Source organism: Oncorhynchus kisutch, linkage group LG3 (assembly GCF_002021735.2).
Source record: "Oncorhynchus kisutch isolate 150728-3 linkage group LG3, Okis_V2, whole genome shotgun sequence".
NCBI lineage: Eukaryota > Metazoa > Chordata > Actinopteri > Salmoniformes > Salmonidae > Oncorhynchus > Oncorhynchus kisutch.
The window spans coordinates 56842178-56972929 of record NC_034176.2 but is presented as its reverse complement, the minus strand read 5'-3'; the positions used below and the strand labels follow the sequence as shown (position 1 = coordinate 56972929).

Below are 130752 nucleotides of genomic sequence, written 5' to 3'. Positions count from 1 at the left end.
ATATAGACTCGATTAATAAAATCCTACCTTTGATGCACACAAAAACACTTTGCCTAATGACGTTCCAACTCACATCTCACCCATTGCAGTTCAGGGATCAACAGTTTACACCACTCAGTCCTTATGAGTTCAGATAATGTGTAAATGAAACAATATACTCAGCTCATGTCCACAAATTCTCTATCTTATAATGTTATAAAACCTGCCGTTTTCCCCCCTATGATTGTAGCGGTTGTCGTCCTCCTCTTCTGAGGAGGAGTAGGAAGGATCGGACCAATGCGCAGCGTGGTAAGCGTGCTGGCGAACCGGGGACACCGTGTGTAGGGCTGGTGCCATATAACCCGGGCCGAGGAGACGCACTGGAGATCAGATGCGCTCCTGGCTCGATGCCCACTCTAGCCTGCGATGTAGCGCACCGGGCTATACCTGCGCACTGGGGACACCGAGCGCCTCACGGCATAACACGGTGCCTGCCTGGTCCACCTCTCTCCACGGTAAGCACGGGGAGTTGGCTCAGGTCTCCACACTCCCCGTGTGAAACCCCCCCCCCCCCCCCCCCAAATACATTTTTGGGGCTGCCTCTCGTCCCTGTTGCGCTGCCGTTCTAACTCCTCAAAATACCGCCGCTCTGCTTTGGCTGCCTCCAGCTCTTCCCTGGGGCGGCAATATTCCCCAGCCTGTGCCCAGGGTCCCTTTCCGTCCAAAATCTCCTCCCATGTCCAGGAGTCCAGAACCCTCTGCTCCTGGTTACCACGCTGCTTGGTCCGGTTGTGGTGGGTGATTCTGTAACGGTTTTCGTCCTCCTCTTCTGAGGAGGAGTAGGAAGGATCGGACCAATACGCAGCGTGGTAAGTGTTTGTCATATTTTTAATCAAAACTGAACACACCACAAACTGAAAACGAAACAGTTCTGTGTAGAAAACACAGACACATAAAACAATCACCCACAACCAAAATGGGGAAAACATGCTACCTAAGTATGATTCTCAATCAGAGACAACGATCGACAGCTGCCTCTGATTGAGAACATACCAGGCCAAACACAGAAATACAACATAGAAAAAAGAACATAGACTACCCAACCCAACTCACGCCCTGACCAAACTAACACAAAGACATAATAAAGGAACTAAGGTCAGAACGTGACAATGATACAAGTCATTTCAGCTAAATGATTTGCTTGGCACTGATGCACAAAGACACAAATCACCATGCCTGATTCCAATGTGTATAATTCATTTGGTCAAAGGTCATGCCTATTCATCATGATTCAGGGGCATACAGTAGATGATGGAGCAAGGCCAAACGCTTGGCTGTGAGAAGCTCTCTATTGTCATGGTTCATCCCTCACTGATGCTGTTTGGACAGCCTTGGCTGTCCACCTGTACATTTACTGAACACAAATATAAATGCAACATGTAAAGTGTTGGTCACATGTTTTACATTCTATACTTAAAAATATATATTTATCTCAAATTCTGTGCAGAAAAGTGTTTACATCCCTGTTAGTGAGCATTTTTCCTTTGACAGGATCATCTATTCACCTGACAGGTGTGTCATATCAAGAAGCTGATTAAACAGCATGATCATTACGCAGGTGCACCTTCTGCTGGGGACAAAAAAAGGCCAATCTAAAATATGCAGTTTTGTCACAACACAATGCCACAGATGTCACAAGTTTTGAGGGAGTGTGCAATTGGCATGCTGACTGCAGGAATGTCCACCAGAGCTTTAGCCAGAGAATTTAATGTTCATTTCTCTACCATAAACCACCTCCAACGTATATCCAACCGGACTCACACCCGCAGACCACGTGTAATCATGCCAGCCCAGGACCTCCACATCCGGATTTTTCCCCTACGGGATCAACTGAGACCAGACACCCGGACAGCTAATGAAACTGTGAGTTTTCACAACAGAAGAATTTTGGTACAAACTGTCAGACACCGTCTAAGGGAAGTTCATCTGTGTGCTCCTTGTCTTCACCAGGGTCTAGACCTAACGGCAATTCTGCGTCGTAACCGACTTCAGTGGGCAAATGCTCACCTTCGATGGCCACTGGTACGCTGGAGAAGTGTGCTCTTCACGGATGAATTACGGTTTCAATGCACAGAATTACCTTGACGAGATTCATTCTCATGCCATTCATCCACCACCATCACCTCATTTTTCAGCACGATAATGCACGGCCCCATGTCGCAAGGATCTGTGCACAATTACTGGAAGCTGAAAATGTCTTAAATCTTTCATCGCCTGCATACACACCAGACATGTCACCATTGAGCATGTTTGGGATGCTCTGTATCAACGTGTACGACAGCGTGTTGCAGTTCTAGCCAATATCCAGCAACTTTGCACAGCCATTAAAGAGGAGTGGGACAACATTCAACAGGCCACAATTAACAGTCTGATCAACTCTATGCAAACGAGATGTCGCGTTTCATGAGGCAAATGGTGGACACACCAGATACTGACTGATTTTCTGATCCACGCCCCTGCTTTAAAAAAAAGGTATCTGTGACCAACAGATGCATAATCTGTATTGCCAGCAGGGGAGGCTCCTCAGATGAGGAAGGGGAGAACCATCCTCCTCAGTGAATTTCATAAAAATAGAGAAACATTAAAAAACTGATACTTGTTAGATAAAAACTATACTAAATATATTCACATGTCAACAAATAACTGATTAAAACACACTGTTTTGCAATGAAGGTCTAAAATACAAAACTAAGAGGCTCATGGTTCTCACCCCCTTCCATAGACTTACACAGTAATTATGACAACTTCCGGAGGACGACCTCCAACCTATCAGAGCTCTTGCAGCATAAACTGACATGTTGTTCACCCAATCAAAGGATCAGATAATTAATCTAGTACTGAAAGCATAAGTAACAGCTGGCTAGCACTGCAGTGCATAAAATGTGATGAGCAGCTGACTCAAAGACAGAGAAAGACCATATTTGAACAGTTTTGAACAAATTAATTCCTTCAAAAATGAAGAACAAGCAGGAGAGAGAGAGGTAGCTATATTTGGTTGTATTTTTTAAAACTTTCACTTAGCTAGCGATCACAGCTAGCTAGTTTAGCCTACTCAAACACCCAGCTCAAACAGAGAGGGATTCTATGTTAGCTAACTGGCTATGGCTATCCAACACTGGAACTCTTCCAAGTCAAGGTAAGCTTTTGTTTCATTAATGCCACCGTGTCCCACTGGTGTAACTGCTAAACTGCTTTCTGACTGTACACTGTACTGCATGATTGTAGCGGGTTTACTAAGGCATTAGTTCTAATAGCCAGCTATGTTGACTATGATGTGATAACAATGTAGGCTGTGCGTAACGGTCAGCGGTCATGATATGTAAGTTTCAAACTTTTTTTTCGCCTGGTCACCGACAGCTGTTTAGTTGTGCACTGCAGTCTACAAGCGAAGGGAAAGGTGAAAAGAAGAGAGCACGTAGATTGTTGCAAGAAGTAGTTATATATACAGCGAGCCAAATGATCATTCTGTTTTTATGTGGCTGCTATGAAAGTGAACTGTGTTTGCGTGTGATCAGGAGTGTATTCATTCCACCGATTCTGTTGAAAAACGTTTCTTAAACGGAAGCAAATGGAATGAAACGGGGATAAACATACCTGAATTTGTCCAATAGAAACTCTCGTTTGCGACCGTTGGACGAATGACTACACCCTAGATCAGGTAGATGAAGGCAAGAGTGTGCAAGGCGGTATTGAATGTATCACTGTCAGTCACATTGATTACTCAAAATTCTCTCGACCTGTGTACCTACGTTGTAAACTTTCATTCATAGATGGGTACATGGAAATGTTGAGTATGATGTAGTAGCCTAAACCTTTTGATGTTACATTGAGCTGGGCAAATGGAATATGATTGCCAGTCATCCAATATACTGTAATAGAAATAAGCCCAAGCTCATTAAAAAAATTATCATCCTCCCTCATCTTAAAAAGCATCGACCTCCACTGATTCCCAGTCATGTGAAATCCATAGTTTAGGGCCTAATGAATTTATTTAAATTGACCGATTTCCTTATATGAACTGTAACTCAGTAAAATCCTAAAAAATGTGTTGCTTGCTGCGTTTATATTTCTGTTCAGTGTACTTAGTAGTTACATTTCATAGCAGATGCATTAAAAAAAATCAGATTGATATTTTTTTAGACTATAAAAGTTAAGAGTGAGGGAGTAGGCCAGGGAGTTCTTTTTCCCTGCTCCGCCATGAGGCAACTGCTGGCAGGCTGCAATAAACAGTGGCGTTGCCAGGATGGTTGGTTTAGGTCTGGGGCTGGCAGGGAGACAGAGCTACTGTACATCAAGGGCACCTGGAACAATGAACTTCCTGTCTGTTAAAGAATGGACATTTGTCTCATGCTCTGAAGAAGGATATCAAAAAGGGAGAGATAGAGAGAGAGAGAGGAGGGGGTACGTCCCAAATGAGAGATCCACATTTCCTGGAGGAAGAGATTCAGGTGATGTCACTTCCTGTTTCTGTTTCCGCTGTGCACGTGCAGTGGGTTCAGCACCATAGAAAGGGGTGGGTTATATTCTAGAGGTGGGCCGTGGAAGACTTTTTGTAATATACCTAGTCACATCACTCTTTCTCCCCTTTCTCGCACCTTAAGGATCAAGTGGTGCATGTTCAATGTTCTTACAGAGCGAATACCCAGTGAAGGTGCACACCCACGTACACCCAGAGAGCCACCTTAGCCGGAAATGTCTGTCATCAAAGGGCCAGGATGGCCCTAAATGACCAGTAATAAATGTTGCATTAACCCTTGAACTGTGACACAACATGCACTTTTGTCATTTTTCGATCCCATCAGTCTGTTACCCTCCCCTTGAAATCCGCTTCAAAGACATCTGTGGGGAAAACCTTTGCTTTTGATGTGATCACATTTGACCCGTGACCTCTAGGGAGGAAAAGGTTGCACGTGAGGTCCAGCCAGCCGTGATGGAGTCCAACACTCAGACTCCACTCCACAGTTAGATCTATGAGGTTATGGCCAATGTAATGGAGTTTGATACTTAACGTCAAAGCTGTTTCTGATATGGCCTTCAAAGAGAAGCCAGTTCTCAGAGATCTCTATCGCTAATGCTGCCCTAAAAAGAGAGCAGGACAAGGAGGGAGGAGAGGAGAGGAGAGGAGAGGGGAGGTGAGCCCCACCTGGAGTTTGATTATTACCCCCGAGCCGTGTGACTGTCCGTCTGTCCTGCTCCCCTGCTATTTACACAGTGTGGTTCCTGGTTCCTGGTATGTTCCCTGTATGTGTTTACGCTCCAGTGTACTCAGCACCAAGGGACAGGGTGACCCTGAGGGGGACAGGCTCCTGGCTCCACCATTGTGTACAGAATGGATGCCTTTAAAACAGAAAGATCAAAACATGTGGGAATTAGATTAGGGAAGGAAAGCTCTTAGAAGTATTTCCCACATAAATTAGACCGATGGTTTAAAAAAAAAAAACGAGTTCACATGAACACACCTGTGAATGAGGCAAGCGATGATGTCAATGAATGTGACCACTTTAGGCCCTGATTGAATCTCGCTGGTGCCTGTGAGAGGATAGGGCCTATTCTGTGCTGGAGTGTGTGAGCCTGTGGGCAACATGTGACTGAAGATACTGTACAAGTGAACAATACAGTATCTGTTGACACTAGTATGAGTAGCTGTGAGGCATACTAGTTACAATTCCAGGTTTGTTACAGTCTGCATGGAACCTAACGCATGATTCTAAACTCAATTCAATGGTAATTTGGACATTACAACGTGTGTTTGGCCAATTCAGAGCTACTTTGGACTCAACGACCTGAACCACTGAAAGGAAAGAAATTCCACTGTGTCACCCTCTATCCCTAACCTGGCATACATCCTCCCACACCAGCAATAGTCTGTCTGTGTGTAAGCAGGACTGTCATTATTAGCGTTGTCCTTCGTCGTTCCCTGTCGTTTTTGTCAAATTGGTCAGTGTAGCCCACTCAGCCTGTGAATCTAATTGGTCAGTGTCGCCCACTCAGCTTGTGAGTCTAATTGGTCAGTGTCGCCCACTCAGCCTGTGAGTCTAATTGGTCAGTGTCGCCCACTCAGCCTGTGAGTCTAATTGGTCAGTGTCGCCCACTCAGCCTGTGAGTCTAATTGGTCAGTGTCGCCCACTCAGCCTGTGAGTCTAATTGGTCAGTGTCGCCCACTCAGCCTGTGAGTCTAATTGGTCAGTGTCGCCCACTCAGCCTGTGAGTCTAATTGGTCAGTGTCGCCCACTCAGCCTGTGAGTCTAATTGGTCAGTGTCGCCCACTCAGCCTGTGAGGTGCAGTCAGTGTGCTATATAGAGCATCACTGTGACTCATACACCCGCATCGCGCTGATACATTCCAGGGACACACTGTCTTGTCTCTGTTACCTCTCTCTCCTGCATCCCCACCTTCTGTCTGTCTGTCTGTCTGTCTGTCTCTCTCTCTCTCACAAAATAGTCACTAAACCCCATGTTTAGTGACCAGCAGCATAGCAAGCAGCATACCGCCCTGCATACCACTGCATACCAAATATCCCAATGCCCTAGGGCAGTGATTGGGGCCACTGCCCTGGGTAGGGTGCAGTCTTTTGGATGGGACGTTAAACGGGTGTCCGGACTCTCTGAGGTCATTAAAGATCCCATGGCACTTATTGTAAGAGTAGGGGTGTTAACCCTGGTGTCCTGGCTAAATTCCCAATCTGGCCCTCAAACCATCCCGGTCACCTAACAATCCCCAGTTTACAATTGGCTCATTCATCCCCCTCCTTTCCCCTGTAACTATTCCTCAGGTTGCTGCTGTAAATGAGAATGTGTTCTCAGTCAACTTACCTGGAAAAATAAGAATGTTTATTTGCAAAGTGTTCATTATTTCCACCACTATTCTGTCTGGACATCCCTTTTCAAGCACGTGTCTTGGGTACCTGTAAATGAACTAATAGGGAACCCCCCTCCCAGCTCTGTTGTGAGCGACTCGCTCCACAGAGAAGACGAGCCTCAAAGTGTTCCTTTCCTTCTGTCTTTACTCCTCAAACATATAAACACACACTTGCCGACAACAGCACAGTGTAAAATAAATCCCTGCTGGCGGAGGGTGGCTGTGTGACACGCTGTCACCCCCTAACGTAGCGACAAATACTGCCCTCTCCCCCCTACCCATTCAGCCCCCCTCCCACCTCCCACTCCATTCCACTCCCATCTCCTGTGTACTGCCTCTCTATTTATGAGGCCTTGTCTTTTGCTGCCGATAGAGGATCATAACTCCCCCCGGCTCCCTCTGCAAATGAGATAAGGGCCCTAATGTGATTGAGTGGGACTCTCTCACAGCATAGGGCAGAGAAAGGGGGCCTGGGACTGAGTGAGCATCCAGGGAGAGAGAGGGAAAGAGAGAGAGAGAGAGAGAGAGAGAGGGAGAGAGGGAGAGAGAGAGAGAGAGAGAGAGAGAGAGGGAGAGAGAGAGAAAGAGAGAGCCCTACAGGCTAATTTAATAAAAAACCCATCAGCCTAATGGAGCCTGGGCCTGAAGGACTCAAGGACCACCCACCCTCCTACCTCGTCCCTCGTCCCTCCTCCCCCTAATCTCCTCCACTCCACTTCCGCGGCGTGGGATCCCATTGGCATTCATCACCATGCGCTCAGACGTCCAACACATGCCAAAGGAGAGGCGGAGAGCGGGAGAAGGAGAAAGAGGGGAATGTGGATGGCAGGGACATTGGGGGGGGTGAAAGACAGAGGAGGAGAGGGGCCTAGTATAGTGATAAAGGATAATAAGATTTAGAGGCTATCATACAGAAAGGGTTGGGGGACTCAAGGGGACTCAACAATGCAGCACCGTGCCTTTCATGAAAGTCAGAACTTTTGCAAAGGATCATCCTCTCATGGCCAGGTACCCATTTCATCAGGTCCACGGTCTTCGCATTAATAAAAGTACCTTCAAAGAAAAGTGAGAGGGGAACTTTCTACACAGTAAGGTTTGTGTATTTTAGTGTCTGATGTTACAGTACAGAACATATTTTATACAATCACACACCACTCCCCCCCCCCCCCATCCCCTCTCTCCTTTGTTATCTGTGATATATTTCCACTTGCTTTAACCAAGTGAGGAAATTTGGACCAGCGTCAAAAAGTCCGAAGAGGACGTGTCCCTGAGCAGTAAAACCTTTCCTCTTCTCTCTCTCTCCAAATGTCCTCCGATCTCACTCACACTGTGAGAATGACTGTCCTCTATGTATTCTTCCGTCCCAAAATGCACTTTAATCTGGTCATTTATTCACTTCCCTGCTTACTATCTATTGCTATCTTTTCCTCTTTTTTTTTACAGAGATCACCGTTTATGGACGGTGTTATGAATGTGAGGATTTCATGTACATGTGCTCGCTCAGAACTCAGATGATACAGAACATTACACTTTGATTGACGGGTGGGCTCATTGTTTAGAGTGGTCTGTGTTACATGACGGACACAGGAGGAGAGGATTGACGGAATTGATTGGTCAGAGGGTTGTTGCATCATTGTGAACAGGAATTAGGTGCGAGGCACTCCAATCAGGCTCTGCTCTATTCTGGACGTGTGAGTCTGCATGCCGGGCCCTGGGCGGAGGGGCCACTCGCTTTCCTACGGGACCGGGAAATGAGGAAGAGGTTCATCTCTTCACTTTTGCCCGGGATTTTTTTTCCTTCATGCTTTTCTTGGCTTGGAGCTATAAAAGCCGATAAGCATGCATGGCTGGTACAGAGCCTACGGAAGAAGAGGCTGGGGACTATCATAACCACATTGTGAGGCTAGAGAGGTAGAAAGGGATTCTCTGAAAAGTTGAGTTAGAAAAGTTTAGGCAGTCCTATGTTCTCCTCCAGAGAGGGCAAAGAAAGAGAGAAAAACTTGAACAGAGCAATATAAAAGCAGAACATTGAATTAAGCACATCGTAAAACGCAATGATGAGCGGTCATGGGCAAAGCTAATGGCTTGGCTTGGCTGTGTGGAGAGACTGAGAGGGTGACGGGCAGTGGAGATTCCCTCCAGCCACACACCCACAGCCACACCCTGCTGCTGTGTCCGTTAACCCTCTCAGGGACCCACACTACAATATATCACAGCCAGGTCCAGTCCAAACACTAGGAGACAGTGGTCTGGGGTGGAACACATCGCTATGGTAAATCCCAGCCACTGAGGTGTCACACCCAATAAGGCTAAGCTAGGCAGTGTGTGATGTGTTTTCCATGGCTGTCCCCATCATCGCAGCTCTGAGATGGCCCATGCAGAGCTAATTATGGCACAGTCTTGTTTGTTAGGCAGAGGGTGGCCCTGGTAACAAACCGTACTGTAGTTCTCTCCGTGCATCAGGAATTCCATCGAGCTAGCAGCCAAGTTTTATAAAAAGGGATTCAGAAACACAGCAGGCAAACACTCATGTACTTATAGATGTTATTGGGGGATAATGTTTCTCGGCCAAACACACATATAGTAACAAACACATATGTCAGTGCCACACTAGCATCTAGTTTACGGCTTTGAAATATCTCTTTAATACCATACAAATACAGACAACACATTTCTCACAGACCAGTAATGCTGCCTGTCAAACGGAGAGAGAGAAAGAGAGAGAGAGTTCAGGAGGGAGAGAGAGAGAGAGAGATAAAGAGGGTGTTTAACTCTTGGAGAAAGCAAATGAATAACAAAGAAATACCCTCACGTCAGTTCACTGTGCTTTGAGGCAGAGGTTCCCTCGATGTTCAGAGCTCCTGCAGCTCACAGAGTCAGTCAGTTAATCTAGTACACAGCGAGGACTCTGCCTAGTCTGGCAGTGAGCCGCAGCCAGCAGCATCTCTGGCTTGTGATTGGATAACAAGAGGTTCTGGACTCAGTCAGGCCGCCAGGCTCTCCTCCTCTTTTACAGTCGGCAGTTCACTTTTCCTATACAGTGCATTCGGAAAGAATTCAGACCCCTTCACTTTTTCCACATTTTGTTACGTTACAGCATTATTCTAAAATTGATTAAATAAATCATTTTCCTCGTCAATCTACACACAATAGCCCATAATGACAAAGCGAAAAAAGTTTTTTGAAATTTGGGCAAATTCAAAATAAAAAACTGAAATACGTTATTTAGATAAGTAGTCAGACCCTTTGCTATTAGACTCGAAATTGAGCTCAGGTGCATCCTGTTTCCATTGATCATGCTTGAGATGTTTCTACTACATGATTGGAGTCCACCTGTGGTAACTTCAATTGATTAGACAAGGTCCCACAGTTGACAGTGCCTGTCAGAGCAAAAACCAAGCCATGAGGTCAAAGGAACTGTCCGTAGAGCTCCGTAGAGCTTTTACATATCTGTAAAAGGGGACCAAAACATTTCTGCAGCACTGAAGGTTCCCATAAACACAGTGGGCTCCATCAATCTTAAATGGAAGAAGTTTGGAACCACCAAGACTCTTCTTAGAGCTGGCCGCTCGGCCAAACTGAGCAATCGGGGGAGAAGAGCCTTGGTCAGGGAGGTGACCAAGAACCCGATGGTCACTCTGACAGACCTCCAGAGTTCCTCTGTGGAGATGGGAGTACCTTCAGAAGGACAACCATCTCTGCAGCATTCCAACAATCAGGCCTTTATGGTAGAGTGGCCAGACGGAAGCCACACCTCAGTAAAAGGTACATGACAGCCCGCTTGGAGTTTGCCAAAAGGAACCTAAAGGACTCTCAAAAAATGAGAAACAAGATTCTCTGGTCTGATGAAACCAAGATTGAACTCTTCAGCCTGAAAGTCAAGCGTCACGTCTGGAGAAAACCTGGCACCGCTCATCACCTACGGTGAAGCATGATGGTGACAGCGTCGAGCTCTGGGGATGTTTTTCAGCGGCATGGACTGGGAGACTAGTCAGGACCTGAAAATAGCTGTGCAGCGACGTCCCCATCCAACCTGACAGAGCTTGAGAGGATCTGCAGAGAAGAATGGGAGAAAGTCCCTGAATACAGGTGTGCCAAGCTTGTAGCGTCATACCCAAAAAGTCTCAAGGCTGTAATCGAGACCGCAGTTGCTTCAACAAAGTTCTGAGTAAAGGGTCTGAATATGATGAGGGGGGGAAACAATTTAATTACATTTAGAATAAGGCTGTAACGTAACAAAATATGGAAAAAGTCAGGGGTCTGAATACTTTCTCAATGCACTGTACACACACACTTTCACACACATTTATCCACACACATGGTCCATGCAGTGTGTACAGTATCCAGCCTAACAGCAGGGCACCAGGGGAAGCTTGGATGGAGAATGTGTGGTCATGAAATTACCCAGAATACTGGCAGCCATCCGTTAAAAGAGAGGCCCAGAGAGCACTCTCTGAGGCACTTATAAAAACACACATAAACCCACACATCCATGTGGGTTGTTCCACCAATTAGGTGCCTTTTGAGTAGTTTAACTTGGTGATTTTTTAAACATTTATTTCACCTAGTTTTAACATTCTGTCATAAAGAGCTTATGTTCAACTTAATAAAAAACATGTTTCCCATCTGAAGAGTTACAACAACAACAAAAAATACTATAGTAAGTGCCTATTTAGTGCAAAATAAGGTAAGTGGGTTGACCGTAACAGGGTTGACTGTAACAGGGTTGACGACTTCATCTCAAATGATCCATAAATCCCCTTTGGACAGGGGGAACGGAAGCTGGTGTGTGCAACAAGGAAGGGCAATTGAACGCAAGCTTCACAAAGACGTTGAAGATGTTTAAGCATTTCCAGCCTGTCTATCTATGGATAACAGGGTTGATGTGTAATTACTAGGGCTTTTCAATGATGGTGAAAACTTGGATCAATGTAATGTTGGGATTAAGTTGGTTAATTGTTCCTAGAAGTCAAACAGGATGCATAGAGGGACAGAATGTTGTCACTTTAGCAAGTCTTTATTAATATTTTAAAATCTGCTTTAATGAATTTTCCATGTTGTCTGTATTAAAGGGCACTACATGAATATACAGTGACAGGCTTTTAAAATGCTATATTTCTACTTAAACTATCAAAGGGACGCAAAAGGCACTTATTTCGTGGAATTACCCACGCACACATGTGCCCACACACAGAAACACACGCACACACACACACACACACACACGCATACACACACACACACACACACACACACACACACACACACACACACACACACACACACACACACACACACACACACACACACACACACACACACACACACACACACACACACACACACACACACACACACACATCCCACTCTTCTAGTTAGTTTTAATACTGGTCTCATTAGTGATAGCTTTGCTTGAGTTTTCTCTCTGATGGGCCTCAGACCCATCAATTCTCCTGATTGAATTTGCCTCACAGGACTGACATCCTTATTTGAATCACAACAAGCCTTTATTCTCATTGTCAGAGTGTTGTTTCACCCCCCGTTTTGGTCAACTTCCACTCTCTGATCTACAATTTATGGCTAAATCAGAAACATGCTTGGTTAGAAGTCTGCCAAATTCAATTTTACACACTAAGCAGGAAAGTTGCAGGCAGATGTTCCACCCTGTTACTGAGGCGTAATAATATTCGTACGAACCTGAGGATATATAGCGGATTTATACCGTTCCACATGCATGCAAAGCCAAAGCACACAACTCAACATAGGGCCTGTTGCAAAATGCTGTCGTTAAAAGTCTGGATGCAGCTTAGTCCATGAGTAGGATGTACCATGCTCAGGATAGGATGGCATAGGACTGTAGAACAATAGAGTAGAGTGGCCCACAGAGAGGGAGAGATGGGGGGGAAAACGGGGTTTATGTACATTTAGGGACCTTTCACAGGAAAGCCTGGGCTCTAGCCCTGTCTGTTTCTCTGTCTGGGAAAGGAGAGAGCAGCCAGCACAGGCCTCGGTCCTCTGGCATGGAGCCAAATTGGAGGAAACGGGGGAGGGGTCTTTCCAGGCACATATCATGACCACTAAGAGTCTGCTATTGGGGTGGCTGACTTGGATGTTGTGTGTTCAGTATTTGAGTGTTTTTGTGTCTGTGTATGTGTATGTGTGATTGTACATTAGCTGAATGTTTTTCTCCCTGTATCTGTGTGCTTGGAGAGGTGAGCAGGGGGCTGTTGACTGTAGTGTATTCAAGGCTCCAGTAGCTTTGGTATCAGTCACAAAGCCAATGACATTCAGTATGGCTAAAAACAGCTCCCGTATAAAGTGAATATATCACGTCACATTGACTGATGACATTTAAGAATGGGCTTTGCTCTGCCCAGACTGCCAACCGCCTTGCCCACCGGGGCTCAACAACACGCACAGATTTTTATCCCTGATAGATTGATGGGCAGTCACGGCGTCACTAGCCAGAAGGATTTTTTGTTGTTGTAAAGTGGGACAATGAATAAATCTTTGATAGAGACCCTGTTGTATCAGGACACTCATTCACTTCTCCCCCTCAGTCTTTTCCCTCATCCTCCTGCCTTGATGTTTTCTCCCCCCAAAAACATTGTCAACAGTCCGTTGTAGATAGTTGACTCGTTTTTCCACTCAGCGCATTTCTTTTCTTCTTCATTTTTTTCCTCCGTCAACCACGAGTGTTAAAGCAGATTTCTCCGTTCGACCCACATTCACACACTCATATTACATCTTAGTCAGAAGTGGGTCACATCAGCACTGGGAAGGGGAACAGAGCGGGGGGGTGGGGGGGCGGGGGGATCTTATGTACCTTTTCCTGGAGATCAAAAATACCCCCCCCCCCCCCCCAAAAAGCTCTGCATGCCATTGAAAGCTTTCAAAGCAGCACCACTACTGCCGATGCTCCAGAGGAAGCAGGAACTGCGGCTGCTGACGGCAACAGTAAAGAAGATGTGTGTGTGTTTGTGTGTGTGTGTGTGTGCGTGTGTGTGGTGGCTGGGAAAGGGTGTGGAGGGCTGAGTCTGGGAGAAAGGCATTGTGTGTGCATGTGGTTTGGGTGTGTGGGTTGGGGGGTGGGCATCAGGATTGGCCGTGTTAGTCTTTTAGCGTAGTTCGGATCAAACACCTGGGGCGTAGAGGGGGGGGGCGGGGGGACGAAGCACGCAACAGATGTGATTATTCTAGTTTTGTTAGATAGAAATATGTCACATTCAGACGAGTTCCTTTCTCTCCCTTGATCTTCAACACTCCACACTGACCACGGAATCCCCACCCGCATGACCAATTGTCGGCATGTCACCAAGAGTATGATGAAGGGGAAATCATGATACTATCATCCATCCATCATCAAAAAAAAAATTACTCTCTCCAGAAATAAGACTCTCACGGTTGCCGCCTGCTACCGACCCCCCTCAGCTCCCAGCTGTGCCCTGGACACCATTTGTGAATTGATCGCCCCCCATCTAGCTTCAGAGTTTGTTCTGTTGGGTGACCTAAACTGGGATATGCTTAACACCCCGCCAGTCCTACAATCTAAGCTAGATGCCCTCAATCTCACACAAATCATCAAGGAACCCACCAGGTACAACCCTAACTCTGTAAACAAGGGCACCCTCATAGACGTCATCCTGACCAACTGGCCCTCCAAATACACATCCGCTGTCTTCAACCAGGATCTCAGCGATCACTGCCTCATTGCCTGTATCCGCTACGGAGCCACAGTCAAACGACCACCCCTCATCACGTTCAAACGCTCCCTAAAACACTTCTGTGAGCAGGCCTTTCTAATCGACCTGGCCCGGGTATCCTGGAAGGACATCGACCTCATCCCGTCAGTTGAGGATGCCTGGTCATTCTTTAAAAGTAACTTCCTCACCATTTTAGATAAGCATGCTCCGTTCAAAAAATGCAGAACTAAGAACAGATACAGCCCTTGGTTCACCCCAGACCTGACTGCCCTCGACCAGCACAAAAACATCCTGTGGCGGACTGCAATAGCATCGAATAGTCCCCGTGATATGCAACTGTTCAGGGAAGTCCGGAACCAATACACGCAGTCAGTCAGGAAAGCTAAGGCCAGCTTCTTCAGGCAGAAGTTTGCATCCTGTAGCTCCAACTCCAAAAAGTTCTGGGACACTGTGAAGTCCATGGAGAACAAGAGCACCTCCTCCCAGCTGCCCACTGCACTGAGGCTAGGTAACACGGTCACCACTGATAAATCCATGATTATCGAAAACTTCAATAAGCATTTCTCAACGGCTGGCCATGCTTTCCGCCTGGCTACTTCAACCTCGGCCAACAGCTCCGCCCCCCCCGCAGCTCCTCGCCCTAGCCTCTCCAGGTTCTCCTTTACCCAAATCCAGATAGCAGATGTTCTGAAAGAGCTGCAAAACCTGGACCCGTACAAATCAGCTGGGCTTGACAATCTGGACCCTCTATTTCTGAAACTATCTGCCACCATTGTCGCAACCCCTATTACCAGCCTGTTCAACCTCTCTTTCATCTCGTCTGAGATCCCCAAGGATTGGAAAGCTGCCGCAGTCATCCCCCTCTTCAAAGGGGGAGACACCCTGGACCCAAACTGTTACAGACCTATATCCATCCTGCCCTGCCTATCTAAGGTCTTCGAAAGCCAAGTCAACAAACAGGTCACTGACCATCTCGAATCCCACCGTACCTTCTCCGCTGTGCAATCTGGTTTCCGAGCCGGTCACGGGTGCACCTCAGCCACACTCAAGGTACTAAACGATATCATAACCGCCATCGATAAAAGACAGTACTGTGCAGCCGTCTTCATCGACCTTGCCAAGGCTTTCGACTCTGTCAATCACCATATTCTTATCGGCAGACTCAGTAGCCTCGGTTTTTCGGATGACTGCCTTGCCTGGTTCACCAATTACTTTGCAGACAGAGTTCAGTGTGTCAAATCGGAGGGCATGCTGTCCGGTCCTCTGGCAGTCTCTATGGGGGTGCCACAGGGTTCAATTCTCGGGCCGACTCTTTTCTCTGTGTATATCAATGATGTTGCTCTTGCTGCGGGCGATTCCCTGATCCACCTCTACGCAGACGACACCATTCTATATACTTTCGGCCCGTCTTTGGACACTGTGCTATCTAACCTCCAAACAAGCTTCAATGCCATACAACACTCCTTCCGTGGCCTCCAACTGCTCTTAAACGCTAGTAAAACCAAATGCATGCTTTTCAACCGGTCGCTGCCTGCACCTACATGCCCGACTAGCATCACCACCCTGGATGGTTCCGACCTAGAATATGTGGACGTCTATAAGTACCTAGGTGTCTGGCTAGACTGCAAACTCTCCTTCCAGACTCATATCAAACATCTCCAATCGAAAATCAAATCAAGAGTCGGCTTTCTATTCCGCAACAAAGCCTCCTTCACTCACGCCGCCAAGCTTACCCTAGTAAAACTGACTATCCTACCGATCCTCGACTTCGGCGATGTCATCTACAAAATGGCTTCCAACACTCTACTCAGCAAACTGGATGCAGTCTATCACAGTGCCATCCGTTTTGTCACTAAAGCACCTTATACCACCCACCACTGCGACTTGTATGCTCTAGTCGGCTGGCCCTCGCTACATATTCGTCGCCAGACCCACTGGCTCCAGGTCATCTACAAGTCCATGCTAGGTAAAGCTCCGCCTTATCTCAGCTCACTGGTCACGATGGCAACACCCATCCGTAGCACGCGCTCCAGCAGGTGTATCTCACTGATCATCCCTAAAGCCAACACCTCATTTGGCCGCCTTTCGTTCCAGTACTCTGCTGCCTGTGACTGGAACGAATTGCAAAAATCACTGAAGTTGGAGACTTTTATCTCCCTCACCAACTTCAAACATCAGCTATCTGAGCAGCTAACCGATCGCTGCAGCTGTACATAGTCTATTGGTAAATAGCCCACCCTTTCCACCTACCTCATCCCCATACTGTTTTTATTTATTTACTTTTCTGCTCTTCTGCACACCAATATCTCTACCTGTACATGACCATCTGATCATTTATCACTCCAGTGTTAATCTGCAAAATTGTAATTATTTGCCTACCTCCTCATGCCTTTTGCACACATTGTATATAGACCCCCCCTTTGTTTTCTACTGTTTTATTGACTTGTTAATTGTTTACTCCATGTGTAACTCTTTGTTGTATGCTCACACTGCTATGCTTTATCTTGGCCAGGTCGCAGTTGTAAATGAGAACTTGTTCTCAACTAGCCTACCTGGTTAAATAAAGGTGAAATAAAAAATAAATTAAAAATAAACCTCTTCCCTCATGTCAACGTAAGTCAAAAGACGCGGATGCGGCAAGAAACTCTCACCCCGGCCCAGGATCCACCACATCTCATAAGAAATAGATGGAGAAGAAGAGAACATGTAGGGGACTGGCAGAGAAAGGAAAGAAATGTTGAGGTTTATAGAGCAAAGGAGCCCGAAAGAGAAAGAGGGGGAGAGGACGAGGGACACGATAGACAGAAAAACAAACAGAAGGTGGAGAGCTGAAGAAAGAGAGGGGGTAGAAATAAATGGATGACAGAGGATAAAGGAGTTAGCGGCCGGCTAGGTGGGTGGAGAGATTGGGAGGTTACTTGGTTAGGGAGTCTCTACGGATCAGTTTCAGGCTCTTTAAGTGGATATATCCACTCTGAATGCACATATGTTTGCTCTTTATATCCAGCACCGATTCTGGCATGAATCTCTCTGGCTCTGTATCAAACCTGAAATGGTCACGCAATGGCCACTATCGATAATATGGCAAGTCGAGGCTTTCTTAACCTAAGCCGTTATAAACTGGGTATCGTGTGCAGTATAATTGTCTGGATTAATTTCATGTGTGATTGAGTCTAATAGAAGAATGATCGCCCCCAATGATTTATTAAAGACAGGACATTAAAGTTGTGCGCTCTTAGAGGCACTTTACTCTGTGGCTCGTTCGATAATGACATCCGGTACAGACCAGCCCATTTAACCACTGGAATGGGCTGAGCCCTGCATGTGGATCACTGGCCAGGTCTCTCTGCAGTGGGTATGGCTCAGTCCTGTCTGCCAGGGTTGAACTGGATGACAGGGTGACCTTGCTGCCTGCTCTGTGCCAAGTTTGGCAACGGGTCCGTGTGGGCTGTATTACCACCCAGCCCCCCTGGACAGCTGGCCACTGCCCACACACCCGTCCCACCCTTTCACACCCATTCCAGGCCAAACGCCCGCTCGTCTCCTAGATAACCAAACGTGTTGACCTCCTCCCACAGGAAACTCCCCCACCTGTTCCCTGCTGGGTGGAGAGTTATTCGTGACGGGGTTAATGCTGCTGGACCAAGGGAGAGAATAGAGAAAGAAACATCTGAGAAAACGCAAAGTATTGTAGCATTGCATGTGAACGCAACACATGCTGACCACACGAATGTCAAGTAAGCCTCACATGGCAGAGAAGCCCATCCCTTGCACCCTCCATCAGAGTTTAATGGACTACTTCAGACTGCAGGCCTCCCCAGAGAGGGATTTGGGTAAGGTCAGGGTCAGGGTGTGTGCGTGCGTACGTACATGAACATGTTTGTGTATAAGGGTGTCTGCATACTGTCAGGATGGGAATGTCCAGGGAAAAATAAAATTGCCACTTTTGAATTTCTTTATATTAGTAGAGATTCAGGAAATCTGTCCAGCTGATGATGTATTTCCACAGTAACGTCCTGCCTATAAATCCCAGACCACATGGGAAAGATCTAATTACAGGACAGCATGTATAGTTCTACAGCACTATCACATCCTATCAGTATTGAATACTTCTCAACTGCACTGAGCACAATGAGTTCATCTCCACACCTCCATCTTCCTGGCTTACCGTGCAGCCTTCTCCTGGGATTATTAACACTGTCAGTGGTTAAGGTGATACAGCAGGTTCTATGGTTAGGGTCTTAGTGTCAGGGGTTGAACATGGGGTTGGAGATACAGTTGGTGCTAGGTTTAGACATGGGATAGGAGTTGGAGACAATGCTGGGGCGTGTGTGTGTGTGTGTGTGTGTGTGTGTGTGTGTGTGTGTGTGTGTGTGTGTGTGTGTGTGTGTGTGTGTGTGTGTGTGTGTGTGTGTGTGTGTGTGTGTGTGTGTGTGTGTGTGTGTGTGTGTGTGTGTGTGTGTGTGTGTGTGTGTGTGTGTGTGTGTGTGATTCTGTTGAACGGAAAGAGACTGAGGTCAGTGTCACTCTAAGGCTAGGTGTGTTTAGTCTGGTTTTTCTCTGGTCATCTCATCACTCCTCACGATGGCAGGGAAGGGCAGGGCAGAAGAGGGCAGGGCAGTGATCAGAAGTATAGAAGAGTCCTCAGCTCTTGGCTGTGACAAAGAGATGATCACAGGCTGGGGGGGGGGGGGGGGGATGAGAGAGACCTAGGGAGAATCTCAATTGCATACTCCTCGCGTCCTCTCTTCTCCCCCCTCTTTCTCAAAACCTATTGGAGAAGGTCAGAAGGGAGGGACCTCTGGCTTTCTCATCCGATGGGTTTTGAGAAGGAGACAAGGAGAGAGGACGCGAGACGTATGCAATTGAGATTCTCCCACACGCTGTGAGACATAGAGAAAGTACATTAGCACTAAATACACCATAGTTCATTCCCAAGAGAAATATAGCAGCCCACTACTAAAATGTTCAGGCTGTTTGCAGTATGGTCATTTGGAAGTCATGTGTGGGGTGAATTCTCACAAAACTATCCCTCATAGTTTTTTCTACTCCGTTTTGAAACGCGAATCAATAATGTATGCTAGGACATTAGTAATAAGGAGAATCAATAATGTATAATAAGTTATTAGTAATAATGAGAAACAATAATGTATACTAGGACATTAGTAATAATGAGAATCAATAATGTATACTAAGTTATTAGTAATAATGAGAATCAATAATGTATACTAGGACATTAGTAATAATGAGAATCAATAATGTATACTAAGTTATTAGTAATAATGAGAATCAATAATGTGTAGTAGGACATTAGTAATAATGAGAATCAATAATGTATACTAAGTTATTAGTAATAATGAGAATCAATAATGTATACTAGGACATTAGTAATAATGAGAATCAATAATGTATACTAGGACATTAGTAATAATGAGAATCAATAATGTATACTAGGACATTAGTAATAATGAGAATCAATAATGTATACTAGGACATTAGTAATAATGAGAATCAATAATGTATACTAGGACATTAGTAATAATGAGAATCAATAATGTATACTAGGACATTAGTAATAATGTCATATTCAATCTGGTGTCGTGGCATTATCACTTCTTCTTCAGTTCAGTCATCCTTTAACTGGCATTCATTTAAAAAAGAACAATTTTGTTCTATCTAAGGCAATGTAATGCATTTGCTGTACATTGGGTTCACTCTGAATAAAGACAGGGGAAATCGATGCATATTCCATTACGTTAACTGACTTACGTCCATTATTGTCCTTGTGAAGCATCTTATCAGTGGTGTGGTGCAGTCTCTGGGCAAGTGCTTACATTATGTAATGGACCATTTATTCGACTGAGAAATAACCCCTTCTCCCCCTTGGTTATCATCATTGGTCATTGGTGGGTGAATGTCTATGTATGGTGTGTAGTTTCACGATTGGGAGTAGTTGTGTAGTTGTGTTTCTGTGGATTGGACATTAGGGTCCCGTTTTTGTTTATTTGTGTCGGTGTGAAAAGGGATGGGAGAGGTGATTGAGTACGTGTGTATGTGAATGACTGAAGAGGGAGTAGAAGAGCGCTCTGTGTTTATTTGTCTAAGTCTGTGTGAAGAACGAGTAAAGATACGTGTGTTTGGGTGAATCATTTGGATCTTTTGTGTTGTCTTTAATGTTCATGTTGATGACATATTCATCATTCGGTGTGCTTGCTGAAGGCAAAGCACAACTCGAGATTTCTTACATACTCGTATTCTTAGTATTTGATTTCTTTAGCCCACTCCAAAGCTTTAAGTGACTTACTCCATGAACACGAAAACCAACTTCAAAACGTACAGACGGCCCCGACTTAGATTGCTTGAGAAAATATTTTTGATAGCATTTATACTTTTTGAACTATAACAATATTTTTTAATGAGCTACCAATATATTTCAATGGGGGAGAAAAGGGCTGTAGACTTGAATGGTAAAATAAATAAATAATTCTCTATGTTCAGGCATATTCTAACTTCAAATTCTTTAAGATCTTTATCAACTATAACTATATACATTTACATAAATGTGCATAAAATAACTCGCCAACAGTTACTCTTCAAACGCTCAAGCTAGAGACACTAAACCAACTCTCGCATGTTCAGGCTCTCCGATCTTCCAATTCTTTAAAAAATTGTATCAACTATAACTATATAAATAAGCATACATTAACTCTCCTAAAGTAACTCTTGAACCGTTCTCATGTTCAGGCTATCCTAACTTCACATTCTTAAGAACTTTATGAACTATAAACAGTTGTAATTAGCATCATTAGATTTTTTCACAAACTGTGTTCTACTGCCCCCTGCTGCTGAATGTCAGATTTGAGGTGACTTTAAATTAGAGTGGGAGAGAGGGATAGAAAGATGAGGATTAGGGAGACATAAGAACAGAGAATAGAGGAAGAAATAGTAAATGGAAGTGAAGGGTGCACTCTTGGCGTTAGTACAACCACCACCCTTACCAGTGAGTGATCACTGTTGTACCCACTTTCCACCAGCCACCACTTCCACATTCACCCTCTTCTTGTCTGTCAGAGCCTAACATCAGCCTCACATCCAGCTCCAACCGTCTGTGTTTGTTTAACTCTTTTCCTGGCAGCTGTGATGATCGGAAGGGGTCAGGCAGGTCAGCGTGAGAGACGGGAGGCCTGATCAACCTCTTCAGTCACAGCAGGAGGAAGTGGTGGCCTTCCACAGGAACAACTCTGTGATGTTGCAATGACACCTCTGTCGTTGTCATTTCCTCCACTCACACACACAATGCACAAACACGTACACATTATTTTTTTTTGGAATCAAAGTAAAGAAATCAGAAATGTATTCACCATGTTAGGTTTATTTACTTTTCTAAGTTATCACTTGAGGAAAGGCAGATGAGGTAAAAAAAAAAAATGCAAACAACTGAAATCAAATGTCAAAAAGACTGTTGGATAAAGTAAAAGCACTATTAGCACAAAAACGTTAAAATAACAGGTACCTCAAATATATTGACAGAAATAAAGAAAAATGTATTTTAGCAGGAACAATCATTGTATAGTTGTACCAGTCTGCTGCTAGCGTTTCATGTAACGCTAGGCTGACCCCTAAAGATTTGCCATCGACAGTGCATTGTCAAAAGACATCTAGATTATTGCTCACTTGTAGCTGTAGTTACTTGACCAACGCCAACTAAGTGCTACTGTATGGTTATGTGATGTTCACGTTGCTAGACTACAGTACACTTAAATACAGATTTGAATTAGAAATCCATTTTGCAGAGTTTCTCATAGCATCTATGTACCATAGAACATAGATATGTACCATAGTATCAACGTTTACGGAGAAATGCTCCTAGGCACCGGTGAGAGCAGTTCTGAGAGTAGCTGAGGATTGCTTCTTAGAGCACAATGCTGGCAGTCTTCTGACTACAAGTGAAGATCTCACTCTGAGTACTATGTATTTTCAGACAGAGAAACATGGAAACCCACATTGACATCCAAAGACACCACGGCGCACACACACACACACACACACACGCACACACACACTGCTCAAAATGTCATCAACGTCTTTCCCATGGAATGTGAACAGTCCATTTAACACACATCTCCTTCTTCTGTTAAACTTCTTTCAGGATGCAGAGATTCCTTCAACCTCTGACTCGACTCTAGAAGATCCCAGGCAGCAGGCGATAGGGAACTGCATCCGTGTAGCGCTTCCAGTCTTTGCCGTACTTGCTGCTGCAGCGATGCTCGTCTCTCACACAGCGGTGCACCAGCAGGATGGTCATGTAGACGATGTAGAAGTAGGGGTGAATGTGGCCGAAGCCGCAGGCTGCACAGTAGGCCAGCGAGCCCATCAGGTCGCCCGTGTAGTTGAGGTGGCGTGCCACGCCCCAGAAGCCGGAGGTCATGAGCTTGCTGTGGTGCAGGCCGCCGTCACCCGAGCGGTAGGCACACTCAATGAAGGTGGGCTTCTTGCCCCAGACGGAGCACTTCCCCTCGGTACGGCGGAACAGGTCCTTCTGGTGGTTGGTGGAGCGGAAGACGTAGTAACCCACCAGACCCAAGAGGAGGACAGCAGCAGCATGGGCTGTGGAGAGCTGGACAGGGTTATACACCAGGTACAGGCCCTGTAGAAAGAGACATGATGCCAAACATACAGTATGATGTCATCACTGTTGAACAGAAAACAAGAAAGGCTGCATCACAGCCATATTTAACTCAGCCAGTATAATAGAAGCACGTCGATGTATCTATAATTTCCATTACTTATTCATATTTTTTTTGCACCGGCTTCTGTGTTGGGTGTCGGACTCATTTTTTTTTTTTATGATGATGTGACTTACCTGCAGCGTGTAGAGGAAGGGCAGCCACACACAGTCTCCCCAGCCCAGGTACCAGCCGAAGTGGTCATGGCAGATGTCAATCGTCTTCAGGTACCATGCCTCATTCCAGAAGAAGTCGAGAACATAGATTGCCTGGAGGAGTAGCTACTACATCAGTAGCCATTCACTGGAGGCCAAGCTTGCCTAAACTGGTTCAGTCAAAGCTACCACTCTAAGGTCTAGTTTAGCTAGCTCACTCGCTTAACATACCCTGCCATCTAGTGGTAAAGGGAGAGGAGTGTCTCACCTGCAGCACATTAACCAGGATCATAGAGTTGGTCACATAGCCATAGAGCTCCTGCTGTTTGGCTGCATAGGAGAGGTTGATTAGAGTCCAGGCAACAATACCAGGTCTCCCGTTGAAGAAGAGCTTGAAGTCGAACCATTTCCCGATGCGTGGATTGAACTCAATGCCCATCATATAGTTATAGAAGACGTTGCCTGTGAATTTGCTGGAAAATGACAAAGGCAATTCAGATGAACTATGACCAAAGTGACAAGTTTCAATATCCTAACATACTATTGGACGCATGTAATCCTCACCAGTCCTCTGCATTGGTGGGGAAGAGGTAGGCCTTGACAAAGGCAAAGGTGGACACTGCATAGCCCAGTATGTTGGTGCACCACAGCAGTGGGATCCAGTTGTCGAAGATTATGGTGGGGGAAAACCAGTGGAAGTATTGAGCGTTGGCATACCACAGGGCATGGGTGATCAGCCACGACTGTAAACCGTTGATCTCATACTTGTTTATGAGGCCTAGGAGAGAACAAACAACGGGGGTGAAACAATGACTGCACATGGACAAAGCCATCAATCACGTGACACCATTCATTCCTATGTGAAGACTCAACAACACATTGAAGCCAAATTCAGTTGTTTAAGATGGCGTCTCATGAAGACAACATGCACAGTTTGAGCTACTCCAGGAAGTGACGTTGCAGGCCAGCTCAGCGCTGCTCTCTCTCATTGAGTAACTCAAGTTGAAGGCCGACCGGGGCACTGCAGACTGCCATTAGCAACTAAATTACCCTTATAACTTTGTCTGTGTGTGATTTAAAAAGAAACGGCTCAAGGACATACATCAAGTGTATTAGAAGCAATTATTGTTACCATAACGGTCTTCAAATATTATAATTTTTTACACGAAAATTGCCATTTTTTTATTCACTATAATGGGGATCCTGTTTTCTGCAAACCATGCCTGCAGTACCACAATCACAATTGAGAGGGGGCAGTCGTTCTCCTGGGTGGAACAGAGCCAAGTGTTTGCAGACAACTACACTTAACAGTATTGTGCACATACAATATCTGTAAATATTAATAGAAACCAATCCTTCATGCTAGAAATCTCCAAAAACAACTTTTTTCTTCTCAGGTGCCTTACCTGCTGGGGTGCGAGCTCCATCCTGAACCCCACCTGCATAGCCAGGCAGGAACTTATGAGTGACATCAGGAACACACATGTAGAGCACCAGCTGATGGAGAAACAGTGTCATTCCACAGAACTCCCATCTGTGAAATATTCTGACGCTATAAACCATAATAAAATGCAATTTACACCAACTAAAAAAAATACAATGGCAGCCCAATTCTGATCTTTTGCCCAATTCTGATCTTTTATCTGTTCTGATTGGTCAAAGGAGCAATACTTGGGCAAAAGAATTGGGCTGCCTGTGTAAACGCAGCCTATGTCCCTCTCTTCTCTGGCCCTACCTGGAAGGAGACCCAGACGGTGTAGATCTGAGCAGCGGTCCAGGTGAAGGAGGGGGCCTTGTCCCAGATGGAGCGAAGGGTGGCCTCTCCGCTGTAGAGCTCCACCAGGGGCTGGCTGACCGAGCACTGGTACTGGTCACACACCATGACGAAGAAAAATACCAGGAAGGGAGCTGTGCACAGCAGCAGGATCACAGCGCTCAGAGAGAACCAGTCCACCTCCCTAACAGAGTGGTAGGTGTGGAGGAGATGGGGGAAATGACATACAGAGTTGTAATGGTGCAAATGCATAATCATTGGAGCATTTCTAATAATGAATCATTCCTTACATTTTCCCTTTAAAAAAAACACTTGATACTCTAATTTGTTCGAGAGTTGTTATTATTAGGCTGTAGATCTAATCTAACATAAACGCTATCGGCCGTGTTCTGACAACATTGCTAGAGTTCACTTTAGAAGATAAGCATGACCAGTGTATATTACAGGCTCATTTGAATAACACTGATTATATGATAAGAATGATATAGGCCATTTTAGTGACTGTCTGTCCATGTAGTGACTGTCCATCAGCGGAGACTGTTGAGGGGAGGACGGCTCGTAATAATGGCTGAAACGGGAGCCAATACAATGGTAGCAAACACACGGAAACCATGTGTTTGGTGTATTTGGCACCATTCTACTTATTCTCCTCCAGCCATTACCACGAGCCCATCCACACCAACGAAGGTGCCACCAGCCTCCCGTGCTGTCCATGTGCAGCACAAATCAACCGCATGAACAACATAAATATTGCCATAAATATTTCCTTAAAAAAAATATATATATTATGTTGTGAATCCATTCGCTAACCCGAGCTTTGCATAAGGGCTACAACGGCAAAAACATGTATGTCACTATTTAACTTATTTCAGTGGCAGCGACCCATAACCCAATGACAACTGGAATAGACATATAATGGAAAGACAATGCGTGGAACGACGGGAAGCTTGTGAACTGATTCAAACTGGTCGTTACATTTTCCGCAGTCAAATACGTCTACTTCCTTTCCATACTACCTTTGTTGACTGAAGATTAAGCAGGTCCCCACACACAATCTTGCCCAATGTTTTGAGATGCTGCCCTCCCCAAAGAAATACAAGGTCCACACTGTTCAGCATGAATAGGAGCAGGGAAAATGTGATTCCGACAGCCATCAGGCTGCTCAACAGTGGGACATGGGACAGATGCAGGCCCGATTGTCAGACAGTAGGCCACAGGGACTGTGAATACGTGTGCATTGACTATGAACTTTCCAGTGTTTTCTGTATTGTGTATTTGGATGCTGACTTGACAAAAATGAATTTCCATATAAAATGGACATTAAATATGGAATCCACAGTTGGGGAAACAGCGCCACTCTCCGCCCCATGGCTGTTTCTGTTGACGAAGCAGAGGTGGGGAGTGTCAAACAAGTCTCAGTACATATGCTGCTGCTCTACCGTGCGCGCAATTGATGTTGCTTGCTTTAGCTACGTTGTTGTCGTGATATCGCAAACGGATGTGGCAGTCTCACCATTACGGACGGCAGCTTTAAGTATATCGTATCACAAATCAGTCCTGAACCAACAGAGAGTGAAACCAGTGACACGTGAACCCAAGTTACCCGAGTTAAGGATTAATGACTATAGGTCTACAGCCGGTCAGCTTCATCTTACCATGCTCTTCCCCACTGCCCTGCAGGTTCCTCCGTGGTCGCAGACGCCCCCTCGTTAGAGCTGAGCCTCTGGCGCCTCCGGGTGGCCTCCATGGCCACTGCAGAAGACATCTCTAGGGAAACTGAGAGAGTAGAGAGTCATGGTAATGACCAGGACATAACCCTACTGTACCTTATAAGGTCATGTGGGAAATCAAAGGACATCTGGGGTCCTTGAGGACCTGCCATAACACACTCTGTGATGGTGCTGTACATGATGCATGGTTTGTGAATAGACTTGAGCATGATAATTCTACAATGTGAGGTTTTAGCACAATACAGTTGTGTATGTTAGCAAATCTAATGCAAGTGGTCAATCATATCAAACACATTGGAAAAATGTGTACGTACACTTTAATAAGACCATAACTGCCTATGGTATATGATTACTGCATGGGCTCAAAGACACCATAGAAGCTAACAAACTTTTCCACACCCATTATTAAACTACCCATTAATAATGTTGCTCATCCCCTCCATTAAAATAAACATGTATACATGCATTACTAAGGCACTTTGGTTAAAAGTGTCTGCTAAATGGCATATATTATATTATTATACCATAAATCAGAAGTAGGCCCTAGACATGTACTGTAACAATCCACAGAAAAAACACTTCACAAACAGCTTCTGGAGTAGTAAAGCAGACCCACAGGGATAATAGCAGGTCTCAGTGCATAGGTTATGTCAGCTGATACGTTTTTGGACCAAATCCAGCATACAGATACAACGATAATGCTGAGGGGAACAACGGTTATACAGGTTGACAAGGACACTTTTGGCTGAGTGACAGCTGTCACACATTCATATAGACCACTCAAATAATGTTGTGTACAAGACTGATTGAAGTACGGGTTTCCTAAAAAGCATAGACTTCATTCTCCACCCTTTTAACGTTACTTAAAATGACTGATGGGCCTACAACAAGCGTCAGCTGTTTATATACCCGATTATTGAATAAATATCCGCAATTCCCTGAAATTGTATTGTCAATAATTCTGCACGACAACGGATCGAATACATAAATAGACGATCGATAAAGGCTATCACAAAACAATTGATAACGAATTGCCTAACGCAGCCATAACGCACCTCCGGAAAAAGCCATAACTCATATGGACAATAGCCCATGCATAATGTCGAGGATCATAGACGGAAAAATTACATAAACATTATAAGCAGACATTTTAATAGATCTGTCTTATTAAAGATCATTTCGTGGGCTACTCACCAACTTTTAGGACCTATGGGAAAACTCTTGGCCCAGATGTTTACGATATAACGTATAAAAGGTTATATATTAACAACAGCTCCGCCCAAATAATAAATGCGTGTAAACGTACAGCCAATAACGTCTCAGTAGGGTGCGCCACACTGCCATATCGACCTCTGATTGGGTAACACGGACCTGAAGCCACTACCGCCTGATGAGCTCATGAATGGATGTGGCCATTAAAAATAATTCATCTACAGTCAAGAGCCGACACATTACCTGGGAGTAAACCCAAATAACTCCTCAACATATTTTGAGTGGTGGAAAAGGTACCCAATTCTGATACTTGAGTAAAAATATTGATACCTTAAACAGATAACTACTCAAGTAAAAGATAAAGTCAAACAGTAAAATACTACTTGACTAAAAGTCTAAAAGTATTTGGTTCTAAATATACTTAAGTATCAAAACTAAATGTAATTGCTAAAATATACTTAAGTATCAAAAGTTAAAGTATAGATCACTTCAAATTCCTAATATTAAGCAAAGCAGACGGCACCATTTTATTGTTTTTAAAATGTACGGACAGCCAGGGGCACACTCCAACACATCATTTACAAATTAGGCATTTGTGTTTAGTGGATCCGCCAAATCAGAAGTAGTTCTCTTGATAAGTGCATGAAATTTATAATTTTCCTGTCCTGCTAAGCATTCAAAATGTATTGAGTACTTTTGGGTGTTAGGGAAAATGTATGGAGTAAAAAGTACATTATAATCTTCATGAATGTAACGAAGTAAAAGTAAAAGTTGTCAAAAAATAAATACTAAAGTAAATACAGATACACAAAAAAACAACTTAAGTAGTACTTTAAAGTATTTTTACGTAAGTATTTTACACCACTGCATATTTTCAAACAATATATACAGCAGAGGCGCAGCAGCTGGTTGTGTGAATGAGTTACCTGTTTCTTTAATAAGATATATGAAGAGGAGGGGCAGTAGTCGCAATGATTTGTATAACTAACTGGCCAGAACATGCGAGGTGGGCAGAGCCAAGCACTAGTTAGCAAGATCTTATTTTCGCGTTCTAGTAATGTTTTGAAACTTGTGTTCTAGCAATGTTTTGAAACTTGTCGCGTTCCACAAATATATTGAAACTTGTCTCGCGTTCTAGCAATATTTTGAAACTTGTCTCGCGTTCTAGCAATGTTTTGAATCCACTCTGTTCGTAACATGTTCTAGTTTTGGGAACAGAAAACTGTATTGAGATCAAATGTTTCATCGATGAGAAAATTAGCAGAATGTGGCACAAAATCCATCTCGTTCCATCTTCTCCCACTGCCGTTAACACGGCTTCCTCTCACTACCACATTTGGTACATTATTTGAGCGAGTGGAAAAACCAAGCGGATGCTTCACATTTATACATCCGGTGAAATATCTGTCTCATTGTTGTATTTGTGGTTGGAGTGCCCGGATTGAAGTGAAACAACGTTGCAACTCAGATAGTATTGAGTCGAGTGATACAGTAACTAATTTGAGAATTTAGACTAAGGTTCCAACGTTTGAATATCAACAAGGATATTTTGTTGCACCATTATATAAAATGGGACGAAAGGTTATATTAGTTATGTGCTCATTGATACAACGGGCACTAGATTTTGACGGAAACTTTGGAGAGAATACAAAGAAGTCCGAATAAAAAAATCCATTAATTGAAGATGCATTGCCCATTTAACTTAAATTGTAGTGGGCTCATATACAGGGCTGTTTTAAAGGTCATATTGTGTTGTGATGATTTATAAACATTCTACTCATAAGCCTATAGTCTACTATACTAGGTTACTTGCTCTGCTGGAATAGCGGGCACATCTTGCAAATCAGGACTCTGGACATGCCATTAATATTAATAATGATATATCCTCATGCCTAGGTATCGCGAAAGCCAAGTCTCAGGGGAAAAATACAGATTGGGACCAGAACTGAAAATATGGTATTTTTTAAGTACATCTCCTTCATCAAAGTTGTGACTGCAGTGATTGTTGAGTACATTACTGTATACAGTGAGTAGCCTACAGCACATATTTAGCTTATTAGACAAATGTATGTCTTTGTTTATTTGACTCCTATAAAGCTCTGTGCTTGTGCATATAATAAGCATCCTACATGGCCATGCCTGCTCTGAATTTCCATGAACTTTCCCTCAACCTCCTCTCTTTCTGTCCCTGGTCATCAGTGGGTATGGCTGTGCAGACCACTTATACGAGTCAGACACCCTGCTGCACTGTTTCTAGGTACTCATGAAGCTGCTAGGGTCACCTGTCACCCAGGACATCATCTGACAAGCACTTCAGCTATGTTGTGGCTCTCTTTGCCTCCTGAACTATCACACCCCACTAAACAGTGTATGTTGCTGTTTAGTGTGTATGTTGCTGTGGCTAAGGTTCATTATAAGTCTTGGAAACCGGGAGTTCCGCTGGTTTTCACCATGGAATAAACTCAGGTTAGTGATCAACATAGAATCTGCACAAGAAAGCCTACCTTCTGAACATAATGATAATGCTTTGATAAACAGGGAAATTAAAGATTCTCCGGTACTTGTGTATACTTTTTAGCCAGTAGTTCTGAAAGTAGGGCTCATAAGCCAAAAGTATTCTCAGAAAATTGCATACTGTGTCACAAATGTTCAGATATGTCCACCAAGTCATTGCTCTCTCTCTCTCTCGCTCTGCTGTGTGTTCATCTTGATAGTTGACACTCAAATGGCGAGGGGCAGAAGCTCATTGGCTAGAACTCGAATTGCTACGGGGCTGGGCCACATAGGGGAACATTTAGGGGAAATGGCACAGCACAGCTTCGAGAAAAACAGTTGCTTTCAAACTAGGGATTTTGTGGCTAATTTAGGGAAGACAGTAATTTTGCTCATAGATTATGTATGTATGAACTACACATGGACACTATCCAGCCCAAAGCGAGAGGTTGAAAAAATACTTAGTATTCACCAAAGTACCAGAGCATGTCTTTAAATGTTTTGATCTAAGGTCAAAGCAGATTTGGTAAGTGGAAAAGGACAATAATCCATTTATTTCACATCACTCATAATAACATGTACGCATTTAGCTGCACCCCCCATAACACCTGCAAATATCTGTACGCGACCAATAAACTTTGATTTGATTTGAACATGGCATTATTGTGCTTGTCTGCCACAGACATGTGGAGGAGTACTTCCTGCCCAGGATGATCCAGGATGTGACAGGACAGGTAGGATCACAGGTAGGATCAATCTCTCTCCCTACCTCTCTCTCTAATGACGGGGTGTTGGTATGCACTAACAAGAATCAGTGATAAGAGGATTATTTGCATGTTTCTTCATTTAAAGGGAAACTGTACCATTAATATACAGTACCAGTCAAAAGTTTGGACACACCTACTCATTCAAAGATTTTTCTTTATTTTTACTATTTTCTACCTTGTAGTATAATAGTGAAGACATCAAAACTATGAAATAACACATATGGAATCATGTAGTAACCCAAAAAGTGTTAAACAAATTAAAATATATTTTATATTTGAGATTCTTCAAAGTAGTCACCAATTTGACTTGATTACAGCTTTGCACACTCTTGGCATTCTCTCAACCAGATTCACCTGGAATGCTTTTCCAACAGTCTTGAAGGAGTTCCCAAAAATGCTGAGCACTTGTTGGCTGCTTTTCCTTCACTAGTGCAGTCCAACTCATCCCAAACCATCTCAATTGGGTTGAGGTCGGGTGATTGTGGAGGCAAGGTTATCTGATGCAGCACTCCATCACTCTCCTTCTTGGTCAAATAACCCTTACACAGCCTGGAGGTGTGTTGTGTCATTGTCCTGTTGAAAAACAAATGATAGTGGGACTAAGTGCAAACCAGATGAGATAGCGTATCACTGCAGAATGCTGTGGTAGCCGTGCTGGATAAGTGTGCCTTGAATTCAAAATACATCACAGACAGTGTCACCAGCGAAGCACCATCACACCTTCTCTTCCATGCTTCACTGTGGGAACTTCACATACAGAGATAATCTGTTCACCTGCTCCGCGTCTTACAAAGACCTCAAAATTAGACTCATCAAAGCAAAGATTTCCACCGGTCTAATGTCCATTGCTCATGTAACTTGGCCCAAGCAAGTCTCTTCCTATTATTGATATCCTTTGGTAGTGGTTTCTATGCAGCAATTTGACCACAAAGGCTTTATTCACGCAGTCTCCTCTGAACAGTTGAGATGTCTGCTTATTTTATTTTTACCTTTATTTAACCAGGCAAGTCAAGAACAAATGATTTTCAATGACGGCCTAGGAACAGTGAACTGCCTGTTCAGGGGCAGAACGACAGATTTGTACCTTGTCAGCTCGGGGGTTTGAACTTGCAACCTTCCGGTTACTAGTCCAACACTCTAACCACTAGGCTACGCTGAACTTTGTGAGGCATTTTTTTGGGCTACTTCCTCTGCAGCAGAGGTAACTCTGGGTCTTCCTTTCCTGTGGCGGTCCTCAAGAGAGCCAGTTTCATCATAGCGCTTGATGGTTTCTGTGGTTACCCTTGAAGAAACTTTAAAAGTTCTTGACCTTCCTATCTTAAAACAATGATGGACTGTCAGTTCTCTTTGCTTATTTGAGCTGTTCTTGCCATAATGTAGACTTGGTATTTTACCAAATAGGCTATCTTCTGTATACCACCCCTACCTTGTCACAACACAACTGATTGGCTCAAGCGCATTAAGACGGAAAGAAATTCCACAAATTAACATTTAACAAGGCACACCTGTTAATTGAAATGCATTACAGGTGACTACCTCATGAAGCTGGTTGAGAGAATGCCAAGAGTGTGCAAAGCTGTCATCAAGGCAAAGGGTGGCTACTTTGAAGAATATATTTGTTTAACACTTTTTGGTTTCCTATATGATTCCATATGTGCTATTTAATAGTTTGATGTCTTCACTATTATTCTACAATGTGGAAAATAGTAAAAATAAAGAAAAACCCTTGAATGAGTAGGTGTGTCCAAACTTTTGACTGGTACTGTATATGTGCAGCAACCAATAGTATCATCAATTTAATGGGATCGTTAATGAAATTATTTTCCATTGTTCTGTCTCTTGAAGGACAATGTCCCCTTTGTTGACTGCGTCCTCTCAACCAAAGACACCTGCATCGGGAGTGAGGTCTGTGCTGAACTGTGGAACCCTAGGAGGCACATTCAATTAAGAGCCTCAAACTAAGGTCTTTTCTTTTCAAACCTTACTCAATTTCTGTAATGAGTTGTGTACTACTGTGTGTCGTCAGTCATTTGTGTAATGGATTGAAAGAGAGCTCAAATTTTTTTTGAGAGATTAAGTGAGATTGCTTATGTGAATAAATATATACAGTATACAGTTTTTCTAGTTTTTCTAGTAAGCTACAGTATGTAATGAAGTATGTGGGAATGCCATGTGCTTGGCAGCCCCCATGTGGACATGGGTCTGGACGGTGTGGAGATCTTCACCAACTCCTCAGCCAACTACCACGAGCTACGCAAGGCAGACCACAGAGTCATCCTGGTTAAATCAGCCACCACGAAGGTGATCATACACACACGAACGGACGGATGGACACATGCACATGTTACACCGCCCTCAAACTCAACTCTGGACCTCGAAGCCGGTTCCACTGCATTTTTTATTGTTCCCCTCTAATCAGGGACCGGTTTAGACCTGGGACAACAGGTGTGTGTGCAATTAATTATGAGATCGAGCAGAAAACCAGCGGGCTCCGGACCACGTAGGCTAAGGGTTGAGTATCCCTGTTACACAGTATGTTTAGTGAGAGTAGAGGTACTGCATGTTGCCTGCCCAGTAACCACTTACAGGTACTGTTTTGTCATTAAAGCACTGCTCCATTTCATACAGTTTTTTGCCTACATGTATATTTTGATTAGTATGAGTTTGGGTAACACTTATCATCACATTGATCCTAGACGTGTGTAATAACACTGTAATTACTACATAACAACATTGTTGTCTCATGTTATTTTGAGTTCATTGTTATTGCATAGTAATGAAGTTGGGCAGTTTCTAATATTACGAGTGGAATAAGGACAAGTGTGTTGTTGTTTTGCACAGAGTGTGTGTGTGTGTGTGTGGGGGGGGGGGGGGGGGGGATCTATGTGTTTGCCAATCAGAAGGGTTGTGATGGAGACAGACTCTACCATGATGGTTGTGCCATTGTGGCCATCAACGAGGACATAGTGGCCCAGGGAAGAAAGTTCTTCCTGCACGACTTGGTAAAGACAGGCAAAACATAACGGAAAGCAAATGTGAGAAGAATATCTTGCAGCCAATTCTTTCACCCTCACTTCACACACCAGCTGTGAGCTGTGCTTGATTACATGGCATGTCAGCATGTCGTGTAATGTTATTGTTAATGTTAGCCAAAGGGAACTCTTGGACAATGTGTAACCTGTGTGTGTGTGTGTGTGTTGCAGGAGGTTGTGTCACTCTGAGTCTGGAGGATGTCCGCAGCTACAGAGGAGAGCATTGCCACCCACACATGGTGAGCTGACATCTCTCTTATAAAACAGGGCTCTTTTTACTTCTCATAAATGGCAGGTGTGATTCAGAAACGCCTTACTCCCCTAGTGAAACTAGCCACTCAAAGAAAGCCAGAGGTAATCCTGTTCAACATTCAACTCCCCAACTCAAGGCTCTGTCTCTGTCCAGTGTCGTCTTTCCTCCCTACACTGGGTACACACTCGAGAGTCACTTTAACTTCTCCCTTCAGTTATTGACTCAGACTCAAAATAGCATGCCCATTACATTTGAAATGTCACATGGTTTGCTGTTATGTCCTCCACTGTGTCCAGGAGTATGAGCACAAGCCGTGTCATCGAGTCAAAGTGGACTTCTCCTGGTCTGATTGTGAAGATGTCTACCTCCCCACTCGCCAGCCCATTGAGTGGCAGATCCACACCCCTGAGGAAGAGATTCGGCATGGCACCCCCTGACAAAGACTGGGATCACAAGAGTGTTGTGTGGCTAAAATGCTGCCCAAAATAAATAGTAGCCATTTTTGACTGTGTCTCCCTGTATTTTCTTTTTCACCATGGAATCATTGGAAACAGACAGAGACAGCAGCTACTATATCGCCATACAGAGGATTCCGAAGCATAGAGTGTGACATTCATTTACTGACTGCTCCCTTTGTGTCTGAAACTGAGCTGCCTGTCTTTGGTGGAGCCAATCCCTGTCTGAGAGAAGTTAAAACTAAAAAGACACGTTTTATTTAAAGCTACTTTCCAGATCATGTGACTGCCTACCTCTTTACAGTTTACAGTGTACACATACAGACCCTTCCATTCATGTGACAAACAAGCACAGACCTTCATTCTAACCTGCAATTTGACCCATGTCAAATACATGCACATGCGTGTCTCTGTGTTCTTGTCTTTGGTGTCTTCAGCCTGGGTCCAGCATGTTGGCTTTGGGAATACCTAAGGAGAAGTGGTCAGATGAGTAGTGCTATATTTGGTTTGAATGATGTGTAAATGTGCTTACGCTTACTTGCTTATTACTGAATATTTGTACTGAATATTTATATTGTCTGTATATCTCTGTCCATAAATCAAATCAAATCAAATTTATTTATATAGCCCTTCGTACATCAGCTGATATCTCAAAGTGCTGTACAGAGATAAACACCCCTGTTATTCCCTGCTCCAGGCTGGTTTCCTCCTGCCCCTCAGTGGTGGTGTGGACACTTCCTCTACAGCCTGCGTTGTCTTCCCCATTTGTGTGCTGGTCTGCCAGGCAGTCAGAGATGGCAGTGAGTACTGGACTGGATACTGTACAGGCCCATAATGGTTTGTGGGACACATGGCTCCTATTCTAAAATTTGACGTTGCATTCAAAGTTTGTCACTACAGCTTCGGACAGCTACAGCTTCAACTTCTTTCCTTCCCTCCCTCTCCCTGTATCAGACTCCCAGGTGCTGGAGGATGTTCAACGGGTAGTGATGTGATGTGTCCTACACCCCACTGGATCCACTGGAGCTGTGTGGACGCATCTTCACCACCTGCTACATGGCCAGTGAGAACTCCTCGGTGGGAACCCGTAACAGGACCAAAGAGCTGGCTGCTCAGATTGGCAGGTGATTGGCAGTTGAGCATCACTGGCCCCATCATAGTTGGGCAGTTACAGAATAACAAATTAGAACATCTGTTGCATCTTGTTATAAATCTCATCTTGTGCTTTTCTTCAAAAGTTATTTTTCTTCTTTGTATTTTTCTTGTTGATTCAGTTCACACATGAACCTCAACATCGACATGGCAGTGAAAGGCATGCTGGGAATCTTCTCCATGGTTACGGGAAAGTGTCCCCAGTTTCTGTGCTAATGGTGGAAGCACCAGAGAAAACCTTGCCCTACAGAATGTGCGAGTGGGTTAAGTGTAAAGGGTCCAGGAGTACAGGTCCAACACATTGTTCAGGTGATACCTGAAACACTACAACAAAGCAGAGACACGTTTTTTGCAAAGTGAAAAAACAAAACAAATCTAAGATGAGCAGGGCTTTTGCCCTCGCTTGCACTTCTCTTTTATTGCACCATTTACTTGCATATTCACACATGCTCACCACAATCCTCACACCATCATGTTTCCGTTGAACAGTCTGAGCTGAGGAAACAATTGTGTGGTGTGTGAATTAGATGATCCTTTACTGTTTTGGGGCGGCAGGTAGCCTAGTGGTTAGAGCGTTGGGCCAGTAACCAAGAGGTTGCTGGATCAAACCCATGTTCAACTGAAACCTCTCATCCACATTGGCTGAGCCAAGGACTAGAAGGCCACCAGGTTTCCCCTCAGCCCACTGTTCCCCAAACAGGCCTGTCCCACCCAGGCCTGTATCAGGATGATTCTGGCCTACCTCTTTGCTCAGTGGGCTGAGGGGAAACCTGGTGGACTCAGCCAATGTGGATGAGAGGTTAGTGAGTACTTGTCACGTTCGTTGAAAGGAGTAGATCAAGGCACAGCATGCATAGAGTTCCACATATTTTAATAAATCGAAATTCACCAAACAAAACAATAAAGCACAACTGAAACATGATGTGCTACTAGGCAACTATACATAGTCAAGATCCCACAAATCACAATGGGGAAATGGCTACCTAAATATGATCCCCAATCAGAGACAATGATCAACAGCTGTTTCTGATTGGGAACCATACCAGGCCAACATAAACCATTAATCACCTAGATGACCCACCCTAGTCACTATCACGCCCCAACCAACATAGAGAATAAACAGCTCTCTATGGTCAGGGCGTGACAGTACTAGAGAATGTCAATGTTTTTTTATTTTATATTTAGAATTTTCTGTCTCACATTTAAAACAAAATCTGTGTTATCTGCTTCATTCCAACATAAAATAACAAATATAGCATGGACCTCTCTCTCTATTTGACCTTCACCTCAATACCCCTCTATTCTGCAGCCTAGCTGGCTACTTCACTAAGTAAGTATGACTGCTCAGTAAGGCAGATCTGACAAGCTTCCTGCAGTACTGTGTCGAAAAGTTCCAGCTCACCGCCCTCAGAAGGTGAAGCATGCTGTTCTGCAAATCCATATTCTTCTCTGGGACAATACAGTCAGTTTTGTCCCAGTTGTCTCTGGGACAAAACAGTCAGTATAATGTCAGGAGACTCGCCGTGTTGGCAACTGTCTTTATGTCCTCTGTAGTATCATGGCTGCACCTCCCACTGCAGAGCTGGAGCCCCTGACAGACGGCCAGGTGTCGCAGACTGATGAGGTAACAAGTCACCACTAGTGGAGCCAGATGTGGCCTTGGGCCCTCTGACTATGTTGATCGTTGTGGGTGTGGGACAACCACATATGAAGTGACAACTTATTATTCTTTTTTTCCTTTTTTCTTCTTGACCTTTCTTTATACGTATTAAGAAAAGTTGACATTTAAGACTTAGGAGTTAAAGTCATACCATATACTGTAAATAAACCCCCCCCAGCTCTATTCAGCTTGACTACTGTTGTTATTGTCCTGCCATGCTTTTCCTCTGTGGCTGTGTTGACTGTGTGGCTCAACTTTCCCTTGTCCGTGACCGCTGTCTATATATACCACCTCACAAGCTTGGAAGATGGATGTCTCTTCGGGGATGTCATCTGTGCACATAGCTTGTTCTGTTATGGTGTAATCTGACCTCTTCCTTATCCCTTGCTGTCGTCCTCTCTCTTGCTCTCTCTGTGTCCCCCTCTCGTCAGCCTGATATAGGGATGACATACTCAGAGCTGTCTGTGATTGGCCAGATCAGGAAGATCTCCAAGTGCGGCCCGTACAGCATGTCCTGCAAACTCATCCACACGTGGAGGGAGGTCCTCTCCCCTCCACAGGTCACTCTACACCCCTGTATCGCACACCATTTACTATTTTCATACTATTATATGCCTACCGTGGAAAAAACGTGGAAAACTCTCAATGATAGAGTGTTATGTTTCACACAAAGTCATGTACACACTGAGTGTACAAAACATTAAGAACACCTTCCTAATATTGAGTTGCATGGACTCTACAAGGTGTCAAATCCGTTCCACAGGGATGCTGGCCCATGTTGACTCCAATTCTTCCCACAGTTGTGTCCAGTTGGCTGGATATCCTTTGGGTGGTGGACCGTTCTTGACACTGTTGAGCGTGAAAAACCCAGCAGCGTTGCAGTTCTTGACACAACCCAGTGCACATGGCACCTACTCCCATACCCTGTTCAAAGGCATTTACATCTTTTGTCTTGCCCATTCACCCTATGAATGGGACACATACACAATCCATGTCTCAAGTGTCTTAAGGATTAAAGGTTGTTCTTTAACCTGTGTCCTCCCCTTTAATTACACTGATTGAAGTGCATTTAACAAGTGACATCAATAAGAGATCATAGCTTTCACCAAGATTCCCCTGGTTAGTCTATGTCATGGAAAGAGGAGGTGTTCATAATGTTTTGTGCACTCAGTGTATGATATCTATTTGTATGATTGAGAATAACACTTCTTCTGACCATTGAAATTTCAGGGGGCAGCCAAAGTGAAACACTTCTTCCAGATGTATTCTGTGAACAGACACAAAATGACAACTGTGACACCATCCTACCACACTGAGAGCTATGGATGGCCCCGATGACAACCGCTTTGACCTCAGGCCATTGCTCTACAACACTCGCTGGTCCTGGCAGTACAGAGCCATTGATAATCAGGTGGGGATCCAACAGTCAACATTACATTTTACTGTGGATCTTTCACAATTGCTTGTTCCCTCAACGGTTTTAGCGGATTTGATTTAATCTCACAAGAATTGTGAACGTCCACTGAGTCCACTGAACATGGTAAGTTACAGTGCCTTGCGATAGTATTCGGCCCCCTTGAACTTTGCGACCTTTTGCCACATTTCAGGCTTCAAACATAAAGATATAAAACTGTATTTTTTTTGTGAAGAATCAACAACAAGTGGGACACAATCATGAAGTGGAACGACATTTATTGGATATTTCAAACTTTTTTAACAAATCAAAAACTGAAAAATTGGGCGTGCAAAATTATTCAGCCCCTTTACTTTCAGTGCAGCAAACTCTCTCCAGAAGTTCAGTGAGGATCTCTGAATGATCCAATGTTGACCTAAATGACTAATGATGATAAATACAATACACCTGTGTGTAATCAAGTCTCCGTATAAATGCACCTGCACTGTGATAGTCTCAGAGGTCCGTTAAAAGCGCAGAGAGCATCATGAAGAACAAGGAACACACCAGGCAGGTCCGAGATACTGTTGTGAAGAAGTTTAAAGCCGGATTTGGATACAAAAAGATTTCCCAAGCTTTAAACACCCCAAGGAGCACTGTGCAAGCGATAATATTGAAATGGAAGGAGTATCAGACCACTGCAAATCTACCAAGACCTGGCCGTCCCTCTAAACTTTCAGCTCATACAAGGAGAAGACTGATCAGAGATGCAGCCAAGAGGCCCATGATCACTCTGGATGAACTGCAGGGATCTACAGCTGAGGTGGGAGACTCTGTCCATAGGACAACAATCAGTCGTATATTGCACAAATCTGGCCTTTATGGAAGAGTGGCAAGAAGAAAGCCATTTCTAAAAGATATTCATAAAAAGTTTTGTTTAAAGTTTGCCACAAGCCACCTGGGAGACACACCAAACATGTGGAAGAAGGTGCTCTGGTCAGATGAAACCAAAATTTTACTTTTTGGGAACAATGCAAAACGTTATGTTTGGCGTTAAAGCAACACAGCTCATCACCCTGAACACACCATCCCCACTGTCAAACATGGTGGTGGCAGCATCATGGTTTGGGCCTGCTTTTCTTCAGCAGGGACAGGGAAGATGGTTAAAATTGATGGGAAGATGGATGGAGCCAAATACAGGACCATTCTGGAAGAAAACCTGATGGAGTCTGCAAAAGACCTGAGACTGGGACGGAGATTTGTCTTCCAACAAGACAATGATCCAAAACATAAAGCAAAATCTACAATGGAATGGTTCAAAAATAAACATATCCAGGTGTTAGAATGGCCAAGTCAAAGTCCAGACCTGAATCCAATCGAGAATCTGTGGAAAGAACTGAAAACTGCTGTTCACAAATGCTCTCCATCCAACCTCACTGAGCTCGAGCTGTTTTGCAAGGAGGAATGGGAAAAAATGTCAGTCTCTCAATGTGCAAAACTGATAGAGACATACCCCAAGCGACTTACAGCTGTAATCGCAGCAAAAGGTGGCGCTACAAAGTATTAACTTAAGGGGGCTGAATAATTTTGCACGTCCAATTTTTCAGTTTTTGAATTGTTAAAAAAGTTTGAAATATCCAATAAATGTCGTTCCGCTTCATGATTGTGTCCCACTTGTTGTTGATTCTTCACAAAAAAATACAGTTTTATATCTTTATGTTTGAAGCCTGAAATGTGGCAAAAGGTCGCAAAGTTCAAGGGGGCCGAATAGTTTCGCAAGGCACTGTATTGTTATTTCATACACAGGTGTCCAAGATGGAGGTTGGGAATGACTACCACAACTACCACAGCATGTAAATCTTGGTGGGGCACGACAAGCGGATAAGAGGTAATCCATAATATTGATTTAAGACATTAATGAGCGAGCTAGGATGGATGTAGTCATAACTATTTGTTCAGCACTTTTGAAATGTACAGCGACAGAATTCAGAACATGGGCCGTTCTTATAGTGTTCTCCCTGTACACCAAATCAGAACCATAGAATAAATAAAGGGGGCATATAAGCAGACCATTTTTTTATTTAACTAGGCTAGTCAGTTAAGAACAAATTCTTATTTTCAAAGACGGCCTAGGAACAGTGGGTTAACTGCCTTGTTCGGGGGCAGAATGACAGATTTTTACCTTGTCAGCTCGGGGATTCAATCTTGCAATCTTTCGGTTACTAGTCCAACGCTCTAACCACTAGGCTACCTGCTGCCCCATTAATGAAAGCTCTTACAATATTAGATGATTACATTTCTCAAAAACATGTTATAGGTTACATGTGCACCACCAAGTCAGAACAGTAGGCAAAATTAAGAGTTGAAAATATACCAAATTATTAGGGTTAGGCACATGTGCACAGCTTACTACACAACATACACTTAGTATTACTTTCTTAGCCACAGTATACATATCTCCCTGACATATTACATAATTTAAGCAGCAGCATACAATACATTTTTGGACTAAACTTGTTGTGCTGTGCTCACTTAAACAGGAAGGTGGTGCGGCGGTCCTTTTGTGGGCAAATTTTGTCATCAAACTTTGTAATCAAATGCTGGCATTCTCTGGATTTATGGTGCTTTCAAGACACCTGGGAACTTTGAAAAAAATAAGGTTGAATCATGATGACGTCAGTGATCTTCAGGTTGTAGCTCTAGAAAAAAGCCAGATTTCCCGATTTACAATTCCGAGTTGGATGAAAGTTCAAAACACATTTTCCCAGTCGTTTTCCCGGGTTCCCAGTTGTCTTGAACTCACTAAAGTCAGATTTTGCAGTTCTGAGTTAACAGTTGTTTTGAGCGCGGCACAAATCATGCTTCATTGACAGCATGGCCAATGTGGAATGTTTATCATTTTAAACTAGGAAAAGAGACGCTTAATCTTAGACTTGGGACCACACTGCCAATCCACTGAATATCAGGTTAATGACTGCTTTTAAATGCTTGCAGTTAGCCACTGACTCCTTCCAAACCACTCATTGTTGAATTTGCGATTTCCAACTTGTTGTGTAATGTTTATGGCCGATAAGCACCGCTACGTTTTATCTATAATTTATTTGAAATATTTCTCTTCATATGACAAGGATTAAAAAGGATTTCCCAGTAGATTGTCGACTTGATTCATGATGATGACTGCTAGCTAAGATTTTGAAAGTATGATGTTGTCATGATCAGTCCAATCAAACCTACTGTAGATAAAACGTGATTTGATGTTATTTTATCCGTGGCCAATGCCCTTGAGTCTTCTTGGATGGGCACTTCTAATGTAACTCTATTGCAGTACCCAAGGGGCTAGAATTTTTTAGGTCTACCCTTAGACTTGTGTCATGCCCTGACCTGAGAGAGCCTTTTCATGTCTCTATTTTGGTTTGGTCAGGGTGTGATTTGAGTGGGCATTCTATGTTTTGTTTTCTATGTTTCTTTATTTCTATGTTTTGGCTGGGTATGATTCTCAATCAGGGACAGCTGTCTATCGTTGTCTCTAATTGGGAATCATACTTAGGTAGCCCTTTTTCCCTCCTTCAGTGTGGGTAGTTGGCTTTTGTTAGTGGCACTATAGCCCTGTAAGCGTCACGGTTGTTTCTTTCTTTCTTTCTTTGTTTGTTGTTTTGTTGGCGACATTTTAAATAAAAAGGAAAATGTACGCTCACCACACTGCACTTTTTAATTTTTAAAATTTATTTTTATTATTATTATTTTTTATTAACAACAAATCAATACATAAAGCACATGAGGTATACATGTACTGAATACAAGAATATCTTGGTTTGTTCTGTTATCATCAATCATGTGTATAACATGAGCCTAAGTGGTAATTTTACAAAGGAAGTGGAAAACTGATGGTTAAAACGAGTAAGTGAGAAACGTATTTTACGTACCACTTTTGATTGGCGCATAAAAGGCTGCTGACTAACACAATAGAAAGTACAGTACCACTAGACCGTGCAAGTAGACCGTGCCAAAGTAGACTACCATTGTTTTACATTAAGACCTACTCGAGGCATTTTTTTGGGGGGGGGGGGGGGGGGGATGAACTTTTGAGTTTCGCGCGGTGTAGGTCAGTGGCGCAGTGAGTCACCCGCTGGTGAAAAGTGATACTTGAGGACGAGGACACAGGGAGGAGTAGGCTAGTTTAGTTCGTTTCCTAAAAACATATTCCCCGTACGGTCGTAGCTAAGTGGAGAAACTGTCTGTAAATATAAAACGATGGATTTAACGAGCTGACACGTTTTTGACAGCATAACATGTTTTCTGTCTCTCTGACAGTAACAGTATAGTTCTCATTCTCTTTACTAAAACTGTCAATCTACACAATCTACACTTGGCGGAGGTTGAGTTTGTTTTACCCGAGTTACAGGTGCTGTATAATCAAGTTTACACTCGCTTAGTTAGGTCAAATGTACTAAAAGGAATCGGAACCACTGCTGACTGGGAGCATGAACTACGACTCCCACCCTGACAACAATGATCACCTTGAAAAGGGATCCCCAAAGACGAGACGTCTGTCCTCGGTTGCTGCAGACTATTGCTGTGTCGAAGGGGGTAAGCGTTTCAGTAGTTCACACTATTGGAAGCATAGCTTCATAACATGTTATAACACGGGCATAACCAGTCAATGTCATAACAGCGGACATCACTTGTCATGATATGCTCATAACACTGTCATGACACATATATATTTAGACCTGTTGTGACATATGACAATAATAAGGTCCTCTACCCTTTCACCGTAGTATAATATCAGGCCACTGATCACCCAGTCTCTTCTGTTCTGGACGGTGTTGCATTGACATCAGAAGTAATTCAAATGGTTGTATATACTACTGTAGTGTCTTAACACGTAGTACTTATTTATATAATAAGAAAGACTCTGAATACAAGCAATTGAACTGGAGCTTCACATTTACTCAAACGAGTTAGTACCAGAATAACATAGAGCAACACTGCCATGACCAAGGGTGCTCCTGCCTTAAAGGGGACATCAGTAATTAACAGAACAGAACATTCCTTCTCTTATACAATCAGAGTTACCTTTACCAAACCACAACTGAAACATTTCCCAGAACTTGTTGTAGTTATTTTGCATCTTTTAATTTGAACTTAAACAGTTTTGTTTGTTTGTTTATAAGTCTAGTCTGTCTGGTGGACGGTGTCTTCGTTCTGGGTAGCGCCTCGGATTGTCTGGAGGCTCCTGAACATCAGTGTGTGCTTGTTCCACTATAGCTTCTGCTATAGCAGCACCTTCATCAACACGTTCCCTTCTTTCAGCCTGGGGTCTCTTTACTGCCCCACAGTTCCCTGTGTGTCACTCTCAGGATCTCTCTGTGCCTGTTCTCTCTCGATTGTTGTGCTGTTTTCCGTGGAATGCATTTGGTTAATGTGACGCCGCCACATTATGTCTGGGCTCACTTGAACCTGGTAAGTTCTGGGTCCCGTTTGTGTGTGTACGGTCCCTCTTGTCCATTTCCCTCCTCTTCTGTAGTCTCGCACCATCACTTCCTGTCCTGTTTGGAGATGGCGCTCCCGGCCATCGGAGAGCATCTTGGCTTGTTTGTTCAGCACTTCATTACGCCTGTTTGGCTTCATGATGTCCAGCTGTGTGTGGAGAGGCCTCCCGAACATCAGTGCGGCTGGGCTTTCATTTGTCGTGGCATGTGGGGTGTTTCGGTAGGAGGCCAGGAACTTGGCCAGTTTTGTTTGCAAAGTCCCTTTGTCTCGTTTTGCTGCACGGAGTCCTTGCTTTAGGGTTTGCACAAAGCGTTCTGCCAGCCCATTGGTGGCAGTGTGGTACGGAGCTGAGGTTGAGTGTTTGATTACATTTTACTTACATGAATCTTGTAAACTCGTCACTTACAAAAACTTGCGCATTGTCACTTACCAGCTGCAGCGGCAAACCGAAGCGTGCAAACGTTGTTCTGAGACACTCTATCGTCTGAGCTGAGGTGGAGGAGTCAGTGCAAAACACCTCTGGCCATTTGGAATGGGCATCAGCTATAACCAGAAACATGTGCTTTTCAAAGGAACCAGCATAGTCCACATGAATTCTCTGCCATGGCTCTACGGGCCATTCCCATGGGTGGACTGGGACAGGAGCAGGCCTGTGAAGGGTTTCCAAACATCCGCTACAGTTCTTCGCCATATTATCTATCTGTTGATCAAGACCTGGCCTCCAGAAGTGGCTCCTTGCGAGCAGCTTAATTTTGACAATTCCAACATGACCTTCATGTCGTTGCTGCAATACTAGATGTTGGCATTTCTGGGGTATCATGACTCTCATTCCCCACATCAAACATCCTTGGTACGTTGTCATTTCGTTTCTCCGCTGGAAATACGGAGTCAGCTCCTTTCTGCCAGTAGCTGGCCATCCTGACATGGTGTAGGTGTACACTTTTGACAAGGTCACATCTTTCCTTGTCTCCTGTTTGATAACTGTGCTTGTGACCGGTAGGGCCTCGAGCTGAGCGGTATGGAACATGTCCACTGCATCCACCCTCCTTTGTCTTTCTCTTGTACACGGCAGTCTGGATAATCCATCTGCATTTGTGTGGAGGGATGACGGCTTAAACTCAAAATGTCATACATATGACTGGCAAGGAACAGGGCATATCGCTGTAACCTGGCTGCTGTTATTGCCGGAATGCCTTTCTTTGGACTGAAAATGGAAAGCAACGGCTGGTGATCTGTAACCAGTGTGAAACGCTTGCCATATAGGTATGCATGGAATTTATTGACGCCCCACACTAGTTCCAGTGCTTCTTTGTCGATTTGTGAGTTGTTTTTCTCTGCTCTTTGTCGGTGCGTCCTGTTATGATCATGTCATCCAGGATACACTGGGTTCCTGGGATTCCTTGCAAAATCTGGTCAATAGTTCGTTGCCAAATGGCTGGGGCTGATGCAATGCCAAAAACCAGGCGCTTATACCTGTATCGACCTTTGTGTGTGTTTATTGTCAGGTACTGTTTGGAGCTCTCTTCCACCGGTAGCTGCAGGTAAGCCTGTTTCAGATCGATTTTACTGAAGTGTTTCCCACCAGCTAGTGCAGCAAAGATGTCATCCAGACGTGGTAGGGGGTATTGGTCCACATGCAACATTGAATTCACAGTTACCTTGAAGTCCCCACACATTCTAACAGAACCGTCTTTCTTCACAATAGGAACTATGGGTGTGGCCCATTCGCTTCCGTCCACTTTCATCAGGATCCCTGTATCCTGCAAGCGATCAATTTCCGCTTCCACCTTTGGTCTCAGGGAGTATGGAACAGATCTGGCTTTGCAGAATTTTGGGGTTGCGTCATCTCTTAGTGCAAGTTTTGCTGTGAAGCCTTTTACTGTTCCCATCTGATCACTGAAAACGGTGTTGTATTTCTTCTGCAAGTGTTCCAGTGTTTGGTCTGTGCCTTTCTCTTTGGACTGGAACGTGTGGAGCATTTAAGTCACACCAGTTCAGCTTTATTTTTGAAAGCCATTCCCTGCAAAATAATGGGGGGCCAGTTCCATGCACCACATACAGCTGTAACTGCTGTGTTTGCCCCCCATAACGCACTCTGACCTGCAACGCCCCCATTGGGCTCAATCTCTCTCCTGAGTAGGTCTTCAGCAACACATTTGTGTTCTTCAGCTTGATAGCCTTAAAATGCTCATTGTAGACGGTAGTGGAAATTATAGACACTGCAGATCCTGTGTCCAGCTCCATTTTGAGGGGTTTGCCTTCAATATCTGGTGTCACACATATTATGCTACTGCTGGGAGAAGTCACTGTGTTTAACTCCATTGTACCAATTAATCGTTCATCTGAATCACTGCCACTGTTCTCTGCTAGTGCATTCACAGACCCTTTCATTTTCTCAGTTTTCCTTTTGTGACTGAATTTTGCTTTGTATGCTCTTTGAATGTGCCCCCTTCTACTGCATTTGTGACAAATTTCGTCTTTGAAACGGCAGTCCTCTGCTCTGTGACCATCTCTGTTACACCTGTTGCATTTTTCGGCCACACGCGGGCGCTGTCGGCTGCGTGAAAACTTGTGCAGGGAAATTTGTGACAGGTCAGTATTTATTTTACTTTGCAACTCAAATGCATCTTTAGTCGCGATTTCCATAGCCACAGCAATTTCAACCGTCTTTGCAAACGTGAGCTCTGATTTTGTGAGCAAACGTTTTTGAATGTGTTCATGTTTCAGTCCACAAACAAATCTATCCCTTAATGTGTCATTTAGGTTCTCTCCAAACTGGCAATGTTCAGACAGTTTCTTCAACTCCCTCCCCTCATTCTGATCTCTCTTGTGGAAACGAAAACGTTCCGCGATGAGGAGTGGTTTAGGTGATAGGTGATATTGCAATATCTCCACAATCTCTAGGAATGTTTTATTTGAGGGCTTCAGAGGGGCTGTCAGATCTCTTAGCAAACGGTACGTTTTTGGGCCAATTAAACTCAACAACGCTGGTACTCTCTTGTTATCAGCAATGTCGTTTGCAATGAAGTACTGTTCCAGTCGTTCAATGTAAGTTGCCCAGTTTTCTTGCGCGTCATCAAACACATCTATTTTCCCGATGCTAGCCATTCTCTTTACCTCCGGCTCCACGGGTCTTTGATCTGCCGCCTCGTTCTCGTCAGCTCTCCCCTCGTCTTCACTGCTTCAACATCTTCCTCTCTTCCTACGAGCTCCATCTGTATTCGTGATGCACACTGCAGGTAATCATCCTCGTCGCCATTGTAGTGTCTTAACACTTAGTACTTATTTATGTAATAAGAAAGACTCTGAATACAAGCAATTGAATTGGAGCTTCACATTTACTCAAACGAGTTAGTACCAGAATAACATAGAACAACACTGCCATGACCAAGCGTGCTCCATCCTTAAAGGGGACATCAGTAATTAACAGAACATAACAACTACAGTCAATCAAATTAACAAAATTGTCTCCAAAATGTAATTATTGACTGTAATGTGACTGTATCATTAGAGCATACCCCGTAGCATTTCCAGGATGATCTGCATCTCCTTTGCAGCACCTCCTCTCATATTGACTAGTATAATACATTTTACATTTGAAAATATAAATACCATTACATCTTGAACAAGGACAGCGGTTTTGTAATGGTCCAGCTTCTCCATGAAGGTGGGGAATCTGTGAGAGAAAGACACAGAGAGAGATTTGTGACTGATGCCGTGATGAGTATCTCAGGTCAAGACAACAATCGTTACATTCATTATTGGTTATTGTCATTCAACTGTCATTTTGACGTGAGTGGGCTGAAACAGGGCTGGCCACCTGTCTTTGGGTCACACACAGGAAGTTAGACTCGAAGTGTGTTTAATGGCAGCCTCCCTCAAAGTCTTCACCTCCACAATGGATACAGATGCATGAGCTAGCTCCTTTCTCTGAAAAATACAAGAAGAGAAATCAGAGTAGGGTATACAACATGCGGTAATACCGCTACAGAAAGATACACTCAAATCTAAGACCAATAGCTAACACATTAAAATCAATTACATTTACATATAGCTAATGTTAGCTCTCAACTATTCATGTACAATAGCTTGCTAGCTACCTAGCTATTTATTTGAATACGTTTTACCCCTACCTTTTTGAGAGAAAAAAAGTATTACTTGTTAAGCACATTTTTTTTCTCTGAACAATTGTATTAGTATAAAATAATATAATTTCCCCATTTGTTGAGCATACAGTATAGCTCAGTATTTAAATTATTTATTTTAAACAGTCATTTTTGCTAATTTTATCAAGGGTGTCAATAATTTCAGACCCCACATATACGGTATACATACATATATCATTTAATGATCTATAGAATTTATGTCAAGTATGCCTTTTAAAGTAAAATATTGTGAATTACATTTGACACATGGGCTCCAGACAAAGTACATTTAAAAAACAAACACACTTTTTAAAGAGCTTACTACTGTCTGGAGGCCTATCACGTACATCACCCTATATCAGTCATAAGTCACACATGCTGTCCGGCTCCTGCACTCATCCCAGTCATCAGAAACAGAGCATTGGGGTAGGCACATGTTTTGACATCAATGTATGTGCAATTACCATGGTAATAAAATGGCCAATTTCAGAAAATGTTATCTAACATACTATTTACAAGTAGGCTATGCTGGAATGGAATGGTTTGCCTTGTGTGGTAGGTTTTGTGAGTTTTGGCACTCTAATGTAGGTGTCATAACCAGTCATAAGATTACATAATATGTCACAACACATATAAATGTGTCATGACAGTGTTGTGACAATGTTATGTCAGGTTATATGATATGTTACGCCAACTGTTATAACATGTTATGACATGGTTATGACCGTGTAATAAGGTGTTATGACCCTATGCTTCAAGAAAAGTGTTACCAATTGTTTTTAATGTCTCAAAACTCAATTTGAGTGGTCCACAATGTGTTTATAAAAAATCTTTAAGATGCTTGGTGACAGTGGAAATCATTGACAGGAAGTTTTCTTTGGCAGCAAATTGAGGAATGCTTTTGAGAAAAGCTGCCCTGTCAGAGACAGCCACGATGAGTGATGACATATGATGTGGTTGTAGTGGCCCAGCGTCGTTTGGCCGGGGTAGGCCGTCATTGTAAAAAAGAATGCTTTACACCACTCCACCCAAATTTGGCATTGTGCATGGTGAACTTAGGCTTGTGTGCGGCTGCTCGGCCATGGAAATCCATTTCATGAAGCTCCGGACCAACAGTTCTTGTGCTGACGTTGCTTTCAAAGGCAGATTGGAACTCGGTACTGAGTGATGCAACCGAGGAAAGACAATTTTTACGGGCTATGCTCTTCAGCACTCGGCGGGTCCATTCTGTGTGCTTGTGTGGACTACCACTTCGCGGCTGAGCCGCTGTTGCTCCTAGACGTTTTCACTGCATAATAACAGCACTGACCAGGGAAGCTCTAGCAGGGCAGAAATTTGACAAACTGACTTGTTCGAAAGTTGTCATCCTATGACGGTGCCACGTTGAAAGTCACTGAGCTCTTCAGTACGGGCCATTCTACTACAAATGTTTGCCTATGGAGATTGCATGGTGGTGTGTTCAATTTTATTCACCTGTCAGCAATGGGTGTGGCTGAAATAGACCCAATTCACTCATTTGAAGGGGGACAAATGGAGACAAAGACAAATCCAGGAGACGATATGGCTTCTTAACACAGATCAGAATAGCTTCATGAATTGGATTTAAACTGAAAATGATAATTGAATTGAAGTGACAGTCCAGTAAATGTAAGAGGGTTCAGTTGACATTTAGATGTGTAATGAGCTCTGTGGAAAAATGCCTGGAATCAGTAGCTAATTTAATCTGACCTGGCGAGGGATGTTTGGAGCACACTATTCGTCCAGGCTCGGATCTAATTCAATTGGATATATTTGAACGACTAAGATGAATTCAGACATGCTAGTGTTGAAGTTTACTGCATACACATGCACACAGGCCTACTGTAGGATTAGGATATGGGCTCAGACTTTGAACTCTGGAACTGACTGCGCTGGTTTTTGTTGTCGAATCAGTGGCCACTGATAAAAGGTGATCACGAGATGCACATTTTCTTTTGGTTGGGGTTTATTCATTTGCTTGAGAAAAGCGACAGATAGGTAGACAGGTTTGTTTTCAATGTTTTGTTTTCAACCAAATACAGAGTATGACTTTATTTGCTTGAGAACAACTATTGCTTCACAGCATGTGCTTTTGACAATGTACAAGCGTAATCATTTCCCTCTCCTCATACACAGGTGATGAGGATCTCTACCTCCAGCAAGCTGTCGTGTTTATTGAGGACGCCATACAGGTGAAACATATATATCCTCTGTATGAACTGTCGCTGTAACTGATTGACATATATTGTTTGTATGACTGGTGTGGATTAGGAACTACCCCTAAACTGCGGTTTCAAAACAATGAAATGTGTTTCTCGTTCTACAGTACCGATCCATCAATCATAGAGTGGATGCAAACTCGTTACGTCTGTACAGGTGGTACTACTCCAGGATATGGCAATGGTAAGTCTACTACTGTCGCGAGTCAAAGTATATTGTTTTGGATTGTTCTGCACGTTTCTATTCTTATATTGGTCCTATCCTCTGAAGGATGTCATTATATCCCCTCTGCATTGTATCTCACTGCAGTGTGTGACCACACTCAGCATGGCTATGTCTTAACTCTGTCCTGTCTTAGCTTCCTCTGTGGTTAGGTGTAGTGAGAAGAGCACTTTTTTGACAGTGAAGCCAACCATCACCCTTCTCGTTCTCAGCCAGATGTTTGAACCCCACCCCCCACGGGTTTTGTGTCATTGTTAAACGACTGTATGTGTTGCTCAGGGGGCTGGGCCTGACTATTGCGGTCGTCTTGATGCTGGCTTTCATCGAGAGGCCCTCGTCCTTCTCCTACACATCAGACCCTCGCTTCAGACCTACCCCCTGGGAGCCCCCCTGTGGCCTGACAGAGGGCATAGAGATAGTCTGCCTCGTCATCTTTGCCATTGACTTTGCTACCAAGGTAACCATCAGACCATGTTTCTGCCAATGCCAACGGGGAAGAGACCCACAGTAGATGGGCAACAATAAGTCTACATGAAAATCCCCTTTGTGTCTTTATTTGCAATAAAAATAGATATGACTCTAACGGAATATATTATATTGTTCTTAGAGCTACTTGATTGGTTGGGAGGAGTTTCGGAAGTGCAAGTGGTTGATTGTCTACATCTTGGCCGTCTCAGCGTCTGTAATTGATTGGGCGTTGACATTGAGCATGTATTGTGATCAGGTGAGAGGATATTCCAAATGTTGGTTTAAACATCCTCTGTAATATTTAACAGTTCATAAAGACATGGTTTTGTAATGCAAAGATTCGAATGGAATGTTGCTCCTTCCCTTTTGTTGTCGACGGCAGAACTTGCGAGTTAGGAGACTCATTCGGCCGTTCTTCCTCCTTCAAAACTCCTCCCTGATGAAGAAAACCTTGAAGTGCATCAAGCGGACCCTCCCAGAGATAGCCAGGTAATTGTGTTTGCCACCAACACTTTCTTCAATCTCATACCTTCCCTTCACAGCTTTACAATTATCGTCAACCTCAAAATGCTCTCACTTCTGTGATCACATACGTAGGTCCCTAAAACTGTACCGTAGGGTATATTTAGGGTTATATACATACATGATTCACTCTTGTTTCAGTACATGTGAGACCCACATAGGGCACCCTAATATACTTGTATATGTACAGTGGGGAGAACAAGTATTTGATACACTGCCGATTTTGCAGGTTTTACTACTTACAAAAAATGTAGAGGTCTGTAATTTTTATCATAGGTACACTTCAACTGTGAGAGATGGAATCTAAAACAAAAATCCAGAAAATCACATTGTATGATTTTTAAGTAATTCATTTGCATTTTATTGCATGACATAAGTATTTGATCACCTACCAACCAGTAAGAATTCCGTCTCTCACAGACCTGTTCGTTTTTCTTTAAGAAGCCCTCCTGTTCTCCACTCATTACCTGTATTAACTGCACCTGTTTGAACTCGTTACCTGTATAAAAGACACCTGTCCACACACTCAATCAAACAGACTCCAACCTCTCCACAATGGCCAAGACCAGAGAGCTGTGTAAGGACATCAGGGATAAAATTGTAGACCTGCACAGGGTTGGGATGGGCTACAGGACAATAGGCAAGCAGCTTGGTGAGAAGGGAACAAATGTTGGCGCAATTATTAGAAAATGGAAGAAGTTCAAGATGACGGTCAATCACCCTCGGTCTGGGGCTCCATGCAAGATCTCACCTCGTGGGGCATCAATGATCATGAGGAAGGTGAGGGATCAGCCCAGAACTACACGGCAGGACCTGGTCAATGACCTGAAGAGAGCTGGGACCACAGTCTCAAAGAAAACCATTAGTAACACACTACGCCATCATGGATTAAAATCCTGCTCCGCACGCAAGGTCACCCCTGCTCAAGCCAGCGCATATCCAGGCCCGTCTGAAGTTTGCCAATGACCATCTGGATGATCCAGAGGAGGAATGGGAGAAGGTCATGTGGTCTGATGAAACAAAAATAGAGCTTTTTGGTCTAAACTCCACTCGCTGTGTTTGGAGGAAGAAGAAGGATGAGTACAACCCCAAGAACACCATCCCAACCGTGAAGCAGGGAGGTGGAAACATCATTCTTTGGGGATGCTTTTCTGCAAAGGGGACAGAACGACTGCACCGTATTGAGGGGAGGATGGATGGATGGGGCCATGTATCGCAAGATCTTGGCCAACAACCTCCTTCCCTCAGTAAGAGCATTGAAGATGGGTCGTGGCTGGGTCTTCCAGCATGACAACGACCTGAAACACACAGCCAAGGCAACTAAGGGGTGGCTCCGTAAGAAGCATCTCAAGGTCCTGGCCTAGCCAGTCTCCAGACCTGAACCCAAATGGAAAATCTTTGGAGGGAGCTGAAAGTCCATATTTCCCAGTGCAGCCCTGAAACATGAAGGATCTGGAGAAAGTCTGTATGGAGGAGTGGGCCAAAATCCCTGCTTTAGTGTGTGCAAACCTGGTCAAGAACTACAGGAAATGTATGATCTCTGTAATTGCAAACAAAGGTTTCTGTACCAAATATTAAGTTCTGCTTTTCTGATGTATCAAATACTTATGTCATGCAATAAAATGCAAATGAATTACATAAAAATCATACAATGTGATTTTCTGGATTTTGGTTTTAGATTCCGTCTCTCACAGTTGAAGTGTACCTATGATAAAAATTACCAACCTCTACGTGCTTTGTAAGTAGGGAAACCTGCAAAATCGGCAGTGTATCAAATACTTGTTCTCCCCACTGTATATAGGCCTGACTGTCATTGCAGAGGTGTCTAATGCACCACTCCTCTCTCTCACACCTCCCAGTGTTATCCTGCTCCTGGCCCTCCACCTCTGCCTCTTCACCATGATTGGCATGCTGCTCTTTGCTAAAGGAGAGGTACACCCTGTTCCACCCTGCTGGCTGTTCTGTTGACGCCCAGTTCTCAAGACAGAATGTGCCCTTTTTTACCTTACCGCACGACAGTTTTATTCACCCCGGTGGTACAGGCTTTAACAGAGCTTTTAACACCAACCTGTGGTAGATGTGTCATATTACACTTGTCTAAATAAAGACCTGTACAGTAACTCGCCCTCACGTGACCATTAAGACCAGGATAACGCACGATGAATGTCCATTTAGCATTGTTGTTATAAGGGACTTAAATATCTCCGTATTACCTCTTTTGTCCCTAGAATCCTAAGCAAAATGGGGAGTGGGAGGCCTACTTCAGAGACTTGCCGACGTCTCTCTCCTCTCTCTTGGTGCTCCTCACTACAGCCAATAACCCTGATGGTAAGTCCACTGTAGGTCATAGTGAATTAAACATATTTCCTGCTGAATAATTTACAGATGTCTTCTCCACCTAAATCTGTTTTCGTGTTGTTGTTTTTTTTTTAAGTGATGATTCCGGCCTATTCCTTAAACCGAGGATACTCCATCTTCTTCATTCTCTTCAGTGGTTTCGGTAAGAACTAGCCACCAAATGAACTGTTAAGAGACACGGAAAATATGAAACGGATTGAGTGGTAACACAATAGGTTGATAATTTGTCTTATTTACATGCTCCCAGGAACCTACTTCTTGATGAACTTGCTAACTGCCATCGTTTACAACCAGTTCAGGGGATACCTGCTGGTGAGTTTAAGACTGCCATTGCATTTGATATGATTTAAATATCAGACCATTTTAAGGTACAGTGTAAACCCCATAGGTAATCATGAAGAAACTGTTCTCTTGTGGCAGATGTCTGTCCAGGCGTCCATCCTAAGGAGGAGACTGGGCGTCAGAGCTGCCTTTGAGGTCATGTTCTGCCAGGGGCGGGGTCAGGACGCTACACACTCAGAGGAGCATGTGTAAGACTGCTCATTCTCTTACCCGTAGCCCTACACACACAGATACACACACACTGAATGGCCTTACATCTTGTTCCCCCCAGAGAGCGTGTGCGGGTGGATGCCTCTTTGCAGGTCATGGCGAGGGTACAAATGAAGTCCTACTACAGACAAGCCATCATCAAGGTGAGAAAGGACTACGGTGCAAATCTTTAGAACGCGTTGGATAAACATTTGAATATAGCTCCCTTTGAATGTGCCTCTCTCTTTCTCTCTCTCTCTCTGTGTAGAGAGTGCAGCAGTTGTCTGATGGCTTTATCCAGTGGGAGGCCTTCCGGAGGCTTTTTGACGAGCTGGACAAGGACCGCATCAAAGAGGTGGTTGCCACATCTCATTAACTGCTCTGCGCTCCTCCACTGGATCAATGTTACTGGAATGGATTTAACGTCAATGTCGGTTCTAAACTGTCTTATTTTACTTGTCTAAATGATAGCTGGATTGCTCCTGTGTGATTTGACGAGTCTTCATTGTCTTTCTCCTGCAGCACCCTCCGAAGCCAGAGTACAACTCCTCACTCCTCCAGGGGCTTCAGTTGCTTTTCAGCCACTACTATGTTACGGTAGTGGGCAACGCCGTGGCCCTGGCCAATGTCATGTGCATCTGTGTAAGACCTTCGGAACAGACAGGATGTCGAGCCTGTATTTTGCGTGTCCATCATATTAGACCGAGGCTCAACTTGTTTGGTCTCTCTGTTTCTCTCTCTCTGTGTGTGTTGCAGACCATACTGGTGCTTGACTCTGAGAAGTCCATTGCAGAGCGGGATGACTACTACATGGAAGTTATTAACTGCTTCTTTATTCTATACTACCTGATGGAGATGAGTCTAAAGATATTAGCCTTTGGGTGGAGAGGCTACTTGTCATACAGAAACAATATATTTGATGGACTTCTCACAGTTTGCCTTCTGGTAAGGTATTCTGTAAATGAAAGGAAACATATTAAAAAGGTGCAATATGTAGAAATCACTCGCCCATTTCAATGCTTCTCCTAATTTCATTTTAACAATGTATAGTGTGTAGAGAATTATTGCGCAATCTAAACTGTTCTGAAATGTATTTTCATGAACCAAATATCTTGTATTTTCAGCTGTTTGAAGCTGGTGTACAAAACCCAAAGAGAAAAGACGTTCGCTAAAACGTAACTTAACGGGGAGCATAGCAAAAGTGCACATCGAATGGATCTACCGCTTCTCAGATCTATAACTCACATTTCTATGTGAATTTGGTCCGGTCGCCCCCCCAAAAAGCTACATACTGCCCTTTTTAAGCATATTTCTGTCTTGGTAATAGAACTCAAAAGTATTTGATTTTTTTCTTTTACAGGTCCTTCAGATCACCATTTTTGCCACCTACAGGCTTCCGTTTCCTAAATGGTTGGTGTCTTCACTTCGGTCATATTTCTCGCTCAACAAATATATTCTGTATAAGGAAATTGTCTTGAAGGATGGTGCTCATTTGTATATACAGTTACAATCGTGATGAAAGAGTAACTTTGTTTACGCACACACACACACACACACACACACACACACAGATATATGGGGAGGGTTGAAAACAGGAATAGAAACATGGACATATAGATATGGTACATGGTGATGCACATGATAAACATAGCAGAGGAAGAGTGTTACTGAGTAAAACACTACGATGGATGAACGATAAGTAACTAAGTAGCACTGTGAGATTGAATAAACCTTTGTGGTGTGGTTGTCCCAGGAACCCAGCGTCGCGTGGCCTGATGTCTCTGTGGGAGATGGTGCGTCTGGTCAACATGCTCATCGTCGTCCGTTTCCTCCGAATCATCCCTGATATCAAGGTGAGGAAGTGGTGCCGCTGGGGAGAAGTAGTGTCGTCGTTTTGGGCCTCCCAAGTGCCGCGGCGGTCAAAGGCACTGCATCTCAGTGCAAGAGGCGTCACTACAGTCCCCGGTTCAAATCCACGCTGTATCACATCCGGCCGTGATTGGGAGTCCCATAGGGCGGCGCACTATTGGCCCAGCGTCGTCTGGGTTTGGCCGGGGTAGGCCGTTATTGTAAATAAGAATTTTTCTTAACTGATTTGCCGAGATAAATAAAGGTTAAGTAAACAAATAATGATAATTCAATGAGATGAGACGTATTTGGCTCCACCTAATGGTGGAAATGGTTTATTGCTGGACTTTTGCTCTATTTTGGTGTACCGGTATGTCAATAGATTTGTATTGTTGTAAATTCATGCCGGTACAGCCAATGTCTTTATCATCTCTGGTTATGCGTGTTGGTATTACACTATAGAAACAGTCATCCTTAATGCCTCTTTTAGCTGATGGCCCTCATAGCGAGTACTTTGGTTGACCTGGTGAAAAACCTCCGAGCTTTTGCAGGAATACTAGTGGTGAGTGACTCAACGGCACTTGTTTTTCTTCTCTTTTGTGCTCACATCCAACTAGTCATTTGAAATGCATGTCTATACACTAGGCGTCTGTTTGCTGGACGTCATGGATTCCCTATAACAGCTAACATCTATCTGTGTTTTTGCACCTCGTTCTTCTTTAGGTGGTGTTCTACGTGTTTGCTGTCCTTGGCATCTGGCTGTTCCAGGGAGCCATCACAGCTCCAGGGCAGAGGAGGTACACTTTGACAATGATGTATTTGAACGCTTGTACACTATTCAAAGGTAGCAATGGCCTCATACAGTAGCTAATGTGGCTGTTTTAATGTGTTTACTGTGTGAGGTAATTGAAGTTGATTTGTATCTATTCCTCTACAGTGTGATGTCCAATTCCAGTATGACGAACATCACCGTGGAGTGTGGTTCCTACGAGCAGCTGGGCTACTGGCCAAACAACTTTGACGACTTTGCTGTGGGTACCCTTCTCTCATCTCTCACTCTGCCAGTCCCTGAAGCCAAATCATAGGCAGAGAACACGGAGGCTTAGCTCAAGGCGAACATTCTGACTTTAACGATAGCATTCTCTGCATAGCCCTGTCTACTGTCATAAGAGACTGGTTTAATGAGAATGGGCTTTGGAGGGAATGAAACAGTAAAACACATGGTTGGCATTCTATCTGTGACTCATCTGTACTGGCTCTGACTGGGAAGGCTGGTGTTGTGGGGGTAACCTCTCAAAGGGATAATGCACTGAAGTAACTTTTAAAAGATACCCACCGTGGTATTATATAGGTATGTTGACATTTCAGTCCCGGTCAATCCAATTAGTCTTTAAATTGGGTCTAAATGTTGAGAGAGTGGACACAAACCTCTGTTTTCGTTCTCCTCTCTCCCTCTGTTTTGCTCAGTCTTCCCTCGTCCTCCTTTACAACGTCATGGTGGTGAATAACTGGCAAGTGTTCATGGATGCCTACACCAGATACACCACACAGTAAGCCAACTGTAATACACATCAATACATGAGTCTTATGATCCAACTGTCAGATGCTTCACTTTGTTTCTCCTTCCACTAGAGGGCAGCAGTTGACGCTGAAGCACATGAGTCCTTTTCATTTTCTGGGGCCGTGCCTTATTTAATGAGCTCCCGCTTCATAATATTTATCTCATTTCAGTTGTTCCCTAAAAAATTGCAACTGTTTGGTTGGTTAAACAAGCTTTTGTACCCAACTCAGGACAAGGCTAGTAACGGTGAAAATGCATGTAGGAGTGGGGGCATAGTCATTATTTGTCCTGCTTAAAGAGGACGAAGACAAGTTAATTGTGCATGGGGCTCCGTTTATAAAACAGTGATTATGGGTAATGGTGATGTGTCCATGTAAACAGTTGATCAGGTTTCTTCTCTCCTCCCAGGTGGTCCAAGGTCTACTTTGTCTCCTGGTGGCTTACCTCCTCTGTCATGTGGGTCAACTTGTTTGTGGCTCTCATCTTGGAGGTATGTATGAACTTACGCTGGCCTGATTTGTACTTACTGTGTTTTAAGTGCAAGATGTTTCTGGGGTGGGAAAAAACAAAACATGTAAAACGCCACGATACCTCTGTTTTATGTAACAGAACTTCATCTATAAGTGGGACCGGAGTGTCATGTGTTCGGTGGCGGACGTTGAGCGGACAGGTTATGAGACTACCGTCCAGCTCATGTTTAGGTAGGGGTCTGCAGCTCTGCAGCTGCTTTTTAACTCTGGCTCTTTTTGTTCCTGTTTGTTGTCTGAGTGGGTTGCATATTCCTACTTTCTGGTGTTTGGGTTTTAGGCCTAGAGGTCAGTCACGAACTGGGATACCCTCACTGTCAGCGGTTCTGTCAGTTCTCTGTGAACTGCCTTAAACCGTGTTCGTTGGCTCCTCGCGTTTCAATGCTGAATCACTTTCCCCCAAAACAAATATTCAGAAATGCTTTTGTCTGGGCAATTGTGTCTGGTGAGCTTTCTGATAACAAACTGGAAAATGGCATGTATTTCTTCAGGACCTTGCTTGCAGATAATGCATTATATCATTTAGGGCTGGGAATTACCAAGGACCTAACGATATTATCATAATACTTAGGTGCCCGATTCGATGTGTATTGCAATTCTCGCGATTTTATTGCGACGTTGCGATTCGATGTTCCAAACATATTGTTCGCCATGTCTGTTGCAGAGTGACGAGAGAGAGCCATGATCAGTCAAAGATATAAAAGCGCTGGAAACATCTTGGCTCACTATTTATAGGATAGGCGCAGGCACAGCTTAGGTGTTCAGGTGCAGGTACAGCCAACTAGCACTTTATTTGGTAAAAATCGTCAAAAATAATATTGCGATATGTAACTGTATCAATTTGTACCACATCACTAATATAATTGGTCGCAAAAACATCCGCCCACCCTTTTTTAACCCACTCGATCAACTAAACGCATGTCGCTGAACTATTTGCCCGAAAGTGCTGTTGATATGTTTAGCAGGGACCCTTAATGCCCATCCCTAAATGCACGTTGTGGACTACGGCAGCCGCCTGCATGAGCGTGCTTCGCTTCAACTCGCTGTGTGTCTCTTGACACTGTTTGGTGTCCTGTCTTTTTAAAACTCCACTGTACCTTCCAGAGAACAAATTCAGGAGCCTACAGAGGAGGAACTGCTCACCCAACTCCACCAGCACCCTCACCTGCACCTCAGCTGATGACCCTATGTCCGACTAGGCCAATCCAAAATTAACAGGGCCTTTACTGGCTATCACGTATGTCTGTGTGAATGGCAGGGACTCAAAAGCACGAGAGACTATATTGTTAGGCTCAATTCTCAATTCTGATTAGTCCTATATGTTGTCACATTTTGTATGTTTTTTTGCACTCAAACCACTGGACAACTGCGCCACTCGGGAGCTCCCGTTATTACTTTTGTTTGGTGGCAAACAAAACACACCACTGTTCTTCATGGAATGATTGAATTATTTAAGGGAGTAAAAAGGGGGAAAGGACTAGTTTTTATCCGTATATTTGTCATGAAAGCGTTTTTTTTTGCTTACCTGCCTTGCAATGTAAATAGGATTTTGCCTTTAGCTAAATAAAGAAATAGGGGTTTTTATCTCAGTGACTGTTATATAAATGATGAAATATGTGTTTAGCACGGCTGGAAAAGATTCTCTCAAATATGTGAAACTCATTTTTAGACAAGGCCTGCCCTTGTGTTTTTGTTGTTGTTGCATTGGGTCAATTCTCTCCCGAATCGCTATAGCAACAATTTAATCTTGAAGTTCCATAATTACCTGACTGTTGCAATCAGTTTGAAGGTGTTGTGTGTTTTCTGAGACCCTCTCGGGTCTTCCGGCCATAACCACCAACTGATATCTCCCTCCTCCTCACTCATCAGGTCAGGCTAGTTAGTGATAAGCGTGAATGAAGATTTCCTGCTGATGCATCTTGGTGATGGTCATTTCAGATAAGGGTTATTAGCTCTCCCCGGGGCATGCAAGTCTTGACTGAGGAATCCTGCTCACACTGCGGAATGTATTAGAATGGTATAGAATGGCATGGAATGGAGAACTGTTATTCTACCTGAAGGGAAGCAGGAGAAACATGTGTTTTTGAGAAGAATAAAAATGGCATGTTTTCCAACGTCATAATAAAATGCAATCAGGAAGATAATTACGGTGATCAAGGCATGGCACCGTTCTAGGCATTTCCCCCTGGGTTTGTTCTGTGGTTCTATGCTAATAGAGTACACACACACACACACACACACTGGTGTTGACACTCCACACCCCACACACTCAAGCATCATGTTTACTGGAAACAGACTAGGGCAAACAAGCCAACCTCCAGAGGACCTGACATCAAAGCTCTGACCTCCTCTTCTCTTCCCACTATTTGTTTGCTTTTCCTCTTGGTGAGTTTGGGCTCGTGCAAAGGCCTTACCACAAACCCTGTCCACAACCACATAAGAAGGTAGGGACATGTCTGGTTAAAAGCTCATTTCACGACAACATGACAGACCATTGAGATATGATGTCGGCTAGCTAGCCTGTGATGGGCTATCTGGACGCTTCTCTTTGAGTCTTTTCAGAGTAGTGATTTCTAGATTCTAGAACAGGGATGGGTAACTGGCGGCCCCCATTTTTGAAGGTACGCCGACCAATTTGAATTATTTCCGGGGGAAACTCAGGGTCTCAACTTACTGTTGAGAGTTAGAGTAATACAATACACAATTTAGATATTTGGTTGTGCATCAGAAGTCACACAATTAGCCCATGACATGTTTTTTCTTATTGGTAAGTTAGCCGGCCGAAAGACTATCTAAACTTGTAGTAAGCAACGTCAAATTACCAAACAGAGGCCCGTTGATCATCAGTTATCAATATAAAAACGGCAAACATTTTCCTCCACCCGATGGCAAAATGTGTAATAAAAATAATTCTGCCCGATGGCAAATTTTGTAGAATTGCATTTTTTTCTCTACACCCCACAGCAAGATGTGCAGAATGGTTCTAAAACGAAAACATTTTCTCTACACCCCACAGCAAGATGTGCAGAATGGCATGATTAGAGATAATTAGAAGCAGGTGGTTAATGAGTCCGGCAGACTAATGAACACCACACACTCCTGTTTACCCAGCTTGATGAGGACAGATTAGGTCAACATAGCCTGGCTGCCTGGAATGCCAACACTAGCAGGAGGGATAGGCCTAGGTGATGTGTGGTAGAGCAGAGGTCCCTAAACTCTTTTACTCAGGCCCCCTTTCCAGCATTGGGGAACATCCCCTCCCCACTTTATATTGGCACAAGCACTGTTCATGACACAAACTGTTCACACTCCTCTTGTTGGCGGAGAGAAAATGTTGCAGGTTTAATGCTAATTTCCAGCAATTTCCCACATTTTGTCATGGTGTGGTGCAGAGAACATTAAAGTACATTTCCTGGAATTCTCCACATTCCACTATGTCTTATGTGTTTGTGATATTTGAGTGACTCAAACATTGACAACAGAATCAATGGGCTAAAAAATAAAATAAATAAAAAATGTTAGCTGACATGGGCTAATTGATCTGTACATTTCTGACTATAAATAAATATTTAGGGTCTGCAATGTCTAACATGACAAGAGGAACTGATGATGCACTACCCAATTTCGAAATTGCACCCTGTGCATTCTACTATTACAGCAACGTTCAGGGGTAAGTTGAAAGCCGGATTGAGTTCCTTAAATCCAACAAAATCAAGCCCTTCACAGGCTAGCTCTGGGGCCACAGTTTGGGGACCACTGTGGTAAAGGAATGCAGGCTGGGCAGATGGATGTATGCAGGCATTAATAGTCATTACATCCCCTAGGAACCTACTATATCACTGCAGTGTGTTTCTTTACCAGACCATAGTTTGTTGACCCTGTTGTTTGTTCAGTCACTGAGGTTGGCTGGGTGTTACGTCCGTCGTCAATTGAATAAGTGGAAAGTGTTCATCGTACTTTATTAAATGAACACCCCCCCCCCAATTTTTTTTATATATATATACATATATACACTGCTCAAAAAAATAAAGGGAACACTAAAATAACACATCCTAGACCTGAATGAATGAAATATTCTTATTAAATACTTTTTTCTTTACATAGTTGAATGTGCTGACAACAAAATCACACAAAAATTATCAATGGAAATCAAATTTATCAACCCATGGTGGTCTGGATTTGGAGTCACACTCAAAATTAAAGTGGGAAACCACACTACAGGCTGATCCAACTTTGATGTAATGTCTTTAAAACAAGTCGAAATGAGGCTCAGTAGTGTGTGTGGCCTCCACGTGCCTGTATGACCTCCCTACCACGCCTGGGCATGCTCCTGATGAGGTGGCGGATGGTCTCCTGAGGGATCTCCTCCCAGACCTGGACTAAAGCATGCGCCAATGCCTGGACAGTCTGTGGTGCAACGTGGCGTTGGTGGATGGAGCGAGACATGATGTCCCAGATGTGCTCAATTAGATTCAGGTCTGGGGAACGGGCGGGCCAGTCCATAGCATCAATGCCTTCCTCTTGAAGGAACTGCTGACACACTCCAGCCACATGAGGTCTAGCATTGTCTTGCATTAGGAGGAACCCAGGGCCAACCGCACCAGCATATGGTCTCACAAGGGGTCTGAGGATCTCATCTCGGTACCTAATGGCAGTCAGGCTACCTCTGGCGAGCACATGGAGGGCTGTGCGGCCCACCAAAGAAATGCCACCCCACACCATGACTGACCCACTGCCAAACCGGTCATGCTGGAGGATGTTGCAGGCAGCAGAACGTTCTCCACGGCGTCTCCAGACTCTGTCACGTCTGTCACATGTGCTCAGTGTGAACCTGCTTTCATCTGTGAAGAGCACAGGGCGCCAGTGGCGAATTTGCCAATCTTGGTGTTCTCTGGCAAATGCCAAACGTCCTGCACGGTGTTGGGCTGTAAGCACAACCCCCACCTGTGGACGTCGGGCCCTCATACCACCCTCATGGAGTGTTTCTGACCGTTTGAGCAGACACATGCACATTTGTGGCCTGCTGGAAGTAATTTTGCAGGGCTCTGGCAGTGCTCCTCCTGCTCCTCCTTGCACAAAGGCGGAGGTAGCGGTCCTGCTGCTGGGTTGTTGCCCTCCTACGACCTCCTCCACGTCTCCTGATGTACTGGCCTGTCTCCTGGTAGCGCCTCCATGCTCTGGACACTACGCTGACAGACACAGCAAACCTTCTTGGCACAGCTTGCATTGATGTGCCATCCTGGATGAGCTGCACTACCTGAGCCACTTGTGTGGGTTGTAGTCTCCGTCTCATGCTACCACTAGAGTGAAAGCACCGCCAGCATTCAAAAGTGACCAAAACATCAGCCAGGGAGCATAGGAACTGAGAAGTGGTCTGTGGTGACCACTCCTTTATTGGGGGTGTCTTGCTAATTGCCTATAATTTCTACCTGTTGCCTATTCCATTTGCACAGCAGCATGTGAAATTTATTGTCAATCAGTGTTGCTTCCTAAGTGGACAGTTTGATTTCACAGAAGTGTGATTGACTTTGAGTTACATTGTGTTGTTTAAGTGTTCCCTTTATTTTTTTGAGCAGTGTATATTTATGTATATATATATATATATATATATATATATATATATATATATATATATATATATATATATATATATAAACTAACGTAAATCTCTGTAGCGCTAAACAGCAATTATACAAAGACAAGATCCCACAATCTAGGGTGGAAAACAGGCTACCTAAGTATGATTCCCAATCAGAGACAATGATAGACAGCTGCCTCTTATTGGAAACCCTACCCGGCCAACAAAGAAATAGAAAACTAGAATGCCCACCTAAATCACACCCTGACCTAACCAAATAGAGAAATAAAAAGGCTCTCTAAGGTCAGGGCGTGACACTGGGTTTGTTTCCGCTACCTCATTGTTGGTCAGCCTCACTTCTCACTAGACACTCAGTTTCATCAACATCAACTCAGTTGGAGAAATACGCCAAAGAGCTGCGCCAAAGAGCTGATTCAAATTGAAAGCTTGATGATGAGTTGGTTATTTAACGCTTGATGATGAGTTGGTTATTTAAAGCTTGATGATGACTTGATTATTGGAATCAGCTGTGTAGTGCTAGGGGGGGAAAAAACTAAATCTGAGGTCCCCAGGACCGAGTTTGGGAAACGCTGGTCTCTAGGCCTACTAAACAGCATGAGGAATCAGGGTTATAGTAATTGGTTGAATAAGTCAAGTGTCTCTCTATCTGATCACAGGGCCTGTCTGATCTCCAGATGTCAGTTCCTCCATCCCCACCACACACATTCCCTGCAGAAGATGCTGATGGGAAGCTAGCAGTCTGTGTTACCTGCCAAACTAAGTTATGTCATAGCCTGGTGACCTTTTGCTCTGTGCGCTGAAATGCCAGTGATGAGAGATGTCAGTTCTCCAAGCATGTGAAGAATGCAGCTGCTGACAGGGGAGGTGACCCAACAAGGGCTCTCTCTCTCTCTGAGGATATTGGAAACAAAGTGAGGCATTCACATGCTGTTGCAAACAGAGACTAGTTGGCCTTGTCTCCTACTGCTTGAAGAAGGTGTTGTTGTTTGCTCATTGTGGGTTTCGGTTGATCTTTCCCTATGTTTGTGTTATTCCCTGTGTGAAGCAGTTGGCAGGACTACCAGCGCTAGTTACAGCACGTGGGACTGACCTGTGGTTACCCTTTTTGTAGCAGAAAAGATCATGATTCAAACTGCTTCTGAACCTGTATTTCCCTGCTAGTGACCTCATAATGGCGGTCGCCAGTCCTTCCAGAATTTTCCTGATAACATCTTTGTCATTCTCACTGCCCTGAAAGGGTTCTGTACACAGCTGTACCATGTTCTCACTGATTACTGAGGGGAGTTTTTTTTTTCTTCTCTCTCTCTCTCGTTCTGTAAAAAGAGAATTACTGCTCTTTGGGTTCGTGCGCAATATGCTTCACCTGATCAGTCAGATGGTTTGACTGTATCTCAAATGTTTTCTTTTATTTGAGTGAATAGGTCTAATGCCAACATATATGCTATTGAAAATCCAATTGGAACAGCCGATTCTGTCCCTGCTATTGAATCTCAAGCTGTCACCCGTGTAAGTAGTGTGGCGTCTAGAATGTTGAAGAATATTGAACAAAAAGATTCCGTTCACCATCCAGCTGCTGATTGTGGATCATCTTTCACGTCTTAAGTCTCGGACACCATAGTTACTAGAGCAGGAGCGAGGAAACTGATCCAGGAGCAACTGTCGAGGGGCAGGTTTAGTCGCCACCTACTTCTCCACCCTTCCCCTGTTCACCTGAAGGCTTTAGCTAACCTGCCTCTATAAGCCCTAATGATACCTGTTGGCCCCGGTCCGTTCTCTCACCCCTTTCACCAAATGCGGGAGACCTGCTTTTACAGGACCTTTTGAAGCTGCCGCACCTGGTTGCGATCTTATATTTCGCTCAGGGAAAAACATTGATTTATATAATTAAAGGGATTGGACTGGAATTAGAAGAGCCTTGCGACTCCACAGGTCTTTATTGTGTGGTATTGGGCCATTCTCACCCTCTGTGAAGCCACAGGAAGAGAATAGAAGGAGATGTCCCTTCGCCACCATATAACCTTTACCCTTTACTTTGAGACCAGAAGACCCATATCTGGACACGGGAGAGGTATGACCTACACCACATATCACCTCCCCTTCACCACCTACTGCCTCACAACTCTGTCACCACATCTTCCAGGTCCTATCTGAGGTCTCCCTGACTGTAATTACTCAGCCGCCCACCAAACGGACCGGCCAGCCTGGCCGACTTGGCTCCTTTCTTCTGTTCAATGGCTGCCTGTCTGCCCTACTCTGAGTGGGAGCAGATGCACCTGTCTGTCTGTCAGTCACTGCCCAGCTCCTTTCTCTGCCTGGTGGAGAGGCGGAGCTGGGGCTGGTGCCCACTCAGGTGAGAGGGGCCATTGATCTGGGGCATGGTGCACCCTGGCAGCCTCCTCCAACACCTGCCAGCCAGGTGCCATTTTATCGCCTCGCCGCCCCCTCCCTCTCGCCTCTGTTTGTCCGGTTTCAGGAGGGCTGTAAACAATAAGGGAGAAAAGTTCAGGACATTCCACTTTCAGCCTGTCTCACGACCCAGCCCATCTTTAGCAAGCAGCAGCTGGTTCTCACTCGCCCGCTTTCTCTCTCTGTCCCTCTCTCTCTCTCTCTCTCTCTCTCCCACTCTGGGTGTGTGAGGGAGAGAGAGAGAGGTGCGTTGCTTTGATCAATACTCCCAAGTTGCGCAACGCCATAAGAAGCATTTTAGTTGAAATGACTAAGCATTAGCTACAGATATTTTATTGAGGTGCCCTTTTCAGTGATTGAACACTCAGTCCAAAAACTCACAAGAGTACTTTCGTCACTTTACGGCAGAGCAGACTTAAAATAAAAAACGAGATGCTGCTCAAAGCACTTTTGGTTGCCAGCCTAATGACATGAAAAGAGATTTCTGCAAACACTCCTCTCTGTGTCTGGCACTGTAACTCTCCAGTAATAAATTAACTTGTGGCCAAAGTGCGGAATGCATTCTTCAGCAGCGGAAGCAATCAGTCTGCCTGTACTGCCCTTTCTCTCCCGCTCAATACACTCAGAGAGCAGGCTCATTAGCATACAGGTGAGAAGAAGAAAGCAGGTCTTTAGAGAGGGAACAGGGAACGACCAGGGCGACGATTGTCGAGTAAGAAGCAAAGGTGTTTTTTCTTTCTCTTTCTGGAGGCCGAATGTGGGGGATTTTCACTCAAAAAAAGGTTTAGATCAACATTGTCATGTAGACAGAAGCCAGCAGCTGTCCTCTGGGCTCTGTCTGTAGGATGCAAGGCAGCCATTAGTCTCTGTCAGAGCAGAGCTGCTCTGGGGAACTTCCATACTTAATGAGAGGGATCTCACCGCTAGATGGCAGTAGTTGCTTCCTAGATGCGACAAGTCCTAGATGCAACAGGTGGTGAATTCTATGAGACTATCTTACCCCCGCTTTTTCTATGAAGAGAAAACAAAGGGCTTGTAGTTGATGGAAGTTTTTTAAGACCTAGGCCTATGGTTTTACCAGTTTTATCAGGCATGGTGTGCAAACATGAACATGAAAAAAGTCCAGTTCCCTGTTGTTGGACGTAGCTGGCTGTTTAGTCATGCTGTTTGGTGGACCCTGGTTAAATAGAAGGACTGCTCTGCATTGCTATGATAATGATGAGGTTATCACCCCTTCATCAGCGGCCCCATTCCCATCTCAATGTTGTTCTGATTTCTCAGTGATCCACCATGTCAAAATGTTGCATGCTTTTATTAATGCTGATTGACCCCTATTTGGATATAATACCTATCTACCTACTCTCCATATAAGGGCCTATTGTTCATCGTCCACATTCTTGTGTGTGTGTGTGTGTGTGTGTGTGTGTGCGCTTGTGCGTGTGTGTGTGTGCGTGTGTGTGTGTGTGTGTGTGTGTGTGTGTGTGTGTGTGTGTGTGTGTGTGTGTGTGTGTGTGTGTGTGTGTGTGTGTGTGTGTGTGTGTGTGTGTGCGTGCGTGTGCGTGTGTCTGTAGAGATGAGGGGGAGCCATCTCCTGTGGGCAGAGTTGTACTTAGTTGCGGTGAACGTGAGAAGGGTCACTGATGTGGCATCTTAAGTTTCCTGGTAATCGCTCTTGAAGGAAGTGTTCAGAGTTTCCCACAGAGACAGGACAATGAGTCTAGTCTTGCTTAGTGGAACGCGGCTACCTGCCACCCCTCTCCCTCCCAATCTCTCAAATCATTCTCCATTGAAAGGAAGCCTACATATGATCAAAGATCAAGTCTCTTCGCAGACGGAATGTAATGGATACCGCTAGAATGTAGCTGTTTATATTGGCTTTAATAGATCTACAACCTTACATTGGAAATGTCCGAAGCGGTTTCAGTGTTTTCTTAGGGAAAGGGATGTTTTTGCACTGGTTATACGGTAGGTGGGGAGAGTTCCAGGTAGTGAATTCAGGTGTGTTTTAAAACGTGGCGTCGTAGACCTTAATGAACCACTTCTTTAGGTTTGGAGTGCGGTGTCGTTTTGGCATGACTGTAGCCTACCCAAGTGCCTTGAGGAAATGTGGCGGGATTGGCCCTGTGTGTCTTTTAGAGGACCCATCCTGTTAAAGCCAAGGATTATTCTCTGCTTTAGGCCCATGTCACCACTATTAATGACTGTTAGTGGTTTAGATGCGCTCCGATACGTTTTCTCAGAGGCTGACGGATCCACCTAAGCTCATTACAGTCCTGTGGGCAGCAGTGTGGTGTCTAGTGGTCGACCCTGTTGACCCCTGATGGTCTTGGGGTCAACGGAGGGAGTGCCATACAATGAGGCTGCCCTGATAAACATGAGCTCCCAAGGGACAATGCTAACAGTTCTCTATTCTGGGTCTATACCCCTGTGCTATAAATTGAACGCATCCCATCCGACTTGATTTCATTGATGACCCTGAGAAGGAGGGAGTCTATGGGAATCACAAGGGTTGAAGTCGGGTGAATGGTTGGTGTGGAGATGGGAAGCTAAGGAACAGACACCCTCGCTGCAATGTCCAAGCTGAGCTCTGTGCTCTGCTTACAGCCCTCTGATATGAATTGTCTGCAAAGTCCAAACATTGTCCTGGCCTCCAACCTTAACCCTTGTGAACGGTAGTCTTCATGGGTCTCCCAGGCAGGGCAGACCACCACCACGCCAGGGATGTGAGAAGTGAAGTGGGGAAAGCAATGAACTTGGACGTCTCGGTGCGAGATGTTCTGGTGTGGATTTCGGATGGATGCGGACTCGTCGGATGAAGGGAGAGCTGGAAATAAAAGAGGGTGAAAATGATGTCAGTGAAACAAATGAGAATAATGAAGAGGAATAATCTCATGGAAAAGAAAGCTCCTCGTAGTCTGGATGGATGAGCGAGGGAGGCGGGAGGGGAGAGGAGGGCAGAGAGACAGGGTGCTGAAGAGAAGGGGGCTCCTCACTTCGCTCGTCTGCTCGATTAGCACGGTGTGCAGTACTTTAGCGCCCCACCCCCTCCTCGCGCATGCCTCACACAGTTGCCATCGTTAGCGGCGGCAGTAGCCTGTCAGGCGCTCTGGTGTTCAGTGCAGGGCCTCCTTTGTGCCAAGGTGGGGAGGGTGCTGGAGGGAGGGATGGAGGGGGGAAGCAGGGCCAGCCGGCGGGGCCTTGCAGCTGTCGCGAGGGTCGGCCCATGGACGCCTGTGATCAGCCAGCCGTGAAATCTGCCCTGAACAGCTCTGCATTCAGGGCACAGGCAGACCCTGACCCAACCACACACAAACACACACACACTCACACTCACACACGCACGCGCACACGCACACACACACACCCTCTCTTTGACTAAACCTTCCCTTTACTAGTGGGGCTCGAATGGCGCCGTCTATCAGTTGCCCCTTTTCTGTCAATAACCCTACCCCCTTCCTATTCTTGATTCTCTTTAATTTGGCCAAAACAGGCAGCTAAATAAACTAGTAACAAGTTAAAGGAATGTAACTTCACTTCTCACTGAGGGAATGACTTGTTCAGACACACTTTTTAAAAGTTTAAAAAGGATGAAACTGGTCTGTGCAGTGCATTTCATAACTTGTGCTAGATATCACGTTTCTCTTTACAGAGAGATCGGATTATAGTTAAGATAAGGATTATTCCCTCTCTCACCCTACTATCACCAGACTGATCATCAATGGCCCAACTGTTGCACGGTATGCTGGGAAGTCTGGTAGTGGAAATTTACTGTGACCTCAGCAGGCAAATGTTGGATTTGCATAATGGGTGTCGGATGGTGATTGGGGGGGGGGGGGGGGGGGGGGGTTGGGGGCTTTGCTCTCAGGGGGGGGATCCCTAAAGGTATGGAAAGAATTGGATGTCTGAATAGAAGCAAATACATGTATGTTTGTACCACTTTCATTATGGTTGCACGACAGTCGCGCAACAGCCTATGTAATTGTTGATCAATTATTAATTTATGTTTGTTCATTTATTCCGTTGAGGATAATGATGATTATGACTGCGCAATGCTTGTGAATGATGTAATGTGTTGCCATTGGCATAGGTATGAATTATCCTTAGGAACCATAACCCTTTTTCTTTCAAATTGCTAGTCTCTCCGTACCCACAGCAAGCAGAAGTCGTGACGCTCCAAACAGGACCTGGTGAATAGTAGGTGGGTGTGACATCTCAGGATTCCGTCAATATGATGTAGCTTAACAAGGTTGTGATCTGCGCTGGCCTGTGTATCTGGAAGGCACCAATCAGACTCAGGTCTGAATGGAAGAGAGGGAGGCTAGAGAGGGAGGCTAGCCCACCCAGGCTGCAGAATGGTTCACGGATGAGTCCTGTGCCCTGTGCCCTGTGACCTGGCTTCTTGGCTCTAAGTTGGAGGTTGGATCTTGGATGGGAACCCAGACGGCTGCTCCTGCCATAGCAATGGAGGACGCCCCCTCCCTCCCCACCTCCGTCCCCTCCTCTCCTCTCCCCCCCCCCATCCAACCCCCTTCATCCTTTCAAGTCGTGCCAGAGCAGAAGTCTGCCCTCTGCACTTGGGGTTATTGTCTGCCACTTCCACTTCCTCTTTTCTCTCGCTTCTCCTGTCCCGGAGACACCACTGTGTGTTTAGTGACTACACACACACACACACACACACACACCACCTGTGCTGCTTCTCCACTCGCGTGGTTCAACGCGTGCCTTCAAGGAAAGCCTTTGCATTTAATGCAGTGATCACCGTGAGACTGTGACATTTCATAGTGTTGCATTTATTCTATGCAGTATGTGTGGTCGTTGATCATGTTGATAAAGTCTGAGGTGAAAGAAGGATTCCCTAAGGTCAGTGGACATCTGTGGTGGTAGGAAAGATCGGCCAGTGATAGAGAACATGTCTCTGCAGGCAAGAGAACTCGCCCTGGAGCTTCGAGAGAGAAGTGGATGGACCAGTGAGCTACACAAGTCATATTTTGTTCTGGAAGTTCTTCAGTGGACTCAACTCCCAGGCAGGCTTATAATGATTTTCTTTCTGAAATTCTTATTGTTACTCCTTGTTGATACTTACTTAGTATCCCCTGTGCATCTCTCTGGAACTAAACAAACACAGCTAGTTGACCTCCACATCATAATGAGGCTGGCTGTCCTGCTTCCCGGATGCCCTGTTGCGCTGCACTTTGTCTGTTTCACCTCTGAATCAGTCGCACATGAAGAACCTTTTGACCGGTGACCTTTTACAATGACATTCCAATCTCTCCCAGAGCTCCAGAGCCCCTGGCCAGGTCTACACCAGTCCTGAGCAGTAGGACTGCTGGTCATGGGTTATCTGTTTTGTGTGTTTGGTGAGTAGGCGGGTTGCTGGTGTTTATTTACTGTTGACTCCGTTTATTTACTGCCCACCGGGCAGAGAGAGCAGAGGCCCCTGGTTCTCACCCTAAACCCCTACACTATCCCAGCCCTGTGTCAGGTACTCAGCCCCCAGGCAACTCCGCTTTGCTCTCCATGACTGAGTGAAATGAGGTGGGGGGGGGTTTGGGGGTTTGAGAAAATAATGGTTAGCCGTCCCCCGGCTTGTGGTTTACCTCACACTTCTCATGGGTCAAATGGGTCAGTGGAGTGCTGGGATAGGTGTTATTTTTCTCAGATCGTCATAGAGATAGCAGAGAAACACAAAAAAAAGGAGTCCCAGTCTGTATGTTTGTTTTCCTGGAGCTTTGCGCCCTGCATGAGGTCACATTGACAAGGCAGTGTTAAGCTTACAATTTATGTAACGGTAACTATGTTCTGGAAGCCATTCTGGATGCATCCCTCATGACTAAGTATATACTCCACTTAGCTCTGCTTTCTGTTGCTATGTGGTAGAGCAGAGGTAGTCACATTTAAGCGTGAAGGTCCGGAGTATTGATTGTTGTCTTTCCACCCTGGGAGTTAATTTATTGATCCATGTCACCGATTGGCCAGACAGTTCCTTCACCTGAAGCCCCAGGGTTGGATCAATTCCTGATTAGGATGAAAGAATGGAAGCCAGCATGAGTCAGACCTCCAGGCCTGAAACTGAGAAAGGGGCTAGCATGACCTCCAGGCCTGGAACTGAGAAAGGGGCTAGCATGACCTCCAGGTCTGGAACTGAGAAAGGGCCTAGCAAGACCTCTAGGCCTTGAACTGAGAAAGGGGCTAGCATGACCTCCAGGCCTTGAACTGAGAAAGGGGCTAGCATGACCTCCAGGCCTTGAACTGAGAAAGGGGCTAGCATGACCTCCAGGCCTGGAACTGAGAAAGGGGCTAGCATGACCTCAGGTCTGGAACTGAGAAAGGGGCTAGCATGACCTCCAGGCCTTGAACTGAGAAAGGGGCTAGCATGACCTCCAGGCCTTGAACTGAGAAAGGGGCTAGCATGACCTCCAGGCCTGGAACTGAGAAAGGAGCTAGCATGACCTCAGGTCTGGAACTGAGAAAGGGGCTAGCATGACCTCCAGGCCTGGAACTGAGAAAGGGGCTATCTGGTGATTTGACAGACAATGTCATTTTTGGAAGCATCTTTGTGTATGGGCTTCACATGACACCTCTGAAACTGAAAAAACATCTGAATACGTATACCATGAACTGATCTGAGAAAATAATCTCAATGTCGACAGGCTGTTTTCCCTTAACGTTATCAGGAAAGTCAAAAACAAGGACTTTAAATCACACCCCCATGGGTAAACTCTATGTACTAGTGCTATACTTTATTCAAGATAAGGCTGTTCTTCACACTACTGGCAGATTAGTGCACTCAACACCTTTCACAGCAGACGGTTATGACTCGTCTCCCCTCAGACGGAAAAGCCAGTCATGCAAGGTGGGATTCTTTTGTGATATTTACACAGTATACTTAGAAGGTATACTTAGACTACAACATCTGTTGGAGAAAGGCTTTGGTGGCCCAACAGGGAGATAGCTACAGTTGATTTTCCAGTTGTGTGTTTGTTTTACAAACACACAACAGTCTGTCCCTCAGGCTGTTCCGAACCCGGACACCTCTTCAAGCAAGATACAGTGGTGGACAGAAAGGGGGATTTGAAGTGATAGAGGAGAGAAAGGACCCAATTGTCTCTGCAGCCCTCTTCTCCTTCCCTGTGACAGCCCTGCGCGCCTCTGGAAAGAGAAAGGAAAGAGATATAGAGAGAGAGAGTGCGAGCGAGTGAGAGAGCGCAGTTTCGCTGTGCAGCTGCTCCTCTGGATGATTTTGGATTACATCAGCAGCCGAGAAGAAAGGAGAGAAGGAGGGATCGAAAAGGGGGCACAGGGAGAAGGGTGTGTGGCACACTCCACAAATCAGGGCTCCTTTCTGAAGGGAGCAGGAGATTGCTCCGGAGTTCCTCTTGACAGAGCTATCATTGTTAGCAGGCTGAAGTGGCAGCGATGAATAGTGCTGTGGACTGTGCCCCCCCCCACCCCCAACACCACCACTGCACCCCATTCCACTGCCTCTGAGTAGTTTCTATAGGCTGGGTTTGTGAGCAGCATACAATCACATTCCTTAGCAGGACTGGCTGTATTTATAAATTCACATGTTTGAGGGAGAGGGAGATAAATGTCAATAAAGTTAAATATTGGAGTAGTTGATAGGAATTCATCCGTGTCTTAGACTAGTAGTGATTACATAATATCTTGGTGACAGACAGAGATATCTGAGTTTAGTGGTTCCATTGCTGTTATTTCTACCATGTTCTCCGGTGCTCTCATGGTAGTGCTGGTGGCCCTGATTCTCTTTAGGAGGATCATATGGCATACTGTCTGCCTTGTTATCGGGGACAAGATGCTTAACAGGCCCATTAAGAACAGAGCAGCCACACCGGCTCTTCATCGTATTAATAATAATAATAATAATAATAATAGGCAGTGGAGCCATGATGAGGAGGAGGAGGATGATGTGTTCTCATAACTACTATGGCTTTGCTGGAAGGCTTTCAATTTCACTCACTGACATATGTGGATATTCTGTGTGCATTAGCCTATGTATTCTCACAGTGAGGTAATAAACATGTCTTAATTGTTGAATGGCGTGTTTTTTTCTCTCTCTCATTTGTGTGACTGACTGAGTGTGTGAGAGCGACTTGGGCGACTCACTCTTTGTTTCGTCAACGTGTGGACTATTTAATTGCAGCCCGAAAACTATTTATTGAGTAAAAAAAAATAAATCGGAGGAAATAATGTGTGGTGGTGTTTTTCCTAGCAGATGAAAATGCTCCCTGAAACAGAACATTAGCTTATGTGCAGTATAGTACAATAACGGAGAGTTGAATTACACACGTTGGTCTTTTTTTCCCCATGCTCTCACTTAATGGCCATCTCAAGGGAAGGTTTGCTGTGATCGCAGAGCTATGTGTCATTGAACACTATTTATATTGCTGAAAAGCACCAGTGATGTATTCTGGGCTTTGTTTGCTGAAAACAAGACCATTGCATCACTGTGGAGTCATTTATTTTATTGTTACTTTATTTGGGGATATTTTTAGAAGGTCAACTGGTCGTAAGGTCTCTGGTTTGTTGTAGTCGAGCAGGAACCAGCTAACAATGCAGTGCAGTTTCAGACAACCTAGAAATAGTCAAATAACAATGGTGCAAAAGAATGGCGGTCTGACACCTAGCCAAAATAAAGATGATTTAATTGACTTCCCTGGTGCGTCTGAGAAATAAAATGGTGCTGTAATACATTGGCATCCCGTTGAGCATCCAGTGGGCCTGTGGTTCTGGGTGTGTGGCCACTCCTGAGCCCAATTACCAGCACAAGCTTCGTCAACTGGAGTCATATATATATATACGAACCCTGACATTCTGTTCTCTGAACACTCACACAGTGGAGCTGGGATGTTTTGTAAGGCTGGTTTATGATGAGGAAAATGGATGTTTGATTGTTCGGGCTCTGTGAAGCAAGAGCTGGAAAAAGAGGTGAATCAACGCATGAGCGGAATGTTACGCGTGACACAAAGAGAAGTGACACATTTATGAGGAGGTGACTGGGAAAGAATGACCCTTTTCTACTAGAAGGGTCCTCTGCCTTAAATCGGCTCTTGGCCTGCATTTCTTTCTCATTTGTGCTGAAATGGCACCACTGTGTTCGTTCCCTTGTTTATGACTTTTTTTTGTGACTGTTGTTTTGTTACTTGGAAATGAGGGCACAGCCCCTCTTTGTGTGATAGCTCTGCCCAGAACGAACAACACAGTGGGGTTGGGGATTGTGATGTGGAGGGTGTGACTACATACAACCTCTCCCTCAGCAGATCTTTGTTGTTGATAGAGGTTTAATGGCACGTTTATTAGCCCTCAAAGTCAAGGGCAGGGAGATTATATCTCTGCAATATGGGGTGGTCCATCAGTACACTTGCGCTCATTGTGCCTGCCGTTCTGTCTCTCAGCTTGGTAAGTAATGTTCCCACTGTTCAGTTGTAGAAGAGGAGGGGGGACTTCCTCCACTGGCTGGTAGTGTGTTAGGTATACGGAAAGGCTGCGACACGCATGCACGCACACACACACACACACACACACACACACACACACACACACACACACACACACACACACACACACACACACACACACACACACACACACACACACACACACACACACACACACACAGTGAATGCATCTGGGCCCCATGATCAACCTGTGTGACCCCTATGAATTCCTGCCAGTGTTTGTCTTGCCAGAGGGGCGTGGACACAGGGATGGCGGCTATCTGCACAAAGTCACACACCATGTTTACAGAGTTTCTCTTCTGCTCCAACCCAGGATGAAAGCAGGTAGGGGAAGGAGAGGGGATGGATTTACCAGTCTGCAGGGGCGTAAGGCCTTCCCATTGGAATACCAAAGGCATGTCCGTTGACCACTCCAGCCATATACCAGCTAAAAGACATTGTTAACTGTCTTCTCGTCTTCATTCCCACATTGAACATATACACGATTAATACATTAATTGTATCAAAACTTCTTTCAATGTGACAGTTTTTTTTTACACTGTTGCTACTTGCTGTTTATTATCTTTTACCTATGCATAGTCACTTTACCTCTCTACCTACAGTACATGTACATATTACCTCAATTACCTCGACTAACCTGTATCCCCGCACATTGACTCAGTACCAGTATGCCCTGTATATTGCCTTGTTATTGGTATTTTATTGTTGTTCTTTTATTTTTTTACTTTAGTTTATTTAGTAAATATTTTTTCTTAACTCTTATTTTTGTTAAAACTGCATTGTTGGTTAAGGGCTTGTAAGTAAGCATTTCACGGTAAGGTTGTATTCGGCGCATGTGACATACAATTTGATGCTATATTTAAGCAAATAAAGTTAACTAGGGCTGTCAAATTATATATATTTTTTATCTAGTTAAATCACAGGAATTGCTGTAATTAATCCCGATTAACCACAATTTCTGAATTTGCCCAACTGAAGCTGTAATTTCAGATTTTTTTTTACAACAATATTGCCGTTTTAATTTTGTCTAGAAAAGTCAGATAGATTGATAAAGCACACTCTCTTTAACCTCAATGTCAACTTGTTTTGACATCTCATTGTTGTTTTTAGTGGTGTAGATGATGTATTTTGGATGTTTTCAGTGTATTTTCAACGATTTCAGACAATACGATTCATTACAAAAAATGTCATAATTTGAGCACAAAATTACAAAAAGTCATCTTGAGTTAACTTATGATCTATGACAGCCCTAAAGGAGACGTTGAGGATGGTCTGAGCTCTTTGAAAGAGCGTTTCCTCCCCTGCAGGCAAAACTCTGCGAGGCCCTTCAATGTTAAAGGCTGCTACAAATGGTTGCAGAAATGGCTGGGTAGCCCGTAGCCCCAGGAAAGAGAGGGGGTTGTGAGACTGACTGACTACACTCCATTTTTCTGGGTTTGGAGGATTGAGTTGTGCAGATGGGATCAGCCTGGATATGGATCTGGGTAGGGATGGTGGAGGGAGAGGGGGGAGGAGAGGTGGAGGTTGGAAGGGGTTAAGGCGCCAGTCTGCTTCAGTTCGGCCGAAGTCGGCTAGGCGAAAGAAACGAGTGTGCTCGCATACTCCCTTGACATTAGCAGCAATAATACTGTTTGTCGATTTTGAGACGCCATAGATAGTATACACTTCTTCAAAATAGTCTTAGTCGTGTAATTTTACATCTAACTGAGATGTTTTGGTGCAGTATTTCTAAATGAAAAAATGTGCATGAAAACGAGTCGTCTCTCGTTGAAAGACAACAAGGACTTTACTGAAGAATCCCTACTGTTGACCAATCACCGATGAAGGGGTGTAGAATTCAGCTACTGACTTTCGGGCTTGCCTCAAGAAAAAAAATGTGTGCCCGAACAACCCCCCAAAAACTTTACCGAAGTCCAAAATGAACAAAAAAGGCCTTTCGCGTAGCAGAGGGGTGGGTGTGTAGAGGAATGCGGGTGTTGCCTGGAACTCTGGGGTGTTGGATAACAAATCAAGGTTCAACACAACCCACACAGGAGATATGGTTAAAGGAGATATGGTTAAAGGAACCAGAAGAGATACAACACTCAGTTTCAAGAGCCACGTGCTGTTTTTGTTTGCTTGTTTTGCTTTATGGAACATTTCCTTTATGTATAGACAACAACAACAACAACAACAACAAAAACATGTTCAAATGATGATGAACATCTTCGAGACTATATGTCTGTTGTTATTTTCTGTGAATATAATGAAAGTAGAAATACCAATTAAAACATGAAACGGCTGTTAAAGATGCGAAAGCGGGCAATAGTAGAATGGGCTGGTGTGCTCATACTGTGTTTATCAGTTCATTGGCAATGTGTTGTAGGCATTATCCTGGCACCTAACCTCTAAGAAAATACTGTATCTTAGTTGGGAAGTGTTTTAATTGACCCCCCCCCCCCTCTGACACTTGAGTGGTCAATCGATTTGACCATCAGCAGTGGTGAGACGCAGACTAGCCTCTCTACCTCTAGAGTTCTCCGAATGTCTCCTTGATGTCTTTGTCATGTCACCGACCGGATCGTAAAGACACCATTAGGATTCCTGAGATGCCAGGGGTGGGGGGGCATGTCAGGATGAACTTTCCAAAGCACCGTGCTGGTGATAATGGTGCTACGTTGTGATGCATTTCAAACTACTTCCTTCCCGACGAGCCGTATCTCCAGCCCCTGACTTGGAATGGTGCTCTCCAGTGGAGGGTTAAGCTGTGGGTCAGCTGGGATGCCAAGGCCTTAAAAAATGTCAATAAAACGAATGGCCCCTAATCGGCCCACCAGTGATGGCAGGATCCCTGTAGCATAGCAGGCCCATAAATGCTGCCTTTACTTCCCCTCCACTCACAGTAAGGGAAGGCTGTGAAATGCTTTAAAATGCTCATAGCTTTACAAGACAAATGTCTCAAAGGTATAGGGACCTCTTTTATTGGGGAATAAGATCATGTAGCCAGATGTCTCTAGGAACGTCCTAATTGTTACTCTGCCACTCACATTCTTCTGCTTCTTCTGTTTACATTGTCATTGTAAAACAAAACAAAAGTGTGTTCTCAGAATTGGCATGCAACTGCATACATGGTATTAAGGGTTGCTCTTCTTGTTGGAATGCTTTGAAGTTTGTATTATTTGGACTTTAACTCGTTTACATGGAGGCAGTTGCACATTTCTTTTGTGGAAAGGACACTTCAAGGATCTAGGAGAGATGGCCATATACACTAAATCCTCCATGAGGACAAAAACCTGTCTCTTCTCTCGTCTGTCTGTCTGACACCAGGTTTCCTTCAACTCAGACGGCACCCCTCACCCAGTGGCCACATAGCTGGGCCTATCATGGCTTCAAACAGATTGTGGAGCGGCTAGGAGCAAGTCACTGTGAAGAGAGTGTTATCCATCCACAATCCACTCCTACTAAAATAGCTGTTGTTACTCGCTGTCATCTGACACTGGAAGTGTCAGCTCATCACCTGGCTGGAGATGTTATTGAGATTCTTAGTGACCTGAAACAGTGGGAAGGTGAAGCATTGATTCAGTAACAGGATAAACAGCAATTCTCTCACCTCAGCCTCCTCTTTGCCATTATATTTTGAATGACTGAAGTGGATCAGACTTCTGATATATTGGACTGATACAAACAGCATATTCAGTATGTGGCAATAGAACCCACAACCCAGATGTTTCCAGCACCATACCCTAACCCACAGATCCTTTCAGTACCCAGATATTCGTGACCTGAACTAACCATGGCTCTCCTTCACCCAGAAATATCAACTTCTCTCTGTATAAATCCTCTCCATAGAATAGGCTTCCTCTCCTCACCCCATCTCCATAACCCCCAACCCTTCTCCAATCCTCTCACACCTTCTCCAACCCCTTCACCCCTTTTTCAATCCCTCTCACCCGTGCCGCCCCCGGACATCTTCACACATCAGTGCAAAGTGCGGATTTCCTCCTCCCATCCTCCGGTGCTTAACCCAGAGACATTTATTTATTTTCATCTCTGTGGTTCCCCCACCCAGTGCAGTATGGGGCCATAGTGGGCCCGAGCCGCAGGGTTCTCTGTGTGATGCTATTTAGAGCCACATCTGTTTGTGGCCCCCATTTGCATCACTGAATGCATGCATTCTGAGGGCTACACCCACTCAGATGAGTCTCTCTGTGTAGGCTACCCATCTGTTAAAAAAAGAGAAGAAGAAAAACATGTACACTCCCTAAACCAACTCCATCTGTCATTGGTGTACAGCAGTGGTTCCCAAACTTTTTATAGTCCCGTATCCCTTCAAACATTCAACCTCCAGCTGCATAGCCCCTCTAGCACCAGGGTCAGCACACTCTCAAATGTTGTTTTTTGACATCATTGTAAGCCTGCCACACACACACTATACGATACATTTATTAAACATAAGAGTGAGTGTGAGTTTGTCACAACCCTGCTCGTGGGAAGTGACAAAGAGCTCTTATAGGACCCGGGCAACAAATAATAATAATGAATAATTTTGCTCTTTATTTAACCATCTTACATATAATACCTTATTTGTTAATCGAAAGTTTTGAATAACTCACCACAGGTTAATGAGAAGGGTGTGCTTGAAAGGATGCTCATAACTCTGCAATGTTGGGTTGTATTGGAGAGTCTCAGTCTTAAATAATTTTCCACGCACAGTCTGTGCCTGTATTTAGTTTTCATGCTAGTGAGGGCTGAGAATCCACTCTCACATACAGTTGAAGTCGGAAGTTTACATACACTTAGGTTGGAGTCATTAAAACTCGTTTTTCAACCACTCCACAAATGTCTTGTTAACAAACTATAGTTTTGGCAAGTTGGTTAGAACATCTATTTTGTGCATGACACAAGTAATTCTTCCAACAATTGTTTACAGACAGATTATCTCACAGTATCACAATTCCAGTGGGTCAGAAGTTTACATACTCCAAGTTGACTGTGCCTTTAAACAGCTTGGACAATTCCAGAAAATGGTGTCATGGCTTTAGAAGCTTCTGATAGGCTAATTGATATCATTCGAGTCAATTGGAGGTGTACCTGTGGATGTATTTCAAGGCCTACCTTCAAACTCAGTGCTTCTTTGCTTGACATTATGGGAAAATCAAAAGACATCAGCCAAGACCTTAGAAAAAAAAATGTAGACCTCCACAAGTCTGGTTCATCCATGGGAGCAATTTCCAAACCCCTGAAGGTACCACGTTCATCTGTACAAACAATAGTATGCAAGTATAAACACCATGGGATCACGCAGCCATCATATCTGTCACAATCGTCGTTGGAAGCATACTCGGACCAAATTGCAGCGTGATCTGGGTTCCACATATTTATTGGAGTGAAACACACACACACAAAAAAAGTAAGAATACACCACACGTGAAGCTCATGCAGTGCTCATAGGCAACTACACAGAAACAAGATCCCACAAAACATAGTGGGGAAATGGCTGCCTAAATATGATCCCCAATCAGAAACAACGATAAACAGCTGCTTCTGATTGGGAACCATACCAGGCCAACATAGAAATCAACAACCTAGATAGGAACACCCCCCCCATAGTCACACCCCGACCTAACCCAAAATAGAGAATAAAAAGGCTCTCTTATGGTCAGGGCGTGACAATATCGCTCAGGAAGGAGACGTGTTCTGTCTGCTAGAGATGAATGTACTTTCGTGCGAAAAGTGTAAATCAATCCCAGAACAACAGCAAAGGACCTTGTGAAGATGCTGGAGGACACAGGTACAACAGTATCTATATCAACAGTAAAATGAGTCCTATATCAACATAACCTGAAAGTTTGCTCAGCAAGGAAGAAGCCACTGCTCCAAAACCGCCATAAAAAAGACAGACTACGGTTTGCAACTGCACATGGGGACAAAGATCGTACTTTTTGGAGAAATGTCCTTTGGTCTGATGAAACAAAAATAGAACTGTTTGGCCATAATGACCATCGTTATGTTTGGAGGACAATGGGGGAGGCTTGCAAGCCGAAAGCAGCATCCCAACCATGAAGCACGGGGTTGGCAGTATCATGTTGTGGGGGTGCTTTGCTGCAGGAGGGACTGGTGCAATTCACAAAATAGATGGCATCATGAGAAAGGGAAATTATATGGATATATTGATATGGACAATGACCCTAAGCATACTTCCAAAGTTGTGGCAAAATGGCTTAAGGACAACAAAGTCAAGGTATTGGAGTGGCCATCACTAAGCCCTGACATCAATCCCATAGAAAATGTGTGGACAGAACTGAAAAGGCGTGTGCGAGTAAGGAGTTCTACAAACCTGACTCAGTTACACCAGCTCTGTTGGGAGAAATGGGCCAAAATCCACCCAACTTATTGTGGGAAGCTTGTGGAAGGCTACCCGAAACATTTGACCCAAGTTAAACAATTTAAAGGCAAATGACCAAACACTAATTGAGTGTATGTAATCTTCTGACCCACTGGGACTATGATGAAAGAAATAAAAGCTTAAATAAATCATTCTCTCTACTATTATTCTGACATTTCACATTCTTAAAATAAATTGGTGATCCTAACTGACCTAAGACAGGGAATCTTTACTCGGATTAAATGTCAGGAATTGTAAAAGAAAAAAACGTAGTTGAAATGTATTTGGCTAAGGTGTATGTAAACTTCCGACTTCAACTGTATATACACATACATACATACATACATACATACATACATACATACATACATACATACATACATACATACATACATACATACATATATAGACAAATAAATACAGAAAAATAGAAAGATCACGTAAGATCTCACACATTGTCACTTTTCTATTACTAATGGCAGTCAGGATAGGTAATATCTGACACACAAACAGGTATTATGCTGATGTTTTAACAGGTCAGATAAACATACCCAATTATGGTCTCCCCATCAAACGACTGAGGATGCCATCTGGCAAAAGCATCTCCAATCCATCTGTAGAAATAGGCAGAGTTGATGCAGAGCTCATCAGTGACACATGGAAATAAAAGGGTGTGGCTAATACCAGACATTTGTGCTCTGCTGTATTATTAGTAATCACTCTGGATGTGTTGAGTGGATGTGTTGAGTGCCAGTTCTCTCCTCATCTCATGCATCTGCGAACACATACACACATTCCCTGTTCTATTACAAATGGCAGTTAGGGATAGGTGATATCTGACACACAAACATGTACTAGGCCGGTGGTGAGCAGGCAAGAGGTTGGAGGTGAGATCTTTGACAGAGCCCCATTGATTGACATAGCAGCGTAGATCAGCCCCTCATCAAAGATACTGGTCGGTCACACACAAACACACACACACAGATTACATTATCAATGTTGGTTATGATTAGCCTGGTGGAACCAATCTGATCTCTGCGTTCACCTTTCTATTTCACTTCAGATATCATCAAATGTGAAGTGAAATAGAATGGAGAACACAGCAATCAGACTGGTTCCACCAGGCTAAGACATGCCCTGGACATTGTACGCATCTAAGAAGTAGAAAATAAGCAACAAGTAATGTCAGTTTACATAAATTATGTTTAACAATTGGGTTATCAAATGTATCAAAGTAATAAAATGGGTTAACTTCTGTATTTGTACAAATGATGAGTTTGTGAAAGCTGTTGCCACTGATAGGTGAAGGTTGCTGGCCGGATACTTGCTAACAACTGTCTGACTATTCCATTCATAGGAATCCTCACAGTGAGGGCATGTCTGCATGGTGCTGATGAGGGCCCCCTTGCTGGTCTTCTCTATGCTGCATATTCGGCTGCAAACAGGAAATCAAACAGTGTTTCCTAGCCTCAGTACAGTGGGCAGCTGGGAGGAGGTGTTCTTATTCTCCATGGACTTTACAGTGTCTCAAAACCTTTTTGAACTAGTGCTACAGGATGCAAAGTTCTTTTTGAAAAAGCTAGCCTTAGCTTTCCTATCTGACTGAGTTTATCTAAGAGGGTGCCCATGGTTACGGATTTAGGGTTGTACCTGGTAGGTTCCTTGATAATTTATGTGAGATTGAGGGCATCTAGCTTAGATTGTAGGACGGCCGGGGTGTTAAGCATATCCCAGTTTAGGTCACCTATCAGTATGGACTCTGAAGATATATGGGGGGGCAATCAATTCACATTAAGTGTCCAGGGCACAGCTGGGGGCTGAGGGGGGGGTCTATAACAAGAGGCAACGGTGAGAGACTTGTTTCTGGAACGGTGGATTTTTAAAAGTAGAAGCTCGAATTGTTTGAGCACAGACCTGGATAGTATGACAGACCTCTGCAGGCTATCTCTGCAGTAGATTGCAACTCCGCCCCCTTTGGCAGTTCTATCTTGTCGGAAAATGTTGTAGTTGGGGATGGAAATTTCAGGATTTTTGGTGGCCTTCCTAAGCCAGGATTCAGACACGGCTAGGACATCAGGGTTGGTTGAGTGTGCTAAAGCAGTGAATAAAACAAACTTAGGGAGGAGGCTTCTGATGTTAACATGCATGAAACCAAGGCTTTTACGGTTACAGAAGTCAACAAATGAGAGCGCCTGGGGAATGGGGGTGGTGCTGGGGGCTGCAGGGCCTGGGTTAACCTCTACGTCACCAGAGGAACAGAGGAGGTTTAGGATAAGGGTACGGCTAAAGGCTATAAGAACTGGTCGTCTACTGCGTTCGGAACAAAGAGTAAAAGGAGCAGATTTCTGGGCATGGAAGAATAGATTCAAGTAATAATATACAGACAAGCGTATGGTAGGATGTGAGTACAGTGGTTAACCTAGGCGTTGAGAGAGGTTTTGTCTCTAGAGGCACTAGTTAAGCCAGGTGAGGTCACCGCATGTGTGGGGGGTGGGACAAAAGTGCCATCTAAGGCATATTGGTCAGGGCTGGGTGCTCTACAGTGAAATAAGACAATAATCACTTACCAAAACAGCAATACAGCTAGCTAGTAGCTAGTTAGCGGGTTTCAGGAGAGTATATTTAGTCCGTAGATGGAAAGTGAGAATAAAATATATAATAAATATATACGAGGAAAACAATATTTACACGGGACAGGACTGGACAAGACAAAACATACGTCCGACTGCTACGTCTACTCAGAACAAACAGGGTTATGATACCCACCTTTGCTCCTTCTGGTAGGTCCCAGGGTCCATTCATGACAAGGGGATCAGTCTAGCACCCTACTGTGCACTTTGTCTAACAGAAAACAGGGTCAACGATTGTCATTATCCCTCAATTATAAACATAGCTTGAGAAATAGCAATCTCTTTTGGAAGCTCATTTAAAAAAATGTTTTGCCTTTATTTAACTAGGCGAGTCAGTTAAGAACAATTACTTATTTTCAATGACAGCCTAGGAACAGTGGCTTAACTGCCTTGTTCAGGGGCAGAACAACATATTTTTACCTTGTCAGATCAGGGATTTGATCTTGCAACCTTTCGGTTACTAATCCAACACTCTAACCACTAGGCTACCTGCCGCCCCAATGTTTTACAGATGTAGATTGACTGGCTCCAGATTGGATTAGATTCAGGGCGGTGATGCCGTTAAACTATGCAAACAACTGTTACATGTTACACTACGCAACCAACTGTGACATGTTACACTACGCAACCAACTGTGACATGTTACACTACGCAACCAACTGTTACATGTTACACTACGCAACCAACTGTGACATGTTACACTACGCAACCAACTGTTACATGTTACACTACGCAACCAACTGTGACATGTTACACTACGCAACCAACTGTTACATGTTACACTACGCAACTAACTGTGACATGTTACACTACGCAACCAACTGTTACACTACGCAACCAACTGTTACATGTTACACTACGCAACCAACTGTTACATGTTACACTACGCAACCTACTGTGACATGTTACACTACGCAACCAACTGTGACATGTTACACTACGCAACCAACTGTTACATGTTACACCACGCAACCAACTGTTACATGTTACACTACGCAACCAACTGTTACATGTTACACTACGCAACCAACTGTTACATGTTACACCACGCAACCAACTGTTATATGTTACACTACGCAACCAACTGTGACATGTTACACTACGCAACCAACTGTTACATGTTACACTACGCAACCAACTGTTACATGTTACACTACGCAACCAACTGTTACATGTTACACTACGCAACCAACTGTTACATGTTACACTACGCAACCTACTGTTACATGTTACACTACGCAACCAACTGTTACATGTTACACTACGCAACCAACTGTTACATGTTACACTACGCAACCAATTGTTACATGTTACACTACGCAACCTACTGTTACATGTTACACTACGCAACCAACTGTTACATGTTACACCACGCAACCAACTGTGACATGTTACATCACGCAACCAACTGTTACATGTTACACTACGCAACCTACTGTTACATGTTACACTACGCAACCTACTGTTACATGTTACACTACGCAACCTACTGTGACATGTTACACTACGCAACCTACTGTTACATGTTACACTACGCAACCAACTGTTACATGTTACACTTCGCAACCTACTGTTACATGTTACACTACGCAACCAACTGTTACATGTTACACTACGCAACCAACTGTGACATGTTACACTACGCAACCAACTGTTACATGTTACACCACGCAACCAACTGTTACATGTTACACTACGCAACCAACTGTGACATGTTACACTACGCAACCAACTGTTACATGTTACACTACGCAACCAACTGTGACATGTTACACTACGCAACCAACTGTTACATGTTACACTACGCAACCAACTGTTACATGTTACACTACGCAACCAACTGTTACATGTTACACCACGCAACCAACTGTTACATGTTACACTACGCAACCAACTGTGACATGTTACACTACGCAACCAACTGTTACATGTTACACTACGCAACCAACTGTTACATGTTACACCACGCAACCAACTGTTATATGTTACACTACGCAACCAACTGTGACATGTTACACTACGCAACCAACTGTTACATGTTACACTACGCAACCAACTGTTACATGTTACACTACGCAACCAACTGTTACATGTTACACTACGCAACCAACTGTTACATGTTACACTACGCAACCTACTGTTACATGTTACACTACGCAACCAACTGTTACATGTTACACTACGCAACCAACTGTTACATGTTACACTACGCAACCAACTGTTACATGTTACACTACGCAACCTACTGTTACATGTTACACTACGCTACCAACTGTTACATGTTACACCACGCAACCAACTGTGACATGTTACACCACGCAACCAACTGTTACATGTTACACTACGCAACCTACTGTTACACGTTACACTACGCAACCTACTGTTACATGTTACACTACGCAACCAACTGTTACATGTTACACTACGCAACCTACTGTGACATGTTACACTACGCAACCTACTGTTACATGTTACACTACGCAACCAACTGTTACATGTTACACTACGCAACCAACTGTTACATGTTACACTTCGCAACCAACTGTTACATGTTACACTACGCAACCAACTGTTACATGTTACACTACGCAACCTACTGTTACATGTTACACTACGCAACCAACTGTGACATGTTTTGCTATGGCCCTGGATTGGTTTGAGTTTGTTGCTGCTCAACATAAGTTAGCTACAGTAGTTCCACCATAGCTGCATCCATATTTGTGCCCTAGACATGAGTTGCACCTAGGAGGCTAATGTGACTGTTTTTTACACTAACTTAGAGTGCCATGGAAATACGATGAAATTGCTCAAGTAGGAAATAGTAGGAAAATATATTTTCCATATTATGTCGGCAAATTGACTTTAGGGAGATGGCAATGTTGTCATTACTGTTACTAGCAAAGTCTGTCAAAAATAGCTAGCAATGCTAATGTAAGCTTGATAAAATATGGAGGTCCCCTCAAACTATGTTAGCTGGCTAAAGTTATACTGCATCTAAAGTGAATCTGGCGACATCACAATCATGACAAAAGGTTTTCCTACTACTATTTGCCTTCTTTTGAAATGTTATCAAGTCAAATCCGAGTTGTATTGAGCTAGCTACTTAGGTAGCTAACGTCAGCTATGGTAGCGATGATGGTGATATGGATTATCAAAATATACATAACCAGATACATAACCAGCAGTCTGCTGTATGGTCTAGCTACCAGTATATCCACCACAACTAGGGGCTAACAAACTCCAACCACCTTTTCCTTCAGCACGGCATGCAAACCATAGTTGGTCAACACGTAGGTAGGGCTTTTTAGTCTCAAACTGCCGTGACCTTTGAATGCATTGGGGCGATGAAACAACGGAGCCACATATCGATGCCACATAGGCCATTTTCAAAAATATTTGTTGGTTTTTAGGGGCAATACAAAGTATTACAGATACAGTGTAAGGATTTATCTTGCAAAAAGTAGAACCATAGTAGATATATCTCTATTTTCTGGTTAGAGTATTATGGAGTGAGGGCCCTGGCCTGTTCCCAGAGGTTTGACTGGTGTTGTTTTCCCTGTAGTTAACTATTCTTCAGGTTGTGTTTGAATCGAATTATGAGCCAATCCATCTCCCCTGGCGTGTGAAGAGAGGAGCAGACATCTACTAACATGGTCTCCAACCTTAGCCCTTGAAAGAGAATACTCAAATATTGAATAATTATGCATTCTGGTGCGATCTTCCAGGAGTTTAAACAGACATTCCTAGTAGTCTATTCTATATTGTATCCTGTCAAATTCCCCACGTTTTCAACGCTATCCCAGTTCAAGGTACGCAAATATCTTAGCCCTTTTAATGGAACGATGCCAGACCACCATATTACTTAGCACATTGTAAATATGGGCTCCCTATTGACCTGTGGGTTGAGACGGCGTATTTATCTGGAATGAGTTGAGCCCTCCTATACTTAGCAAGAGCACGAGTTGTAATTTACCCGTAGTGATCCGAGTGTATCACTTCCTTTAGCATCTCCCTTGGCCCTATTTAGTTTTAATGGCTTTGGTTCCTTTGCTCGAACATTTAAGATGCTTGCATTTTGTGAATACGTAATTATGGCATATTGTGCCTGCTGACTATAGCAGAAAGATCGCCTGTCCACTTGCATTAGGGTAAATTGATTGTGTGAGCAGCTCAAGACGGCATTCACTTTGCCCTGGTTTCAGATGTGTTGTATGGCCTTGCATTTTTCACATGGTGCTACTTGGGGGTGGAGGTTGTGGCTGCTTTTGTGGTGTTACATGACCGGTGGTGAATTCAAGCCTCATCAAAGAGAGCACAGGGGATTTATGTGTTCAAAAACTCCCTGTCATGAAAGCACATTTTGTCTTCTCTGCTGTTCCCTCCATTGACTCGCATGTGGTATTAGCATTTTTCTGTTTCCAAATGCTGCAAACTGAAAGTGAGGTGTTTTGTGGAGCTCTTGTTAAGAGCATGCTGAACACTACTACATATACATATTTATAGTGAGGATCCTGCGGGTACAGCTTTGATGTGCAGAGGAACTAGTTCATCAATTCACCAATAGGTGGCGCCCATTCCTCAAAGGAACTTTGCACTAAAGTGGATGGTCAGTAAATCAGTCTAAATGCTTGCATACATTTGAATTATAACTTGTGTTTTATTATGAGTTTATCTTTGTTTGTTCAATCTTAAAAGTCCAACGCAGACATTTTTTTTATCTCAATATCAAATTGTTTATTGGTAACAATGAAGTACCTTACTTTCATTGTTTTTAATTCAAGTGGTTTAAAATAAACAAAAATAGCTTCTTAGCAAAAATAGAAACTTCTCAAGCAAGAATTTTGCTATGACTGTCTGGGGGTGGTCTGAGTGGGGAGGGGAAAACTGAAAACTAGCTGTTATTAACAGAGAGGTTTGGAACTCCCTTTGTTGTTGGTCTCTTTACTAATTTACCGCCTGGTGAAGGCAGGCCAAAACTCCATCCCACCAAAACAGCCTGAAATTTCAGATGGCCTTTTCAAATAGCTCTTACAGTTAAAGGACATAATCATAATTTGGACAATTTGACAGTATTATTCCAACCTCATGGTTCGTAAATATATATAAAACATAGGGAAATCACGTTTATGACTGCACTGGGCCTTTAATTTAAACTTAGTTTACTTTATATAGTTATTGTCAACTAATGTGACTACTCAATAGTAGTTTTATGGGCCATCAGCATTTGTTCTTTTTTAAATTTTATTATTCATCCTGTTTTTATTGGTAGTAGACCTTGGGTGATCAATCTTGATGCCCTGGCTCTGTGTACAGGAAGTTGGTGGCACCTTAATTGTGGAGGACGCGCTCGCGGTTAGTGGCTGGAGCGGAATAAGTGGCATGGTAGCAAATACATCAAAAAACATGGTTTCCATGTGTTTGATGCCATTCAATTTGCTGTGTTCCAGACATTATTATGAGCCGTCCTCCCCTCAGCAGCCTCCACTGTACAACGCACCAAAATCAATTTATTTTCTTGAACCCAAACCAGTTGGATGGCTCAACAAAGTGGCCGTTGCTTTGTAATTCCTCTCTATTTGCTCTCCAAAACAAACAGGCTGCGCTGAGGCAGGCGGCTCCACTTGGACTGCGCCCTCTAACCTCTCACCTCTAACCTAGTACACGCAGCAGCATGCTATGTGTATTCGGCTGTATGCTGTGTGTGTTTCAGGCTACGGCTGTGTACCGTGGAATCTAGCAGTCAGAGCAGCATGTGTACCTGAGTCACCTATGGAGTGGGCCGGGGCAGAGTGATCTGTCTGACCCAGTCGCTGGCCTTGCCCGGCTCTCTCTCATGGACAGCCTTATCTGCAGAGCAGTGTGTGGCTCCACAGTCCAGGATGCTGCTGCTGGCATAGGGGTATCCCACAGGGACACAGAGACCCATAACAACACACAGAGACTCTGAGCTGAGTTGAGACACGCCGCTGTCGCTATTGTGTACATGACAGAATGCATCAAATATTGCTGCTACTAAAAACTCCTGGAATTGATTGTAACACATCCCTTTCCAGAATCGTCTGGTGTCCTCAAGAGTAGAATGCCACGAGTTGTGCATGCCTAGATTACAGTGGAATGTGATACCAGTTTCAGTGTGGACAAGTATTTAGGAAATGTAAGGTACTGTATGTTTACAGTCTATCAAATTGGTAGTAAGCATGCCTGCATCCTCTCTTTCCTGATCTTAAGGAAGAGATCCTTTTCCACAGGTGTGAGGATTGATTTATGTTATTGTGTGCTTAATTAAGAATTTGACATGTTTCACAATGACCTTCTGAAGCGAGAGTAAGTCATTTTGAAATATGTCCTATCCATCGAACTGAAGGGGATCATCTGCTTGAAGGAACAAACATGCCAGCACAGCTCTTTCTGCTCCTAGTTATCTCGATGTTAAAGCCTCTCGGGAGTCACATTCAAATCATTACAAACTCCGAGCTACTTATTTGGCACGCACTAATGGTCAGACGTGCAACAAGTGTTCCTAGCTTCCTCTGCTTATGCCGTGCCAGATCCTGTAACATATGTCCCTCTGTCCATGCCGTGGCACCTGCACCTGCATGCCGACGCTTCTCCCCAGGACGCAGTCGCCGTTGTTGATCTGAGAACGTTTGCGGACGGACAGCTTGCCCTCTGGTTCACCCGCCACATGCCAACATGACGCAACCTATCTGTTCATTATGAAAGAATAAGCATGTGCTTGTTCTTTTGCCTGGCTCTTTTCGGTGGCGCACATGTAGCTGAACAGATGTACATTTAACACGCCTGGCTCTGCACTCTCCTGCCAACCTGACCCCAGGGTGTGCCATATACATACCCTCTCTACGCCCCTTGCCAAATTAGAGGGGAGTGGAGAGGGGGGAGTTGGTGTAACAACGGAGGCCTTGTGCCGGGCGCATGGCAGGCCAGTGTGGGGACTGTGGGGGCTGTAGATGGACTCGTGGAGGCGCTGGGAATGATCTGGCAGGCAGGTGCTCCTTTTGTCTCTGGGACAGTACCAGCAGACAATAGCCCCGGCACTGTCACTTTGCTCACTGACTTGATACACTGGAGCAATGGTTGCTAGAGGGCCTCAACTTTGACCCCAAGGCAGTCTGGACAGGCGAGACCTTGCAGGGCTGGTGTGTGCAGCTTGAGACACACGCTGTCGTGTCAGCGGGAAAGTAAGGCAGAGATGGAGGTCCCAGATTTATTGGTTTTATTTAATCAGTCTGTTTAATGAGGTGAGCTGCATACAATTGGAAAAAACTCAAATATATGTTTTTGTTGGGACTGGTGAAAAAATTGGGAAATGATTCACTTTAATCGCTTTGTTTTATATGATAGGAATGATATACTCTTTGGCATAAAGTGACCCGATTCAAAGACAATTACATGCTAGTCTATTGCAAATGTCACAAAACTTTGAGGCAACTTTGCCAGGACCTTTGAAATGTGAAAATAACACATTATTTGGATTAGCTGGAAATGCCTTTAAAGCGTCGAAGGATTTTCCTGACGACACAGGCCTGTCTATTGACATAATGTCTCTGATGCTCCCAGTGGGCATCATATAGACACACAGACATGTTGGTACGCACCAGAAGAATGTATGTTACTACATGCCAATTAAACTGGTTGGTTGAAAAATATGCTCTAACGATGTTAGTATAGCTATCGTCTGTTGTCCAAATGGGTGTCCTCTATATGAAGAGTTTCATTCCAAAACGCTATATATCCATTTTCAGAAAATGAGCTTTTATTGTTTCAAGAAATGTATGAAAGAGTGGTGTTTTTTCACTATCTAATTATGGCATGCAGTTGTTCAATGTATTTGTTTAAAATCTATCACTTGATGGTTTCATTTCAGAGACAAATAATCATGTTTTTTTGCAAAACGCTATACTGAGTATACCAACATTTTTTAATTTTTTGCCCTCAGATGAGCCTCAATTCGTCGGGGCTTGGACTCTTACAAGGTACTGAAAGCATTCCACAGGGATGCTGGCCCATGTTGACCCCAATGCTTCCCACAGTCGTGTCAAGTTGGCTGGATGTTCTTTGGGTGGTGGACCATTCTTTATACACACGGGAAACTGTTGAGACTGAAAAACTCAGTAGTGTTGCAGTTCTTGGCACAAACCGGTGCGCCTGGCACCTACTACCATACCCCGTTCAAATGCACTCACATTTCTTGTCTTGCCCATTCACCCTCTGAATGGCACCCATCCACAATCCATGTCTCAATTGTCTCAAGGCTTACAAATCCTTTCATCTGTCTCCTCCCCTTCATCTACACTGATTGAAGTGGATTTAACAGGTGATTTCCATAAGGGATCCTAGCTTTCACCTGGATTCACCTGGCCAGTCTATGTTATGGAAAGAGTGGGTATTCTTAATGTTTTGTATTTTCAGCGTACAGTGTGTATCCGCCTCAGAGAAGTAAGTAGTACTGCTAGGTTTTACAGTCAAATGTAACAAATAACAACTTTTTTTTATACAAAGAACTGTACAATTGATACATTTGTGACATCAATAAAAACATTAAACAAATGAAAAGATTCAATACAGTGACATCAGATCTGTAAGTTAAACGTTTGACATTTTAGTAATTTACTAGATGCTATTATCCAGAGCAACTTACTGTAAGTGCGTTCATCTTAAGATCGCTTTGGTGATACAACCACATACCACAGGCAAATGTACAGGATACGAACATTCTATTCCAAGCTGAACAATGGATATATAGCGTTGAGCAACAACAACAAAATACATTTTCATACACATCTATGAATCAAAGAAAATCTGAGAACAGTCAAATATACACACGTGAAGGTAACCATATGTGATCATTTCTGATGAAAAACACCAATGTGAAAAATGGGTGGATATAGCATTTTGGAAATAATCTACTCATATACATAAGTGCATGTAGAGTTACGGAGGGAAGTGCACTTGCCATATTGTGGCCTACAAGTCTTTTTTTTCATCATATCCTTCAATAAACATAGGCAGGACTGTATTTATCAGACTCGCTTCCAGTATGCACACATATTCACACATGAATTAATAATTGATACCACATAGCAAATCTGTTCCCTTAATACCAATGCAGCGAGGGCCTCTAATGAAGACAATATGCTTAATTGCAAAGTAACGCAAACGATGCGTCCTCTGGTTTTGTATGCCTGTATCTTATGGAGCATGAAATGTGAACATGATTATATATGACTATATGAACCAAGTTAGAGGGGAACTCAACACACTGCCCCAACTCCTGCCACCAGCAGCTCACCTCCTTGACCCTGATGCAATGCTTGACGAGTTTCCTCTCCAGCAGATATGTGGGTCAGCGGTGGGGGGGAGAGTGAAGTGTGCCCAGCCTCAGACGGTGACAAGATGGTGACCAGTCCTAGACCAGTCCCAGTGACTCTCTCTCAACGGGAGGCCACCATCTCCCCAGAGCACTGACCTCATTCTCCCTTTCTATATGAAACTCATTAGTTGCCCATACAATGGCCTTTGACCCCCCCAGCCCCTCCCTGCTGCTGAGTTCACAGCTGTACCAAAAATAAGTTTGCTGGTGGGAGGCTGGTAGTCAGTAGGGGGTGGTTGGACTGTACAGTACATCAGCTGTTTGTGTTTTGTTTGTGGTCAGCCTCGGCCGGCCTCTTCAGTGTTACATCCCTTGGGGCAACCAGACCCGGCCACCCATGGTCATTTTCTATTTGCCCACATGTCTCTGATACAATCACAGGGTGGTTCAGGTCATAACAAACAAGAGCACTCGTTTCATATGGAATTGGTACAGTAGCATCACAATGACCCTGTCTGGACTTCAATCTGTCTTATAGTGAAGTGATTGAGAGCTTCCAAGAGTCTTAGAAATGGCCGAGATGAGTCTCTGTGTGTCTTGCATTCTGTTTTGTCTTTCATTTAGCGAGACATCTCGTCTAGGTGCAAATGGACAGCATAGGTTATCCAAGGTATAGTGGTGGGAGTTGGAGGTGATTCAAGTTATGACGTGTTTTTCTTAGCCATTAAACATGGTGGAAATGCTTGCCAATACAAGTGTCTGTGGAGGTTGACATCATAAGCAGAGGCAAAACTGGAGTGGTTTTATTCATGCTTCCAGTTTGTCAATGTAGTGACTGAAGGGCATGAATGAGCATGATGCATCTAATTTTCTGTTATTATCAACATGCATTTGTCAACCTTTGTTTGTTGTCTAATTGAGTTTGTTTGCCAACAGTTTGTGTGAAACCATGTGGAAAGCAAACAAGCGGACTTTCCCAAAAATGCCCCCGATCCCGCCCCATCCCACCTTTTGTTTTGTCTGCTGATGGCCATTACTGTCAACAATAGCAAAGTAAGTGCAAGTTATCTTGTTATCTGTTGTGTCAGCTTTGTTCACGCTGAATGTCTCCTCGGAACTGTCCAAGAAGTCTGGCTTTTGGAAAGTAGCAGCAAAAAAAACAAAACAAAGATGTCACTCCTGAATGTCAAGTGTGAGGGGAGAGTCAAGAGCTGGTAAAAAGGCACAGAACAAATGTGACCACCACCACCACCCTCCTTCCCTGTTCCCCCTCACCTCTTCCACCTCCACAACCCCACCCTCCAGTGAAGATACAAGGACCTCTTTTATGCTGGAACAAATGTCGGCCCCCTCAGTACAGTTAGCAGCAACAAAGGGAATCAAAGCTGGTGTCCATGAATGGCCGCGAGGTTCTGGCACGGTGCTCAGGGGACTGGAGCGTGGCGCTCGCACCCAACCAGCAACAGATGGGGGAGCGGAGAAGGTGCCACAGGCACCAGACTGAGCAGAGGGAAGATCCCCATTATCACAGGGATGGACAGAGAAGGGAGAGGGCTGGGGTGACAAAGGTTAAGAGAGGAGAGTGGCCAAACCCGATTTTGGAATATGAGTAACGAAATCACCCGGAAAGCGGTGAAAAGAGACCTTGGGCCGGTGTGGAGGAGCAGATGCTTGGCAGGCTCTGTGGCAGTAATGAGAGACACGCTCTGGCCACACGTTAGTCACGTCACAAAACAACGTCAACCAAACTCTGAATTGGTTCAATTAGTTGGAAGTAAGCACCCTGTAACAGTGGAACGGTATGCATGCTGCCATGCTGAGATTATTTATTTGCACTTCATTATGCTGGAGCATGGAAATCATAATGATTCAATGATCTGTCTGAGCTACTACAGACAAGGCCCGGACTTCACTCTCCAATGCCATAATACATACTGTAGTCATCATACTTATACTGAGATCAGGTTTACGAAACAATCATATACATCATTTAGGTTTCATTTGTTTCACAACCGTTGAAGACATTTTTTTAAAATGTCTTAACATTTACATCTCCTTTGTATCCATGAAACAGTGTTAACAAGCAGAATGGAGAGATGCGTGGGTTGAACAAGACGCAGATGCATTGTGGTGGCTTCAGTGGAGCACTGGTGGCAGGTTCACAAGGCTATGGGTGCATCCGGTCACACAGGGAAACATTCCTACAGGATCAGGTTAACAGGTGAGGAGTGATTCCCAGCCCTCCCCGAACCACGAGCTGAGTGGACAGCTAAATCACAATAATCTGTTTCTTTGTTTCTGGCCAACGGAGAGATCTCCATGAAAATTGTTCTACATAGCATGTTTTTAAGAGTTTCTGACGTTTCCTGGTCGCTCAAATTCGAACAGTTTGCCTAATTTCAGTTTTAAACTAAGCTTAAGATCGGGAAGCATAGAAATAGCGCACGTGGAACACATCTACTGCGCGTTAGACGAGAAATCGATGAGAATGACATGTCACCCAAAAAGTTACCTATTGCGGCAATTCATTAAATACATCTTTGACTTGTTCTGGCGATAATACGGGCTACACATACATTACTCGCAGAGAAATTACAACTTTTGGGTTAGTTGTATGGGGGGGGGGGGTGTAGCTACCTAGCCCTCCAATCAGTTGGTCCGTTGACACAAAGACCGCCTGACCATGAGCCCTGTTTTAATTGCTCTGACAGCCCTTTTTTTGGGGGGCGCGCTCTGCCTCTGTGACCAGACTGATGACCATTGTTCACTAATATCTGCCCTGGCCCTCTCATTGTCCTCTGACATACGAGTGGCACATAGCCCACAATCGATTGTGGCATCTGCACACACACACACACATACACACACACACACACACTCTCTCTCTCTTACACACACACACACACACTAAATGGATATGGACGTGTAAGATGGGCGCGCTCTGCAGGGGATGAGAAAGGACGCACGTCCGCCCTATATGATTACAAAAACAAACCTCTGATACTGCGTGGATGAGTGTGTGTGTGTGTGTGTGTGTGTGTGTGTGTGTGTGTGTGTGTGTGTGTGTGTGTGTGTGTGTGTGTGTGTGTGTGTGTGTGTGTGTGTGTGTGTGTGTGTGTGTGTGTGTGAGAGAGGTTCCTGACGGGGACATGCCACCCATGAGTCCCGCAACCACAGTCTAGTGATTGCAATCACCGGGCTAGAAGTAATTTGCCGTAACGCAGTCCTGGAAATTGAAATGGCAGTTTTGATTGTCCCAGGGGAAGCGGGAAATCTCCTCGTCTCTTTAATTGTCCTCTGGGTTTCTCTACGGGTGGCTGGGAGGAGTAGTGGACAACCAACTACCAAGCTGCTCCATTGTTACAGGTTATATAACAGAATCAAAATGGTATCTGGTACTCCTCGTCAGCGCAATGGCAGACAATACTACTTACTCACTGAATAAATGTGAAACATTGCCCTGCCTTGGGGGCACTTGAGCATTAGGTTTGATAACCATTTGCATGAGAACCTACTAGGATAGACTATATCAACAAATCAGTTCTAGAAAGGGCTTTTTCAGGAAGTAAATCATTTTTTACTAATTGAGTGACAAACAGAAAGAAGGAGAGTCACACTCTATATAGTCTAATTGTATAGGCAGTAAACTATAGTCTTTTAACGCTTTCACTCAACTCATTCTAATCAACCTAATAATTATGACACACCCCTCACTATTGTCATTGGTTGCACTAATTGCACTGTTTGTCTACGTAGCCTGATTCAAGCATTCATGACATCACCCTGAAGAAAGTACAGTGATGCCCAAACGTTGGTGTTTTACACAATCAATTACTGGGCGTTTGTTTATATAGAGTGTGCGACTGTCTTTATTTATTTTTTATAGCTTACAGTTTATTCGCCATGAGTCAGCACCTACCTCTACATTAAATAATTGTCTCTGTGTGTGCGCCAGCTCATGATCTTTGTTAATTGAGTGACTAACATAATGTGAAGTCGAATAGGATGTTATAAAGGAGCCGTTAATTCTACTGTGGTTTGAATGTTCATATCAGGAAGTTTATTTTTGTTGACTTTTATGTAATACATACCGTATTTACTTCCACATAGCAGCAACACGCCCAGGATTAACCAACCATTTTTTTGGTGAATGGGAAGAGGTGCAGGTGTCTACTAATGTAAACTTTCTCCCATAAAAAAATAAGAGCACTGTTGAAAGTTAATGAAAGTGGTTCTTAATGGCCTACTGTATACTGTTGTATAAAATTAAACGACTTCCCTCTTTTAGACGTTGGCCACCTGTGCACTTTTAGGGAACCACCAGCAAGGGAAGTGTCTTTAGCAAACAACGGATCTACAACAATCAGCACATACCTGATATTAGCACTTATACAGCCAATGGTTCTCTTATATATAGTTGAAGTCGGAAGATTACATACACTTAAGTTGGAGTCATTAAAACTCATTTTTTCAACCACTCCACACATTTCTTGTTAACAAACTATAGTTTTGGCAGGTCGGTTAGGACAACTATTTTGTGCATGACGCAAGTCATTTTTCCAACAATTGTTTACAGACAGATTTCACTTATAATTCACTGTATCACAATTCCAGTGGGTCAGAAGTTTACATACACCAAGTTGACTATGCCTTTAAACAGCTTGGAAAATTCCAGAAAATGGTGTCATGGCTTTAGAAGCTTCTGATAGGCTAATTGACATAATTTGAGTCATTTGGAGTTGTACCTGTGGATGTATTTCAAGGCCTACCTTCAAACTCAGTGCTTCTTTGCTTGACATTATGGGAAAATCAAAAGACACCAGCCAAGACCTGAGAAAAAGAATTGGAGACCTCCACAAGTCTGGTTCATCCTTAGATGCAATTTCCAAACACCTGAAGGTACCACACTGACCTGTACAAACAATAGTACGCAAGTATAAACACCATGGGACCACGCAGCTTTGATGCGAAAAGTGCAAGTCAATCCCAGAACAACAGCAAAGGACCTATATTGACACGAGTTCTATAACCTGAAAGGCGCTCAGCAATGTAAGAAGCCACTGCTCCAAAACCGCCATAAAAAAGCCAGACTACTGTTTCCAATTGCACATGGGGACAAAGATCATACTTTTTGGAGAAATGTCCTCTGGTCTGATGAAACAAAAATAGAACTGTTTGGCCATAATGACCATCGTTATGTTTGGAGGAAAAAGGGGAGGCTTGCAAGCCGAAGAACATCATCCCAACCGTGAAGCACGGGGGTGGAAGTATCATGTTGTGGGGGTGCTTTGCTGCAGGAGGGACTGGTGCACTTCACAAAATAGATGGCAGGAAAGGTATGTGGATATATTGAAGCAACATCTCAAGACATCAGTCAGGAAGTTAAAGCTTGGTCGCAAATGGGTCTTCCAGATTAACAATGACCACAAGCATACTTCCAAAGTTGTGGCAAAATGGCTTAAGGACAACGAAGTCAAGGTATTGGAGTGGCCATCACAAAGCCCTGACCTCAACCCTATAGAAAATTTGTGGGCAGAACTGAAAAAGCGTGTGCGAGCAAGGAGGCTTACAAACCTGGTCAGTTACACCAGGTCTGTTAGGAGGAATGGGCCAAAATTCACCCAACATATTGTGAGAAGCTTGCGGAAGGCTACCCGAAATGTTTGCCCCAATTATACAATTTAAAGGCAATGCTACCAAATACTAATTGAGTGTATGTAAACTTCTGACCCACTGGGAATGTGATGAAAGAAATAAAAGCTGAAATAAATCATTCTCTCTACTATTATTCTGACATTTCACATTCTTAAAATAAAGTGGTGATCCTAACTGACCTAAGACAGGGAATTTTTACTAGGATTAAATGTCAGGAATTGTAAAAAAAGGAAAAAGAAAAGAAAATGTATTAAATGTATTTGGCTAAGGTGTATGTAAACCTCCGACTTCAGCTGTATTACAATTATATGACTCATCAATATTTCATTGCTACTTCTTCTTTGCTGTGGTAAGTTAGTCAACAAAAGTTGAGAAAGCAAGAACACTATAAAGTATACAGTAGATGATATACATGTAAAAATCTCCTACCTGTTACCTTATCCTCAACAGAGTCATAATTGATTACTACCGTATGATCACGCTTCATTTTCCTCATACTGCTTTACTTCTGCATAGTCAATAGGTTTTAGTGTAGTGCAGTACTGTTGCTGAGCTCCATCTGGACATAATATCAGGCCCATCTCCATCCTTCCGTGGGGGGGGGGGGGGGGGGGGGGGGTAATTCCTCCAGGCGGCACACCTTGCCTTGGGTCAGGCCACTGCGCCACCCAGGAGGCCTCCCAGCCAGTCTCTTTGCTCACCTTATCTTCAACCAATTCCATGTAAAGACACCTCTCCCTACCCTACCCTGGCTTGCCCTGCTAGCACCTGCTCTCTGAGCTGTTGGAAAACAGGATGTGACCATTGGCTGCAGATACTTTGATTTTCAAGTGCTTGTATCTGGACTTAATTTGTGTCTACAGACAATATTGTCTGAATGAGCTGTAAGGTGAAGGCAGTGTCCTCTCAGCATGACACTAGTTGCTATCTGTGGCTCCTGCTGGCCCTGAGAAAGCCACACAAGCCTGAGGTGTCATCTAGAAGGGTAAATAATACTGTCATCCCCAGCCTGAGGCACATGGCATTCCACCTCCACCGGGGCCTGGTTGCCCTGGAGACGGTGGCAGCAGATCTATCTTGTCACCCACTAGCATATTTTTTGGACCAGACATACGTGATTATTGCCATACAATTAATTGAAGTATGTCAGTGATAGGCAGGTGTAGGCTACATCACATCAGGACTGGGTCAGTCCTTCCTGTCACACCAACCATGCCTATAATGCTGAGGCCTTTGTGTTTTCTGAGAACCCTAAGTACCAGCTGACGGAAAGCACTATTTTCTCCAAAACAAGACTTTGCCCATCTGTCAGTCAGGCGCTCGCTTCACCTCCCCAAGGTTAATTTTCAATCTTTCAAAACTGAAAACATCTATAACAATCAGTGGAGGATAACAATAGGATCTTTGTGAAGCATTTTAGAAAGACACCTTTTAGTCATTGGACCAGATCAACTCATCCAAAATGTATGGGCCAAACACAGAGACAAACAGAGAGAAGCATTTTTGGGCCCCTGCCCCTGTGAAACGCAGCTAGGGCAATAGCTGGGGCTGTGAGTCGCTGTGAAACCACAGTCGCCGCCGCCCTTTCAATCATTGACCACAGGAATGTCTTTCTTGCGGCCGCCTCACAGCAGACTTCCCTGCCCTCGGAGCCCGTCCATGCTGTATCTTTCTCACCTGGCCAGCGAATTCCTGGCTGAACAAACAAGGGCAGAGCTTTTTTGCCCCAGAGCCGTGGGAGCTCACTGCTCTTTAATCATCCACCTCTTTCTCTCACTCTCCCTCTTTCTCTCTCTTTCTCTCTCTGGCTCCCTCTCGCTCCATGTCACTCTCTCTCTTTCTCTCTCTTTCTCCCTCTTTCTCTCTCTGGCTCCCTCTCGCTCCATGTCACTCTCCCGCTTTCTCTCTCTGGCTCCCTCTCACTCCATGTCACTTTCCCTCTTTCTCTCTCTGGCTCCCTCTCGCTTCATGTCACTTTCCCTCTTTCTCTCTCTTTCTCTCTCTGGCTCCCTCTCGCTCCATGTCACTTTCCCTCTTTCTTTCTCTGGCTCCCTCTCACTCCATGTCACTTTCCCTCTTTCTCTCTCTTTCTCTCTCTGGCTCCCTCTCGCTCCATGTCACTTTCCCTCTTTCTTTCTCTGGCTCCCTCTCGCTCCATGTCACTTTCCCTCTTTCTCTCTCTGGCTCCCTCTCGCTCCATGTCACTTTCCCTCTTTCTCTCTCTGGCTCCCTCTCGCTCCATGTCACTTTCCCTCTTTCTCTCTCTGGCTCCCTCTCACTCCATGTCACTTTCCCTCTTTCTCTCTCTGGCTCCCTCTCACTCCATGTCACTTTCCCTCTTTCTCTCTCTGGCTCCCTCTCGCTTCATGTCACTTTCCCTCTTTCTCTCTCTTTCTCTCTCTGGCTCCCTCTCGCTCCATGTCACTTTCCCTCTTTCTCTCTCTGGCTCCCTCTCGCTCCATGTCACTTTCCCTCTTTCTCTCTCTGGCTCCCTCTCACTCCATGTCACTTTCCCTCTTACTCTCTCTTTCTCTCTCTGACTCCCTCTCGCTCCATGTCACTTTCCCTCTTTCTCTCTCTGGCTCCCTCTCACTCCATGTCACTTTCCCTCTTTCTCTCTCTGGCTCCCTCTCGCTCCATGTCACTTTCCCTCTTTCTCTCTCTGGCTCCCTCTCACTCCACATCACTTTCCCTCTTTCTCTCTCTGGCTCCCTCTCGCTCCATGTCACTTTCCCTCTTTCTTTCTCTCTCTGGCTCACTCTCGCTCCATGTCACTTTCCCTCTTTCTCTCTCTTTCTCTCTCTGGCTCCCTCTCGCTCCATGTCACTCTGCCGTCTTTCTCAATCATTGTCTGTGCTCTTTCATACATTCATTCCTTTGATTATTGAACAGGTAAAATGTGAGTTTATTACTTTAGATGTACCTATGAATATTCATGTGATTTATTCTAATATCAAATTGTGATCTACAAACTTTAAAAAATATATATATCCCACTGTATATTCTCAGTTTCATTCACTGGCCACTAATGGGGCGAAGTGTCGTTGTTCACCGTCCTGTAGCCCTGTGATCAAAGCCTGTGCCTGTTCACTCCTTGCCAGGACGGTAACTGCACAAGTGATCCAGCCCCTGAACCTGCTGACTCACATGCCCCTTGTGAATGTGTTGGATCAGAACCACCACAGGCAGGAGGAGGAGGCAGTTGTTGTGCCCTCACAAGCCAGACGGTCGTTCCCCTTTGATCGATAAATGTTGACTCTGTAGTCATGGAAACCCATGGCACTTGAGCCTGTAAGTGCAAGTCTTTGAAACACATCCAGGACGCGATGCTAAATGACCAAGGAACGTCACAGTGTTCACCATGCGTCCATGAGCTTGCATAAATTCTTCTAACTCTTCTAACCAAAGTAGGGCAGAGGTTTCTCATATCTTAAAGTGTAGTACCTACTGTATATACCTACTGTATACTGGAGTATTCTAACTCACAAAGCAGCGGGCTTGACAGTGACATATACCATTGTCCAAATTCCTAGCTTAGTCATAAAGGAATGTGTTAGTGACTCATATGGTCAAATATAACAAAATGAATCACAAGTTGTTGTAACTTTCTGGTGAAACAGACATTCAAGGCTAGGTATTAACCTAAAAAGTAATTTTAAAGGAATAATTGGGCACAGCTACCAGAGTACAGTGCAAGTAGCTGAGTTGCTCAATATTTTTTGCTTAAAGATAAGTTAGTGTTAGATTACTGCATCATTGGAATCATATAGGGGAGAGTGGGGTAAGTTTAGCTAGAGGGGTAAGTTGAGCCATCCTTGTTTCTAGGAAACCATACACAAAATGTATAATTTGACCAAATATTTAGGAAGAGGTCATCATTTTATGAAGTCTGTAAAAGGAAAAAAACACATGGAAAAAGTGGTAAGGAAGTTAGGTCCAGTTTCACCAATTCAAATGAATTTCTTGTGTTAGAGGTTTTATGATGCTTGCATTTTCACCAAAGTAGATACTTTTAAGATTGTTCTATACATCAATTGTCTCTATAAGCTTCAATATGGTCCTAAACCTAGCCTAAAAGTGCATTCTTGTAGCTGTGTGGGCTAATATACTCAAAAGGTTTGCCTTGGTGTAAGTTGAGCCAATTGCCATGAGGTAAGTTGAACCAATGTTTGAGCCAATGGCAAGTTGAGCAAATTGAAGTGTTTTCTTCACAGGCGTAATGCAAGGCATTATCACTGGGATATGAGGTAACAGCTTGGCATGGCCTGCTGTATGTTAAAAGTGTTTCAAAAAGTATACTGTTTGTTCGGTGTTAAGCCTGTTTTAAAATATGCTTAAAATGATTAAAAGACAACAAAAAAAAGCAGTTGTGATTGGTTTTATAAAAATGTAGTGGTAATATTTCATTCAGTACAGAAATGTGTAGGTCGGCTTAACTTATCCTGTCCCGTGGCTCAACATACCCCATACCCAGGGTAAGTTGTTTTAAGAGACCACTTTTTTGAACAAGCTATGTTTTCAAAATAATATTTACATGAATACTGATGGTTTCCAAGGATACACAACATCTTGAAATATATACAGTGGGAAGAAAAAGTATGTGAACCCTTTAGAATGATCTGGATTTCTGCATAAATTGGTCATCAAATTTGATCTGATCTTCATCTAAGTCACAACAATAGACAAACATAGTCTGCTTAAACTAATAACACACAAACAATTACAATTGTTCATGTCTTTATTGAACACACAGTGTAAACATTCACAGTGCAGGTTGGAAAAAGTATGTGAACCCTTGGATTTAATAACTGGTTGACCCTCCTTTGTCAGAAATAACCTCAACCAAACGTTTTCTGTAGTTGCGGGTCAGACCTGCACAACAGTCAGGAGGAATTTTTGACCATTCCTCTTTACAAAACTGTTTCAGTTCCACAATATTCTTGGGATGTCTGGTGTGAACCCCTCTCTTGATGTCATGCCACAGCATCTCCATCGGGTTGAGGTCAGGACTGACTGGGCCACTCCAGAAGGCGTATTTTCTTCTGTTAAAGCCATTCTGATGTTGACATACTTCTGTCATTTGTGTTGTTGTATTGTTGCATCACCTAACTTCTGTTGAGCTTCAATTGGCGGACAGATAGCCTTACATTCTCCTGTCTTGATAAACTTGGGAATTCATTTTTCCGTCGATGATAGCACGCTGTCCAAGCCCTGTGGCAGCAAAGCAGCCCCAAACCATGATGCTGTCTCCAACATAGTTTATAGTTGGGATGACGTTTTGATGTTGGTGTGCTGTGCCTTTTTTTCTCCACACATAGTGTTGCGAGTTCCTTCCATAAAACACAACTTTAGTTTAATCTGTCCACAGAATATTTTGCCAGTAGCGCTGTGGAACATCCAGGTGATCTTTTGCGAACTTCAGATGTGCAGCATATTGTAGACTCGTCGACAGATATATTAGCATCTTCCAGAGATTTCTGTAAGTCTTTAACTGACACTAGGATTCTTCTTAACCTCATTGAACATTCTGCACTGTGCTCTTGCAGTCATGTTTGCAGAACGGCCACTCCTAAGGAGAGTAGCAACAGTGCTGACATTTATATACAATTTGTCTTACCGTGGACGGACTTCTAGAGATACTTTTGTAACCCTTTCCAGCTTTATGCAAGGCAACCATTCTTAATATTGGGTCTTCTGAGATCTCTTTTGTTCGAGGCATGGTTCACATCAGACAATGCTTCTTGTGAATAGCAAACTCAAATGTTGTGTTTTTTATGGGGCAGGGCAGCTGGAACCAAAATCTCCAATCTTGTCTCATTGAGTCAACTCCAGGTTAGTTGACTCCTGACTCCAATTAGCTTTTGGAGAAGTCATTAGCCTAGGGGCTCACATACCTTTTCCAACCTACACTGTGACTGTTTAAATGGTGTATTCAATAAATACAATACAATAATTTGTGTGTTATTAGTTTAAGCACACTGAGTTTGTGTATTGTTGTGACTTAGATGAAGATCAGATCTCATTTTTATGTCAAATGTATGCAGAAATCCAGGGCGTTCCAAAGGATATCTTTGTTAGAAAGAATACTATATTTCCCTTGACGGAATGATGCTGAATGTAAAAAAGAATGGCTCAACTTACTCCACCCTAACCTACTGTATAACCATGAATTACATTTTGATATCAAAGGGGAACACTGTGTTATGGAGTATCTGGAGCTATCCGGAATGACCTCTGGATCTTTCTTTCAGTTTCTGTCTTACAGATTTCCCACAATGATTCCACTGTGGTGTGAGACATGTTGTATCCAAGTTCACCACCCATATCAGTATTCTGTTATCATTAACTAACCTCTATAAATGGTTTTAATACTCCCATGCCAGTCTCTCCAGCAGGGACAATTGACTTCACATGTGCCGCAGATCTGAAGAGTCATTGATTGACAAATCACAAGCTGCCTGGGAAGTGACTCAGTTCTCGATGTGTTCTGCAACTCCTCAGTCGATTCAGTTGGGGTAAAATACCTTAGGAATAGCGTATTGCGATACATTCGACAGACAATGACTTTATAACAATTCCACTTTGCACATTAACACAACATTTTATCTTTAAAATCACATACATCTTAAACAGGCATTTGTTTTGATGAATATTTTGACTAATGTCCACAATAGATCTTACGAGTCATACATACAGTAGTGTTCTGCTGATGAATGCCAAAGGCAGTTGTTCTAGCATGTTATAGGCCAAAGCAGGACAAGGTCTTCTGCTCTGCACAACATACTGGAAATGAAGTGTGCATTTAATTGGTTTGCATTGAATTGACTGATATACAGCTTCAACTGTTTCTTTCCTATGATACCTGTTCAAAGAATGTCTGTTCTAACTTTTCCGGCCTTGACATTTATGTCCTACTTTGATAGGATGTTTATTTGGAGAGAGCAGTAATGTGACGTGCCGGTTGCCTGTTAGTCAGTCAGAGGGCCTCGCATTCTAAAAGTGAAACTTTGGTCCTGTTTTTACTGTGTGCTGAATTGGCTTATATTTTGTTAGTTTGGTCGGTGCAGCTGCCCTTAGCTCAGGCTTGATAGCGTAAAGCCTTTCATCCTCCCACGCAGGCAGCGATACCACGGCTCTGTCCTTTGTTCTCCCAGCTCCTTTACCTCCTCATACACCAATGGCCCTGCAGAGACCAGCTCTGCCCTCCACTAAACGTCAAAACGAAGATAGAAGGGGAGAAAAAACCTTTCTCAATTACTTCCGTCGTCCGGAAACAAATATAATTAGACAAATTCATAGATAGTGTGTGCGCCACCTTACTATGGGGCACAGTTTAATCCATGTGGTGTCTTCTCCTCCAAGCTGTCTTATCTTTCATTGAGTATTTGAGGTCAATTGGGATCATTTTAGATTTTTTTGAATGGATAGTGCCTGTAATTGAAGCTGTTTGAAAGTTTTTCCTGAATCTGAGTTAACCAACCACTGGGCACCCCACGTCATTTCAACGTGGATAATTGGGTAATATTTGGTTGAGACGTTGATCAATCAGATTACAACCTATATTCACCCACTTATAAAGACAGCCAAAAGTGAGTTGATTTTCCAATGTGTTATCACTGTGCTGTCAACCATTTAAAAGCACACATTACATTAACTGTTCATGGTGCAAGTGATCAATGCTGTTTGAGTTAGTTAGCAGATTATTACAGCAATTGTGAAGATCTCCCCGGACCTGTGGCGACCTATGCATGCTATCTTGAACATGCACGCTTTATATGATTACATAAGAACAATTGTACAGTTACAGTAACCTCAAAGTAAAGCCATTGATGTTACTCATTTTAAAGGCCCAGTGCAGTCAAGAACGTGATTTTTATGTGTTTTATATATATTGCCACACTATGAGGTTGGAGGAATACTGTGGAATTGTGAAAATGATGATAATTCCCTTTTAGTGTAAGAGCTGTTTGAAAAGACTGCCTGAAATTTCAGCCTGTTTTGGTGGGATGGAGTTTTGGACTGACTGGTGACATCACCAGCTGGTAAAATAGTTAATAGACCAGTGGTGATTTTAGCATGTACATTTTGACGGGGCAAACTCTCTCAACATTTTTTATATGCATGCCAGCAAAGCCACTACACAACACAACACTAAACAATAGATTAATTGGACTACAGTTTAAATGTGTCACACCCTGATCTGTTTCACCTGTCTTGTGCTTGTCTCCACCCCCCTCCAGGTGTCGCCCATTTTCCCGATTATCCCCTGTGCATTTATACCTGTGTTCCAGACCTTGGCAGACGCCATGACTGTGCCTTGAATACATTGCTGGGGCAATTGCACAGATTATCTGTGAGGCCGCCGGCCACGACAGTAGCCTCCCAGCCCCCCAGTAACACCGCTGTCAGCAGTGCGTCTCTCCAGGCCACCCGGGCTTCCCGAGAACCCTGCTTACATCCTCCAGAACGCATCGCTGGAGGGTCAGGAACCTGTCGGGCGTTTCTCTCCCAGTGTTCCCTCATCTTCGAGCTGCAGCCCTCGCCCTTCCCATCGGACTGCTCGAAGATAGCGTATCTCATAACGCTAATGTCCGGGAGGGCTCTCGCCTGGGCTACTGCGGTGTGGGAACAACATTCTACCGTGTGTTTCAGCCTAGAGGAGATTATGATTATCCGTTGTCCGGGAGAAAGGCTGCCTGGAAGTTACTCCAGCTTCGCCAAGACTCCCGGAGTGTGCGAACTATGCGGTTGATTTCCTCACGTTGGCTTCCGAGAGCGTCTGGAACCCAGCCGAACGCTTATGCAGACTTAACTACTAGAGTTTTCTGTATTGCAGAACTGCCGGCCATTATGTGTCTGTCTACCTGTCCTTTAAAGATACCAGGTTCATCGGTAGGTACGAGTACTCTGGTGGGCCATACAGAGAGTTTTTCGTCTGCCCTTGCTCGCACCCCTCTCCATGCCATTCTGCTGTGGGGCGACCAGTCTAAATCTCTTCGGGTTCTCATTGACTCTGGGGCCGACGAGAGTTTCATGGAAGCTACCCTGGTGTCTGAGCGGGGCATCCCCATTCAGCCTCTCTCCAGTCGCCTGCACGTTAGAGCACTGGATGGGCGCTTTATAGGTATGTTTACCCACAACACTATTCCTATCCACCTGTGTGTGTCCGAGGAACCATAGTGAATCTATACAGCGTATGCTCATCAAGTCTCTTCAGGTTCCCGTGGTATTGGGTTTTCTTGCCTCCGGCGCCACAATTCCCTTATCAACTGGACTGCTGGTTCTATCTTAGGCTGGAGCTCGTTCTGCCACGCCCATTGTCTGAAGTCGGCGCAGCCTGCCCCGGGAGGTCTTCCTGTGGGCTCGGAAGAAGCCTCGGACCTCTCCGCTGTTCACTCGGAGTACCAGGATCTCCGGGAGGTTTTCAGCAAGGCCCAGGCCACTTCGCTTCCTCCGCATCGACCCTATGACTGCGGGATCGACCTTCTCCTGGGCACTACACCACCCCAGAGATGGCTCTATTCACTGTCGGGTCCGGAGACCAAGGCTATGGAGATGTATATCGAGGACTCCCTGGCTGCAGGGGGTATCCGTCCTTCTGCCTCCCCCGCTTGCGCATGGTTCTTCTTTGTGGACAAAACTCTGTGCCTGTGCATCAACTACCGGGGCCTCAATGACATCACAGTTAAGAAACTCTACCCGCTACCTCTCATCGCTTCTGCTTTTGAGCTGCTCCAGGGGGCCACTATCTTCTCTAAATTAGACCTGCGGAACGCCTACCACCTGGAACGGATACGGGAAGGTGATGAGTGGAAGACAGCCTTCAAGACTTCTAGCGGACACTATGAATACCTGGTGATGCCATTCGGTTTGACCAATGCTCTTGCTGTGTTCCAGGCCCTGGTTAATGACGTTCTCTGGGATATGTTGAACCGGTTTGTGTTCGTCTAACTCGACGTCATCGTTGTCTTTTCCCGCTCGGCTCAAGAACACGTTCTCCACGTCCGACAAGTCCTCCAGCGTCTCCTGGAGAACCAACTGTATGTCAAAGCCGAAAAATGCAAGTTCCATCATGCCACTATCTCCTTCCTTGGATACATCATCGTGGCTGGGAAAGTGCAGATGGATCCAGGAAAGGTGAGAGCGGTGGTGGATTGGCCCCAACACACATCCAGAGTGCAGCTGCAACATTTATGGCTTCCCCCCTGTCAGCACTCACCTCTCCCAAGATCCCGTTCACGTGGTCCCCAGCTGCTGAACGGGCATTTCTGGACCTTAACTTCTTGCGACTCCAAACCCGTATCCGGGAGCGTAATCATAGCCTCAAGCTCATTACCATAACGCAACGTTTCCTATTCATGAAAATCGCAAATGAAATGAAATAAATATATTGAAACATAAGCTTAGCCTTTTGTTAACAACACTGTCATCTCAGATTTTCAAAATATGCTTTTCAACCAAAGCTGCACAAGCATTTGTGTAAGAGTATTGATAGCCTAGCATAGCATTAAGCCTAGCATTCAGCAGGCAACATTTTCACAAAAACAAGAAAAGCATTCAAATCAAATAATTTACCTTTGAAGAACTTCGGATGTTTTCAATGACGAGACTCCCAGTTAGATAGCAAATGTAAATTTTTTCCAAAAATATTATTTGTGTAAGAGAAATAGCTCCGTTTTGTTCATCACGTTTGGCTAAGAAAAAAAAACGAAAATGCAGTCACTACAACGCCAAACATTTTTCCAAATTAGCTCCATAATATCGACAGAAACATGGCAAACGTTGTTTAGAATCAATCCTCAAGGTGTTTTTCACAATTCTATTCAATGAAAAATCATTTGTGGCAGATGGTTTCTCATCAGAGGCAAACGGAAAAATACTGCAGCTGAAGATTACGCAATAATTGCGATGGAGGACACCAAGCGACCACCTGGTAGATGTAGTCTCTTATGGTCAATCTTCCAATGATATGCCTACAAATACGTCACAATGCTGCAGACACCTTGGGGAAAACGTGGAAAACGTAAGCTGACTCCTAGCTCCTCCACAGCCATATAAGGAGTCATTGCCATGAGGCGGTTTCAAAAAATGCGGCACTTCCTGATTGGATTTTTATCTGGGGTTTTTCTGTAACATTAGTTCTGTGGCACTGACAGACAATATCTTTGCAGTTTTGGAAACGTCAGTGTTTTCTTTCCAAAGCTGTCAATTATATGCATAGTCGAGCATCTTTTCGTGACAAAATATCTTGTTTAAAATGGGAACGTTTTTCATCCAAAAATTCAAATAGCGCCCCCTAGTTATAAAAGGTTAACCTCTATGGGATATGTGGGACGCAAGTGTCCCACCTCGACAACAGCCAGTAAAATTACACGGCGCCAAATTCAAAACAGAAATCCCATAATAAAAATTCCTCAAACATACAAGTATTTTACACAATTTTAAAGATAAACTTCTTGTAAATCCAGCCACAGTGTCCGATTTCAAATAGGCTTTACGGCAAAAGCACAACAAACGATTGTTAGGTCAGCACCTAGTCACAGAAAACCATAAAGCCATTTTCCAGCCAAGGAGAGCCCTCACAAAAGTCAGAAATAGCGATTAAATGAATCACTAACCTTTGATGATCTTCATCAGATGGCACTCACAGGACTTCATGTTACACAATACATGTGTGTTTTGTTAGATAAAGTTAATCTTTATGTCCAAAAACCTCATTTGAAATTGGTGTGTTATGGTCAGAAATGCATTGTCTCAAACAAACATCCGGTGAAAGTGCAGAGAGCCACATCAAATTACAGAAATACTCATCATAAACATTGATAAAAGATACAAGTGTTATTCATGGAAAAATAGATAAACTTCTCCTTAATGCAACCTCTTAATGCAAGCTCTCATATTGATCCATCCGGACCTGTCCCGCCGGTTCGTGGTGGAGGTAGAGGCTTCAGATGTTGGAGTGAGGGCCGTCCTGTCCCAGTTTTCGCCTTAACACCACGGAGAGGAATTATGATGTGAGGAATCAAGACCTATTCGCGGTGAAGATGGCCTTGGAGGAGTGGAGACACTGGTTAGAGGGGACGGAACTTCCATTTCTTAGTGTTGACGGATCACAAGAACCTGGAATATCTCCGCACCGCCAAGCGTCTCAACTCCAGGCAAGCTCGATGGGCCCTGTTGTTCACCCGGTTCAACTTCACCATCTCCTACCACCCGGGGTCTTAGAATGTTCAGCCGGACGCGTTTTCACGCCACTATTGCCCCGCTTCTACACCCCCGGACCCTGAGACCATTCTTTCTACCTCCTGCCTGGTGGCTACCCTCATCTGGGGAATAGAGAACCATGTCCGTGAGGAGCAGCCCGGTTAACCGGATGTTTGTCCCAGATGCTGCATACTCCCTGGTCCTGGAATTGGCTCATTCCTCCAGGCTTGCCTGCCACCCTGGCTCCCGTCAGACCCTGGCCTTTGTGCAACAATGCTTTTGGTGGCCCACCATGGTTCCGGACGTCTCCACGTTCGCCACCGCCTGCACTGTCTGTGCTCAGAACAAGATACCGTGGCAAGCTCCGGCTGGCTTCCTTCAACCTCTGTCCCTCACCGTCCCTGGTCACATATATCCCTGGACTTCGTCACTGGTCTCCCTCCTTCTGATGGCAACACCACTATCCTCACAGTGGTGGACAGGTTTTCCAATGCCGCCCATTTCATTCCCCTCCCCAAGCTACCTTCGGCCAAGGAGACGGCTCAACTTACGGTGCAGCACGTCTTGCGGATCCATGGACTCCCAGTGGCCATCGTTTCAGACAGTGGTCCTCAGTTCTCATCCCATTTCTGGAAGGCGTTCTGCACACTCATTGGGTCGTTGGCCAGGCTGTCCTCCGGGTTTCAACCCCAATCCAACGGCCAGTCGGAGCGTGTCAATCAGGACCTGGAGGCGACTCTTCGGTGCCTCATCTCCGCCAATCCCACCACCTGGAACCAGCAACTCGTGTGGGTGGAGTACACCCGGAACACCCTTCCCTGCTCTGACACTTGGCTTTTGCCCTTTGAGTGCTCCATGGGTTATCAGCCCCCGCTTTTCCCAAAGCAAGAGGTAGAGGGCAACATACCCTCTGCCCAGACTTTCATCCGCTGCTGTCGGCGTACCTGGAAGAGAGCTTTGTCCGTTCTTCTCAAGACCACCTCCAGGTATCATCAACAGGCGGACCGCCACCGGACCCCGGCTCCCTGTTATTGTCTTGGGCAGATGGTATGGCCCTGGATTACTGACCTCTGCCTGCCCTGACCCTGAGCCTGCCTGCCGTTCTGTACCTTTCCGACTCTGCCCTGGATTACTGACCTCTACCTGCCCTTGACCTATCGTTTGTTTGCCCCCTGTTTTTGTAATAAACTTGTGTTACTTCGAAATGTCTGCATCTGGGTCTTATCCTGAAGTCTGATAAAAGGTGACAAACGGTGCCCACAAACTGTTATGGCCTACATAGAGATGTCCCAACAGCAGTCACAATATGTTTCCAACACCTGGCTATCAGCGGAGCCTTGTCTGGCAGCAAAACAGTTCATTCAGCTGCTTAAAAAAACAGAGCTAATATTGTTGACTTGCTTTAAACAAATGTGTTTTCTACTGACAATTGAGCTGCACAAATGCTATGGCATAATAGGACGACGAGCGGATAAGAGGCCATCCGTAATTTCAATTAAGACATTATTGAGCGGGCTAGGATGGACGTAGTATTCAGTATTCAGACCCCTCTTTCCACATTTTGTTACGTTACAGCCTTATTCTAAAATTGATTAAATAGTTTTTTCCCCTCATCAATCGCCACATAATACCCCATAATGACAAAGCAAAAACAATTATTCAGACCATTTACTCAGTACTTTGTTGAAGCATCTTTGGCAGCGATTACAGCCTCGAGTCTTCTTGGATATGACACCTCAAGCTAGGCACACCTGTATTTGGGGAGTTTCTCCCATTCTTCTCTGCAGATCCTCTCAAGCTCTGTCAGTTTATATGGGAAGCGTCGCTGCACAGCTATTTTCAGGTCTTTCCAGAGATGTTCAATCACGTTCAAGTCCGGGCTCTGGCTGGGCCACTCAAGGACATTCAGAGACTTGTCCCCAAAGCCACTCTTGCATTGTCTCATCTGTGTGCTTAGGGTCATTGTCCTGTTGGAAGGTGAACCTTTGCACTAGTCTGAGGTCCTGTGCGCTCTGGAGCAGGTTTTCATCAAGGATCTCTCTGTACTTTTCTCCGTTCATCTTTCCCTCGATCCTGACTAGTCTCCCAGTCCCTGCCACTGAAAAACATCCCCACAGCATGATGCTAACACCACCATGCTTTCCCATAGAGATGGTGCAAGGTTTCCTCCAGACGTGACACTTGGCATTCAGGCCAAAGAGTTCAATCTTGGTTTCATCAGACCAGAGAATCTTGATTCTCATGGTCTGAGAGTCCTTGAGGTGCCTTTTGGCAAAATCCTATTCCGCTGTCATGTGCCTTTTACTGAGTAGTGGCTTCCGTCTGGCAACTCGACCATAAAGGCCTGATTGGTGGACTGCTGCAGAGATGGTTGTCCTTCTGGAAGTTTCTCCCATCTCAACAGAGGAACTCTGGAGCTCTGTCAGAGGGACCATCGGGTTCTTGGTCACCTCCCTGACCAAGCCTTTCTACTCGAATTGCTCAGTTTGGCCAGGTAGCCAGCTCTAGGAGTCTTTGTGGTTCCAGACTTTTTCCATTTAAGAATGATGGAGGCCACTATGTTCTTGGGGACCTTAAATTCTGCAGAAATGTTTGGGTACCCTTCTCCAGATCTGTGCCTCGACACAATCCTGTCTCGAAGCTCTATGGACAATTCCTTCGAACACGTGGCTTGGTTTTTGCTCTGACATGCACTGTCAACTGTGGGACCTTATATAGACAGGTGTGTGCCTTTCCAAATCATGTCCTATCAATTGAATGTACCACAGATGGATTCCAATCAAGTTGTAGAAACATCTCAAGGATGATCAATGGAAACAGTATGCATCTGGGCTCAATTTCGAGTCTCATAGCAAAGTTTCTGAATTCTTACAGTTTGTAAATAAGGTCTCTGTTTTTTACTTTTGATAAATTTGCAAACATTTCTACATTTGTCATTATGGATTATTGTGTGTAGATTTATGAGGGGAAAAAAGTCATTTAATCAATTTTAGAATAAGGCTGTAACGTAACAAAATGTGGAAAAATTCAAGTGGTCTGAATACTTTCCGAATACACTGTAACTGTTTGTTCAGCTCTTTTGAAATGTACAGTGTTTCGGGTAGCCTTCCACAAGCTTCCCACAATAAGTTTGGTGAATTTTGGCCCATTCCTCCAGAGCTGGTGTAACTGAGTCAGGTTTGTAGGCCTCCTTGCTCGCACACGCTTTTTCAGTTCTACACACAAATCTTCTATAGGATTGAGGTCAAAGCTTTGTGAAGGCCACTCCAATACCTTGACTTCGTTGTTCTTAAGCCATTTTGCCACAACTTTGGAAGTATGCTCGGTGTCATTGTCCATTTGGAAGACCCATTTGCGACCAAGCTTTAACTTCCTGACTGATGTCTTGAGATGTTGCTTCAATATATCTACATCCTTTCCCAGCTCATGATGCTATCTATTTTGTGAAGTGCACCAGTCCCTCCTGCAGCAAAGCACCCCCACAACACGGTGCTGCCACCCCCGTGCTTCATGGTTGGGATGGTGTTCTTTGGCTTGCAAGCCTCCCCATTTTCCCACCAAACATAACGATGGTCATTATGGCCAAACAGTTATATTTTTGTTTCATCAGACCAGAGGACATTTCTCCAAAAAGTATGATCTTTGTCCCCATTTGCAGTTGCAAAGCGCAGTCTGGCTTTTTTATGGCGGTTTTGGAGCAGTGGCTTCTTACATTGCTGAGCGGCCTTTCAGGTTATGTCGATACAGGACTCGTTTTACTGTGGATATAGATACTTTTGTACCTGTTTCTTCCAGCATCTTCACAAGGTCCTTTGCTGTTGTTCTGCGATTGATTTGCACTTTTCGCACCAAAGTACGTTAATCTCTAGGAGACAGAATGCATCTCCTTCCTGAGCGGTATGATGGCTGCGTGGTCCCATGGTGTTTATACTTGCATACTATTGTTTGTACAGATGAACGTGGTACCTTCAGGCATTTGGAAATTGCTCCCAAGGATGAACCAGACTTGTGGCTGATTTCTTTAGATTTTCCCATGAGCTCAAGCAAAGGGGCACTGAGTTTGAAGGTAGGCCTTGAAATACATCCACAGGTACACCTCCAATTGACTCAAATTATGTCAATTAGCCTATCAGAAGATTCTAAAGCCATTACATAATTTTCTGGAATTTTCCAAGCTGTTTAAAGGCACAGTCAACTTAGTGTATGTAAACTTCTGACCCACTGGAATTGTGATACAGTGAATTATAAGTGAAGTAATCTGTCTGTAAACAATTGTTGGAAAAATGACTTGTGTCATGCACAAAGTAGATGTCCTAAACGACGTGACAAAACTACAGTTTGTCAACAAGAAATTTGTGGAGTGGTTGAAAACGAGTTTAAATGACTGCAACCTAAGTGTATGTAAACTTCCGACTTCAACTGTATCTCCCTGACGTATTACATCATTTAAGCAGCAGCATACAATACATTTTTGGACTAAACTTGTTGTGCTGTGCTCACTTAAACAGGAAGGTGGCGTGGCGGTCCTTCATGGGCAATTTCTTCGTCAAACTTTGTCATCAAGGTCTGGTGTTCTCTGGATTTATGGTGCTTTGAAGACAACTGGGAACAACTGTCGAATCTTCATGTCGGAGCTCTTGAAAGAGGCCTAAGTTCCCGACTTGGAATTCCGAGTTGGATGAATGTTCAAAATGTATTTGAGATTTCCCAGTTCTGAGTTTCCAGTTGTTTTGAAAGCGGCAGAAGTCATGCTGGATTGACTTATTCTTTTAAACTTGCAAAAGAGACCCTTAAACCCAGAGTTGGACCACATCCACTCCACTGAATAGCAGGCAAGTGATTGCTTTGCAATGCGTGCACTGATTACTTCCAAACCACTCATTGTTGAATTTGGGATTTCCAACTTATTGTGTAATGTTTATGTCCAATGGCCGATGAGCACCGATACATTTTATCTATAATTTCTCTTCATAATTTATTTTCATTTGACAAGTATTGAAAAGGATTTGCCAGTAGATTGTCGACTTGATTCATGATGATGACTGTTAGCTTGCTAGCTAAGGTTTTGTGTGAGAAATTGCTCTTTGCTAAGAAGCTATTATTGTTTATTTCTGACCTTTTTAATTGAAAACAACCCCAGTAGAAATGACTTGATATTGGGATTAAAAAAACGTCGGCATTGGACCTTTGAGTTTGAATGTAACATTAGTTTGTAAGCCTTAACCTTAGTATATTTACTGTATTACAAAAGTAATATTGAATTGTGTTTGGTTGACAACGAAACCAAATATCAACCTTTAAAAGGAGACGTATCTATTGCTTGGATAGCTCCAATTTGTTCCAACTAGTACCAATTAGTTAACTTGTTGACAAGTTAATAGGCTATTTATTGTATTTCAAAAGTGATATTGAATTGTGTTTGGATGTCAATGCAACCAAATATCAATATTTCAAGGAGTATTAACTTCTTATTAATTTGCAGATCAACTGGAATTAAAGCCAGACTAAGTCAGTGGTACAGATGGAACCAACCAAGCAGAAGATTCGTCACCTTCAAATGTTGATATTGGGTTGTGTTGACAACCGAACACAATTGAATATCACTAAGTATTATTACATTTGAAATCAACCGGAGCTTGAAACACAAGGCCTGTATATTATTGTCCATTTTTTTGTTGAATTCTGGGTTGAATTGAAACAATAGCTGCTGGTGACTTTGCAAATGCTTGATAAAGTACATTTCAGTTGCTTTGTTCAACTTTCCCTTTGGAGTGACTTCCAAGAGCAACAGTGAACCAATTTCCTTTTTAAAAGGAGATCTCTCTCAACAATCATTCTCACGATAGCACATTGTTAATAGTCAGTGACAAATATCATAGCTATGCAGGGCTTGGTTAAAACCCTGGATGGGAGACCAAAGGGTAGCTGTAGATAGATCATTGCTCCAGCCTATTTAATTTTTTTCTGATAGTGGATATAACGTTGAAGATCAGATTTTTTTTTTTTAAGGGTACAAATTCAATATATTTTACACAAGATTTGTCTATGTTGAAATGTGGTTACCGTGATGACAATCAATTTAACCTTTATTTAAAAAGCAAGTCAGTTAAGATCAAATTCTTATTTTACGATGACGGCCTACCCCAGCCAAACCCGGGCGACGCTGGGCCAATGGATGACTTTTTAGAAATCCAATGTATTTTCCACGTAGATTCCACGTCACAATACCTTGACAAATTACATGTAAACAACGTTGATTCAACCAGCTTGGGCCCAGTGGGCACTAGTTAGTGAGATTTGAGTGGAGGGGTTTTAGGGAGTAGCACAGGAAGTTATTGTTAGTCTGTCTGTTTGTGTGTGTATGGTGTGTGAACAAGAGAACCAGTGTGTGAGTGAATGCTATGTGTTTGCACTCATATAGACCTACCAAGGCTTTTTGGCTACAGGTGTTTTGTGTTAATCAGAGAATCTGGGGATAGATATAGGGGAATGGGGACAAAATAGCATGCAGGCTGGGTGGGTGGGCTGCTTTCAGAGACAGAGCAGTATCCCCCTACTATGGGGTGGGGGAAGTGCTATGCGGCTTGGACAGGGGCCAGGGGGTGGGGAGAAGATCAAGGGTAACCCAGGACATATTGGAGGTCAATGCTCAAACACCCAGTCTTGCCTGGCAACCACCCCAGGAATGTTCTCACAGACCGTGCAGGGGAAGTTGGGAGCCCCCCAGACAATTGGCCAAGAGTTAATATTGTCCTTCCGGGTCAAAGGTTAAATGCAGGAAGGTCAGGAAGGAGTGCAGGAATGAGCTGGTCTGCTGAGACGGTGCCCCCAGTTGTATAAAGTGAGCTGAAGAACTGGCCATAGAGGGGCCAGAGTGAAGAATAATGTTCCTCGGGCCTTTAGAACACCCATTGGGCAACAGCTGGCCATGGAGTCAAGTTACCCCCTCACACTCTACAAGCTAGTGGTATCAGCCATGCCCAGACAGATATTCTTGTCAAAGTCAGCCTCATTGACTTCTAGGAACAGCAGACATTGGCTAGTGTAGGACAGAACAAGGCATTATCATGAAGCTTATCAGTGTGCAACTCAAATGTTTGTTCTTCCTCAGGAAGTGTGAAATGTGTTATATTGACATGTGACTATGAATGATAGAAAGTCTTCAAGATAGTGTGTGGATTGTGCCGGACCTCATGGTCTACACACCATGAAAGGATTTGACACTGTGCCAACTGAACTAGTCATTCATTTGATTAATTCATTCAGCAGTTCACTCATCAAATTCTAATTTCATTCATCTACATATGGTTATTAGATTGTGCTTTGAGGAAAAAAATCTGATCATGTGTGATAGTGTGTGTTTGTTGTGTGGGATGGACAGATCCCATTTCCTTGTCTGCAGTGGAAAACTTTGAGAGCCCATCCCCTTCTACAGGGCTCATGTTACCCTGAGAGGCAGGAATGCATGAATGGCGCCCTCCCTATATCTGACTAGCTCCTTCATTCACAAATATTTAGTAGATAAGTCAACTGACCTCCACTGTTCAAACAGGGGCGGATGGAGGAACTTCAGGCAGACACAGAAGAGGTAGAATCAATGTTGACGTATAACTCAGATTCTGTTCAAGTTGCCCGGATTAACAATATAAAGATAAAATTATGTTGCTGTATGTGTTCTCTAATAACTGGCTTCAGCACGTCATGTTTTAACATGTTTCTATATATCAAGGGACCAAGAGAAGATATGAGCAGAGAATTGACTGCATCTCTTGTAGTTGAACTTATCGTCAATAAAAAACATTACATATCTTTTACATTACATAAACGTAAAAGGATGTTTGCATGTTTTTGCCTATGCAGTTATGTCCTTCAAATATTAAGATACATTTGCTAAATCTTTTGACCCAATGACCAGGCATTGCTAACAGTGGCAGCTGAAAAAAAGACTCTTGCGTGAGTCTCAGAGTTTCCGGAACAATGCTCTGTTACCTGCTGTGGGAGGAATGTTTTACTTTCAGGAGTGTTTGCATCCATCTATTCTATTATACACCTGAAGCAGAAACAAGCTGCGTCTCTTGAGAGCAGTAGGCCTCATCCTTGTATTATTTACACAGGTAACATATGATAAAAGGTGTCTGTCCATTTCTTTTGTCTCCTTCTTAAAAACAGCTTGAGCAATCATCCAGAAAGGTGACCAATTTGCAAATGACAGTAAGACAAGTCAGAGAGCCTGAAGAAGACTGAACCTCAGGCCACTAAAATGGTTAAATGACAAATGAGGGAGGCTCCTGGTCATGCAAATACAGTGCTGATCCTCAGTAGGACCTGCATTCACAGATGGCACCAGGAAGGGGCCAGGCAGGGCCCCTGGCTCCATGTGAGAAGTCCTGAGCCTGACCTTCTGGCGGCCATGTGTACACCCAGAGAGCCACAGCCTAACGTCCCAAGGCAGGGAAGAGATGCTGACGGCCTCACACACCCCCACCCACCATTGGCCCCATCCGTCTTCTCAAGGTCACTTGAAGGTCTCCCCTGTGCCTCTGTAGACAATACCTACCAACGAGGACTGATTCTCAACCAATATGTGCTTCTCCAAATGGTGTTATAACTCGTTCAGGCGGTTCGCAATTTTATTAAATGTTATTGTAGTGATGGAAGAATGGAAGACTTTTTCCCACCGTGTTTCCACATTCCACTGTTACTGTGGGACAGCTGGATGTTTTGGGTTCATGGTGAACTAATACTGAGCCACAGTCTCTCCTCCAGGCTTCCCAGCAAGAGAAGGAGAATTTGTAGTGGCAGACTTTAGCTGCAGATCCCGTCAGGCTCCATCAGCACTGAGGGGGATGTGATGTGACATCTAAGAAATATTACTAGAACGAAAGCTGTGGTCACAGTTATCAATATTGACATTTACTTCCCGGAGTTTCATTTGTGTGGAGCACATGTTGCCATACATGACTGGAGAAGTAACATGACGACAGGTCACTGTGCAATGTGACTGTCGATTCCAACACACCCTACCCTGAGACAGGGATGGGGGGGGGGGTGTTGAAGAATGTTTTGTTCTTACCACAGAGGGACCACAAGTGCACCACCCGTCGTCAATGTTCCAAGGCAAGCCATTCTAACATGGGCTCACAGGCTTCCAAGAAGTGCTTCATGTAGCTAATGTTGCAGATGGGGATGTCTCGAAGATATTGATTCCTACAAAAGATTTGCCTCGACTTCTCTGCGATCAGCATCTTTAGGGATTTTTCCGTACTGACGCCATTAGCTAAGATGCAATAATGTATCCCAAATAGAATGTGGAAGTCAAGTTTCAAGTTTTAACGTCACGTGAAATGCCTTTCTGGCAAGCGCTAAACCCAACAGCGCAGTAATCGCTAGCAATATTATACTAAAAATAACACAAGGAAGAACAAAAACCCGTGAGAAATACAAATAGAAAATAAGAAGAACGCGAGAAAGTAAGTACTGTACGCATAATATTTAAGGGTCAGTCAGTTCCAGTACCATACTTTATATACAATGTGCAGGGATACTGGGGTGGTAGAGGTAGATATGTATAGGGGTAATGTGACTCGGCATCAGGATATATGATATACAGAGATTGTATGTGAGTGTATGTGTGTCTATCGGGTCAAGAAGTTATGCATTTGTTATGGATATCACAACATGGTTTCTTTGGAGTTGTAGAGTTGTAAAAACAGCCCCCGCACTTCCCTAGCTCAGCGGCACTTTGCAACACCTCCTGTCAAAAGGCACTGTAAATGGGTTTAGCAATGCTAACGTTCCCACGTGAAATCCTCAGAGCAATATACTAGATCAAACACATTGTCAATGCTATTTCCTCTTGGGTTTCGTTGTCTTGGAACTGAGAAAGGTGATTTTGTTCATTACCATCATTGGAGTCGATATACAACTAGGTTATCCAGAATGTGAAAGTTGGATTTTACGGAAGTCCTTTGTCTTGTTGTAGTGGAAGATGTATTATTGTCGTACTAATATTTACCTATTGTTTGCATCAAATTACAATGCTCATTGCATATCGCAAATTGCCTACCTGGTCCACATACGGTCCAAGTAGGACCACTGCAGCTATGAAAAGAGGGACAGAAAGAAGAAGAGCATGGCCAGGGACTCGTGGCGTGTCCTGAAGCATATGGGAACCGGGCGCAGTTCCTCGTGGCTACCCCTAGGTGGTGCTTGCATTCCAACTCAACAAAGCTGCAGCAGAGGGTCTGGCAAGGTTAGAGTGGTGAGGAGAGGGCAGCAGACTGAGATATCCAGAGGGCTGAGGTAATGGCCAGCCAGACGGGACCTCTCCTCTCTCCAGCCACTATAAATAACCAGTGGGTTTTTTTCTCTGTGCTCTCCTCTGCTTAGGTCTAAGGAGACTGGGTCATGCCTCTGTGACCCTTGTCTATGCTAAGTCGGCAGAAAACGTTAACATCCGGTTTTCAGGGATACAGTGTTTTCAACCTAACTTCTGTTTCCCCTGAAAAAAAGGAAGTGGGACCTCCGCTCAGGCATATTTCTACGCCTGCTATGTTAGGTTACTGTGAGCCTACATGGGAGACAGAAGTCACTACACAGGATGGTAGAGAGCGAGAGAGTGATGTGTGATGTGAAGATAGGAAAGGAGAGATTACTATTACCGAATATTTTGTATGAATAGAACACTAGTGTGAAGGAGGAGTTTGTGAAGAACGACTATCTAAACTCAAAAGAGTAACTACATAAATATAATATTGACCAAGAATACAGATAGTACATTTCACTTTTATTTAACTAGGCAAGTCAGTTAAGAACAATTTCCTATTTACAAAGACAGCCTACCAGAGAACAGTTGGTTAACTGCCTTGTTCAGGGGTAGGACAACAGATTTTTACCTTATCAGCTCAGGGGTTTGATCCAGCAACCTTTCGGTTTCTGGCCCAACACTCTAACCACTAGGATACCTGCCGCCACACGACAGGGATATCTTTTGTTAGCACACACTCCTGCTACACAATGCTTCAAAGCCACCCACTCTTGTCTAGAGCATGTAACTCCTCAGGTATTTGTGTGGTTTCTAAGTATGTGTTAATAGCACTAGGACGCTACTGAACAAAATGAACAGCTACTGTAGCTCTTGTGGTGGGCCACGTGGACGTATTGGTAGGAACTACAGAGCATTCTATTTAGCCAAATGTGAAAAGCTAAAAGCACGTTAGGGGTCATGACTTTATGACATCAACATTCCAACAAACAATATTCCTTACATTTCACTAAGAGTATGAAAAGGGGATCTACTCCACCCAAAGCAAACCATAGGCATTTACTTTTTATTAACCTCAAGCCCTCTCAAAATCCAACGTTTTGCTCTTCATACAAATAGACATTCCGCCAGGGCAACTTTAAGCGGGGCCAAATCCGATGGTATTCCAAGCATTGATCTTTCATCAGGGAAGAATATCTGGCTGGGAATTCTGCAATTACCTCAGTCTGCCTTATATATATATATTTGTCGTACAACCATGCTACTCTTTTGTTTGAGGCGGATAATCTATTGCTCTAGTTAGCTCATCTGTTTATTCGTCCTGCTTTTAGTAGTTTGTAGTAGTGGTGTATGTTGTTCTTTATGTGACTCTTTGTGTGCGTGTGGGGGGGGGGGGGGGGGGGGCTTATGCATTCCGTGGCTGAAGCTTCTGTCTGTCTCCACATAGTCCCCCAGCCCCACCTGCTTCCCCCAGCTAGTTGTTGCTCTGGGTTCTCATGGGACGGTAATCTACAACAAAGGCCTCCCAGCCCACACACTAGGCAGAGTAATGCTCCCACATAAAGCTCTCCCCCGAGCCATGTGCTCTGGGCCTAACATTCTACATGCTCACACGTTACAGCCCGGGGAGAGAGGGCGAAATCTTTCTGCAGACAACAGAAAGGGGGGGGGGGGGTGTTAACATTTTTTTGCTCTGAGGAAAACCACAGAAATAGTTTAAGGATGTTTTGTTACTCATGAAAACTTTCACACTTCCTGCACAGGCAACGTAGCGTATGCTACCTGTGTGGGGGCCTCACATTGATGCTATTAGCTCTTTGGTCAACATTGATGGAAGGTAGATATGTTGGTTAAAGCATATAATGATAACATGTTCCTATTTTCTTTTTATCCTCAGTCACCGAGCCAACCCAGAGCCACTGTATCAAACTGTTTTAGTCAGTGTCTCTGCAGTACCTCAGAAAACCTCTGCACCTACCTCTGGCCTTGAATAGCCTCCTTGATCTGATGCTGTTTTGTTTTATGTTCTTCTTTATCCTCCCTTCACAGTTTATTTTCTGTTCTGCACAGGTCTATCTGTCTTCACTTAGACAGCGGATAGGAATATGTTTTAAGACCATCAGTTTTCACTCAGAGGGAGTATTATCTTCAAATCTGTCTGTTTTCAAGTGTCTGCCTGCACAAAGTGCCTCTAGAGCCATGGAGCGTATGTCTTTGTAATCATTCCACACAAAGATTGTTCTGGTTTTTAAGCCTCCACCCACATCAACCCTATAGATTCCTTCCTCCTATGACAGCCGAGCGGAGGCGCAGTTGTACATTTTTTGGGGATGTTGGGTTTATTACATAAGCAGGCTAGACGGTTGGGAAAGAGAGAGCGCTCCCATTTTGGCTGAAACGAACCGGCGGGATTTGATTTCTGAAAGACTACCTTGTGTGTGAGAGGTCTTTACCACCCCTTCACTCTGCAACCCCCTCTATAAACGACGAGGGGGAAGGTGAGGGGCACAGTTTCCCTGCCCCCGCTTGTCATTTTTAAACGTTGGGTGAAATCACACACGTCTCAGACTGTTCAAGCCGCTTGTTTACGTGGAAACAAAGGAAAATTAAATTGCCATGCAGATTTGGAGAAGGTGAGAGTGTAGCCCATCAGAGGTCTGGTCTAAAAGGCCTGAGGGTCACCTGGCCTGGGACGGTGCGTGGCCCAGCTGCATTCAGGTGAATCTCTCTCAAGTTCTTTGGCCTTTATTCAGTTGTATCAACAAGGGAAATGTGTCGATGACAATACCTAGAAGTAGAAATGAGTGTTTTGCAATCCCTAAGATGGAAGTTGTTGCCCACAACTTTCACATTCAGTTCCTAATTCCTGCAACTTGATTGCACACTGCTGACAAAGCCGTGCAATTGACATATGACAGAGTTGCGTTGTGAATGAGGGAAAGAAAGAGGGAGAAGAAGAGGAACTTCTGCTAGTTGGTCGGTGACAGAGGCTCCCTCTGATTGGCCCGGAGCTGATTTGGTCACTCACACAGTGATTGGCTTGTCTAAGAGGATCGTTGCACAACCTCTAAGATCTGGATCTGTTGCCATGTGAAGGCCTTTAGGTGTCCCTGTTGGAATCATTGTCTTTTAGCACACAATTTTCTTACTTTTGTTGTTGTAGAATTCAGAAAGAAAGACACAGACAGACAGACAGGCAGACAGACAGAAAAAAAGAGATGTGCTGAACAGGAACCCTAAGCGATCGCAGTGGCTATGTCCCCCCCCCCCCCCTCCCCGGGTGCAGGCAGCAGACGCTGAGGGAGATAACGTTCACGGGGAGGCTTCTTTCTCCCACACCTCCGAGGTCCTAACAGTGGCCTATCATCTTGCAACCACGCCCTGCACCTCGCCTGCTCGCCCACCTCCTACTCGATAACACTATCTGCCTGCCAGGGAGAGGTGGTGCCTCAACCAGAAACACCCGGTGCACGCCTGCTACTGTACAGCCATGATCTGGCCGTTACATCTACACCCCATACTGTCACAGCACTGATGCCAGACCAGAAAGAACGTTTTGTTTTCAACTGCATACCAAAAAAAAGACGAAGGAAATCGCATTTCCTATTACGCAACTTTTGCCGTGCCTTTTTTCCCCAAACCGTTATACATTAAGATAGACTTCCTTCCCCTGATCAATCCCTTCAACACAGCAGCACACCAGAGTGATGATTCTCAAAAGGTGAACTAATCAGCATGACCGCTAAGCTCTGGGGGTCAAGCGTAACCATGAATGAAGCGGACTGCAGTTATTCTAATTGTGCAGCAAAGGGCTCGGGGGCCTCACCCCAGACACCCCACTGCAAAATCTATCCTGACTTGTGGCCCGAAACAGTCCATTGACTCTGAATGAGTGGGACAGTGCTGGTGCATGAAGTAGTTCAGTGGGGGGTTGAGAGAGATATGAGGCTAGGCTCCAGTGCCTGTGGGCATGAGACATGGAGCTCTGCCTCACAGAGATAGGCTTGTTGTGGGTTGTGGACGGTGGCTCTTTGTGCCATTTGGCACAAAGGCTTTGACAGAGTAGATACTTCATAGGGAGATCGTCACACATCCTGGTGACTGACGTGAGGTCTTGTCTGAGCATATTGATGAAATAAGTGAAGGTCTCTAGTGGAACCCTACCAACAAACCTAGATTTATGAATATGCCTGATTGATTATGGCTCTGAATCAGGCTAGTGAGGACGTAAGGTGAGTCATGAACGCGTTTGTGTGTGTGGTTGGAATGAAAGGCAGACAACCTGCCATGCTTCAAGTGGCGTAGAAAGTGGATGTCATTGCCTGAAAGGTGAGAGAGGGGCTTCCAACTGACCAATGCAATGTCACCGTGGTCCCTCCTAATCCTCAACACATGGAGTAGGAAAAGGCATGGCAGGGGCCTGCGTCGTTGGCCCCTCTGCCCGTATTGTGCATACAGAGGATGGCACAGGCACACGGGCAGTGTCCATAGGGAAGGGATTCCTACACAGAGACATGTGTGGTCCCCTCCCTCTGCACCCCCACCCCTCATCTGGAGAGCTCCGCTCACAGGAGCCCTGTGCAACAATTGCAGCTTTCATAGGGTCTGTTATGACAAAATGAAACACAGTTGTGGGGACTTAGGAAGTGTAATCACTTTCAGAACCCTGGGAGGATGAACTCATAGTGCCCCCCCCCCCCCCCCCCCCCCAATATGCAACATAGAGAAACCTAACTGGTCTGGCCATTCCCTTCTGTTGCATAGAATTGATCATAAGACAGCCACGTAAATCACAGTGTACGTCTCATGTTACACTCAACATGTCTTCAATGACCTCACTCCTGGTTTGAGTGCACACTAAACACATACTCCGACCTCTTGTGGATGGGACAGTGTGGTCAAGCTGTTAGAATACAGAACTCTAGGCCTGAAACATGCATTGTCCGGGGACTAAGTGAGGCAATGTTTATTTGGGCTGCCTGGTATTGAGATCTGCCAAGAAATGTATTAATTTCCTGCTGATGTCGACCCACACACTGTAAATGAAATGACCTTCCTTTGTTTCCTTCCTGGTCCTGCTGGAACTAGTAGGTAAATTCACTTTTTTTCCCAGAGATCTATTTGCGGTGTGATACATCACACGTTGGCAAGCCAGGAGCTCAGGTGTGTATTGATGGTAATAGAGAAATATACAAACTTCCAGATGGTGAAAAGAGACAAGATGACAGCAAGAAGGTCTCAGAGACCAATAACTGATATGCGACGTGTGATCTTTGGCCAGCCATTTGCACAGTTCTACTCAGAGATGTCTGCGTCTGTGGAGGTCTTAATAACAACAAACAAGAGGTCAGTCCTCGGAGATGGGAGGAGGATGAGACAGGAAGAAAAAGAGAAGAGGAATAGAAAGGCAAGAGGGGAGAGAGAGGGAGAGAAAGAGAGAACAAGCCCTTGTCCATACGGCGAGCACATGCTCATGTAACAGGAGTGGTGAATTCCACAAGGCTTACTGATCTTTCACTTCCCATTAGGCAAGGGAAAGAGAGTGGCTGGGTGGGGGTGGATGACACATCTGATCAAATATCAAACAGGGTCGATCCACCGGCCCTCTGAAAGCCCTTGGAATGGCTGATTGAATCTGATTTCCCAGAGGAGGTGCTGGCCTGGGTCCTGGGCTTGGGCCTGGGCAGAGCCTGGGCAGCATGTCCCATGGAAAGATGATGACCCAGGGACATTAGCCTCAGATTTAACCCTGGTGTTTGCCTTCAGGAATGTAACAGAGCAGCTGCCACATATGATCCTTCTAGGGTTTTTTTCTTTTCTTCTACATCTCATTCATCTCTTCTCTTTTTTTTCTTTTTTTCCTGCCAATAATCAGGACCTTCCGTCTGTCTCAGGGGCAGATATTGTATGATGTCATTCCACTAGAAGCTCAGTAGATGCTACATCATGCTAGGATGGTGAGCATCACTCCGCTGCAGGAACCTGAACATAGAGGCTTGAGGATCAAACGTATATGCTGTGCCATCAGCAAAAACGAAACTGACAGTAAATGCTGTATTCAATTCAGTGTTTGATTTGATGTATCTATGCCGTGGCCATGATAACAGTGCAATATACTGATTATATTGGTCTGTAAAGTGATACGGATTTTATGTAACGTTTACTGCCAACTGCATGGTTGACAGTACTGGGCAGTACAGTTTGTCCTTTTAACCATTTGTTTTCCCGGCACTGACAAAATTCTTATTTTTAGGGAATGCTTGGCAAATCATAATTGAATTCAATTGGGGTTTCAATTAAGCCATCGAATTTAGTTCCCGGAGTCCATTTGATTTTCTGTTTAAGCTGGCTTAGAGTGTGGTTGGCCAAGGCTCAAAGCTACTGTCCAACTTCCTTCAGAGAACCATATTTTACAGAACTGTCTGGCCTCTGTAATACTGCCTTGTGACCTGCGGTATTTCTGACAGGAAATGAAGGGCCGAGCACGCCCCCATTCACATCGACAGGGCTGTAGTGGAGACGGGTGAAAGCTTCAAGTTCCTCGGTGTCCACGTCACTAAGGACCTATCATGTTCCAAACACACCGACACAGTCGTGAAGAGGGCACGACAATGTCTCTTCCCCCAAAGGGGCATGGGCCCTCCTATCCTCAAAAATGTTCTTACTTTTAACTGCATTGTTGGGAAAAGGCTCGTAAGTAAGCATTTCACGGTAAAGTCAACACTTGTTGTATTCGGCACGTGAGAAATACATAAAAATACAAAAATAAACATTTCTATTCCATTTCATACAAGAAAGGAATATGGGCATTCTTTCAAAGCTGAGTCACTGTGCATCATGCATACCTTACTCACAGAGGTTCAGATTGAAACATGCGTTTTGTTTTTGAAAACACACGGCTTGAGTTTGGACTTGACTGGAAGCAGAAGACCGACCCTGGGGCAGCACTATAAATGTAATGTCACTCCTGTCCTTGAGTCGATCTGGATGGCCGTGTGTTTAAAGAGCTAAAGGAAGACGGTTTAGAGCACCAGGAAGTGGAATCTGATGACATCCTGTGGGGGTCATAGGAGGAGGGGGGGAAAGCAACTTTCATCCAGAGAGGTTCTACCGCGTAAAAATAGCTTGTTCTGGTCGTTGAACTATCAGCTGCAGGCTTGGATGAGGTCTCATATGCATCTGTTTATGTCTCATATGCATCTGTTCATGCATATGTATTAATAGGTGTTGAGATTCTACAATATTGTCATTGGTTCATTGAAAAACATTTCTATCGACTTGTGCTTTGGAAGTATGAAGTCTTTGGTTGGTGGTGGTGGGGGGGGGGGCTTGAGGATACAAGGGGCAATCAGCACCGTGCCATTGACAGAAATAGCTTAATGTCATTAGGAGTCCATAAGGAAATCACATGATGCTCTAAGTGGGAGCCCACGACAGACAGTATCAGCTCTCTCAGACGGGAAGTCCGTCGCTCCAACACTGAAAACTGACGCGACTGGTTCGCTTC

General features: G+C 44.2%; 2 protein-coding genes and 1 long non-coding RNA gene across 5 annotated transcripts; 2 read left to right on the top strand and 1 right to left on the bottom strand.

Moving 5' to 3' along the window:
- Positions 1-21953: 21953 nt before the first annotated feature.
- On the bottom strand, positions 21954-28284 carry LOC109885858 (7-dehydrocholesterol reductase-like). The gene is made up of 8 exons (XM_031809191.1): positions 28181-28284; positions 26912-27032; positions 25218-25440; positions 24889-24979; positions 24047-24260; positions 23751-23955; positions 23465-23596; positions 21954-23248 (listed from the first exon to the last, which is right to left on the bottom strand). Exons 2-8 carry the CDS (start codon positions 27019-27021, stop codon positions 22784-22786), a joined length of 1440 nt encoding a protein of 479 aa, XP_031665051.1. The 5' UTR covers positions 27022-27032; positions 28181-28284; the 3' UTR covers positions 21954-22783.
- A 1685-nt stretch (positions 28285-29969) lies between these two features.
- On the top strand, positions 29970-35238 carry LOC109874307 (uncharacterized). Its single transcript, XR_004206151.1, has 4 exons — positions 29970-31437; positions 33304-33969; positions 34662-34729; positions 35040-35238. It is a non-coding gene; the product is annotated as an uncharacterized LOC109874307 (long non-coding RNA).
- Positions 35239-43513: 8275 nt separating this feature from the next.
- Positions 43514-77871, top strand: LOC109885848 (two pore calcium channel protein 2-like). 3 transcript variants are annotated; one of them, XM_020477642.2, is made up of 24 exons: positions 43514-43990; positions 51196-51251; positions 51386-51462; positions 51781-51958; positions 52109-52225; positions 52352-52458; positions 54351-54423; positions 54720-54819; positions 54926-54991; positions 55097-55161; positions 55270-55379; positions 55463-55544; positions 55649-55735; positions 55903-56022; positions 56137-56325; positions 56741-56790; positions 57134-57233; positions 57719-57790; positions 57952-58025; positions 58166-58259; positions 58696-58778; positions 59198-59279; positions 59399-59490; positions 60421-61469. In XM_020477642.2, exons 1-24 carry the CDS (start codon positions 43885-43887, stop codon positions 60494-60496), a joined length of 2256 nt encoding a protein of 751 aa, XP_020333231.1. In that variant the 5' UTR covers positions 43514-43884; the 3' UTR covers positions 60497-61469. The 3 variants fall into 3 exon arrangements, with proteins under 3 accessions (XP_020333231.1, XP_031665041.1, XP_031665045.1); XM_031809181.1 differs by lacking the exon at positions 60421-61469 and adding an exon at positions 77111-77871 and having other exon boundaries at positions 43521-43990; XM_031809185.1 differs by lacking the exons at positions 59399-59490; positions 60421-61469 and adding an exon at positions 77111-77871 and having other exon boundaries at positions 43521-43990.
- The last annotated feature ends 52881 nt before the right edge of the window (positions 77872-130752 follow it).

Coding starts and splice junctions, on each gene's coding strand:
- LOC109885858 (XM_031809191.1), bottom strand. CDS start 27,021: ATGTCTTCTGCAGTGGCCATGGAGGCCACCCGGAGGCGCCAGAGGCTC. Junction 25,441..26,911: donor GGGCAGTGGGGAAGAGCATG/GTAAGATGAAGC, acceptor CCACTCTGTTAG/GGAGGTGGACTGGTTCTCTC. Junction 23,956..24,046: donor CCCACCAATGCAGAGGACTG/GTGAGGATTACA, acceptor GTCATTTTCCAG/CAAATTCACAGGCAACGTCT.
- LOC109885848 (XM_031809181.1), top strand. CDS start 43,885: ATGAACTACGACTCCCACCCTGACAACAATGATCACCTTGAAAAGGGA. Junction 55,545..55,648: donor ACAGACAAGCCATCATCAAG/GTGAGAAAGGAC, acceptor CTCTCTGTGTAG/AGAGTGCAGCAGTTGTCTGA. Junction 57,791..57,951: donor CTTTTGCAGGAATACTAGTG/GTGAGTGACTCA, acceptor GTTCTTCTTTAG/GTGGTGTTCTACGTGTTTGC.